This window comes from Triturus cristatus, chromosome 1_1 (genome assembly GCF_964204655.1).
Source record: "Triturus cristatus chromosome 1_1, aTriCri1.1, whole genome shotgun sequence".
In the NCBI taxonomy this organism is placed as follows: Eukaryota; Metazoa; Chordata; class Amphibia; order Caudata; family Salamandridae; genus Triturus; species Triturus cristatus.
In genome coordinates, this window is record NC_140579.1 from 1,192,215,156 (window position 1) to 1,192,358,878 (window position 143,723).

Here is a 143,723-nt window from a genome sequence, read left to right on the forward strand (position 1 = left end):
GAGCTGATTTAGAGGGAGAGAACCAGGTCAGCAGAGCTGCTTTAGAGCCAAGGGACCAGGTCAGCACAGCTGCTCTAGAGCCAGAGAACCAGGTCAACAGAACTGCTTTTGAGCCATAGAACCAGGTCAGCAGAACGGCTCTAGAGGCAGAGAACCAGGTCAGCAGAGCTGATTTAGAGGGAGAGAACCAGGTCAGCAGAGCCGCTTTAGAGCCAAGGAACCAGGTCAGCAGAGCTGCTCTAAAGCCAGAGAACCAGGTCAACAGAACTGCTTTTGAGCCATAGAACTGGGTCAGCAGAGCTGTTGTAGAGACAGAGAACCAGGTCAGCAGAGCTGCTCTAGAGCCTAACAACTGGGTCAGCAGAGCTGCTCTAGAGCCAGAGAACCAGGTCAGCAGAGCTGCTGTAGAGCCAGAGAACCAAGTCAGCAGAGCTGCTTTAGAGCCATAGAACCAGGTCAGCAGAGCTGCTTTAGAGCCAGAGAACCAGGTCAGTAGAGCTGTTCTAGAGCCTAAGAACCAGGTCTGCAGAGCTGCTGCAGATCCAGAGAAACCAGGTCAGTAGAGCTGCTTTAGAGCCAGAGAACCAGGTCAGCAGAGCTGTTCTAGAGCCAGGGAACCAGGTCAGCAGAGCTGCTCTAGAGTCAGAGAAACCAGGTCAGTAGAGCTGCGTTAGAGGGAGAGAACCAGGTCAGCAGAGCTGTTTTAGAGTCAAGGGACCAGGTCGCTCTAGAGCCAGAGAACCAGGTCAGCAGAACTGCTTTTGAGCCAAGGGACCAGGTCAGCACAGCTGCTCTAGAGCCAGAGAACCAGGTCAGCAGAACTGCTTTTGAGCCATAGAACTGGGTCAGCAGAGCTGTTTTAGAGTCAGAGAACCAGGTCAGTAAAGCTGTTGTAGAGCCAGAGAACCAGGCCAGCAGAGCTGCTTTAGAGCCCAAGAACTAGGTCAGCAGAGCTGCTCTAGAGCCAGAGAACCAGGTCAGCAGAGCTGCTGTAGAGCCAGAGAAACCAGGTCAGCAGAGCTGCTTTAGAGGGAGAGAACCAGGTCAGCAGAGCTGCTTTAGAGCCTAAGAACTAGGTCAGCAGAGCTGCTCTAGAGCCAGAGAACCAGGTCAGCAGAGCTGCTGTAGAGCCAGAGAAACCAGGTCAGCAGAGCTGCTTTAGAGGGAGAGAACCAGGTCAGCAGAGCTGCTGTAGAGCCAGAGAAACCAGGACAGCAGAGCTGCTTTAGAGGGAGAGAACCAGGTCAGCAGAGCTGCTGTAGAGCCAGAGAACCAGGTCAGCATAGCTGCTTTAGAGCCATAGAACCAGGTCAGCAGAGCTGCTTTAGAGCCAGAGAACCAGGTCAGTAGAGCTGCTCTAGAGCCTAAGAACCAGTTCAACAGAGCTGCTATAGAGCCAGAGAACCAGGTCTGCAGAGCTGCTGCAGAGCCAGAGAAACCAGGTCAGTAGAGCTACTTTAGAGCCAGAGAACCAGGTCAGCAGAGCTGTTCTAGAGCCAGAGAACCCGGTCAGCAGAGCTGCTCTAGAGGCAGAGAACCAGGTCAGCAGACCTGCTCTAGAGGCAGAGAACCAGGTCAGCAGAGCTGATTTAGAGGGAGAGAACCAGGTCAGCAGAGCTGCTTTAGAGCCAAGGGACCAGGTCAGCAGAGCTGCTCTAGAGCCAGAGAACCAGGTCAGCAGAACTGCTTTTGAGCCATAGAACCAGGTCAGCAGAGCTGCTCTAGAGCCAGAGAACCAAGTCAGCAGACCTGCTCTAGAGGCAGAGAACCAGGTCACAAGAGCTGATTTAGAGGGAGAGAACCAGGTCAGCAGAACTGCTTTTGAGCCATAGAACCAGGTCAGCAGAACTGCTCTAGAGGCAGAGAACCAGGTCAGCAGAGCTGATTTAGAGGGAGAGAACCAGGTCAGCAGAGCCGCTTTAGAGCCAAGGAACCAGGTCAGCAGAGCTGCTCTAGAGCCAGAGAACCAGTTCAACAGAACTGCTTTTGAGCCATAGAACTGGGTCAGCAGAGCTGTTGTAGAGACAGAGAACCAGGTCAGCAGAGCTGCTCTAGAGCCTAACAACTAGGTCAGCAGAGCTGCTCTAGAGCCAGAGAACCAGGTCAGCAGAGCTGCTGTAGAGCCAGAGAACCAAGTCAGCAGAGCTGCTTTAGAGCCATAGAACCAGGTCAGCAGAGCTGCTTTAGAGCCAGAGAACCAGGTCAGCAGAGCTGCTTTAGAGCCATAGAACCAGGTCAGCAGAGCTGCTTTAGAGCCAGAGAACCAGGTCAGTAGAGCTGTTCTAGAGCCTAAGAACCAGGTCTGCAGAGCTGCTGTAGAGCCAGAGAAACCAGGTCAGTAGAGCTGCTTTAGAGCCAGAGAACCAGGTCAGCAGAGCTGTTCTAGAGCCAGGGAACCAGGTCAGCAGAGCTGCTCTAGAGCCAGAGAAACCAGGTCAGTAGAGCTGCGTTAGAGGGAGAGAACCAGGTCAGCAGAGCTATTTTAGAGTCAAGGGACCAGGTCGCTCTAGAGCCAGAGAACCAGGTCAGCAGAGCTGCTCTAGAGCCAGAGAACCAGGTCGGCAGAACTGCTTTTGAGCCATAGAACTGGGTCAGCAGAGCTGTTTTAGAGTCAGAGAACCAGGTCAGTAGAGCTGTTGTAGAGCCAGAGAACCAGGTCAGCAGAGCTGCTTTAGAGCCTAAGAACTAGGTCAGCAGAGCTGCTCTAGAGCCAGAGAACCAGGTCAGCAGAGCTGCTGTAGAGCCAGAGAAACCAGGTCAGCAGAGCTGCTTTAGAGGGAGAGAACCAGGTCAGCAGAGCTGCTTTAGAGCCAGAGAACCAAGTCAGCAGAGCTGCTCTAGAGGCAGAGAACCAAGTCAGCAGACCTGCTCTAGAGGCAGAGAAACAGGTCAGCCGAGCTTATTTAGAGGGAGAGAACCAGGTCAGCGGAGCTGCTTTAGAGCCAAGGGCCCAGGTCAGCAGAGCTGCTCTAGAGCCAGATAACCAGGTCAGCAGAACTGCTTTTGAGCCATAGAACCAGGTCAACAGAGCTGCTCTAGAGCCAGAGAACCAAGTCAGCAGACCTGCTCTAGAGGCAGAGAACCAGGTCAGCAGAGCTGATTTAGAGGGAGAGAACCAGGTCAGCAGAGCTGCTTTAGAGCCAAGGGACCAGGTCAGCAGAGCTGCTCTAGAGCCAGAGAACCAGGTCAGCAGAACTGCTTTTGAGCCATAGAACCAGGTCAGCAGAACTGCTCTAGAGGCAGAGAACCAGGGCAGCAGAGCTGATTTAGAGGGAGAGAACCAGGTCAGCAGAGCTGCTTTAGAGCCAAGGAACCAGGTCAGCAGAGCTGCTCTAGAGCCAGAGAACCAGGTCAACAGAACTGCTTTTGAGCCATAGAACTGTGTCAGCAGAGCTGTTGTTGAGACAGAGAACCAGGTCAGCAGAGCTGCTCTAGAGCCTAACAAACAAGGTCAGCAGAGCTGCTCTAGAGCCAGAGAACCAGGTCAGCAGAGCTGCTGTAGAGCCAGAGAACCAAGTCAGCAGAGCTGCTTTAGAGCCATAGAACCAGGTCAGCAGAGCTGCTTTAGAGCCAGAGAACCAGGTCAGCAGAGCTGTTGTAGAGACAGAGAACCAGGTCAGCAGAGCTGCTCTAGAGCCAAAGAACTAGGTCAGCAGAGCTGCTCTAGAGCCAGAGAACCAGGTCAGCAGAGCTGCTGTAGAGCCAGAGAACCAGGTCAGCAGAGCTGCTTTAGAGCCATAGAACCAGGTCAGCAGAGCTGCTTTAGAGCCAGAGAACCAGGTCAGTAGAGCTGCTCTAGAGCCTAAGAACCAGGTCTGCAGAGCTGCTGCAGAGCCAGAGAAACCAGGTCAGTAGAGCTGCTTTAGAGCCAGAGAACAAGGTCAGCAGAGCTGTTCTAGAGCCAGGGAACCAGGTCAGCAGAGCTGCTCTAGAGCCAGAGAAACCAGGTCACTAGAGCTGCTTTAGAGGGAGAGAACCAGGTCAGCAGAGCTGTTTTAGAGCCAAGGGACCAGGTCAGCAGAGCTGCTCTAGAGCCAGAGAACCAGGTCAGCAGAACTGCTTTTGAGCCATAGAACCAGGTCAGCAGAACTGCTCTAGAGGCAGAGAACCAGGTCAGCAGAGCTGAATTAGAGGGAGAGAACCAGGTCAGTAGAGCTGTTGTAGAGCCAGAGAACCAGGTCAGCAGAGCTGCTTTAGAGCCTAAGAACTAGGTCAGCAGAGCTGCTCTAGAGCCAGAGAACCAGGTCAGCAGAGCTGCTGTAGAGCCAGAGAAACCAGGTCAGCAGAGCTGCTTTAGAGGGAGAGAACCAAGTCAGCAGAGCTGCTTTAAAGCCAGAGAACCAGGTCAGCAGAGCTGCTTTAGAGCCAGAGAACCAGGTCAGCAGAGCTGCTCTAGAGCAAGAGAACCAAGTCAGCAGAGCTGCTTTAGAGCCATAGAACCAGGTCAGCAGAGCTGCTTTAGAGCCAGAGAACCAGGTCAGCAGAGCTGCTCTAGAGGCAGAGAACCAGGTCAGCAGAGCTGATTTAGAGGGAGAGAACCAGGTCAGCAGAGCTGCTTTAGAGCCAAGGGACCAGGTCAGCTGAGCTGCTCTAGAGCCAGAGAACCAGGTCGGCAGAACTGCTTTTGAGCCATAGAACCAGGTCAGCAGAACTGCTTTAGAGCCATAGAACCAGGTCAGCAGAGCTGCTTTAGAGCCAGAGAACCAGGTCAGTAGAGCTGCTCTAGAGCCTAAGAACCAGGTCAACAGAGCTGCTCTAGAGCCAGAGAACCAGGTCTGCAGAGCTGCTGCAGAGCCAGAGAAACCAGGTCAGTAGAGTTGCTTTTGAGCCATAGAACTGGGTCAGCAGAGCTGTTGTAGAGAGAGAGAACCAGGTCAGCAGAGCTGCTCTAGAGCCTAACAACTACGTCAGCAGAGCTGCTCTAGAGCCAGAGAACCAGGTCAGCAGAGCTGCTGTAGAGCCAGAGAACCAAGTCAGCAGAGCTGCTTTAGAGCCATAGAACCAGGTCAGCAGAGCTGCTTTTGAGCCAAAGAACCAGGTCAGCAGAGCTGCTCTAGAGCCAGAGAACCAAGTCAGCAGAGCTGCTCTAGAGACAGAGAACCAGGTCAGCAGAGCTGCTGTAGAGCCAGAGAACCAGGTCAGCAGAGCTGCTTTAGAGCCATAGAAGCAGGTCAGCAGAGCTGCTTTAGAGCCAGAGAACCAGGTCAGTAGAGCTGCTCTAGAGCCTAAGAACCAGGTCAACAGAGCTGCTCTAGAGCCAGAGAACCAGGTCTGCAGAGCTGCTGCAGAGCCAGAGAAACCAGGTCAGTAGAGTTGCTTTAGAGCCAGAGAACCAGGTCAGCAGAGCTGTTCTAGAGCCAGAGAACCAAGTCAGCAGAGCTGCTCTAGAGCCAGGGAACCAGGTCAGCAGAGCTGCTCTAGAGCCAGAGAACCAGGTCAGCAGAACTACTTTTGAGCCATAGAACCGGGTCAGCAGAGATGCTTTAGAGCCAGAGAACCAGGTCAGCAGAGCTGTTGTAGAGCCAGAGAACCAGGTCAGCAGAACTGCTTTTGAGCCATAGAACCGGGTCAGCAGAGATGCTTTAGAGCCAGAGAACCAGGTCAGCAGAGCTGTTGTAGAGCCAGAGAACCAGGTCAGCAGAGCTGCTCTAGAGCCTAAGAACTAGGTCAGCAGAGTTGCTCTAGAGCCAGAGAACCAGGTCAGCAGAGTTGCTGTAGGGCCCGAGAAACCAGGTCAGCAGAGCTGCTGTAGAGCCAGAGAAACCAAGTCAGCAGAGCTGCTTTAGAGGGAGAGACCCAGGGCAGCAGAGATGCTTTAGAGCCAGAGAACCAGGCCAGCAGAGCTGCTTTAGAGCCAGAGAACCAGGTCAGCAGAGCTGCTCTACAGCCAGAGAACCAAGTCAGCAGAGCTGCTTTAGAGCCATAGAACCAGGTCAGCAGAGCTGCTTTAGAGCCAGAGAACAAGGTCAGCAGAGCTGCTGTAGAGCCAGAGAACCAGGTCAGCAGATCTGATTTAGAGGGAGAGAACCAGGTCAGCAGAGCTGCTTTAGAGCCAGAGAACCAGGTCAGCAGAGCTGTTGTAGAGACAGAGAACCAGGTCAGCAGAGCTGCTCTAGAGCCAAAGAACTAGGTCAGCAGGGCTGCTCTAGAGCCAGAGAACCAGGTCAGCAGAGCTGCTGTAGAGCCAGAAAACCAGGTCAGCATAGCTGCTTTAGAGCCATTGAACCAGGTCAGCAGAGCTGCTTTAGAGCTAGAGAACCAGGTCAGTAGAGCTGCTCTAGAGCCTAAGAACAACGTCAACAGAGCTGCTTTAGAGCCAGAGAACCAGGTCAGCAGAGCTGTTGTAGAGCCAGAGAACCAGGTCAGCAGAACTGCTTTTGAGCCATAGAACCGGGTCAGCAGAGATGCTTTAGAGCCATAGAACCAGGTCAGCAGAGCTGTTGTAGAGCCAGAGAACCAGGTCAGCAGAGCTGCTCTAGAGCCTAAGAACTAGGTCAGCAGAGTTGCTCTAGAGCCAGAGAACCAGGTCAGCAGAGTTGCTGTAGAGCCCGAGAAACCAGGTCAGCAGAGCTGCTGTAGAGCCAGAGAAACCAAGTCAGCAGAGCTGCTTTAGAGGGAGAGACCCAGGGCAGCAGAGATGCTTTAGAGCCAGAGAACCAGGCCAGCAGAGCTGCTCTACAGCCAGAGAACCAAGTCAGCAGAGCTGCTTTAGAGCCATAGAACCAGGTCAGCAGAGTTGCTTTAGAGCCAGAGAACAAGGTCAGCAGAGCTGCTGTAGAGCCAGAGAAACCAAGTCAGCAGAGCTGCTTTAGAGGGAGAGACCCAGGGCAGCAGAGATGCTTTAGAGCCAGAGAACCAGGCCAGCAGAGCTGCTCTACAGCCAGAGAACCAAGTCAGCAGAGCTGCTTTAGAGCCATAGAACCAGGTCAGCAGAGCTGCTTTAGAGCCAGAGAACAAGGTCAGCAGAGCTGCTGTAGAGCCAGAGAACCAGGTCAGCAGATCTGATTTAGAGGGAGAGAACCAGGTCAGCAGAGCTGCTTTAGAGCCAAGGAACCAGGTCAGCAGAGCTGCTCTAGAGCCAGAGAACCAGGTCTGCAGAGCTGCTGCAGAGCCAGAGAAACCAGGTCAGTAGAGTTGCTTTAGAGCCAGAGAACCAGGTCAGCAGAGCTGCTTTAGAGCCAGAGAACCAAGTCAGCAGAGCTGCTCTAGAGGCAGAGAACCAAGTCAGCAGACCTGCTCTAGAGGCAGAGAAACAGGTCAGCCGAGCTTATTTAGAGGGAGAGAACCAGGTCAGCGGAGCTGCTTTAGAGCCAAGGGCCCAGGTCAGCAGAGCTGCTCTAGAGCCAGATAACCAGGTCAGCAGAACTGCTTTTGAGCCATAGAACCAGGTCAACAGAGCTGCTCTAGAGCCAGAGAACCAAGTCAGCAGACCTGCTCTAGAGGCAGAGAACCAGGTCAGCAGAGCTGATTTAGAGGGAGAGAACCAGGTCAGCAGAGCTGCTTTAGAGCCAAGGGACCAGGTCAGCAGAGCTGCTCTAGAGCCAGAGAACCAGGTCAGCAGAACTGCTTTTGAGCCATAGAACCAGGTCAGCAGAACTGCTCTAGAGGCAGAGAACCAGGGCAGCAGAGCTGATTTAGAGGGAGAGAACCAGGTCAGCAGAGCTGCTTTAGAGCCAAGGAACCAGGTCAGCAGAGCTGCTCTAGAGCCAGAGAACCAGGTCAACAGAACTGCTTTTGAGCCATAGAACTGTGTCAGCAGAGCTGTTGTTGAGACAGAGAACCAGGTCAGCAGAGCTGCTCTAGAGCCTAACAAACAAGGTCAGCAGAGCTGCTCTAGAGCCAGAGAACCAGGTCAGCAGAGCTGCTGTAGAGCCAGAGAACCAAGTCAGCAGAGCTGCTTTAGAGCCATAGAACCAGGTCAGCAGAGCTGCTTTAGAGCCAGAGAACCAGGTCAGCAGAGCTGTTGTAGAGACAGAGAACCAGGTCAGCAGAGCTGCTCTAGAGCCAAAGAACTAGGTCAGCAGAGCTGCTCTAGAGCCAGAGAACCAGGTCAGCAGAGCTGCTGTAGAGCCAGAGAACCAGGTCAGCAGAGCTGCTTTAGAGCCATAGAACCAGGTCAGCAGAGCTGCTTTAGAGCCAGAGAACCAGGTCAGTAGAGCTGCTCTAGAGCCTAAGAACCAGGTCTGCAGAGCTGCTGCAGAGCCAGAGAAACCAGGTCAGTAGAGCTGCTTTAGAGCCAGAGAACAAGGTCAGCAGAGCTGTTCTAGAGCCAGGGAACCAGGTCAGCAGAGCTGCTCTAGAGCCAGAGAAACCAGGTCACTAGAGCTGCTTTAGAGGGAGAGAACCAGGTCAGCAGAGCTGTTTTAGAGCCAAGGGACCAGGTCAGCAGAGCTGCTCTAGAGCCAGAGAACCAGGTCAGCAGAACTGCTTTTGAGCCATAGAACCAGGTCAGCAGAACTGCTCTAGAGGCAGAGAACCAGGTCAGCAGAGCTGAATTAGAGGGAGAGAACCAGGTCAGTAGAGCTGTTGTAGAGCCAGAGAACCAGGTCAGCAGAGCTGCTTTAGAGCCTAAGAACTAGGTCAGCAGAGCTGCTCTAGAGCCAGAGAACCAGGTCAGCAGAGCTGCTGTAGAGCCAGAGAAACCAGGTCAGCAGAGCTGCTTTAGAGGGAGAGAACCAGGTCAGCAGAGCTGCTTTAAAGCCAGAGAACCAGGTCAGCAGAGCTGCTTTAGAGCCAGAGAACCAGGTCAGCAGAGCTGCTCTAGAGCAAGAGAACCAAGTCAGCAGAGCTGCTTTAGAGCCATAGAACCAGGTCAGCAGAGCTGCTTTAGAGCCAGAGAACCAGGTCAGCAGAGCTGCTCTAGAGGCAGAGAACCAGGTCAGCAGAGCTGATTTAGAGGGAGAGAACCAGGTCAGCAGAGCTGCTTTAGAGCCAAGGGACCAGGTCAGCTGAGCTGCTCTAGAGCCAGAGAACCAGGTCGGCAGAACTGCTTTTGAGCCATAGAACCAGGTCAGCAGAACTGCTTTAGAGCCATAGAACCAGGTCAGCAGAGCTGCTTTAGAGCCAGAGAACCAGGTCAGTAGAGCTGCTCTAGAGCCTAAGAACCAGGTCAACAGAGCTGCTCTAGAGCCAGAGAACCAGGTCTGCAGAGCTGCTGCAGAGCCAGAGAAACCAGGTCAGTAGAGTTGCTTTTGAGCCATAGAACTGGGTCAGCAGAGCTGTTGTAGAGAGAGAGAACCAGGTCAGCAGAGCTGCTCTAGAGCCTAACAACTACGTCAGCAGAGCTGCTCTAGAGCCAGAGAACCAGGTCAGCAGAGCTGCTGTAGAGCCAGAGAACCAAGTCAGCAGAGCTGCTTTAGAGCCATAGAACCAGGTCAGCAGAGCTGCTTTTGAGCCAAAGAACCAGGTCAGCAGAGCTGCTCTAGAGCCAGAGAACCAAGTCAGCAGAGCTGCTCTAGAGACAGAGAACCAGGTCAGCAGAGCTGCTGTAGAGCCAGAGAACCAGGTCAGCAGAGCTGCTTTAGAGCCATAGAAGCAGGTCAGCAGAGCTGCTTTAGAGCCAGAGAACCAGGTCAGTAGAGCTGCTCTAGAGCCTAAGAACCAGGTCAACAGAGCTGCTCTAGAGCCAGAGAACCAGGTCTGCAGAGCTGCTGCAGAGCCAGAGAAACCAGGTCAGTAGAGTTGCTTTAGAGCCAGAGAACCAGGTCAGCAGAGCTGTTCTAGAGCCAGAGAACCAAGTCAGCAGAGCTGCTCTAGAGCCAGGGAACCAGGTCAGCAGAGCTGCTCTAGAGCCAGAGAACCAGGTCAGCAGAACTACTTTTGAGCCATAGAACCGGGTCAGCAGAGATGCTTTAGAGCCAGAGAACCAGGTCAGCAGAGCTGTTGTAGAGCCAGAGAACCAGGTCAGCAGAACTGCTTTTGAGCCATAGAACCGGGTCAGCAGAGATGCTTTAGAGCCAGAGAACCAGGTCAGCAGAGCTGTTGTAGAGCCAGAGAACCAGGTCAGCAGAGCTGCTCTAGAGCCTAAGAACTAGGTCAGCAGAGTTGCTCTAGAGCCAGAGAACCAGGTCAGCAGAGTTGCTGTAGGGCCCGAGAAACCAGGTCAGCAGAGCTGCTGTAGAGCCAGAGAAACCAAGTCAGCAGAGCTGCTTTAGAGGGAGAGACCCAGGGCAGCAGAGATGCTTTAGAGCCAGAGAACCAGGCCAGCAGAGCTGCTTTAGAGCCAGAGAACCAGGTCAGCAGAGCTGCTCTACAGCCAGAGAACCAAGTCAGCAGAGCTGCTTTAGAGCCATAGAACCAGGTCAGCAGAGCTGCTTTAGAGCCAGAGAACAAGGTCAGCAGAGCTGCTGTAGAGCCAGAGAACCAGGTCAGCAGATCTGATTTAGAGGGAGAGAACCAGGTCAGCAGAGCTGCTTTAGAGCCAGAGAACCAGGTCAGCAGAGCTGTTGTAGAGACAGAGAACCAGGTCAGCAGAGCTGCTCTAGAGCCAAAGAACTAGGTCAGCAGGGCTGCTCTAGAGCCAGAGAACCAGGTCAGCAGAGCTGCTGTAGAGCCAGAAAACCAGGTCAGCATAGCTGCTTTAGAGCCATTGAACCAGGTCAGCAGAGCTGCTTTAGAGCTAGAGAACCAGGTCAGTAGAGCTGCTCTAGAGCCTAAGAACAACGTCAACAGAGCTGCTTTAGAGCCAGAGAACCAGGTCAGCAGAGCTGTTGTAGAGCCAGAGAACCAGGTCAGCAGAACTGCTTTTGAGCCATAGAACCGGGTCAGCAGAGATGCTTTAGAGCCATAGAACCAGGTCAGCAGAGCTGTTGTAGAGCCAGAGAACCAGGTCAGCAGAGCTGCTCTAGAGCCTAAGAACTAGGTCAGCAGAGTTGCTCTAGAGCCAGAGAATCAGGTCAGCAGAGTTGCTGTAGAGCCCGAGAAACCAGGTCAGCAGAGCTGCTGTAGAGCCAGAGAAACCAAGTCAGCAGAGCTGCTTTAGAGGGAGAGACCCAGGGCAGCAGAGATGCTTTAGAGCCAGAGAACCAGGCCAGCAGAGCTGCTCTACAGCCAGAGAACCAAGTCAGCAGAGCTGCTTTAGAGCCATAGAACCAGGTCAGCAGAGTTGCTTTAGAGCCAGAGAACAAGGTCAGCAGAGCTGCTGTAGAGCCAGAGAAACCAAGTCAGCAGAGCTGCTTTAGAGGGAGAGACCCAGGGCAGCAGAGATGCTTTAGAGCCAGAGAACCAGGCCAGCAGAGCTGCTCTACAGCCAGAGAACCAAGTCAGCAGAGCTGCTTTAGAGCCATAGAACCAGGTCAGCAGAGCTGCTTTAGAGCCAGAGAACAAGGTCAGCAGAGCTGCTGTAGAGCCAGAGAACCAGGTCAGCAGATCTGATTTAGAGGGAGAGAACCAGGTCAGCAGAGCTGCTTTAGAGCCAAGGAACCAGGTCAGCAGAGCTGCCCTAGAGCCAGAGAACCAGGTCTGCAGAACTGCTTTTGAGCCATAGAACTGGGTCAGCAGAGCTGTTGTAGAGACAGAGAACCAGGTCAGCAGAGCTGCTCTAGAGCCTAACAACTAGGTCAGCAGAGCTGCTCTAGAGCCAGAGAACCAGGTCAGCAGAGCTGCTGTAGAGCCAGAGAACCAACTCAGCAGAGCTGCTTTAGAGCCAGAGAACCAGGTCAGCAGAGCTGCTCTAGAGCCAGAGAACCAGGTCAGCAGAGCTGCTGTAGAGCCAGAGAACCAGGTCAGCATAGCTGCTTTAGAGCCATAGAACCAGGTCAGCAGAGCTGCTTTAGAGCCAGAGAACCAGGTCAGTAGAGCTGCTCCAGAGCCTAAGAACCAGTTCAACAGAGCTGCTATAGAGCCAGAGAACCAGGTCTGCAGAGCTGCTGCAGAGCCAGAGAAACCAGGTCAGTAGAGCTGCTCTAGAGCCAGAGAACCAGGTCAGCAGAGCTGCTGTAGAGCCAGAGAACCAGGTCAGCAGAGCTGCTCTAGAGCCAGAGAACCAAGTCAGCAGACCTGCTCTAGAGGCAGAGAACCAGGTCAGCAGAGCTGATTTAGAGGGAGAGAACCAGGTCAGCAGAGCTGCTTTAGAGCCAAGGGACCAGGTCAGCAGAGCTGCTCTAGAGCCAGAGAACCAGGTCAGCAGAACTGCTTTTGAGCCATAGAACCAGGTCAGCAGAGCTGCTCTAGAGCCAGAGAACCAAGTCAGCAGACCTGCTCTAGAGGCAGAGAACCAGGTCACAAGAGCTGATTTAGAGGGAGAGAACCAGGTCAGCAGAGCTGCTTTAGAGCCAAGGGACCAGTTCAGCACAGCTGCTCTAGAGCCAGAGAACCAGGTCAACAGAACTGCTTTTGAGCCATAGAACCAGGTCAGCAGAACTGCTCTAGAGGCAGAGAACCAGGTCAGCAGAGCTGATTTAGAGGGAGAGAACCAGGTCAGCAGAGCCGCTTTAGAGCCAAGGAACCAGGTCAGCAGAGCTGCTCTAAAGCCAGAGAACCAGGTCAACAGAACTGCTTTTGAGCCATAGAACTGGGTCAGCAGAGCCGCTCTAGAGCCAGAGAACCAGGTCAGCAGAGCTGCTGTAGAGCCAGAGAACCAAGTCAGCAGAGCTGCTTTAGAGCCATAGAACCAGGTCAGCAGAGCTGCTTTAGAGCCAGAGAACCAGGTCAGTAGAGCTGTTCTAGAGCCTAAGAACCAGGTCTGCAGAGCTGCAGCAGATCCAGAGAAACCAGGTCAGTAGAGCTGCTTTAGAGCCAGAGAACCAGGTCAGCAGAGCTGTTCTAGAGCCAGGGAACCAGGTCAGCAGAGCTGCTCTAGAGTCAGAGAAACCAGGTCAGTAGAGCTGCGTTAGAGGGAGAGAACCAGGTCAGCAGAGCTGTTTTAGAGTCAAGGGACCAGGTCGCTCTAGAGCCAGAGAACCAGGTCAGCAGAACTGCTTTTGAGCCAAGGGACCAGGTCAGCACAGCTGCTCTAGAGCCAGAGAACCAGGTCAGCAGAACTGCTTTTGAGCCATAGAACTGGGTCAGCAGAGCTGTTTTAGAGTCAGAGAACCAGGTCAGTAAAGCTGTTGTAGAGCCAGAGAACCAGGCCAGCAGAGCTGCTTTAGAGCCTAAGAACTAGGTCAGCAGAGCTGCTCTAGAGCCAGAGAACCAGGTCAGCAGAGCTGCTGTAGAGCCAGAGAAACCAGGTCAGCAGAGCTGCTTTAGAGGGAGAGAACCAGGTCAGCAGAGCTGCTGTAGAGCCAGAGAAACCAGGACAGCAGAGCTGCTTTAGAGGGAGAGAACCAGGTCAGCAGAGCTGCTGTAGAGCCAGAGAACCAGGTCAGCATAGCTGCTTTAGAGCCATAGAACCAGGTCAGCAGAGCTGCTTTAGAGCCAGAGAACCAGGTCAGTAGAGCTGCTCTAGAGCCTAAGAACCAGTTCAACAGAGCTGCTATAGAGCCAGAGAACCAGGTCTGCAGAGCTGCTGCAGAGCCAGAGAAACCAGGTCAGTAGAGCTACTTTAGAGCCAGAGAACCAGGTCAGCAGAGCTGTTCTAGAGCCAGAGAACCCGGTCAGCAGAGCTGCTCTAGAGCCAGAGAACCACGTCAGCAGACCTGCTCTAGAGGCAGAGAACCAGGTCAGCAGAGCTGATTTAGAGGGAGAGAACCAGGTCAGCAGAGCTGCTTTAGAGCCAAGGGACCAGGTCAGCAGAGCTGCTCTAGAGCCAGAGAACCAGGTCAGCAGAACTGCTTTTGAGCCATAGAACCAGGTCAGCAGAGCTGCTCTAGAGCCAGAGAACCAAGTCAGCAGACCTGCTCTAGAGGCAGAGAACCAGGTCACAAGAGCTGATTTAGAGGGAGAGAACCAGGTCAGCAGAACTGCTTTTGAGCCATAGAACCAGGTCAGCAGAACTGCTCTAGAGGCAGAGAACCAGGTCAGCAGAGCTGATTTAGAGGGAGAGAACCAGGTCAGCAGAGCCGCTTTAGAGCCAAGGAACCAGGTCAGCAGAGCTGCTCTAGAGCCAGAGAACCAGTTCAACAGAACTGCTTTTGAGCCATAGAACTGGGTCAGCAGAGCTGTTGTAGAGACAGAGAACCAGGTCAGCAGAGCTGCTCTAGAGCCTAACAACTAGGTCAGCAGAGCTGCTCTAGAGCCAGAGAACCAGGTCAGCAGAGCTGCTGTAGAGCCAGAGAACCAAGTCAGCAGAGCTGCTTTAGAGCCATAGAACCAGGTCAGCAGAGCTGCTTTAGAGCCAGAGAACCAGGTCAGCAGAGCTGCTTTAGAGCCATAGAACCAGGTCAGCAGAGCTGCTTTAGAGCCAGAGAACCAGGTCAGTAGAGCTGTTCTAGAGCCTAAGAACCAGGTCTGCAGAGCTGCTGCAGAGCCAGAGAAACCAGGTCAGTAGAGCTGCTTTAGAGCCAGAGAACCAGGTCAGCAGAGCTGTTCTAGAGCCAGGGAACCAGGTCAGCAGAGCTGCTCTAGAGCCAGAGAAACCAGGTCAGTAGAGCTGCGTTAGAGGGAGAGAACCAGGTCAGCAGAGCTATTTTAGAGTCAAGGGACCAGGTCGCTCTAGAGCCAGAGAACCAGGTCAGCAGAACTGCTTTTGAGCCAAGGGACCAGTTCAGCAGAGCTGCTCTAGAGCCAGAGAACCAGGTCGGCAGACCTGCTTTTGAGCCATAGAACTGGGTCAGCAGAGCTGTTTTAGAGTCAGAGAACCAGGTCAGTAGAGCTGTTGTAGAGCCAGAGAAACCAGGTCAGCAGAGCTGCTTTAGAGGGAGAGAACCAGGTCAGCAGAGCTGCTTTAGAGCCAGAGAACCAAGTCAGCAGAGCTGCTCTAGAGGCAGAGAACCAAGTCAGCAGACCTGCTCTAGAGGCAGAGAAACAGGTCAGCCGAGCTTATTTAGAGGGAGAGAACCAGGTCAGCGGAGCTGCTTTAGAGCCAAGGGCCCAGGTCAGCAGAGCTGCTCTAGAGCCAGATAACCAGGTCAGCAGAACTGCTTTTGAGCCATAGAACCAGGTCAACAGAGCTGCTCTAGAGCCAGAGAACCAAGTCAGCAGACCTGCTCTAGAGGCAGAGAACCAGGTCAGCAGAGCTGATTTAGAGGGAGAGAACCAGGTCAGCAGAGCTGCTTTAGAGCCAAGGGACCAGGTCAGCAGAGCTGCTCTAGAGCCAGAGAACCAGGTCAGCAGAACTGCTTTTGAGCCATAGAACCAGGTCAGCAGAACTGCTCTAGAGGCAGAGAACCAGGTCAGCAGAGCTGATTTAGAGGGAGAGAACATGGTCAGCAGAGCTGCTTTAGAGCCAAGGGACCAGGTCAGCAGAGCTGCTCTAGAGCCAGAGAACCAGGTCAGCAGAACTACTTTTGATCCATAGAACCAGGTCAGCAGAACTGCTCTAGAGGCAGAGAACCAGGTCAGCAGGGCTGCTTTAGAGCCAAGGAACCAGGTCAGCAGAGCTGCCCTAGAGCCAGAGAACCAACTCAGCAGAGCTGCTTTAGAGCCAGAGAACCAGGTCAGCAGAGCTGCTCTAGAGCCAGAGAACCAGGTCAGCAGAGCTGCTGTAGAGCCAGAGAACCAGGTCAGCATAGCTGCTTTAGAGCCATAGAACCAGGTCAGCAGAGCTGCTTTAGAGCCAGAGAACCAGGTCAGTAGAGCTGCTCCAGAGCCTAAGAACCAGTTCAACAGAGCTGCTATAGAGCCAGAGAACCAGGTCTGCAGAGCTGCTGCAGAGCCAGAGAAACCAGGTCAGTAGAGCTGCTTTAGAGCCAGAGAACCAGGTCAGCAGAGCTGTTCTGGAGCCAGAGAACCAGGTCAGCAGAGCTGCTCTAGAGCCAGAGAACCAAGTCAGCAGACCTGCTCTAGAGGCAGAGAACCAGGTCAGCAGAGCTGATTTAGAGGGAGAGAACCAGGTCAGCAGAGCTGCTTTAGAGCCAAGGGACCAGGTCAGCAGAGCTGCTCTAGAGCCAGAGAACCAGGTCAGCAGAACTGTTTTTGAGCCATTGAACCAGGTCAGCAGAGCTGCTCTAGAGCCAGAGAACCAAGTCAGCAGACCTGCTCTAGAGGCAGAGAACCAGGTCACAAGAGCTGATTTAGAGGGAGAGAACCAGGTCAGCAGAGCTGCTTTAGAGCCAAGGGACCAGGTCAGCACAGCTGCTCTAGAGCCAGAGAACCAGGTCAACAGAACTGCTTTTGAGCCATAGAACCAGGTCAGCAGAACTGCTCTAGAGGCAGAGAACCAGGTCAGCAGAGCTGATTTAGAGGGAGAGAACCAGGTCAGCAGAGCCGCTTTAGAGCCAAGGAACCAGGTCAGCAGAGCTGCTCTAGAGCCAGAGAACCAGGTCAACAGAACTGCTTTTGAGCCATAGAACTGGGTCAGCAGAGCTGTTATAGAGACAGAGAACCAGGTCAGCAGAGCTGCTCTAGAGCCTAACAACTGGGTCAGCAGAGCTGCTCTAGAGCCAGAGAACCAGGTCAGCAGAGCTGCTGTAGAGCCAGAGAACCAAGTCAGCAGAGCTGCTTTAGAGCCATAGAACCAGGTCAGCAGAGCTGCTTTAGAGCCAGAGAACCAGGTCAGTAGAGCTGTTCTAGAGCCTAAGAACCAGGTCGGCAGAGCTGCTGCAGATCCAGAGAAACCAGGTCAGTAGAGCTGCTTTAGAGCCAGAGAACCAGGTCAGCAGAGCTGTTCTAGAGCCAGGGAACCAGGTCAGCAGAGCTGCTCTAGAGTCAGAGAAACCAGGTCAGTAGAGCTGCGTTAGAGGGAGAGAACCAGGTCAGCAGAGCTGTTTTAGAGTCAAGGGACCAGGTCGCTCTAGAGCCAGAGAACCAGGTCAGCAGAACTGCTTTTGAGCCAAGGGACCAGGTCAGCACAGCTGCTCTAGAGCCAGAGAACCAGGTCAGCAGAACTGCTTTTGAGCCATAGAACTGGGTCAGCAGAGCTGTTTTAGAGTCAGAGAACCAGGTCAGTAAAGCTGTTGTAGAGCCAGAGAACCAGGCCAGCAGAGCTGCTTTAGAGCCTAAGAACTAGGTCAGCAGAGCTGCTCTAGAGCCAGAGAACCAGGTCAGCAGAGCTGCTGTAGAGCCAGAGAAACCAGGTCAGCAGAGCTGCTTTAGAGGGAGAGAACCAGGTCAGCAGAGCTGCTTTAGAGCATAAGAACTAGGTCAGCAGAGCTGCTCTAGAGCCAGAGAACCAGGTCAGCAGAGCTGCTGTAGAGCCAGAGAAACCAGGTCAGCAGAGCTGCTTTAGAGGGAGAGAACCAGGTCAGCAGAGCTGCTGTAGAGCCAGAGAAACCAGGACAGCAGAGCTGCTTTAGAGGGAGAGAACCAGGTCAGCAGAGCTGCTGTAGAGCCAGAGAACCAGGTCAGCATAGCTGCTTTAGAGCCATAGAACCAGGTCAGCAGAGCTGCTTTAGAGCCAGAGAACCAGGTCAGTAGAGCTGCTCTAGAGCCTAAGAACCAGTTCAACAGAGCTGCTATAGAGCCAGAGAACCAGGTCTGCAGAGCTGCTGCAGAGCCAGAGAAACCAGGTCAGTAGAGCTACTTTAGAGCCAGAGAACCAGGTCAGCAGAGCTGTTCTAGAGCCAGAGAACCCGGTCAGCAGAGCTGCTCTAGAGCCAGAGAACCACGTCAGCAGACCTGCTCTAGAGGCAGAGAACCAGGTCAGCAGAGCTGATTTAGAGGGAGAGAACCAGGTCAGCAGAGCTGCTTTAGAGCCAAGGGACCAGGTCAGCAGAGCTGCTCTAGAGCCAGAGAACCAGGTCAGCAGAACTGCTTTTGAGCCATAGAACCAGGTCAGCAGAGCTGCTCTAGAGCCAGAGAACCAAGTCAGCAGACCTGCTCTAGAGTCAGAGAACCAGGTCACAAGAGCTGATTTAGAGGGAGAGAACCAGGTCAGCAGAACTGCTTTTGAGCCATAGAACCAGGTCAGCAGAACTGCTCTAGAGGCAGAGAACCAGGTCAGCAGAGCTGATTTAGAGGGAGAGAACCAGGTCAGCAGAGCCGCTTTAGAGCCAAGGAACCAGGTCAGCAGAGCTGCTCTAGAGCCAGAGAACCAGTTCAACAGAGCTGCTTTTGAGCCATAGAACTGGGTCAGCAGAGCTGTTGTAGAGACAGAGAACCAGGTCAGCAGAGCTGCTCTAGAGCCTAACAACTAGGTCAGCAGAGCTGCTCTAGAGCCAGAGAACCAGGTCAGCAGAGCTGCTTTAGAGCCAGAGAACCAGGTCAGCAGAGCTGCTCTAGAGCAAGAGAACCAAGTCAGCAGAGCTGCTTTAGAGCCATAGAACCAGGTCAGCAGAGCTGCTTTACATCCAGAGAACCAGGTCAGCAGAGCTGCTTTAGAGCCATAGAACCAGGTCAGCAGAGCTGCTTTAGAGCCAGAGAACCAGGTCAGTAGAGCTGTTCTAGAGCCTAAGAACCAGGTCTGCAGAGCTGCTGCAGAGCCAGAGAAACCAGGTCAGTAGAGCTGCTTTAGAGCCAGAGAACCAGGTCAGCAGAGCTGTTCTAGAGCCAGGGAACCAGGTCAGCAGAGCTGCTCTAGAGCCAGAGAAACCAGGTCAGTAGAGCTGCGTTAGAGGGAGAGAACCAGGTCAGCAGAGCTATTTTAGAGTCAAGGGACCAGGTCGCTCTAGAGCCAGAGAACCAGGTCAGCAGAACTGCTTTTGAGCCAAGGGACCAGTTCAGCAGAGCTGCTCTAGAGCCAGAGAACCAGGTCGGCAGAACTGCTTTTGAGCCATAGAACTGGGTCAGCAGAGCTGTTTTAGAGTCAGAGAACCAGGTCAGTAGAGCTGTTGTAGAGCCAGAGAACCAGGTCAGCAGAGCTGCTTTAGAGCCTAAGAACTAGGTCAGCAGAGCTGCTCTAGAGCCAGAGAACCAGGTCAGCAGAGCTGCTGTAGAGCCAGAGAAACCAGGTCAGCAGAGCTGCTTTAGAGGGAGAGAACCAGGTCAGCAGAGCTGCTTTAGAGCCAGAGAACCAAGTCAGCAGAGCTGCTCTAGAGGCAGAGAACCAAGTCAGCAGACCTGCTCTAGAGGCAGAGAAACAGGTCAGCCGAGCTTATTTAGAGGGAGAGAACCAGGTCAGCGGAGCTGCTTTAGAGCCAAGGGCCCAGGTCAGCAGAGCTGCTCTAGAGCCAGATAACCAGGTCATCAGAACTGCTTTTGAGCCATAGAACCAGGTCAACAGAGCTGCTCTAGAGCCAGAGAACCAAGTCAGCAGACCTGCTCTAGAGGCAGAGAACCAGGTCAGCAGAGCTGATTTAGAGGGAGAGAACCAGGTCAGCAGAGCTGCTTTAGAGCCAAGGGACCAGGTCAGCAGAGCTGCTCTAGAGCCAGAGAACCAGGTCAGCAGAACTGCTTTTGAGCCATAGAACCAGGTCAGCAGAACTGCTCTAGAGGCAGAGAACCAGGTCAGCAGAGCTGATTTAGAGGGAGAGAACCAGGTCAGCAGAGCTGCTTTAGAGCCAAGGAACCAGGTCAGCAGAGCTGCTCTAGAGCCAGAGAACCAGGTCAACAGAACTGCTTTTGAGCCATAGAACTGTGTCAGCAGAGCTGTTGTTGAGACAGAGAACCAGGTCAGCAGAGCTGCTCTAGAGCCTAACAAACAAGGTCAGCAGAGCTGCTCTAGAGCCAGAGAACCAGGTCAGCAGAGCTGCTGTAGAGCCAGAGAACCAAGTCAGCAGAGCTGCTTTAGAGCCATAGAACCAGGTCAGCAGAGCTGCTTTAGAGCCAGAGAACCAGGTCAGCAGAGCTGTTGTAGAGACAGAGAACCAGGTCAGCAGAGCTGCTCTAGAGCCAAAGAACTAGGTCAGCAGAGCTGCTCTAGAGCCAGAGAACCAGGTCAGCAGAGCTGCTGTAGAGCCAGAGAACCAGGTCAGCAGAGCTGCTTTAGAGCCATAGAACCAGGTCAGCAGAGCTGCTTTAGAGCCAGAGAACCAGGTCAGTAGAGCTGCTCTAGAGCCTAAGAACCAGGTCTGCAGAGCTGCTGCAGAGCCAGAGAAACCAGGTCAGTAGAGCTGCTTTAGAGCCAGAGAACAAGGTCAGCAGAGCTGTTCTAGAGCCAGGGAACCAGGTCAGCAGAGCTGCTCTAGAGCCAGAGAAACCAGGTCACTAGAGCTGCTTTAGAGGGAGAGAACCAGGTCAGCAGAGCTGTTTTAGAGTCAAGGGACCAGGTCGCTCTAGAGCCAGAGAACCAGGTCAGCAGAACTGCTTTTGAGCCAAGGGACCAGGTCAGCAGAGCTGCTCTAGAGCCAGAGAACCAGGTCGGCAGAACTGCTTTTGAGCCATAGAACTGGGTCAGCAGAGCTGTTTTAGAGTCAGAGAACCAGGTCAGTAGAGCTGTTGTAGAGCCAGAGAACCAGGTCAGCAGAGCTGCTTTAGAGCCTAAGAACTAGGTCAGCAGAGCTGCTCTAGAGCCAGAGAACCAGGTCAGCAGAGCTGCTGTAGAGCCAGAGAAACCAGGTCAGCAGAGCTGCTTTAGAGGGAGAGAACCAGGTCAGCAGAGCTGCTTTAAAGCCAGAGAACCAGGTCAGCAGAGCTGCTTTAGAGCCAGAGAACCAGGTCAGCAGAGCTGCTCTAGAGCAAGAGAACCAAGTCAGCAGAGCTGCTTTAGAGCCATAGAACCAGGTCAGCAGAGCTGCTTTAGAGCCAGAGAACCAGGTCAGCAGAGCTGCTCTAGAGGCAGAGAACCAGGTCAGCAGAGCTGATTTAGAGGGAGAGAACCAGGTCAGCAGAGCTGCTTTAGAGCCAAGGGACCAGGTCAGCTGAGCTGCTCTAGAGCCAGAGAACCAGGTCGGCAGAACTGCTTTTGAGCCATAGAACCAGGTCAGCAGAACTGCTTTAGAGCCATAGAACCAGGTCAGCAGAGCTGCTTTAGAGCCAGAGAACCAGGTCAGTAGAGCTGCTCTAGAGCCTAAGAACCAGGTCAACAGAGCTGCTCTAGAGCCAGAGAACCAGGTCTGCAGAGCTGCTGCAGAGCCAGAGAAACCAGGTCAGTAGAGTTGCTTTTGAGCCATAGAACTGGGTCAGCAGAGCTGTTGTAGAGAGAGAGAACCAGGTCAGCAGAGCTGCTCTAGAGCCTAACAACTACGTCAGCAGAGCTGCTCTAGAGCCAGAGAACCAGGTCAGCAGAGCTGCTGTAGAGCCAGAGAACCAAGTCAGCAGAGCTGCTTTAGAGCCATAGAACCAGGTCAGCAGAGCTGCTTTTGAGCCATAGAACCAGGTCAGCAGAGCTGCTCTAGAGCCAGAGAACCAAGTCAGCAGAGCTGCTCTAGAGACAGAGAACCAGGTCAGCAGAGCTGCTGTAGAGCCAGAGAACCAGGTCAGCAGAGCTGCTTTAGAGCCATAGAAGCAGGTCAGCAGAGCTGCTTTAGAGCCAGAGAACCAGGTCAGTAGAACTGCTCTAGAGCCTAAGAACCAGGTCAACAGAGCTGCTCTAGAGCCAGAGAACCAGGTCTGCAGAGCTGCTGCAGAGCCAGAGAAACCAGGTCAGTAGAGTTGCTTTAGAGCCAGAGAACCAGGTCAGCAGAGCTGTTCTAGAGCCAGAGAACCAAGTCAGCAGAGCTGCTCTAGAGCCAGGGAACCAGGTCAGCAGAACTACTTTTGAGCCATAGAACCGGGTCAGCAGAGATGCTTTAGAGCCAGAGAACCAGGTCAGCAGAGCTGTTGTAGAGCCAGAGAACCAGGTCAGCAGAACTGCTTTTGAGCCATAGAACCGGGTCAGCAGAGATGCTTTAGAGCCAGAGAACCAGGTCAGCAGAGCTGTTGTAGAGCCAGAGAACCAGGTCAGCAGAGCTGCTCTAGAGCCTAAGAACTAGGTCAGCAGAGTTGCTCTAGAGCCAGAGAACCAGGTCAGAAGAGTTGCTGTAGGGCCCGAGAAACCAGGTCAGCAGAGCTGCTGTAGAGCCAGAGAAACCAAGTCAGCAGAGCTGCTTTAGAGGGAGAGACCCAGGGCAGCAGAGATGCTTTAGAGCCAGAGAACCAGGCCAGCAGAGCTGCTTTAGAGCCAGAGAACCAGGTCAGCAGAGCTGCTCTACAGCCAGAGAACCAAGTCAGCAGAGCTGCTTTAGAGCCATAGAACCAGGTCAGCAGAGCTGCTTTAGAGCCAGAGAACAAGGTCAGCAGAGCTGCTGTAGAGCCAGAGAACCAGGTCAGCAGATCTGATTTAGAGGGAGAGAACCAGGTCAGCAGAGCTGCTTTAGAGCCAGAGAACCAGGTCAGCAGAGCTGTTGTAGAGACAGAGAACCAGGTCAGCAGAGCTGCTCTAGAGCCAAAGAACTAGGTCAGCAGGGCTGCTCTAGAGCCAGAGAACCAGGTCAGCAGAGCTGCTGTAGAGCCAGAAAACCAGGTCAGCATAGCTGCTTTAGAGCCATTGAACCAGGTCAGCAGAGCTGCTTTAGAGCTAGAGAACCAGGTCAGTAGAGCTGCTCTAGAGCCTAAGAACCACGTCAACAGAGCTGCTTTAGAGCCAGAGAACCAGGTCAGCAGAGCTGTTGTAAAGCCAGAGAACCAGGTCAGCAGAACTGCTTTTGAGCCATAGAACCGGGTCAGCAGAGATGCTTTAGAGCCATAGAACCAGGTCAGCAGAGCTGTTGTAGAGCCAGAGAACCAGGTCAGCAGAGCTGCTCTAGAGCCTAAGAACTAGGTCAGCAGAGTTGCTCTAGAGCCAGAGAACCAGGTCAGCAGAGTTGCTGTAGAGCCCGAGAAACCAGGTCAGCAGAGCAGCTGTAGAGCCAGAGAAACCAAGTCAGCAGAGCTGCTTTAGAGGGAGAGACCCAGGGCAGCAGAGATGCTTTAGAGCCAGAGAACCAGGCCAGCAGAGCTGCTCTACAGCCAGAGAACCAAGTCAGCAGAGCTGCTTTAGAGCCATAGAACCAGGTCAGCAGAGCTGCTTTAGAGCCAGAGAACAAGGTCAGCAGAGCTGCTGTAGAGCCAGAGAAACCAAGTCAGCAGAGCTGCTTTAGAGGGAGAGACCCAGGGCAGCAGAGATGCTTTAGAGCCAGAGAACCAGGCCAGCAGAGCTGCTCTACAGCCAGAGAACCAAGTCAGCAGAGCTGCTTTAGAGCCATAGAACCAGGTCAGCAGAGCTGCTTTAGAGCCAGAGAACAAGGTCAGCAGAGCTGCTATAGAGCCAGAGAACCAGGTCAGCAGATCTGATTTAGAGGGAGAGAACCAGGTCAGCAGAGCTGCTTTAGAGCCAAGGAACCAGGTCAGCAGAGCTGCACTAGAGCCAGAGAACCAGGTCTGCAGAACTGCTTTTGAGCCATAGAACTGGGTCAGCAGAGCTGTTGTAGAGACAGAGAACCAGGTCAGCAGAGCTGCTCTAGAGCCTAACAACTAGGTCAGCAGAGCTGCTCTAGAGCCAGAGAACCAGGTCAGCAGAGCTGCTGTAGAGCCAGAGAACCAACTCAGCAGAGCTGCTTTAGAGCCAGAGAACCAGGTCAGCAGAGCTGCTCTAGAGCCAGAGAACCAGGTCAGCAGAGCTGCTGTAGAGCCAGAGAACCAGGTCAGCATAGCTGCTTTGGAGCCATAGAACCAGGTCAGCAGAGCTGCTTTAGAGCCAGAGAACCAGGTCAGTAGAGCTGCTCCAGAGCCTAAGAACCAGTTCAACAGAGCTGCTATAGAGCCAGAGAACCAGGTCTGCAGAGCTGCTGCAGAGCCAGAGAAACCAGGTCAGTAGAGCTGCTTTAGAGCCAGAGAACCAGGTCAGCAGAGCTGTTCTAGAGCCAGAGAACCAGGTCAGCAGAGCTGCTCTAGAGCCAGAGAACCAAGTCAGCAGACCTGCTCTAGAGGCAGAGAACCAGGTCAGCAGAGCTGATTTAGAGGGAGAGAACCAGGTCAGCAGAGCTGCTTTAGAGCCAAGGGACCAGGTCAGCAGAGCTGCTCTAGAGCCAGAGAACCAGGTCAGCAGAACTGCTTTTGAGCCATAGAACCAGGTCAGCAGAGCTGCTCTAGAGCCAGAGAACCAAGTCAGCAGACCTGCTCTAGAGGCAGAGAACCAGGTCACAAGAGCTGATTTAGAGGGAGAGAACCAGGTCAGCAGAGCTGCTTTAGAGCCAAGGGACCAGGTCAGCACAGCTGCTCTAGAGCCAGAGAACCAGGTCAACAGAACTGCTTTTGAGCCATAGAACCAGGTCAGCAGAACTGCTCTAGAGGCAGAGAACCAGGTCAGCAAAGCTGATTTAGAGGGAGAGAACCAGGTCAGCAGAGCCGCTTTAGAGCCAAGGAACCAGGTCAGCAGAGCTGCTCTAGAGCCAGAGAACCAGGTCAACAGAACTGCTTTTGAGCCATAGAACTGGGTCAGCAGAGCTGTTGTAGAGACAGAGAACCAGGTCAGCAGAGCTGCTCTAGAGCCTAACAACTGGGTCAGCAGAGCTGCTCTAGAGCCAGAGAACCAGGTCAGCAGAGCTGCTGTAGAGCCAGAGAACCAAGTCAGCAGAGCTGCTTTAGAGCCATAGAACCAGGTCAGCAGAGCTGCTTTAGAGCCAGAGAACCAGGTCAGTAGAGCTGTTCTAGAGCCTAAGAACCAGGTCTGCAGAGCTGCTGCAGATCCAGAGAAACCAGGTCAGTAGAGCTGCTTTAGAGCCAGAGAACCAGGTCAGCAGAGCTGTTCTAGAGCCAGGGAACCAGGTCAGCAGAGCTGCTCTAGAGTCAGAGAAACCAGGTCAGTAGAGCTGCGTTAGAGGGAGAGAACCAGGTCAGCAGAGCTGTTTTAGAGTCAAGGGACCAGGTCGCTCTAGAGCCAGAGAACCAGGTCAGCAGAACTGCTTTTGAGCCAAGGGACCAGGTCAGCACAGCTGCTCTAGAGCCAGAGAACCAGGTCAGCAGAACTGCTTTTGAGCCATAGAACTGGGTCAGCAGAGCTGTTTTAGAGTCAGAGAACCAGGTCAGTAAAGCTGTTGTAGAGCCAGAGAACCAGGCCAGCAGAGCTGCTTTAGAGCCTAAGAACTAGGTCAGCAGAGCTGCTCTAGAGCCAGAGAACCAGGTCAGCAGAGCTGCTGTAGAGCCAGAGAAACCAGGTCAGCAGAGCTGCTTTAGAGGGAGAGAACCAGGTCAGCAGAGCTGCTTTAGAGCCTAAGAACTAGGTCAGCAGAGCTGCTCTAGAGCCAGAGAACCAGGTCAGCAGAGCTGCTGTAGAGCCAGAGAAACCAGGTCAGCAGAGCTGCTTTAGAGGGAGAGAACCAGGTCAGCAGAGCTGCTGTAGAGCCAGAGAAACCAGGACAGCAGAGCTGCTTTAGAGGGAGAGAACCAGGTCAGCAGAGCTGCTGTAGAGCCAGAGAACCAGGTCAGCATAGCTGCTTTAGAGCCATAGAACCAGGTCAGCAGAGCTGCTTTAGAGCCAGAGAACCAGGTCAGTAGAGCTGCTCTAGAGCCTAAGAACCAGTTCAACAGAGCTGCTATAGAGCCAGAGAACCAGGTCTGCAGAGCTGCTGCAGAGCCAGAGAAACCAGGTCAGTAGAGCTACTTTAGAGCCAGAGAACCAGGTCAGCAGAGCTGTTCTAGAGCCAGAGAACCCGGTCAGCAGAGCTGCTCTAGAGCCAGAGAACCACGTCAGCAGACCTGCTCTAGAGGCAGAGAACAAGGTCAGCAGAGCTGATTTAGAGGGAGAGAACCAGGTCAGCAGAGCTGCTTTAGAGCCAAGGGACCAGGTCAGCAGAGCTGCTCTAGAGCCAGAGAACCAGGTCAGCAGAACTGCTTTTGAGCCATAGAACCAGGTCAGCAGAGCTGCTCTAGAGCCAGAGAACCAAGTCAGCAGACCTGCTCTAGAGGCAGAGAACCAGGTCACAAGAGCTGATTTAGAGGGAGAGAACCAGGTTAGCAGAACTGCTTTTGAGCCATAGAACCAGGTCAGCAGAACTGCTCTAGAGGCAGAGAACCAGGTCAGCAGAGCTGATTTAGAGGGAGAGAACCAGGTCAGCAGAGCCGCTTTAGAGCCAAGGAACCAGGTCAGCAGAGCTGCTCTAGAGCCAGAGAACCAGTTCAACAGAACTGCTTTTGAGCCATAGAACTGGGTCAGCAGAGCTGTTGTAGAGACAGAGAACCAGGTCAGCAGAGAAGCTCTAGAGCCTAACAACTAGGTCAGCAGAGCTGCTCTAGAGCCAGAGAACCAGGTCACCAGAGCTGCTGTAGAGCCAGAGAACCAAGTCAGCAGAGCTGCTTTAGAGCCATAGAACCAGGTCAGCAGAGCTGCTTTAGAGCCAGAGAACCAGGTCAGCAGAGCTGCTTTAGAGCCATAGAACCAGGTCAGCAGAGCTGCTTTAGAGCCAGAGAACCAGGTCAGTAGAGCTGTTCTAGAGCCTAAGAACCAGGTCTGCAGAGCTGCTGCAGAGCCAGAGAAACCAGGTCAGTAGAGCTGCTTTAGAGCCAGAGAACCAGGTCAGCAGAGCTGTTCTAGAGCCAGGGAACCAGGTCAGCAGAGCTGCTCTAGAGCCAGAGAAACCAGGTCAGTAGAGCTGCGTTAGAGGGAGAGAACCAGGTCAGCAGAGCTATTTTAGAGTCAAGGGACCAGGTCGCTCTAGAGCCAGAGAACCAGGTCAGCAGAACTGCTTTTGAGCCAAGGGACCAGTTCAGCAGAGCTGCTCTAGAGCCAGAGAACCAGGTCGGCAGAACTGCTTTTGAGCCATAGAACTGGGTCAGCAGAGCTGTTTTAGAGTCAGAGAACCAGGTCAGTAGAGCTGTTGTAGAGCCAGAGAAACCAGGTCAGCAGAGCTGCTTTAGAGGGAGAGAACCAGGTCAGCAGAGCTGCTTTAGAGCCAGAGAACCAAGTCAGCAGAGCTGCTCTAGAGGCAGAGAACCAAGTCAGCAGACCTGCTCTAGAGGCAGAGAAACAGGTCAGCCGAGCTTATTTAGAGGGAGAGAACCAGGTCAGCGGAGCTGCTTTAGAGCCAAGGGCCCAGGTCAGCAGAGCTGCTCTAGAGCCAGATAACCAGGTCAGCAGAACTGCTTTTGAGCCATAGAACCATGTCAACAGAGCTGCTCTAGAGCCAGAGAACCAAGTCAGCAGACCTGCTCTAGAGGCAGAGAACCAGGTCAGCAGAGCTGATTTAGAGGGAGAGAACCAGGTCAGCAGAGCTGCTTTAGAGCCAAGGGACCAGGTCAGCAGAGCTGCTCTAGAGCCAGAGAACCAGGTCAGCAGAACTGCTTTTGAGCCATAGAACCAGGTCAGCAGAACTGCTCTAGAGGCAGAGAACCAGGTCAGCAGAGCTGATTTAGAGGGAGAGAACCAGGTCAGCAGAGCTGCTTTAGAGCCAAGGAACCAGGTCAGCAGAGCTGCTCTAGAGCCAGAGAACCAGGTCAACAGAACTGCTTTTGAGCCATAGAACTGTGTCAGCAGAGCTGTTGTTGAGCCATAGAACCAGGTCAGCAGAGCTGCTTTAGAGCCAGAGAACCAGGTCAGTAGAGCTGCTCTAGAGCCTAAGAACCAGGTCAACAGAGCTGCTCTAGAGCCAGAGAACCAGGTCTGCAGAGCTGCTGCAGAGCCAGAGAAACCAGGTCAGTAGAGTTGATTTTGAGCCATAGAACTGGGTCAGCAGAGCTGTTGTAGAGAGAGAGAACCAGGTCAGCAGAGCTGCTCTAGAGCCAGAGAACCCGGTCAGTAGAGCTGCTCTAGAGCCAGAGAACCACGTCAGCAGACCTGCTCTAGAGGCAGAGAACCAGGTCAGCAGAGCTGATTTAGAGGGAGAGAACCAGGTCAGCAGAGCTGCTTTAGAGCCAAGGGACCAGGTCAGCAGAGCTGCTCTAGAGCCAGGGAACCAGGTCAGCAGAACTGCTTTTGAGCCATAGAACCAGGTCAGCAGAGCTGCTCTAGAGCCAGAGAACCAAGTCAGCAGACCTGCTCTAGAGGCAGAGAACCAGGTCACAAGAGCTGATTTAGAGGGAGAGAACCAGGTCAGCAGAACTGCTTTTGAGCCATAGAACCAGGTCAGCAGAACTGCTCTAGAGGCAGAGAACCAGGTCAGCAGAGCTGATTTAGAGGGAGAGAACCAGGTCAGCAGAGCCGCTTTAGAGCCAAGGAACCAGGTCAGCAGAGCTGCTCTAGAGCCAGAGAACCAGTTCAACAGAACTGCTTTTGAGCCATAGAACTGGGTCAGCAGAGCTGTTGTAGAGACAGAGAACCAGGTCAGCAGAGCTGCTCTACAGCCTAACAACTAGGTCAGCAGAGCTGCTCTAGAGCCAGAGAACCAGGTCAGCAGAGCTGCTGTATAGCCAGAGAACCAAGTCAGCAGAGCTGCTTTAGAGCCATAGAACCAGGTCAGCAGAGCTGCTTTAGAGCCAGAGAACCAGGTCAGCAGAGCTGCTTTAGAGCCATAGAACCAGGTCAGCAGAGCTTCTTTAGAGCCAGAGAACCAGGTCAGTAGAGCTGTTCTAGAGCCTAAGAACCAGGTCTGCAGAGCTGCTGCAAAGCCAGAGAAACCAGGTCAGTAGAGCTGCTTTAGAGCCAGAGAACCAGGTCAGCAGAGCTGTTCTAGAGCCAGGGAACCAGGTCAGCAGAGCTGCTCTAGAGCCAGAGAAACCAGGTCAGTAGAGCTGCGTTAGAGGGAGAGAACCAGGTCAGCAGAGCTATTTTAGAGTCAAGGGACCAGGTCGCTCTAGAGCCAGAGAACCAGGTCAGCAGAACTGCTTTTGAGCCAAGGGACCAGTTCAGCAGAGCTGCTCTAGAGCCAGAGAACCAGGTCGGCAGAACTGCTTTTGAGCCATAGAACTGGGTCAGCAGAGCTGTTTTAGAGTCAGAGAACCAGGTCAGTAGAGCTGTTGTAGAGCCAGAGAAACCAGGTCAGCAGAGCTGCTTTAGAGGGAGAGAACCAGGTCAGCAGAGCTGCTTTAGAGCCAGAGAACCAAGTCAGCAGAGCTGCTCTAGAGGCAGAGAACCAAGTCAGCAGACCTGCTCTAGAGGCAGAGAAACAGGTCAGCCGAGCTTATTTAGAGGGAGAGAACCAGGTCAGCGGAGCTGCTTTAGAGCCAAGGGCCCAGGTCAGCAGAGCTGCTCTAGAGCCAGATAACCAGGTCAGCAGAACTGCTTTTGAGTCATAGAACCATGTCAACAGAGCTGCTCTAGAGCCAGAGAACCAAGTCAGCAGACCTGCTCTAGAGGCAGAGAACCAGGTCAGCAGAGCTGATTTAGAGGGAGAGAACCAGGTCAGCAGAGCTGCTTTAGAGCCAAGGAACCAGGTCAGCAGAGCTGCTCTAGAGCCAGAGAACCAGGTCAACAGAACTGCTTTTGAGCCATAGAACTGTGTCAGCAGAGCTGTTGTTGAGACAGAGAACCAGGTCAGCAGAGCTGCTCTAGAGCCTAACAAACAAGGTCAGCAGAGCTGCTCTAGAGCCAGAGAACCAGGTCAGCAGAGCTGCTGTAGAGCCAGAGAACCAAGTCAGCAGAGCTGCTTTAGAGCCATAGAACCAGGTCAGCAGAGCTGCTTTAGAGCCAGAGAACCAGGTCAGCAGAGCTGTTGTAGAGACAGAGAACCAGGTCAGCAGAGCTGCTCTAGAGCCAAAGAACTAGGTCAGCAGAGCTGCTCTAGAGCCAGAGAACCAGGTCAGCAGAGCTGCTGTAGAGCCAGAGAACCAGGTCAGCAGAGCTGCTTTAGAGCCATAGAACCAGGTCAGCAGAGCTGCTTTAGAGCCAGAGAACCAGGTCAGTAGAGCTGCTCTAGAGCCTAAGAACCAGGTCTGCAGAGCTGCTGCAGAGCCAGAGAAACCAGGTCAGTAGAGCTGCTTTAGAGCCAGAGAACAAGGTCAGCAGAGCTGTTCTAGAGCCAGGGAACCAGGTCAGCAGAGCTGCTCTAGAGCCAGAGAAACCAGGTCACTAGAGCTGCTTTAGAGGGAGAGAACCAGGTCAGCAGAGCTGTTTTAGAGTCAAGGGACCAGGTCGCTCTAGAGCCAGAGAACCAGGTCAGCAGAACTGCTTTTGAGCCAAGGGACCAGGTCAGCAGAGCTGCTCTAGAGCCAGAGAACCAGGTCGGCAGAACTGCTTTTGAGCCATAGAACTGGGTCAGCAGAGCTGTTTTAGAGTCAGAGAACCAGGTCAGTAGAGCTGTTGTAGAGCCAGAGAACCAGGTCAGCAGAGCTGCTTTAGAGCCTAAGAACTAGGTCAGCAGAGCTGCTCTAGAGCCAGAGAACCAGGTCAGCAGAGCTGCTGTAGAGCCAGAGAAACCAGGTCAGCAGAGCTGCTTTAGAGGGAGAGAACCAGGTCAGCAGAGCTGCTTTAAAGCCAGAGAACCAGGTCAGCAGAGCTGCTTTAGAGCCAGAGAACCAGGTCAGCAGAGCTGCTCTAGAGCAAGAGAACCAAGTCAGCAGAGCTGCTTTAGAGCCATAGAACCAGGTCAGCAGAGCTGCTTTAGAGCCAGAGAACCAGGTCAGCAGAGCTGCTCTAGAGGCAGAGAACCAGGTCAGCAGAGCTGATTTAGAGGGAAAGAACCAGGTCAGCAGAGCTGCTTTAGAGCCAAGGGACCAGGTCAGCTGAGCTGCTCTAGAGCCAGAGAACCAGGTCGGCAGAACTGCTTTTGAGCCATAGAACCAGGTCAGCAGAACTGCTTTAGAGCCATAGAACCATGTCAGCAGAGCTGCTTTAGAGCCAGAGAACCAGGTCAGTAGAGCTGCTCTAGAGCCTAAGAACCAGGTCAACAGAGCTGCTCTAGAGCCAGAGAACCAGGTCTGCAGAGCTGCTGCAGAGCCAGAGAAACCAGGTCAGTAGAGTTGCTTTTGAGCCATAGAACTGGGTCAGCAGAGCTGTTGTAGAGAGAGAGAACCAGGTCAGCAGAGCTGCTCTAGAGCCTAACAACTACGTCAGCAGAGCTGCTCTAGAGCCAGAGAACCAGGTCAGCAGAGCTGCTGTAGAGCCAGAGAACCAAGTCAGCAGAGCTGCTTTAGAGCCATAGAACCAGGTCAGCAGAGCTGCTTTTGAGCCATAGAACCAGGTCAGCAGAGCTGCTCTAGAGCCAGAGAACCAAGTCAGCAGAGCTGCTCTAGAGACAGAGAACCAGGTCAGCAGAGCTGCTGTAGAGCCAGAGAACCAGGTCAGCAGAGCTGCTTTAGAGCCATAGAAGCAGGTCAGCAGAGCTGCTTTAGAGCCAGAGAACCAGGTCAGTAGAGATGCCCTAGAGCCTAAGAACCAGGTCAACAGAGCTGCTCTAGAGCCAGAGAACCAGGTCTGCAGAGCTGCTGCAGAGCCAGAGAAACCAGGTCAGTAGAGTTGCTTTAGAGCCAGAGAACCAGGTCAGCAGAGCTGTTCTAGAGCCAGAGAACCAAGTCAGCAGAGCTGCTCTAGAGCCAGGGAACCAGGTCAGCAGAGCTGCTCTAGAGCCAGAGAACCAGGTCAGCAGAACTACTTTTGAGCCATAGAACCGGGTCAGCAGAGATGCTTTAGAGCCAGAGAACCAGGTCAGCAGAGCTGTTGTAGAGCCAGAGAACCAGGTCAGCAGAACTGCTTTTGAGCCATAGAACCGGGTCAGCAGAGATGCTTTAGAGCCAGAGAACCAGGTCAGCAGAGCTGTTGTAGAGCCAGAGAACCAGGTCAGCAGAGCTGCTCTAGAGCCTAAGAACTAGGTCAGCAGTTTTGCTCTAGAGCCAGAGAACCAGGTCAGCAGAGTTGCTGTAATGCCCGAGAAACCAGGTCAGCAGAGCTGCTGTAGAGCCAGAGAAACCAAGTCAGCAGAGCTGCTTTAGAGGGAGAGACCCAGGGCAGCAGAGATGCTTTAGAGCCAAAGAACCAGGCCAGCAGAGCTGCTTTAGAGCCAGAGAACCAGGTCAGCAGAGCTGCTCTACAGCCAGAGAACCAAGTCAGCAGAGCTGCTTTAGAGCCATAGAACCAGGTCAGCAGAGCTGCTTTAGAGCCTAACAAACAAGGTCAGCAGAGCTGCTCTAGAGCCAGAGAACCAGGTCAGCAGAGCTGCTGTAGAGCCAGAGAACCAAGTCAGCAGAGCTGCTTTAGAGCCATAGAACCAGGTCAGCAGAGCTGCTTTAGAGCCAGAGAACCAGGTCAGCAGAGCTGTTGTAGAGACAGAGAACCAGGTCAGCAAAGCTGCTCTAGAGCCAAAGAACTAGGTCAGCAGAGCTGCTCTAGAGCCAGAGAACCAGGTCAGCAGAGCTGCTGTAGAGCCAGAGAACCAGGTCAGCAGAGCTGCTTTAGAGCCATAGAACCAGGTCAGCAGAGCTGCTTTAGAGCCAGAGAACCAGGTCAGTAGAGCTGCTCTAGAGCCTAAGAACCAGGTCTGCAGAGCTGCTGCAGAGCCAGAGAAACCAGGTCAGTAGAGCTGCTTTAGAGCCAGAGAACAAGGTCAGCAGAGCTGTTCTAGAGCCAGGGAACCAGGTCAGCAGAGCTGCTCTAGAGCCAGAGAAACCAGGTCACTAGAGCTGCTTTAGAGGGAGAGAACCAGGTCAGCAGAGCTGTTTTAGAGTCAAGGGACCAGGTCGCTCTAGAGCCAGAGAACCAGGTCAGCAGAACTGCTTTTGAGCCAAGGGACCAGGTCAGCAGAGCTGCTCTAGAGCCAGAGAACCAGGTCGGCAGAACTGCTTTTGAGCCATAAAACTGGGTCAGCAGAGCTGTTTTAGAGTCAGAGAACCAGGTCAGTAGAGCTGTTGTAGAGCCAGAGAACCAGGTCAGCAGAGCTGCTTTAGAGCCTAAGAACTAGGTCAGCAGAGCTGCTCTAGAGCCAGAGAACCAGGTCAGCAGAGCTGCTGTAGAGCCAGAGAAACCAGGTCAGCAGAGCTGCTTTAGAGGGAGAGAACCAGGTCAGCAGAGCTGCTTTAAAGCCAGAGAACCAGGTCAGCAGAGCTGCTTTAGAGCCAGAGAACCAGGTCAGCAGAGCTGCTCTAGAGCAAGAGAACCAAGTCAGCAGAGCTGCTTTAGAGCCATAGAACCAGGTCAGCAGAGCTGCTTTAGAGCCAGAGAACCAGGTCAGCAGAGCTGCTCTAGAGGCAGAGAACCAGGTCAGCAGAGCTGATTTAGAGGGAGAGAACCAGGTCAGCAGAGCTGCTTTAGAGCCAAGGGACCAGGTCAGCTGAGCTGCTCTAGAGCCAGTGAACCAGGTCGGCAGAACTGCTTTTGAGCCATAGAACCAGGTCAGCAGAACTGCTTTAGAGCCATAGAACCAGGTCAGCAGAGCTGCTTTAGAGCCAGAGAACCAGGTCAGTAGAGCTGCTCTAGAGCCTAAGAACCAGGTCAACAGAGCTGCTCTAGAGCCAGAGAACCAGGTCTGCAGAGCTGCTGCAGAGCCAGAGAAACCAGGTCAGTAGAGTTGCTTTTGAGCCATAGAACTGGGTCAGCAGAGCTGTTGTAGAGAGAGAGAACCAGGTCAGCAGAGCTGCTCTAGAGCCTAACAACTACGTCAGCAGAGCTGCTCTAGAGCCAGAGAACCAGGTCAGCAGAGCTGCTGTAGAGCCAGAGAACCAAGTCAGCAGAGCTGCTTTAGAGCCATAGAACCAGGTCAGCAGAGCTGCTTTTGAGCCATAGAACCAGGTCAGCAGAGCTGCTCTAGAGCCAGAGAACCAAGTCAGCAGAGCTGCTCTAGAGACAGAGAACCAGGTCAGCAGAGCTGCTGTAGAGCCAGAGAACCAGGTCAGCAGAGCTGCTTTAGAGCCAGAGAACCAGGTCAGTAGAGATGCCCTAGAGCCTAAGAACCAGGTCAACAGAGCTGCTCTAGAGCCAGAGAACCAGGTCTGCAGAGCTGCTGCAGAGCCAGAGAAACCAGGTCAGTAGAGTTGCTTTAGAGCCAGAGAACCAGGTCAGCAGAGCTGTTCTAGAGCCAGAGAACCAAGTCAGCAGAGCTGCTCTAGAGCCAGGGAACCAGGTCAGCAGAGCTGCTCTAGAGCCAGAGAACCAGGTCAGCAGAACTACTTTTGAGCCATAGAACCGGGTCAGCAGAGATGCTTTAGAGCCAGAGAACCAGGTCAGCAGAGCTGTTGTAGAGCCAGAGAACCAGGTCAGCAGAACTGCTTTTGAGCCATAGAACCGGGTCAGCAGAGATGCTTTAGAGCCAGAGAACCAGGTCAGCAGAGCTGTTGTAGAGCCAGAGAACCAGGTCAGCAGAGCTGCTCTAGAGCCTAAGAACTAGGTCAGCAGTTTTGCTCTAGAGCCAGAGAACCAGGTCAGCAGAGTTGCTGTAATGCCCGAGAAACCAGGTCAGCAGAGCTGCTGTAGAGCCAGAGAAACCAAGTCAGCAGAGCTGCTTTAGAGGGAGAGACCCAGGGCAGCAGAGATGCTTTAGAGCCAGAGATCCAGGCCAGCAGAGCTGCTTTAGAGCCAGAGAACCAGGTCAGCAGAGCTGCTCTACAGCCAGAGAACCAAGTCAGCAGAGCTGCTTTAGAGCCATAGAACCAGGTCAGCAGAGCTGCTTTAGAGCCAGAGAACAAGGTCAGCAGAGCTGCTGTAGAGCCAGAGAACCAGGTCAGCAGATCTGATTTAGAGGGAGAGAACCAGGTCAGCAGAGCTGCTTTAGAGCCAGAGAACCAGGTCAGCAGAGCTGTTGTAGAGACAGAGAACCAGGTCAGCAGAGCTGCTCTAGAGCCAAAGAACTAGGTCAGCAGGGCTGCTCTAGAGCCAGAGAACCAGGTCAGCAGAGCTGCTGTAGAGCCAGAAAACCAGGTCAGCATAGCTGCTTTAGAGCCATTGAACCAGGTCAGCTGAGCTGCTTTAGAGCTAGAGAACCAGGTCAGTAGAGCTGCTCTAGAGCCTAAGAACCACGTCAACAGAGCTGCTTTAGAGCCAGAGAACCAGGTCAGCAGAGCTGTTGTAGAGCCAGAGAACCAGGTCAGCAGAACTGCTTTTGAGCCATAGAACCGGATCAGCAGAGATGCTTTAGAGCCATAGAACCAGGTCAGCAGAGCTGTTGTAGAGCCAGAGAACCAGGTCAGCAGAGCTGCTCTAGAGCCTAAGAACTAGGTCAGCAGAGTTGCTCTAGAGCCAGAGAACCAGGTCAGCAGAGTTGCTGTAGAGCCCGAGAAACCAGGTCAGCAGAGCTGCTGTAGAGCCAGAGAAACCAAGTCAGCAGAGCTGCTTTAGAGGGAGAGACCCAGGGCAGCAGAGATGCTTTAGAGCCAGAGAACCAGGCCAGCAGAGTTGCTCTACAGCCAGAGAACCAAGTCAGCAGAGCTGCTTTAGAGCCATAGAACCAGGTCAGCAGAGCTGCTTTAGAGCCAGAGAACAAGGTCAGCAGAGCTGCTGTAGAGCCAGAGAAACCAAGTCAGCAGAGCTGCTTTAGAGGGAGAGACCCAGGGCAGCAGAGATGCTTTAGAGCCAGAGAACCAGGCCAGCAGAGCTGCTCTACAGCCAGAGAACCAAGTCAGCAGAGCTGCTTTAGAGCCATAGAACCAGGTCAGCAGAGCTGCTTTAGAGCCAGAGAACAAGGTCAGCAGAGCTGCTGTAGAGCCAGAGAACCAGGTCAGCAGATCTGATTTAGAGGGAGAGAACCAGGTCAGCAGAGCTGCTTTAGAGCCAGAGAACCAGGTCAGCAGAGCTGTTGTAGAGACAGAGAACCAGGTCAGCAGAGCTGCTCTAGAGCCAAAGAACTAGGTCAGCAGGGCTGCTCTAGAGCCAGAGAACCAGGTCAGCAGAGCTGCTGTAGAGCCAGAAAACCAGGTCAGCATAGCTGCTTTAGAGCCATTGAACCAGGTCAGCAGAGCTGCTTTAGAGCTAGAGAACCAGGTCAGTAGAGCTGCTCTAGAGCCTAAGAACCACGTCAACAGAGCTGCTCTGGAGCCAGAGAACCAGGTCTGCAGAGCTGCTGCAGAGCCAGAGAAAGCAGGTCAGTAGAGCTGCTTTAGAGCCAGAGAACAAGGTCAGCAGAGCTGTTCTAGAGCCAGAGAACCAAGTCAGCAGAGCTGCTCTAGAGCCAGGGAACCAGGTCAGCAGAGCTGCTCTAGAGCCAGAGAAACCAGGTCAGTAGAGCTGCTTTAGAGGGAGAGAACCAGGTCAGCAGAGCTGCTTTAGAGTCAAGGGACCAGGTCAGCAGAGCTGCTCTAGAGCCAGAGAACCAGGTCAGCAGAACTGCTTTTGAGCCATAGAACCGGGTCAGCAGAGATGCTTTAGAGCCAGAGAACCAGGTCAGCAGAGCTGTTGTAGAGCCAGAGAACAAGGTCAGCAGAGCTGCTCTAGAGCCTAAGAACTAGGTCAGCAGAGCTGCTCTAGAGCCAGAGAACCAGGTCAGCAGAGCTGCTGTAGAGCCAGAGAAACCAGGTCAGCAGAGCTGCTGTAGAGCCAGAGAAACCAGGTCAGCAGAGCTGCTTTAGAGGGAGAGAATCAGGTCAGCAGAGCTGCTTTAGAGCCAGAGAACTAGGCCAGCAGAGCTGATTTAGAGCCAGAGAACCAGGTCAGCAGAGCCGCTCTACAGCCAGAGAACCAAGTCAGCAGAGCTGCTTTAGAGCAATAGAACCAGGTCAGCAGAGCTGCTTAAGAGCCAGAGAACAAGGTCAGCAGAGCTGCTCTAGAGCCAGAGAACCAGGTCAGCAGAGCTGCTTTAGAGCCATAGAACAAGGTCTGCAGAGCTGCTCTAGAGGCAGAGAACCAGGTCAGCAGAGCTGATTTAGAGGGAGAGAACCAGGTCAGCAGAGCTGGTTTAGAGCCAGAGAACCAGGTCAGCAGAGCTGCTCTAGAGCCAGAGAACCAGGTCATCAGAGCTGCTTTAGAGCCACAGAACCAGGTCAGCAGAGCTGCTCTAGAGCCAAAGAACCAAGTCAGCAGAGCTGCTTTAGAGCCATAGAACCAGGTCAGCAGAGCTGCTTTAGAGCCAGAGAACCAGGTCAGCAGAGCTGCTCTAGAGCCAGAGAACCAAGTCAGCAGAGCTGCTATAGAGGCAGAGAACCAGGTCAGCAGAGCTGCTCTAGAGCCAGAGAAACCAGGTCGGTAGAGCTGCTTTAGAGGGAGAGAACCAGGTCAGGAGAGCTGTTGTAGAGCCAGAGAACCAGGTCAGCAGAGCTGCTCTAGAGCCTAAGAACTAGGTCAGCAGAGCTGCTCGAGAGCCAGAGAACCAGGTCAGCAGAGCAGCTGTAGAGCCAGAGAAACCAGGTCAGCGGAGCTGCTGTAGAGCCAGAGAAACCAGGTCAGCAGAGCTGCTTTACAGGGAGAGAATCAGGTCAGCAGAGCTGCTTTAGAGCCAGAGAACCAGGCCAGCAGAGCTGCTTTAGAGCCAGAGAAACCAGGTCAGTGGAGCTGCTTTAGAGCCAGAGAACTAGGTCAGCAGAGCTGTTCTAGAGCCAGAGAACCAAGTCAGCAGAGCTGCTCTAGAGCCAGGGAACCAGGTCAGCAGAGCTGCTCTAGAGCCAGAGAAACCAGGTCAGTAGAGCTGCTTTAGAGCCAGAGAACCAGGTCAGCAGAGCTGCTGTAGAGCCAGAGAAACCAAGTCAGCAGAGCTGCTTTAGAGGGAGAGACCCAGGGCAGCAGAGCTGCTTTAGAGCCACAGAACCAGGCCAGCAGAGCTGCTTAAGAGCCAGAGAACCAGGTCAGCAGAGCTGCTCTACAGCCAGAGAACCAAGTCAGCAGAGCTGCTTTAGAGCCATAGAACCAGGTCAGCAGAGCTGCTTTAGAGCCAGAGAACAAGGTCAGCAGAGCTGCTCTAGAGCCAAAGAACCAGGTCAGCAGAGCTGCTTTAGAGACATAGAAGCAGGTCACCAGAGCTGCTGTAGAGCCAGAGAACCAGGTCAGCAGAGCTGATTTAGAGGGAGAGAACCAGGTCAGCAGAGCTGCTTTAGAGCCAGAGAACCAGGTCAGCAGAGCTGTTGTAGAGACAGAGAAACAGGTCAGCAGAGATGCTCTAGAGCCTAAGAACTAGGCCAGCAGGGCTGCTTTAGAGCCAGAGAACCAGGTCAGCAGAGCTGTTGTAGAGACAGAGAACCAGGTCAGCAGAGCTGCTCTAGAGCCTAAGAACTAGGCCAGCAGGGCTGCTGTAGAGCCAGAGAACCAGGTCAGCAGAGCTGCTGTAGAGCCAGAGAACCAGGTCAGCAGAGCTGCTTTAGAGCCTTAGAACCAGGTCAGCAGAGCTGCTTTAGAGCCAGAGAACCAGGTCAGTAGAGCTGCTTTAGAGCCAGAGAACCAGGTCAACAGAGCTGCTCTAGAGCCAGAGAACCAGGTCTGCAGAGCTGCTGCAGAGCCAGAGAAACCAGGCCAGTAGAGCTGCTTTAGAGCCAGAGAACAAGGTCAGCAGAGCTGTTCTAGAGCCAGAGAACCAAGTCAGCAGAGCTGCTCTAGAGCCAGGGAACCAGGTCAGCAGAGCTGCTCTAGAGCCAGAGAAACCAGGTCAGTAGAGCTGCTTCAGAGGGAGAGAACCAGGTCAGCAGACCTGCTTTAGAGTCAAGGGACCAGGTCAGCCGAGCTGCTCTAGAGCCAGAGAACCAGGTCAGCAGAACTGCTTTTGAGCCATAGAACCGGGTCAGCAGAGATGCTTTAGAGCCAGAGAACCAGGTCAGCAGAGCTGTTGTAGAGCCAGAGAACCAGGTCAGCAGAGCTGCCCTAGAGCCTAAGAACTAGGCCAGCAGAGCTGCTCTAGAGCCAGAGAACCAGGTCAGCAGAGCTGCTGTAGAGCCAGAGAAACCAGGTCAGCAGAGCTGCTGTAGAGCCAGAGAAACCAGGTCAGCAGAGCTGCTTTAGAGGGAGAGAATCAGGTCAGCAGAGCTGCTTTAGAGCCAGAGAACCAGGCCAGCAGAGCTGCTTTAGAGCCAGAGAACCAGGTCAGCAGAGCCGCTCTACAGCCAGAGAACCAAGTCAGCAGAGCTGCTTTAGAGCCATAGAACCAGGTCAGCAGAGCAGCTGTAGAGCCAGAGAAACCAGGTCAGCGGAGCTGCTGTAGAGCCAGAGAAACCAGGTCAGCAGAGCTGCTTTACAGGGAGAGAATCAGGTCAGCAGAGCTGCTTTAGAGCCAGAGAACCAGGCCAGCAGAGCTGCTTTAGAGCCAGAGAAACCAGGTCAGTGGAGCTGCTTTAGAGCCAGAGAACTAGGTCAGCAGAGCTGTTCTAGAGCCAGAGAACCAAGTCAGCAGAGCTGCTCTAGAGCCAGGGAACCAGGTCAGCAGAGCTGCTCTAGAGCCAGAGAAACCAGGTCAGTAGAGCTGCTTTAGAGCCAGAGAACCAGGTCAGCAGAGCTGCTGTAGAGCCAGAGAAACCAAGTCAGCAGAGCTGCTTTAGAGGGAGAGACCCAGGGCAGCAGAGCTGCTTTAGAGCCACAGAACCAGGCCAGCAGAGCTGCTTAAGAGCCAGAGAACCAGGTCAGCAGAGCTGCTCTACAGCCAGAGAACCAAGTCAGCAGAGCTGCTTTAGAGCCATAGAACCAGGTCAGCAGAGCTGCTTTAGAGCCAGAGAACAAAGTCAGCAGAGCTGCTCTAGAGCCAAAGAACCAGGTCAGCAGAGCTGCTTTAGAGACATAGAAGCAGGTCACCAGAGCTGCTGTAGAGCCAGAGAACCAGGTCAGCAGAGCTGATTTAGAGGGAGAGAACCAGGTCAGCAGAGCTGCTTTAGAGCCAGAGAACCAGGTCAGCAGAGCTGTTGTAGAGACAGAGAACCAGGTCAGCAGAGCTGCTCTAGAGCCTAAGAACTAGGCCAGCAGGGCTGCTTTAGAGCCAGAGAACCAGGTCAGCAGAGCTGTTGTAGAGACAGAGAACCAGGTCAGCAGAGCTGCTCTAGAGCCTAAGAACTAGGCCAGCAGGGCTGCTGTAGAGCCAGAGAACCAGGTCAGCAGAGCTGCTGTAGAGCCAGAGAACCAGGTCAGCAGAGCTGCTTTAGAGCCATAGAACCAGGTCAGCAGAGCTGCTTTAGAGCCAGAGAACCAGGTCAGTAGAGCTGCTTTAGAGCCAGAGAACCAGGTCAACAGAGCTGCTCTAGAGCCAGAGAACCAGGTCTGCAGAGCTGCTGCAGAGCCAGAGAAACCAGGCCAGTAGAGCTGCTTTAGAGCCAGAGAACAAGGTCAGCAGAGCTGTTCTAGAGCCAGAGAACCAAGTCAGCAGAGCTGCTCTAGAGCCAGGGAACCAGTTCAGCAGAGCTGCTCTAGAGCCAGAGAAACCAGGTCAGTAGAGCTGCTTCAGAGGGAGAGAACCAGGTCAGCAGACCTGCTTTAGAGTCAAGGGACCAGGTCAGCCGAGCTGCTCTAGAGCCAGAGAACCAGGTCAGCAGAACTGCTTTTGAGCCATAGAACCGGGTCAGCAGAGATGCTTTAGAGCCAGAGAACCAGGTCAGCAGAGCTGTTGTAGAGCCAGAGAACCAGGTCAGCAGAGCTGCCCTAGAGCCTAAGAACTAGGCCAGCAGAGCTGCTCTAGAGCCAGAGAACCAGGTCAGCAGAGCTGCTGTAGAGCCAGAGAAACCAGGTCAGCAGAGCTGCTGTAGAGCCAGAGAAACCAGGTCAGCAGAGCTGCTTTAGAGGGAGAGAATCAGGTCAGCAGAGCTGCTTTAGAGCCAGAGAACCAGGCCAGCAGAGCTGCTTTAGAGCCAGAGAACCAGGTCAGCAGAGCCGCTCTACAGCCAGAGAACCAAGTCAGCAGAGCTGCTTTAGAGCCATAGAACCAGGTCAGCAGACCTGCTTTAGAGCCAGAGAACAATGTCAGCAGAGCTGCTCTAGAGCCAGAGAACCAGGCCAGCAGAGCTGCTTTAGAGCCATAGAACCAGGTCAGCAGAGTTGCTCTAGAGGCAGAGAACCAGGTCAGCAGAGCTGATTTAGAGGGAGAGAACCAGGTCAGCAGAGCTACTTTAGAGCCATAGAACCAGGTCAGCAGAGCTGCTTTAGAGCCAGAGAACCAGGTCAGCAGAGCTGCTCTAGAGCCAGAGAAACCAGGTCAGCAGGGCTGCTGTAGAGCCAGAGAAACCAGGTCAGCAGAGCTGCTTTAGAGGGAGAGAATCAGGTCAGCAGAGCTGCTTTAGAGCCAGAGAACTAGGCCAGCAGAGCTGCTTTAGAGCCAGAGAACCAGGTCAGCAGAGCCGCTCTACAGCCAGAGAACCAAGTCAGCAGAGCTGCTCTAGAGCCAGAGAACCAGTTCAGCAGAGCTGCTTTAGAGCCATAGAACCAGGTCAGCAGAGCTGCTCTAGAGGCAGAGAACCAGGTCAGCAGAGCTGATTTAGAGGGAGAGAACCAGGTCAGCAGAGCTGCTTTAGAGCCAGAGAACCAGGTCAGCAGAACTGCTCTAGACCCAGAGAACCAGGTCATCAGAGCTGCTTTAGAGCCACAGAACCAGGTCAGCAGAGCTGCTCTAGAGCCAGAGAACCAAGTCAGCAGAGCTGCATTAGAGCCATAGAACCAGGTCAGCAGAGCTGCTTTAGAGCCAGAGAACCAGGTCAGCAGAGCTGCTCTAGAGCCAGAGAACCACGACAGCAGAGCTGCTCTAGAGGCAGAGAACCAGGTCAGCAGAGCTGCTCTAGAGCCAGAGAAACCAGGTCAGTAGAGCTGCTTTCGAGGGAGAGAACCAGGTCAGGAGAGCTGTTGTAGAGCCAGAGAACCAGGTCAGCAGAGCTGCTCTAGAGCCTAAGAACTAGGTCAGCAGAGCTGCTCTAGAGCCAGAGAACCAGGTCAGCAGAGCAGCTGTAGAGCCAGAGAAACCAGGTCAGCAGAGCTGCTGTAGAGCCAGAGAAACCAGGTCAGCAGAGCTGCTTTAGAGGGAGAGAATCAGGTCAGCATAGCTGCTTTAGAGCCAGAGAACCAGGCCAGCAGAGCTGCTTTAGAGCCAGAGAAACCAGGTCAGTGGAGCTGCTTTAGAGCCAGAGAACTAGGTCAGCAGAGCCGTTCTAGAGCCAGAGAACCAAGTCAGCAGAGCTGCTCTAGAGCCAGGGAACCAGGTCAGCAGAGCTGCTCTAGAGCCAGAGAAACCAGGTCAGTAGAGCTGCTTTAGAGGGAGAGAACCAGGTCAGCAGAGCTGCTTTAGAGTCAAGGGACCAGGTCAGCAGAGGTGCTCTAGAGCCAGAGAACCAGGTCAGCAGAACGGCTTTTGAGCCATAGAACCGGGTCAGCAGAGATGCTTTAGAGCCAGAGAACCAGGTCAGCAGAGCTGTTGTAGAGCCAGAGAACCAAGTCAGCAGAGCTGCTCTAGAGCCAGAGAACCAGGTCAGCAGAGTTGCTGTAGAGCCCGAGAAACCAGGTCAGTAGAGAGCTGCTGTAGAGCCAGAGAAACCAAGTCAGCAGAGCTGCTTTAGAGGGAGAGACCCAGGGCAGCAGAGCTGCTTTAGAGCCAGAGAACCAGGCCAGCAGAGCTGCTTAAGAGCCAGAGAACCAGGTCAGCAGAGCTGCTCTACAGCCAGAGAACCAAGTCAGCAGAGCTGCTTTAGAGCCATAGAACCAGGTCAGCAGAGCTGCTTTAGAGCCAGAGAACCAGGTCAGCAGAGCTGCTTTAGAGCCATAGAAGCAGGTCAGCAGAGCTGCTGTAGAGCCAGAGAACCAGGTCAGCAGAGCTGATTTAGAGGGAGAGAACCAGGTCAGCAGAGCTGCTTTAGAGCCAGAGAACCAGGTCAGCAGAGCTGTTGTAGAGACAGAGAACCAGGTCAGCAGAGCTGCTCTAGAGCCTAAGAACTAGGCCAGCAGGGCTGCTGTAGAGCCAGAGAACCAGGTCAGCAGAGCTGCTGTAGAGCCAGAGAACCAGGTCAGCAGAGCTGCTTTAGAGCCATAGAACCAGGTCAGCAGAGCTGCTTTAGAGCCAGAGAACCAGGTCAGTAGAGCTGCTCTAGAGCCTAGGAACCAGGTCAACAGAGCTGCTCTAGAGACAGAGAACCAGGTCTGCAGAGCTGCTGCAGAGCCAGAGAAACCAGGTCAGTAGAGCTGCTTTAGAGCCAGAGAACCAGGTCAGCAGAGCTGTTGTAGAGACAGAGAACCAGGTCAGCAGAGCTGCTCTAGAGCCTAAGAACTAGGCCAGCAGGGCTGCTGTAGAGCCAGAGAACCAGGTCAGCAGAGCTGATGTAGAGCCAGAGAACCAGGTCAGCAGACCTGCTTTAGAGCCATAGAACCAGGTCAGCAGAGCTGCTTTAGAGCCAGAGAACCAGGTCAGTAGAGCTGCTCTAGAGCCTAAGAACCAGGTCAACAGAGCTGCTATAGAGCCAGGGAACCAGGTCAGCAGAGCTGCTCTAGAGCCAGAGAAACCAGGTCAGTAGAGTTGCTTTAGAGGGAGAGAACCAGGTCAGCAGACCTGCTTTAGAGTCAAGGGACCAGGTCAGCCGAGCTGCTCTAGAGCCAGAGAACCAGGTCAGCAGAACTGCTTTTGAGCCATAGAACCGGGTCAGCAGAGATGCTTTAGAGCCAGAGAACCAGGTCAGCAGAGCCGTTGTAGAGCAAGAGAACCAGGTCAGCAGAGCTGCTCTAGAGCCTAAGCACTAGGCCAGCAGGGCTGCTGTAGAGCCAGAGAACCAGGTCAGCAGAGCTGCTGTAGAGCCAGAGAACCAGGTCAGCAGAGCTGCTTTAGAGCCATAGAACCAGGTCAGCAGAGGTGCTTTAGAGCCAGAGAACCAGGTCACTAGAGCTGCTCTAGAGCCTAAGAACCAGGTCAACAGAGCTGCTCTAGAGCCAGGGAACCAGGTCAGCAGAGCTGCTCTAGAGCCAGAGAAACCAGGTCAGTAGAGTTGCTTTAGAGGGAGAGAACCAGGTCAGCAGACCTGCTTTAGAGTCAAGGGACCAGGTCAGCCGAGCTACTCTAGAGCTAGAGAACCAGGTCAGCAGAACTGCTTTTGAGCCATAGAACCGGGTCAGCAGAGATGCTTTAGAGCCAGAGAACCAGGTCAGCAGAGCTGTTGTAGAGCCAGAGAACCAGGTCAGCAGAGCTGCTCTAGAGCCTAAGAACTAGGCCAGCAGAGCTGCTCTAGAGCCAGAGAACCAGGTCAGCACAGCTGCTGTAGAGCCAGAGAAACCAGGTCAGCAGAGCTGCTGTAGAGCCAGAGAAACCAGGTCAGCAGAGCTGCTTTAGAGGGAGAGAATCAGGTCAGCAGAGCTGCTTTAGAGCCAGAGAACCAGGCCAGCAGATCTGCTTTAGAGCCAGAGAACCAGGTCAGCAGAGCCGCTCTACAGCCAGAGAACCAAGTCAGCAGAGCTGCTTTAGAGCCATAGAACCAGGTCAGCAGAGCTGCTTTAGAGCCAGAGAACAAGGTCAGCAGAGCTGCTCTAGAGCCAGAGAACCAGGTCAGCAGAGCTGCTTTAGAGCCATAGAACCAGGTCAGCAGAGCTGCTCTAGAGGCAGAGAACCAGGTCAGCAGAGCTGATTTAGAGGGAGAGAACCAGGTCAGCAGAGCTGCTTTAGAGCCAGAGAACCAGGTCAGCAGAACTGCTCTAGAGCCAGAGAACCAGGTCATCAGAGCTGCTTTAGAGCCTCAGAACCAGGTCAGTGGAGCTGCTCCAAAGCCAGAGCACCAAGTCAGCAGAGCTGCTTTAGAGCCCTAGAACCAGGTCAGCAGAGCTGCTCTAGAGGCAGAGAACCAGGTCAGCAGAGCTGATTTAGAGGGAGAGAACCAGGTCAGCAGAGCTGCTTTAGAGCCAGAGAAACCAGGTCAGCAGAGCTGCTTTAGAGGGAGAGAATCAGGTCAGCAGAGCTGCTTTAGAGCCAGAGAACCAGGCCAGCAGAGCTGCTTTAGAGCCAGAGAACCAGGTCAGCAGAGCTGCTGTAGAGCCAGAGAAACCAGGTCAGCAGAGCTGCTTTAGAGGGAGAGAATCAGGTCAGCAGAGCTGCTTTAGAGCCAGAGAACCAGGCCAGCAGATCTGCTTTAGAGCCAGAGAACCATGTCAGCAGAGCCGCTCTACAGCCAGAGAACCAAGTCAGCAGAGCTGCTTTAGAGCCATAGAACCAGGTCAGCAGAGCTGCTTTAGAGCCAGAGAACAAGGTCAGCAGAGCTGCTCTAGAGCCAGAGAACCAGGTCAGCAGAGCTGCTTTAGAGCCATAGAACCAGGTCAGCAGAGCTGCTCTAGAGGCAGAGAACCAGGTCAGCAGAGCTGATTTAGAGGGAGAGAACCAGGTCAGCAGAGCTGCTTTAGAGCCAGAGAACCAGGTCAGCAGAACTGCTCTAGAGCCAGAGAACCAGGTCATCAGAGATGCTTTAGAGCCTCAGAACCAGGTCAGTGGAGCTGCTCCAAAGCCAGAGCACCAAGTCAGCAGAGCTGCTTTAGAGCCCTAGAACCAGGTCAGCAGAGCTGCTCTAGAGGCAGAGAACCAGGTCAGCAGAGCTGATTTAGAGGGAGAGAACCAGGTCAGCAGAGCTGCTTTAGAGCCAGAGAAACCAGGTCAGCAGGGCTGCTGTAGAGCCACAGAACCAGGTCAGTAGAGCTGATGTAGAGCCAGAGAACCAGGTCAGCAGACCTGCTTTAGAGCCATAGAACCAGGTCAGCAGAGCTGCTTTAGAGCCAGAGAACCAGGTCAGTAGAGCTGCTCTAGAGCCTAAGAACCAGGTCAACAGAGCTGCTATAGAGCCAGGGAACCAGGTCAGCAGAGCTGCTCTAGAGCCAGAGAAACCAGGTCAGTAGAGCTGCTTTAGAGCCTCAGAACCAGGTCAGTGGAGCTGCTCCCAAGCCAGAGCACCAAGTCAGCAGAGCTGCTTTAGAGCCCTAGAACAAGGTCAGCAGAGCTGCTCTAGAGGCAGAGAACCAGGTCAGCAGAGCTGATTTAGAGGGAGAGAACCAGGTCAGCAGAGCTGCTTTAGAGCCAGAGAAACCAGATCAGCAGAGCTGCTTTAGAGGGAGAGAATCAGGTCAGCAGAGCTGCTTTAGAGCCAGAGAACCAGGCCAGCAGAGCTGCTTTAGAGCCAGAGAACCAGGTCAGCAGAGCTGCTGTAGAGCCAGAGAAACCAGGTCAGCAGAGCTGCTTTAGAGGGAGAGAATCAGGTCAGCAGAGCTGCTTTAGAGCCAGAGAACAAGGTCAGCAGAGCTGCTCTAGAGCCAGAGAACCAGGTCAGCAGAGCTGCTTTAGAGCCATAGAACCAGGTCAGCAGAGCTGCTCTAGAGGCAGAGAACCAGGTCGGCAGAGCTGATTTAGAGGGAGAGAACCAGGTCAGCAGAGCTGCTTTAGAGCCAGAGAACCAGGTCAGCAGAACTGCTCTAGAGCCAGAGAACCAGGTCATCAGAGCTGCTTTAGAGCCTCAGAACCAGGTCAGTGGAGCTGCTCCAAAGCCAGAGCACCAAGTCAGCAGAGCTGCTCTAGAGCCAGAGAACCATGTCAGCAGAACTGCTTTTGAGCCATAGAACCGGGTCAGCAGAGCTGTTGTAGAGCCGAAGAACTAGGTCAGCAGAGCTGCTCTAGAGCCAGAGAACCAGGTCAGCCGAGCTGCTCTAGAGCCAGAGAAACCAGGTCAGCAGAGCTGCTTTAGAGGGAGAGAACCAGGTCAGCAGAGCTGCTTTAGAGCCAGAGAACCAGGTCAGCAGAGCTGCTCTAGCGCCAGAGAACCAAGTCAGCAGAGCTGCTTTAGAGCCATAGAACCAGGTCAGCAGAGCTGCTTTTGAGCCAGAGAACCAGGTCAGCAGAGCTGCTCTAGAGCCTAAGAACCAGGTCATCAGAGCTGCTCTAGAGCCAGAGAACCAGGTCAGCAGAGCTGCTGTAGAGCCAGAGAAACCAGGTCAGTAGAGCTGCTTTAGAGGGAGAGAACAAGGTCAGCAGAGCTGCTCTAGAGGGAGAGAAACAGGTCAGCAGAGCTGCTTTAGAGCCAGAGAAGCATGTCAGCAGAACTGCTTTAGAGCCATAGAACCGGGTGAACAGAGCTGCTTTAGAGCCAGAGAACCAGATCAGCAGAGCTGCTCTGTAGCCTACGAGCTAGATCAGCAGAGCTGCTCTAGAGCCAGAGAACCAGGTCAGCAGATCTGCTGTAGAGCCAGAGAAACCAGGTCAGCAGAGCTGCTTTGGAGGGAGAGAACCAGGTCAGCAGAGCTGCTCTAGCTGACACTGACTGTCTGACACTGATTGACTGACACTGTCTGACACTGACTGACACTGACTATGACTGACACTGATTGACTGACAATGACTGACTGACACTGACTGACACTGACTGACTACTCTCTACTACTCTACTACTCACTTTCTACTACTCTCTGCTACTCTCTTTCTACTACTCACTCTCTACTACTCTCTACTACTCACTTTCTGCTACTCTCTACTACTCAGTTTCTACTGCTCACTCTCTACTACTCACTCTCTACTACTCTCTACTATTCACTCTCGAATACAGTCTACTACTCACTCTACTACTCACCCGCTACTACTCTCTACTACTCACTCTACTACTCTCTACTACTCTCTACTACTCTCTATCACTCACTCTCTACTACTCTACTACTCACTCTCTACTACTCACTCTCTACTATTCACTCTCTACTACTCACTCTCTACTACTCTCTACTACTCACTCTCCACTACTCACTCTCTACTACTTGCTCTCTACTACTCTCTACTACTCACTCTCTACTATTCACTCTCTACTACTCTACTACTCTCTACTACTCTCTCTCACTCACTCTCTACTTTTCTACTACTCACTCTCTACTACTCTCGCTCTACTTCTCACTCTACTACTCTCTACCACTCACTCTCTACTACTCTCTCTACTACTCACTCTCTTCTACTCTCTCTACTACTCACTCTCTACTACTCGCTCTCTACTACTCTCTACTGCTCACTCTCTACTACTCGCTTTCAACTACTCTCTACTACTCACTCTATTGCTCACTCTCTACTACTCTACTACTCTTTCTACTTCTCACTCTCTACTACTTTCTCTACTACTCACTCTCTACTACTCTCTACTACTCACGCTCTACTATACACTCTCTACTACTTGCTCTCTACTACTCACTCTCTACTACTCTCTACTACTTACTCTCTACTATTCACTCTCTACTACCCTACTACTCTCTACTACTCTCTCTCTACTTCCCTACTACTCTCTCTCTACTACACACTCTCTACTACTCACTCTCTACTACTCACTCTCTACTACTCTCTACTACTCACTCTCTACTACTCTCTCTCTACTAGTCGCTCTCTACTTCTCACTCTCTACTACTCTCTGCTACTCACTCTCTACTACTACTCTCTACTACTCTCTACTACTCACTCTACTACTCACTCTCTACTACTCTCTACTACTCACTCTCTACTACTCGCTCTCTACTACTCTCTACTACTAACGCTACTACTCACTCTCTACTACTCTCTACTACTCACTCTCTGCTACTCACTCTCTACTACTGACCCTCTACTACTCACTCTCTACTACTCACTCTCTACTACTCTCTAGTACTCACTCTCTACTACTCTCTACTACTCATTCTCTACTACTCTCTACTACTCACTCTCTTCTACTCTCTACTACTCACTCTCTGCTACTCTCTCTACTACTCTCTACTACTCTCTACTACTCACTCTCTACTCTCTATTACTCATCCTCTACTCTCTACCTCTCTCTACCTCTCTCTCTACTACTCTCTACCTCTCTACCTCTACCTCTCTACCTCTTCACCTCTACCTCTCTCTACACGCACACATATGCACATATATATGCATTTATATATATGTATGTGTATATATACATACATACGTATATAAACATATATATTATCTGCATATCTATATAAATACAAATATAAATGCATGCATACATATACATATATGCATACATATGCATGTTATGTACATGAAAGTTTGAAAAACACTAATAAAAGCAAAGCTAAAAAGCCACCTAATTACAAACAGAATTGCTTTAACTTAAACAAGGGCGAGACCTATTGAATTTTCAATGCTTGTTTACTTTGGTTCCATCAAGAAGGCATTCAGATGTGTCACACATTTGCCATAAACTCTGAATGTTAGCACTCTAGTTGCTCATTAGATCACTGTAGTAAAGCTACTGCTCACCAGGGAAGTCTGCTGCTGGTATTCAAAGTGCATGTTTCAGTCTGCATGTCAGAATTTTTTAATGAAATAGAAGAGGATTTGAGAAGTCAAAATGTGCCCTCTTTATGCTCTGTTACTCATTTTTCTTTCTGCAGCACTAATCATAATTTCTGTGGCAAAATGAACCCTCTCATTTTGATCCTTTGCAAATTAAATGTTTTAAGTGTTAACACTTTATTCCAATCAAGATGGCTTCAGGTGTGCCATACTTTTGTAATAAGTAAGACTGTTAGCGCTCTAGTTGTTATTTAGAACACTCTGGGACATTCTGTCATTGGGCTATACTTGGGCTACATCTGGGTGATATTTGTTTTCCATTTGGGCTCTTTTGTCTCTGGTGGCCATCTTGGGTGACTTATTTGTAATGAAGTTTCCTAATTTCCTCATTTACTACAGTCTCCTCAGTAGGAATACTTTCAGTTTTTTACTTTGATTCCATCAAGAAGGCATTCAGATGTGTCACACATTTGCCATAAATTCAGAATGTTCGCACTCTAGTTGCTCATTAGATCACTGTAGTAAAGCTACTGTTCACCAGGGAAGTCTGCTGCTGGTATTGAAAGTGCATGTTTCAATCTGCATGTCAGAATTTTTTAATGAAATAGAAGAGGATTTGAGAAGTCACTCAAAATGTGCCCTAATTTTTCTTTCTGCAGCACTAATCATACTTTCTATGGCAAAATGAACCCCTCATTTTGTTCCTTTTTAAATTAAATGTTTTAAGAGTTACCACTTTATTCCAATCAAGATGGCTTCAGGTGTGCCATACGCTTGTCATAAGTAGGACTCTTAGCGCTCTAGTTGTTCTTTAGAACACTCTGGGAAGCTGCAGTAGAACACAAAGTAATCAACTGGCAGTCTCTGCCCTTGTTGGATGTACATGTTTTACTGAGAATGTCAGACTTCATTCTCACATAACTGAGAAAGATAATGTGAATTTACAGAAAATATGCTCAGTTTAGCTTATAGATCACCTTCCATACCTCTGTGGGAAAAGCATGAGAAAATAGTTTTCTCTCAAACATGATTCATGATATCCCAGCAGAAGACTTTTTCATATGGTAAAATCACCTTAGAACACACCACAATTCCTAAAATGAGTATGGTACAATCAACAAATGATTTATAATGTAACTAAAGTCTTAAAATCTTTTATTAACTGGAATGCTTTTTTAATGAGGTGCTATCATGTATATTGGTCCCAAGATGGCTGCCAACACTTTTTGGATGAAGTGCTGACAGCCAATCAGATCTCACAATGAGATGTGTGGTTAGGCTCCGCCCAGATATATCTATGATTTTACTTTTGATTTTCTCAGGAACTACTGAACAGATTTACGCCATTTAAGCAAAAGGCACAACTCTAAACCAAGGTCTACCTTTCTGCCAAATTTGGTGTAATTCTGTTCAGCAGTTTGGGCTGTAGCTGCGAATAAATATCCCTATGGAAAATTGCATGGGGAAAACATGTTTTGGGACCCCCCTTTTTTCTCGGCCCCCGCTTGACGAATCATCCCGAGAATTTCAGGATAGGAGCGGACCGGAGCAGGCCACGAGTTTTAAAAATTCCGCGAAGATTCATCAACCGGCAGCAAAGTTATTCCAAATAGAATGTTGCTGATTTCCTATGGATAATAGGTCCTAACTATAACTACCTACTGGCGACCGCCAGTAGGTAATATATATGTACATTTGAATGTTGTTCATTTGACATCTGGGAAAGCCTTTCTGTTAGAGAGCATTGCATAAATAAAATCCCAAGCCTTATTCTGAGAACAGTCTTTGATGTGCTTCATTTTATAAAGTGAAATCCCTTTCCAGGTGGTATTCTCTATTATAGCTGGTTGTATAAGCCACAATACTGGTTAGGTTGGATTACTGTAACAGCCTCTTGCTCGGTGTTATAAATCTGTGACCAATAGGCTCCAATCCACCATGAACGCTGCAGCTCGCACCTTATTTGCACTGCTCGGTTTCAGGTGTGCTGCGTCAACTCCACTGGTTGCCCGTTGAGCAAAGAATCCGGTTCAAAGCACTCTGTGCTACTCATAAAATACTGGCGGGCTCCGGCCCGTTGATTCTCAGTGACCTAGGTCACCACTATATTCCTTCCCGTGCGCTGCGCTCTGCGGATCTACACCTGATGCAGGTGCCACGATTCCGTAGATCCAGAGACAGAGGACGTTCTTTCAAAATCTTAGCATCTATTCTATGGAACTCGATGAATCTTTCTATTAGGATCATCCCCAATCTTTTGGCATTCAGAAAGGCAGTAAAGACATGACTGTTTCAGTAGCAGAATCATTATTTTCACCTTCTTCCCGACTTTTAGCGCTGGGACGTCCCTTTGCTCGGACAGCCATGCGCTCTATAAATCGCCTCACCATAACATAAAATATTATCTGGGAGTGCAAAGCAATACATCATTAGACAGAAACAGATATATACGGTTACTAGTATCAACAGAGTAAAAATATGGCAGAATTCTACCATAATGAATATATGCAGGCATATAGATACATAACAGTAAAAATGTGTACTCCTACGATGCAAGTTCTAACTAGATGTACCTAAGAATGCCTAGCATGTATGTAGGTGTTTAGCAAGGAATCACCTTAGGATAGAGCCAACCCCATTACCTGATGTTGGAGAGCGAAGGTCTCAAGAAGGACACCCACAAGGGATGCCAGCCCACTGGGTGCTGGAGTGTCTGCATGTAGGAACCTCAGCATCTCGCATCAGCGTGTCAGCATTGAAGTCATTTTCTCTCCTGGTCTGCCCAGCGCCGATGTAGTGCTTATCTACCCAAAAAGTACCCTCAGGAATTCTACCTAGAAGTTTAATATGAGCATGTCGTGCAAGGATGGCAATAGAGGTGACCCTTATACGGAGTTCTTATGCAGAAGATGGTAACCCTGCTGTGGTACTGAGAATCCTCATGCATAATACAGAAGGCTAGTTTTGGGAGGAAACCACACAACAGTCACATAGCACCTAACTAGGTAAAAGGTCAGCTTCAGACCCGTTATGTAGAACAATGGTAGGAGAGAAGTAGGTAAAAGGTTGTGTAACTACCTAGTCCTATATTGGAGTACATTAGGGTTCATAACAGTATCTCGTATGAGGGAAGAGCGCAGTAGTGTTAGTCGAGCCTTAAAGTACCCCTAGATAACCCGGGACTCCCTTTGAGAATCTCTGTAATCTAAACGCTGGGTCATCTCAGGCAGCAAACGCCCAATCATTAACCACCATCATTTCTGTGGCCCAATAGTATTTTCTAATATCTGGGAGACCAATCCCTCCATCATACACTCCTCGCATTTATTTAAGGAGGGATATGCGTGGTGTGCCTGTATTCCATTAAAGCAGACAGAGATGAGATTCCGTCTTATGGTAAAACTTCTCGGGTATACAATATGGAGTATTTTGGAGGCGTATAGCATCTTCGGCAATGTCATCATCTTAAACATTGACGCCCCCCCACCCCAATACGGAGATTGGCAATTACCTCCAGTGCTGAATATCTGCTCTAAAGTGTTCTAAGATTAGGACCAGGTTAGAGCAGTAAAAAAGGTGGGGGTCCATCATGACATGAATCCCTAAGTACTTGAAGCACCCAGTAGACATAGGTAGGTGGATACCTCTTGGCAGGATGGACCACAATCAAATGCATTATGGACTTATCCCAATTGATTGTGCACCCAGAATGTCGTCCAAAGATCTGGAGTATTTGGGTCAGCCTGGCGATCATCATGGGTGGATCAGTAACATAAAAAAGCATATCATCGGTGTGTAAAGAGATATGCCAATGTATGGCCCCTATTAATGGATCCTGACGGACCTACCCTGCCAGGGTTTCTAAGGCCAGGGCAATAATTAATGGGAAAAGTGAACATCCCTGCCTTGTTCCCCTACAAAGGATGAAATTGTCCATGCCAGCGTATTAAAAGGCCATGGAGGCATCCATCGTTAACACCATTGTGGGCTCCGTCTTGGCCTTAGACCCCGCCATGACCCCAAAGATTCTTTTAAGATTTAGCCATGTCCCTCTATTCAACATGAAGCTGGACTGGTCTGGCTGAACCAGGGATGTTATCAACTGACGGAGACTGTCAGTTAACAATTTGGCCAGGAGTTTTATCTAGACGTTAAGGAGAGAGACAGGCCAGTAGGAGCTGCATCTATCTGGGGGTTTCCCGGCCTTGTGTATTACCACAATCATTGCCTGTCGTTGGTTCTCCAGAAGGTGCCCCCAGACCACATTTTCAAAATCTGAGGTTCTAGGTTATTGAGCAAGAGTTTGCAGTAAAAATATGGCAGAATTCTACCATAATGAATATATGCAGGCATATAGATACATAACAGTAAAAATGTGTACTCCTACGATGCAAGTTCTAACTAGATGTACCTAAGAATGCCTAGCATGTATGTAGGTGTTTAGCAAGGAATCACCTTAGGATAGAGCCAACCCCATTACCTGATGTTGGAGAGCGAAGGTCTCAAGAAGGACACCCACAAGGGATGCCAGCCCACTGGGTGCTGGAGTGTCTGCATGTAGGAACCTCAGCATCTCGCATCAGCGTGTCAGCATTGAAGTCATTTTCTCTCCTGGTCTGCCCAGCGCCGATGTAGTGCTTATCTACCCAAAAAGTACCCTCAGGAATTCTACCTAGAAGTTTAATATGAGCATGTCGTGCAAGGATGGCAATAGAGGTGACCCTTATACGGAGTTCTTATGCAGAAGATGGTAACCCTGCTGTGGTACTGAGAATCCTCATGCATAATACAGAAGGCTAGTTTTGGGAGGAAACCACACAACAGTCACATAGCACCTAACTAGGTAAAAGGTCAGCTTCAGACCCGTTATGTAGAACAATGGTAGGAGAGAAGTAGGTAAAAGGTTGTGTAACTACCTAGTCCTATATTGGAGTACATTAGGGTTCATAACAGTATCTCGTATGAGGGAAGAGCGCAGTAGTGTTAGTCGAGCCTTAAAGTACCCCTAGATAACCCGGGACTCCCTTTGAGAATCTCTGTAATCTAAACGCTGGGTCATCTCAGGCAGCAAACGCCCAATCATTAACCACCATCATTTGTGTGGCCCAATAGTATTTTCTAATATCTGGGAGACCAATCCCTCCATCATACACTCCTCGCATTTATTTAAGGAGGGATATGCGTGGTGTGCCTGTATTCCATTAAAGCAGACAGAGATGAGATTCCGTCTTATGGTAAAACTTCTCGGGTATACAATATGGAGTATTTTGGAGGCGTATAGCATCTTCGGCAATGTCATCATCTTAAACATTGACGCCCCCCCACCCCAATACGGAGATTGGCAATTACCTCCAGTGCTGAATATCTGCTCTAAAGTGTTCTAAGATTAGGACCAGGTTAGAGCAGTAAAAAAGGTGGGGGTCCATCATGACATGAATCCCTAAGTACTTGAAGCACCCAGTAGACATAGGTAGGTGGATACCTCTTGGCAGGATGGACCACAATCAAATGCATTATGGACTTATCCCAATTGATTGTGCACCCAGAATGTCGTCCAAAGATCTGGAGTATTTGGGTCAGCCTGGCGATCATCATGGGTGGATCAGTAACATAAAAAAGCATATCATCGGTGTGTAAAGAGATATGCCAATGTATGGCCCCTATTAATGGATCCTGACGGACCTACCCTGCCAGGGTTTCTAAGGCCAGGGCAATAATTAATGGGAAAAGTGAACATCCCTGCCTTGTTCCCCTACAAAGGATGAAATTGTCCATGCCAGCGTATTAAAAGGCCATGGAGGCATCCATCGTTAACACCATTGTGGGCTCCGTCTTGGCCTTAGACCCCGCCATGACCCCAAAGATTCTTTTAAGATTTAGCCATGTCCCTCTATTCAACATGAAGCTGGACTGGTCTGGCTGAACCAGGGATGTTATCAACTGACGGAGACTGTCAGTTAACAATTTGGCCAGGAGTTTTATCTAGACGTTAAGGAGAGAGACAGGCCAGTAGGAGCTGCATCTATCTGGGGGTTTCCCGGCCTTGTGTATTACCACAATCATTGCCTGTCGTTGGTTCTCCAGAAGGTGCCCCCAGACCACATTTTCAAAATCTGAGGTTCTAGGTTATTGAGCAAGAGTTTGCAGAGTTCTATGAGTAAGCCATTAGGGCCCATTGCTTTACCAGAGTTGAGGGAGCGTAGTGCCTGGCCTATTTCATGTGGGTGTATGTCTGCTTCTAGAAATTGCTTGTGCCCTTCTGTAAGTTGGGGGAGTTTTATATTGACCAGAAAATCCCTAATGCTGGAGGAAGTGCAGTGTGTTTAAGAGAAGTAGAGGTGTTCATAGTACTCAGCAAATGTGTCGGCTATTCCCTCTGGATCCGAATGAATGTCCCAATTTTCATTGGTAATCTGCAGGACCCATCTCTTTGTCTGGTTACTCTTTTCTAACCACACCAGCATCTTTCCCACTTTGTTGTCTACTTCATATAGGCTATATTATAATCAGATTGAGGGAAAAAGAAGCTGAGGTCCATCCGGCTTCCAAACGTTAGATTATGAATCAAAATAGAATGGACCACTTGTCCTGTGTTACCCAGGTCTTGTCGGTTGTTTCCGTCATAAAAAGACCCTCATACATCTACACAGGTCGAGGGCGGTATATTTTCATTTTCCGCCATTAGTGTACTGTTTCAGCATCATCATAGGGTCATTTTCTTGTAAAATGCTGACCTCCACCTGGAGGAAGACCTTTTTGGTACTAACAGTAGTGGTCAGAGATAAGAGTGAATATGTGCTCGTGGTGAAGTGAAAGAAATGATAAAATCCCTAAGTCACTTTCAACCTCAATAATTTATTCGGAGGCAGTGATTGGGAAGTTAAAAAGTGAGGTTGTGCGTTTAGAATGAGTAACTTATCGTACGCACTTCTGATTGGTCATTGGTCAACATGTTTCAGCCCTCTGTACAGTCTTGGGGCTTTCGTCAGGACCGGATTGTGTGTGTAGAAACTATTTGGTTCTGCACAGAATGGTGAACTCACCACTCTCAATTATGAGAGGTCAGATCATTAGTATCTGTACCTAGGAGGAAAAGAAAGTAATTACTATATAAAATGGGATGTTTTCCCATGTAATTTTTAGTTAAAGAATAGCTGAAACAGCGTTTTTTAAACTTCCGAATTGGGATAGTATGGCGCGTTATTGTGCGCGTGATTAATAGTGAGAAAAGAAGAAAGCTAACATGGTAGTGCGGTTTAAAATTGCAGAATTACAAGTTTAATTATCTCAGATTCATTATATCGATGTGCACATGCTCTTCAATCATACACATTCCTCTTGGTGTCAAGTGACTTGTCGATATCAATGTTAGACTGAAAACTCAAGTTTCCTGTCTCATTTATCCGAAGATAGGGGCATTTCTATCTTGTACATCCAAATTGTCGAGTGGTTCATGTTTAGGTTGTGCATCACTAGTATGTCATGGATATCGTTAGTAACTGCCGAACATGTAAATGAGATGAGTTTAATAAGAAGGGCTTTGTCGATAAGACCCTCGTGACGGTAAGTCAATGATAGGACGCTTTCAATGCAATGTTACTCATGGAGTGGGTCAATTATCTCTCAAAACAGGTTAATATCAGGAAGTGCAAGGACAGCTTGTTCTGTACTTTTCACGCGCTCTTTTTTGCAATTACGGAAATGGGACAGTGGATGTTTTTTCGACTGAGAAAAGAGGGAAAAATTGTTATCTGTTTAGATAGTGGTTATTCTCTAATTGCGTGAAGGAATATTGTCAAAAGTGCAACAAGATAGTATTAGCATACACAGTGACAAAACGAAAACAAACCACAAAACAAACTATTGTGAGGCATGGGAGACATGTAGCGATCTCATTTAGTCATGCGGTTTGGTGATGTTCATTACCTTAAGCGCTTGGTCAATACGCCTCATGGAGTCACCGGCAGGCTCTAGAATGTTAAGTTCATTCTAGGGGAGAGAATAAAGATTAACACGTCTTACTTGGAACTCTGTGGAGTCTTCCGAAAGGTCCGCTTGTTCGCGGTTCTCACCCGTTACTTCTTTGTAATCTGCTTGTGCTGCCTCTAGCTACGGTGCTCCGTATGACGCGGGTGCCGGTCTCGGCTCGTTTATCATCCCGGTCATAATGAAAAGTAACAAGGGACTGTTGTATAAATGGTTGGCATCAATGGTTGGCGTGGTGTTAATGGTTCTTAAATCTCGCTCATTATTATAGTCTTGCCAGTAGGGTTAATAAAATCGTTTATTCGATGTTGTCCTGTATTCTATTATCAGGCTGAGACTATACTTAATGTTAATTAGATGTGTGTAATCTGCATAATATTTGCAAAGTCCACAGTAGGTCTTGTAAGAGTTGTCGATGATATTCTCTCCAAATGTCTGTTTTTTGATTCAATTATGTTTTTGTTAAGGGTGGTTAGCATTAATATTTGTTCGAAGGAAGGGCTGTTAGGTCAGGTAAGAGCCCAGTTTTCGCTCATTTTGAATTGACTGGCTCAGAGATACAAATGAATTCCTTTTGATACCCATGGAAGACAGACTACAGTTGTCGTGGAGATAGATTTCCAAAGGGGCTGTTATGCTTAGGAATTCTGACTTTTTTCAAGACTTTTTTCAAGAGAGAGTATGCCATGGGACATTATCGTTCATCCCTTCTGTGTCTGTGTGGAGACGATAAATCCAACGTTGTTCTTTTTCATAAAGAATCTTCTCTGCGTTGTAGGGTTTGGTTTTCAAAGTCTCCAGGACTACCCATTTTAGGTCATCAGGGTCATGATTTTGTTCGATATAATGATTGCTCATTTTCGTGGTGATGCGTTTACAAGTTATATTACTCCTGTGCTCGCAGATGCGGACTTTTACTTTTCGACAGGTCATCCCTATGTATTTAAGACCACAGGGACATACGATCATGTAAATTACATGTGTGGTGTTGCAGTTCGTATGGTGACGTAATGTCCAAGTGAGATTGGGTAGTAGTTGGAGTGTCTTCGTTGTTTTCGTGAGTTTACAGACTGAACATGATCCGCATGGATAGTGTCCTACTACTGGTTTGCAATTCCAGAGAGTAGTTACAGTTACTTCCTGTTTGGTGGTTATAGGTCTTGTATGTACAAGAATGTCTTTGATATTCTGCGTTCGTCTGTTGGCAAAACGTGGTTTGGGCCAGTCTAGGTTATTAGATGTTAAAATTCTCCAATTCTTGTTGATTATTTTCTTCACAGTATTTGTGAGTGTGCAATAAGTGGTTACACATGTCAGTAAATCAACTGGGTCTTCTCGTTGAACTGATTCGAGTAGGCTCTCTCTAGGCTGATTCCTTGCCCTCTTTTGGCATTTTTTGATGATCTTCAAGGGGTAGTCTCTGAGTTCCAATTTGTGTTCCAGAGTTGCTGCTTGGGATTTATAATCTGTTAGTTTGCTACAGTTTCGTTTCAATCGTAAAAATTGACTGTAGGGTAAGTTTTCCCTCAGCGGTCTAGGATGATAACTGTTATATGACAGAATGCTGTTTTTAGCTGTTGGTTTGTAAAAAGTTTTTGTTTGTAGAGTGTTGTTCTCAGAGAAAATAGTGACATCCAGTGTTAGAGTCGGGGATCTCTGGTTGGCGCAAGGTTGCCCTTGAGTCAAGCAGGACCCCTCTCCTCCACGTCAGGGCGCAGGATAACCCCTCGCGAATGACCCTTGCTCACCCTCTAGGTGGGTGGCGTGAGCAGCCAAGGCGATTCCTCAGGCGTTGTTGGTTAAGCACTTACAATCATACACACAGTAAATACATCAATCCCCCCAGAAACGGACACCAGACTTGGATATATATAAAAATACGTTTCTTTATGTAAAAATAAGGTATATATCTCTCAGCAGACTTATCACAAGACCAATAACGTTTTCGCTAGGCCACCAGGTTATACAGCAGGTAAATGTTCTTGGTTCGTAGTTTCAAATGGATAGTTTGTAGTCTCTTTACTTGTAGTTCCAGTACTCACAGAGATCGGTTCCTGCGAACGGGGAAATAAGGCGTTGCGGGCCCCGAGCCCGATACTGGAACTTCTTTCGTGATGTGGAGAGTCGGCACAGGTCGGGGCGACTCTCAGCTTGGGAAGTGTTCTTGGGTCCTCAATCAGCAGGTGTGGGCACGTAGGCAGGCGCGGCCAGCGACCCTTTAGCACGGCGGTGCAGGAGGGTCTCCACAGCGGGGGCGGCGCGGCCTGAGATGTCCGGGGATAGCGAAGCGGGGTCGCAGGGCACGGTCAGTGCAGCTGGATGACCCGGCGTAGATCACAGTCGTCGGACGGCTTCCGGCGGGAGGGGTGATAGCGCGGTCAGCGCGCTCCAGTAGCAGGCGGTGACAGGGATGCAGGCGGCCTGGCCCGGGGACAGAGAGCGGCTCCGGACGGAGCGGGGCTCTCACGGGATTGCGGCAGGCGAGCTCCTGAGTGTCACGGCCCTAGGAGGGGCGATGAGGGGCGCAGTCTCTTTTCCAGCGGGATGCCCACACGGCTCGAATTGGAGGATGAGCAAGAAGCACAGAGAACCCACTGTTCCTGGGGTTCAGTTCAGGGGGCAAGCTCAGATCAAGCCCTTGGAGAATGTTCAAGCACAAAGTAGCAAAGTCTTTTCAGTAAGTCTCTTCCTCTCCTTTCTCAGCAAGGCAGGCAGCAGGCCAGCTCCTCCAGCGTCTCCTTCTCCTTCTAGTCGGGCAGAGGTTCTTTGTGGTAAACAGGATTCTGATTTCTTAGGAGCCAGGCTCCTACTTTTATACCATGATTCTTTTGTTCTTTAGCGCCAGGGGGCCTAGGCCTGGCTCAGTCCAGTTCTGGAGCACTTTGTTATGGTGACTCTGCTCTTTCCTTTCAGCAGCAGGGCAGAGACATCAGCCGCCCCACAGGGGGTGGCGCCGGCTTTGTGGTGGCAGAGCACAGGTCTATTCAAGAGTCAAGGTGTACTCCTCCCACCCATCCAGGTGTCACCTCTCTACCCACCACCTGGCAGCCAACCTGTCTCTGGGGATTCCCCAACCCTGCTCCTTACTGTTGCCAGGCAGAACACATACACACAGCAGAGGCGGACTGAGATGGTCAGGTCAGTAAATACTAACTTTCTAAAAGTAGTATTTACAAACCCAGGATATCAAAATAAACTTGACTACAAGAAGTATTTTATTATTCTGAGTTCAGGCATACTAAACTTGACACTTCTACCATGCTCTCTGAGTCCACTGAGGTCACAGCGTTGGCGTGATCCCGGCAGCCCATTCTGGCCTATGGAGAGCAGGTAGCCTTCAATAGTGAAAAACGACAAGGGCTGTAATTCACTACTAAGACATGCCACACACACAGGGCATGTCCTACCTTATGCCTACAATGCACCCTGCCCTTGGGCCTACCAGAGGGGTGGCTAATATGTAGGTAAGGGAAGGTTTAGGGACTGGCAAGTGGGGGCACTTGCGCAGTCAGCGCGACGGTCCCGGACCGCGCACAGGGTCTGCGGTGGCAGGCCCTAGACACACTTTACAAGGCCGCTTCCGTGGGTGGCGCAACCAGCGCTGCAAGCCCACCAGCAGCATTGGCATTCACAAGCCCTGGCACCCCTGGTGCACTTTACTGGGGACTGACAGTGAATCCAATAAACCAATCATGAACATCAATTTAATGTATACATTTTACTATAGGGAGAGCATATGCACCTTAGCACTGGTCAGCAGTGGTAAGGTGCCCAGAGTCATAAAACAGCCAACAACAGGTCAGAAAAAATACAGGAGGAAGGCAAAAAGTTTAGGGATGACCCTGCAAAAAGGGCCAAGTCCAACACAACCCCCTTCCAGCCAAAACGCAGGGTAGACCAATCACCACCGTGATGGTCTTCCCTGCTTGGGGCGATAGAACAAGGACCTGGCCCGCAACTGCAGGGGCAGACTCCATTTCTACGCCAATCTGAACCTATCGGACTCCCTCTGTCCATACTCTCAGGGCCCACCAAGCCACTCCATGGGGAACCCTTCTCCTCACCTGTGGACACCACCTGTGCAGCACCTAACCTTAACTGGCCCACAGGTGTGTCCCAACAGACAGACAGCAAAATGCTACAGTGGCCACTGACAGTAGTCAGGGATGAGACCCAGGCCGTATGCCTCTCAGGGCTTTCAATCCTCTGTGGCGCCAGGGAGCGGGGGGCAGTAGCCCCAGGTGCTTGGCACCCTTTGTCCATTCTCCCCCTTGTCAGGTCAGGTATGACATCCTGGCACTGACCCACCAGCCCCAGGGCTGTACCCGGCGGCTGGACCCAAGACTGGGGTGGCCTCTCCCACACCCGGTCCTTCTCCTTGGGGCTCTGTACCCTCCCACCTGGAGTGGTACCCCCTTCCAGAATTGCCAGGGCACCTGGGGCAGGTGTCCTGCGCAATTCGCCCACCAGTTCAGGTGTTCTATCCTGCAACTGGGCGTCCAGGTCCGGGGGGACACCCTGAACCTGGCCCTCCAACCTAGGGTCTAAACCCTTCAGTTGAGCCGGGGTCAGAGGCGAGGACTCCCTCCCTCTGCACCCCCTTCCAGAGTACTGCCCACTCCCAACTGGCGTGGTACCCCCAGAAGCAACATGGGTCAGGACACTGATTACAGTAGTCTCACCCGCCAGGTGAGACAACACCTGAACCTGCCTTCCCAACCCCGGGACCAACCCATGCGGTTGAACGCTCGCCTGGCGCACCAGGACTTCCCGGGGAGCATGCATGCCCCCCCTGAGGGTGACACATAACTCATGTGTCGTGTGACAGTCTGCCTGGCGCTGATCTCCCGACCCCTGTCCATCTGACAGTGCCTGAAGATCCCCCAGGACAGAAGTGGTGTCACCATGGTCACTCACGGGGGACGCAGCCCTTCTGGCTGGCCCCTGACCCACTGGTTCTTCCACTGGGGACTCTTTCCCCCTCTCACCCCTCAATCTGGACCTCTGCACCCTCCCAACTGGAGCGGTACTGCCAGACACCAGAACTGATGGAGGCCTGCTTACAGACACTCCCAGCTCACCAGACACTAGGGGATCCCCCTCAACGGGTGGCCCATCAGGACAGCCTAGGCTCCCCGCCTGGTGTTCCCTTAAAGAACCATCCAGGCTCTGAGACTGGGTTTTGGGCACCTGGGGGCACGCAGCCCCACACTCACTCCTTCTCCACTGAGACAGGACGTGAGCCCCTACACCCCTCCCACTACCATGGGACCTAGCTGGGCTATTCTGCACCACTTCCACCACTCTGGGTTGGAAGATACCTGAGCCACTCCCCACAGGGTCACTCCCCAATGCCTCTCCAGACCCTCTGGAATCCACCAAAAGGTCTGCTTCCAATGTGAGTTCTCTGCGGTCAGAGAACTCACCCTCACACAGGTGTTGGCATAGCTCTGGAAAACAGGGACTTAAAATATGCTCTCCCACAATTGGATCACACAGCCCCCTAGCAGGGTTAACCAAACTATCCTTCACCTTACCATCCAGTGCCTCACACACGTACTCCACATCACTCTCCTGAGACTGGCAAGACAGTATCTGACTGTCTCTGTCCCACAACCTACACTCTTCTGGGCGGTCCCCACACTCACCCACCAGGACTTCAATTTTGGGGGAACCCCTCTCCCTGTACCTCTCAGCTAGAGTCAGTAGAGTGTCCCTCCCTCCACTAGGACTATGAACCCCTGCGCCAGTTACCCTATTCCCTTCAGGGATACTGCGCACTACTGGAGCTACCTCATGCCCTTGAACCTCCTGGTGTATGTTAACCCCCTCCTTCAAGTCAGGCGCCACATCTCTGGGTGTGCGTACTACTCTCTCAGCACTGTAAAACTTGATATTGCTGCCACCAGAGGGAGAGCGGTCTAAACTCTTGATCTTGAGATTCAACTCCCTCATTTTTAGATCATGATCCATTTGGCGTTGTTGTGCCTCCAAGGCCAACTTCTGCTTTTCCATTTCTATTTGTCCTGCCAACTTTGCCATCTCCATTGCATGCGCCCTGTCTGCTGCCCTGTCTGCCAGCTCCTCTGGCGACCGGACTCTGCTGGGTTCCTCAAGGTTGTCGGGTGGAACGATGTCCCCCGCATTCCGTAGGTCTCGTGACTCCTTCCAGGCTCTCAACGCCTTGGTGTACTGGGGCTTCCTCTTGCATCCAGCATGGGGGACTCTGAATTGTACACTGTAGCCTTTCAATTGCTCCATCGTGTAGCCTTCCAGTCTCTCCCAATCCACCTCATCTATTCCAGAAATCACAGAGAGTGCTCTTCCAGCGGAGTGCGAGCCAGGCATGGTTGCAGTAATGGCAGATGTCTCAACAAAGTTCAACAATTACAAACCTGTGGCTGCGTTATTTGGTCTGCTCTCACTATCTGGCGATTAATAATTCACTGTATGCAAATTACAAGTGCAAATCCGAAATCCCACCGCTGCCACCAATGTTAGAGTCGGGGATCTCTGGTTGGCGCAAGGTTGCCCTTGAGTCAAGCAGGAACCCTCTCCTCCACGTCAGGGCGCAGGATAACCCCTCGCGAATGACCCTTGCTCACCCTCTAGGTGCGTGGCGTGAGCAGCCAAGGCGATTCCTCAGGCGTTGTTGGTTAAGCACTTACAATCATACACACAGTAAATACATCAATCCCCCCAGAAACGGACACCAGACTTGGATATATATAAAAATACGTTTCTTTATGTAAAAATAAGGTATATATCTCTCAGCAGACTTATCACAAGACCAATAACGTTTTCGCTAGGCCACCAGGTTATACAGCAGGTAAATGTTCTTGGTTCGTAGTTTCAAATGGATAGTTCGTAGTCTCTTTACTTGTAGTTCCAGTACTCACAGAGATCGGTTCCTGCGAACGGGGAAATAAGGCGTTGCGGGCCCCGAGCCCGATACTGGAACTTCTTTCGTGATGTGGAGAGTCGGCACAGGTCGGGGCGACTCTCAGCTTGGGAAGTGTTCTTGGGTCCTCAATCAGCAGGTGTGGGCACGTAGGCAGGCGCGGCCAGCGACCCTTTAGCACGGCGGTGCAGGAGGGTCTCCACAGCGGGGGCGGCGCGGCCTGAGATGTCCGGGGATAGCGAAGCGGGGTCGCAGGGCACGGTCAGTGCAGCTGGATGACCCGGCGTAGATCACAGTCGTCGGACGGCTTCCGGCGGGAGGGGTGATAGCGCGGTCAGCGCGCTCCAGTAGCAGGCGGTGACAGGGATGCAGGCGGCCTGGCCCGGGGACAGAGAGCGGCTCCGGACGGAGCGGGGCTCTCACGGGATTGCGGCAGGCGAGCTCCTGAGTGTCACGGCCCTAGGAGGGGCGATGAGGGGCGCAGTCTCTTTTCCAGCGGGATGCCCACACGGCTCGAATTGGAGGATGAGCAAGAAGCACAGAGAACCCACTGTTCCTGGGGTTCAGTTCAGGGGGCAAGCTCAGATCAAGCCCTTGGAGAATGTTCAAGCACAAAGTAGCAAAGTCTTTTCAGTAAGTCTCTTCCTCTCCTTTCTCAGCAAGGCAGGCAGCAGGCCAGCTCCTCCAGCGTCTCCTTCTCCTTCTAGTCGGGCAGAGGTTCTTTGTGGTAAACAGGATTCTGATTTCTTAGGAGCCAGGCTCCTACTTTTATACCATGATTCTTTTGTTCTTTAGCGCCAGGGGGCCTAGGCCTGGCTCAGTCCAGTTCTGGAGCACTTTGTTATGGTGACTCTGCTCTTTCCTTTCAGCAGCAGGGCAGAGACATCAGCCGCCCCACAGGGGGTGGCGCCGGCTTTGTGGTGGCAGAGCACAGGTCTATTCAAGAGTCAAGGTGTACTCCTCCCACCCATCCAGGTGTCACCTCTCTACCCACCACCTGGCAGCCAACCTGTCTCTGGGGATTCCCCAACCCTGCTCCTTACTGTTGCCAGGCAGAACACATACACACAGCAGAGGCGGACTGAGATGGTCAGGTCAGTAAATACTAACTTTCTAAAAGTAGTATTTACAAACCCAGGATATCAAAATAAACTTGACTACAAGAAGTATTTTATTATTCTGAGTTCAGGCATACTAAACTTGACACTTCTACCATGCTCTCTGAGTCCACTGAGGTCACAGCGTTGGCGTGATCCCGGCAGCCCATTCTGGCCTATGGAGAGCAGGTAGCCTTCAATAGTGAAAAACGACAAGGGCTGTAATTCACTACTAAGACATGCCACACACACAGGGCATGTCCTACCTTATGCCTACAATGCACCCTGCCCTTGGGCCTACCAGAGGGGTGGCTAATATGTAGGTAAGGGAAGGTTTAGGGACTGGCAAGTGGGGGCACTTGCGCAGTCAGCGCGACGGTCCCGGACCGCGCACAGGGTCTGCGGTGGCAGGCCCTAGACACACTTTACAAGGCCGCTTCCGTGGGTGGCGCAACCAGCGCTGCAAGCCCACCAGCAGCATTGGCATTCACAAGCCCTGGCACCCCTGGTGCACTTTACTGGGGACTGACAGTGAATCCAATAAACCAATCATGAACATCAATTTAATGTATACATTTTACTATAGGGAGAGCATATGCACCTTAGCACTGGTCAGCAGTGGTAAGGTGCCCAGAGTCATAAAACAGCCAACAACAGGTCAGAAAAAATACAGGAGGAAGGCAAAAAGTTTAGGGATGACCCTGCAAAAAGGGCCAAGTCCAACATCCAGGAAGTCTATTTTCTTGTTGTTTGAAGAATAAGTGAACTTAAGGCACTCATCTCTTGTATTGATCCAGGTCATGAAGTCCTCTAGTGTTTCTCGTGTGTCTTCCCAGATTAGTAGGATGTCGTCAATATACCTTCGCCAGAACTTCATCTGGTCTAGGAAGGGATTGGCTGGGTTTTGTACCCATTGTTGTTCGAAAGTACTGACGTACAGCCCTGCTACACTAGGAGCAAATGTGCTTCCCATGGAAGTACCGTGTCGTTGGGCATAGAGGGTCCCTTCATATTCAAAAAAATTCTCAGTCAGGGCCATCTTACAACACTCTAAGACAAAATGTCTCGGTGTTCGATATTGCCAGTCTTGGGTGAAGAGAATGTCCTCTAGGGTTTCTAGGGTTTTCTGTGGTGGTAGGCTTGTATAAAGGGTCTCCACGTCAAGACCCACTAAGAGCATTGTTTCCTCATTATATGTTAAATTTAATAACATGTTGAGGAGATCTCTAGTATCTTTTAAATAGGTGGGCGTTTTCTGTACTATTGGTCTCAGGAATTGATCTGCAAATTGTGATAGTGGTTCAAGAACCGATCCAATCCCTGAGACTATAGGGCGTCCTGGTGGTGGTGATTTGTTTTTATGGATTTTTGGCAGTGAATAAAAGTATGGTGTTCTGGGTGATTTAGTTCTGAGGTATTCGGCCTCATGCTTAGAAATCCATTGATTGGTCTCAGCCTCTATCACCATGAGTTCAATAGTCTTCTGTAATCTTTTGGTTGGATCTTCAGTGAGTTGTTGGTAAAATTTGGTATCTGCAAGTAGTGTCAAGCATTGGTCGTTGTATCCTTGTTTGTTTAGGAGGACAATGGCACCCCCTTTGTCAGCTGGTTTTATAACTAAGTTGGTGTTCTGACTCAGTTCTTTGTTTGCTTTCTTTTCTTGCCGTGTGATGTTCACGAAAGGTTGCCTGGTTGGTTTTATGTCATCTATTTCTTTCATGATAGCCTGTTCGAACGTTAGGATTTCTACAGGGACCATTTGAGAAGGTGGACAGAAAGTCGACTTTGGTCTGAGATTGGTATCGCTTTCTTGTCTGTGATTATCTTTTCCTTGAAAGAACGCCTTTAATTTTATCTTCCTGCAAAATTCAGATAGTTCACATTTCAATTTGAAAATATCTGTTGTCGGTGTTGGGACAAAACCGAGTCCTTTGTTGAGGACTTTTTCTTGATCCGTTGTTAAGGTAGTGTCCGTGAGGTTAATTACCAATGATTCATTGAGCTGGTTCCTGGCTGTTCTTTTGTCATGCTCCGGGTGTGCACTTGTCTCTCTTGGTCGTTCCAGGTTATACCTTTTCTTCTGCCTCTCCGGGTGTTTTGGCCTCTCCCTAAAAAAGGGGGCTGTTGTAAATTCATTGGGGGTCCCATGGTATTTGGGCCTTGGAAGTAGGGATTCATCCACCCTTGGAAATTTGGAACGTAAGGTTGAAAAGGGAGTTGTGGTTGGTCATAGTATCTTGGCATTTGCCAATTGTTGGTTCTTCTTCTTTGGTTATGTCTAAATTGTCCTCTCCCTCTTCTTGGGTTAGTTGCGTCATCGCTGCTCCAGTCTGAGTTGTTCCCCGAGCTTTCTCCTGTTGTATCTTCATCTTCTTGTTGATCTGGTATAATATAATCAGTTCTTCCGTAGGGGTGCATTTTCTCCATAGAAAATTTCTTCAGATCTTTACTCAATTTTTGGATTTTATTTTGGGTGATGTACTCCTTCGTCTCGTTCATCTCTTTATTGATTTCTTCCAAGCGTTTTTTATACACGGAGATCTGAACTGTCGTTTTCAGGTTAGCTTCACTGACTTGAATCTTGATTGTGAGGGCTTCTACCAATCTTGTTGCTGTTTTAATTATTAAAACTAGGTAGTCTCGAGTGCACTTCCAAGATATTGACGACCAGTCTTTCCGGAAGGCGAGATCTTTAAGGAAAATACGTGGAGTGTTCTGTACCCATAGGCCTTTTGGAGCCGAATTGGCTCGTAGATATTCTTTCATGATGATCCCATGTATAGCTGTTCTTACTTGATCTTTCTTCATTTCTGTTAAGTCATCCCACTCGTTATTGTGTGTCAGAGTTTGTGATAAGTCTTTATCTTGCAATAGTGAGGCTCCTGATAGGATAGCGTTGACTTCTTCTTCTGTATAGCTTAAACCTTGATTGTCCGCCATGTTAGCTTGATTTCTTTTTGGTTTAGTATGTCAGACTTCTTGCTGGCATTTTAGTGGAAACAAAGGTTTCCCACAGCTGCTCGCTGCTTCAATATATTATAATCAGATTGAGGGAAAAAGAAGCTGAGGTCCATCTGGCTTCCAAACGTTAGATTATGAATCAAAATAGAATGGACCACTTGTCCTGTGTTACCCAGGTCTTGTCGGATGTTTCCGTCATAAAAAGACCCTCATACATCTACACAGGTCGAGGGCGGTATATTTTCATTTTCCGCCATTAGTGTACTGTTTCAGCATCATCATAGGGTCATTTTCTTGTAAAATGCTGACCTCCACCTGGAGGAAGACCTTTTTGGTACTAACAGTAGTGGTCAGAGATAAGAGTGAATATGTGCTCGTGGTGAAGTGAAAGAAATGATAAAATCCCTAAGTCACTTTCAACCTCAATAATTTATTCGGAGGCAGTGATTGGGAAGTTAAAAAGTGAGGTCGTGCGTTTAGAATGAGTAACTTATCGTACGCACTTCTGATTGGTCATTGGTCAACATGTTTCAGCCCTCTGTACAGTCTTGGGGCTTTCGTCAGGACCGGATTGTGTGTGTAGAAACTATTTGGTTCTGCACAGAATGGTGAACTCACCACTCTCAATTATGAGAGGTCAGATCATTAGTATCTGTACCTAGGAGGAAAAGAAAGTAATTACTATATAAAATGGGATGTTTTCCCATGTAATTTTTAGTTAAAGAATAGCTGAAACAGCGTTTTTTAAACTTCCGAATTGGGATAGTATGGCGCGTTATTGTGCGCGTGATTAATAGTGAGAAAAGAAGAAAGCTAACATGGTAGTGTCCCATTTCCGTAATTGCAAAAAAGAGCGCGTGAAAAGTACAGAACAAGCTGTCCTTGCACTTCCTGATATTAACCTGTTTTGAGAGATGACCAATCAGAAGTGCGTACGATAAGTTACTCATTCTAAACGCACGACCTCACTTTTTAACTTCCCAATCACTGCCTCCGAATAAATTATTGAGGTTGAAAGTGACTTAGGGATTTTATCATTTCTTTCACTTCACCACGAGCACATATTCACTCTTATCTCTGACCACTACTGTTAGTACCAAAAAGGTCTTCCTCCAGGTGGAGGTCAGCATTTTACAAGAAAATGACCCTATGATGATGCTGAAACAGTACACTAATGGCGGAAAATGAAAATATACCGCCCTCGACCTGTGTAGATGTATGAGGGTCTTTTTATGACGGAAACAACCGACAAGACCTGGGTAACACAGGACAAGTGGTCCATTCTATTTTGATTCATAATACTTCATATAGGCGACATTGGGTCAGTATGTGGGATATCTCAGCCCTTTCCTCAGCTAAATCCCTGTATTGCTTTTGTTAAAGTCTGAGGGAGTGTATTCTCTCTATTCTAGCGCCAGTAGTTGTTCCTACTACTCTCTGCTACTCTCTCTATACTACTCACTCTCTACTACAGTCTACTACTCACTCTACTACTCACCCGCTACTACTCTCCACTACTCACTCTACTACTCTCTACTACTCTCTACTACTCTCTATCACTCACTCTCTACTACTCTACTACTCACTCTCTACTACTCACTCTCTACTATTCACTCTCTACTACTCACTCTCTACTACTCTCTACTACTCACTCTCCACTACTCTCTACTCTACTACTCACGCTACTACTCTCTACTAATCACTCTCTACTATTCACTCTCTACTACTCACTCTCTTCTACTCTCTCTACTACTCACTCTCTACTACTCGCTCTCTACTACTCTCTACTGCTCACTCTCTACTACTCGCTTTCAACTACTCTCTATCAATCACTCTCTACTACTCTACTACTCACTCTCTACTACTCACTCTCTAATATTCACTCTCTACTACTCACTCTCTACTACTCTCTACTACTCACTCTCCACTACTCACTCTCTACTACTTGCTCTCTACTCACTCTCTACTATTCACTCTCTACTACTCTACTACTCTCTACTACTCTCTCTCACTCACTCTCTACTACTCTACTACTCACTCTCTACTACTCTCGCTCTACTACTCACTCTACTACTCTCTACCACTCACTCTCTACTACTCTCTCTACTACTCACTCTCTTCTACTCTCTCTACTACTCACTCTCTACTACTCGCTCTCTACTACTCTCTACTGATCACTCTCTACTACTCGCTTTTAACTACTCTCTACTACTCACTCTATTGCTCACTCTCTACTACTCTACTACTCTCTCTACTTCTCACTCTCTACTACTTTCTCTACTACTCACTCTCTACTACTCTCTACTACTCACGCTCTACTATACACTCTCTACTACTTGCTCTCTACTACTCACTCTCTACTACTCTCTACTACTTACTCTCTACTATTCACTCTCTACTACCCTACTACTCTCTACTACTCTCTCTCTACTTCCCTACTACTCTCTACTACTCACTCTCTACTACTCTCTACTACTCACTCTCTACTACTCTCTCTCTACTAGTCGCTCTCTACTTCTCACTCTCTACTACTCTCTACTACTCACTCTCTACTACTACTCTCTACTACTCTCTACTACTCACTCTACTACTCACTCTCTACTACTCTCTACTACTCACTCTCTACTACTCGCTCTCTACTACTCTCTACTACTCACGCTACTACTCACTCTCTACTACTCTCTACTACTCACTCTCTGCTACTCACTCTCTACTACTGACTCTCTACTACTTACTCTCTACTACTCACTCTCTACTACTCTCTAGTACTCACTCTCTACTACTCTCTACTACTCATTCTCTACTACTCTCTACTACTCACTCTCTTCTACTCTCTACTACTCACTCTCTGCTACTCTCTCTACTACTCTCTACTACTCTCTACTACTCACTCTCTACTCTCTATTACTCATCCTCTACTCTCTACCTCTCTCTACCTCTCTCTCTACTACTCTCTACCTCTCTACCTCTACCTCTCTACCTCTACACCTCTACCTCTCTCTACACGCACGCATATGCACATTTATATGCATTTATATATATGTATGTGTATATATACATACATACGTATATAAACATATATATAATCTGCATATCTATATAAATACAAATATAAATGCATGCATACATATACATATATGCATACATATGCATGTTATGTACATAAAAGTTTGAAAAACACTAATAAAAGCAAAGCTAAAAAGCCACCTAATTACAAACAGAATTGCTTTAACTTAAACAAGGGCGAGACCTATTGAATTTTCAATGCTTGTTTACTTTGGTTCCATCAAGAAGGCATTCAGATGTGTCACACATTCGCCATAAACTCTGAATGTTAGCACTCTAGTTGCTCATTAGATCACTGTAGTAAAGCTACTGCTCACCAGGGAAGTCTGCTGCTGGTATTCAAAGTGCATGTTTCAGTCTGCATGTCAGAATTTTTTAATGAAATAGAAGAGGATTTGAGAAGTCAAAATGTGCCCTCTTTATGCTCTGTTACTCATTTTTCTTTCTGCAGCACTAATCATAATTTCTATGGCAAAATGAACCCTCTCATTTTGATCCTTTGCAAATTAAATGTTTTAAGTGTTACCACTTTATTCCAATCAAGGTGGCTTCAGGTGTGCCATACTTTTGTAATAAGTAAGACTGTTAGCGCTCTAGTTGTTATTTAGAACACTCTGGGACATTCTGTCATTGGGCTATACTTGGGCTACATCTGGGTGATATTTGTGTTACATTTGGGCTCTTTTGTCTCTGGTGGCCATCTTGGGTGACTTATTTGTTATGAAGTTTCCTAATTTCCTCATTTACTACAGTCTCCTCAGTAGGAATACTTTCAGTTTTTTACTTTGATTCCATCAAGAATGCATTCAGATGTGTCACACATGTGCCATAAATTCAGAATGTTAGCACTCTAGTTGCTCATTAGATCACAGTAGTAAAGCTGCTGTTCACCAGGGAAGTCTGCCGCTGGTATTGAAAGTGCATGTTTCAATCTGCATGTCAGAATTATTTAATGAAATAGAAGAGGATTTGAGAAGTCACTCAAAATGTCCCCTAATTTTTCTTTCTGCAGCACTAATCATACTTTCTATGGCAAAATTAACCCCCTCATTTTGTTCCTTTTTAACCTCTTCAGTGCCCATGACGAGCTGGACTCGTCATGGGCCGCGGTTGCGCTGTGCCCATGACGAGTCCAGCTCGTCATAAACCCCGCCCGCTAATGTAACGGCCGGCACAGGGCGGGGAAAGGGCGTGGCACTGAAGGGGTTAAATTAAATGTTTTAAGAGTTACCACTTTATTCCAATCAAGATGGCTTCAGGTGTGCCATACGCTTGTCATAAGTAGGACTCTTAGCGCTCTAGTTGTTCTTTAGAACACTCTGGGAACCTGCAGTAGAACACAAAGTAATCAACTGGCAGTCTCTGCCCTTGTTGGATGTACATGTTTTACTGAGAATGTCAGACTTCATTCTCACATGACTGAGAAAGATAATGTGAATTTACAGAAAATATGCTCAGTTTAGCTTATAGATCACCTTCCATACCTCTGTGGGAAAAGCATGAGAAAATAGTTTTCTCTCAAACATGATTCATGATATCCCAGCAGAAGACTTTTTCTTATGGTAAAATCACCTTAGAACACACCACAATTCCTAAAATGAGTATGGTACAATCAACAAATGATTTATAATGTAACTAAAGTCTTAAAATCTTTTATTAACTGGAATGCTTTTTTAATGAGGTGCTATCATGTATATTGGTCCCAAGATGGCTGCCAACACTTTTTGGATGAAGTGCTGACAGCCAATCAGATCTCACAATGAGATGTGTGGTTAGGCTCCGCCCAGATATATCTATGATTTTACTTTTGATTTTCTCAGGAACTACTGAACAGATTTACGCCATTTAAGCAAAAGGCACAACTCTGAACCAAGGTCTACCTTTCTGCCAAATTTGGTGTAATTCTGTTCAGCAGTTCGGGCTGTAGCTGCGAATAAAGGTCCCTATGGAAAATTGCATGGGGAAAACATGTTTTGGGACCCCCCTTTTTTCTCGGCCCCCGCTTGACGAATCATCCCGAGAATTTCAGGATAGGAGCGGACCGGAGCAGGCCACGAGTTTTAAAAATTCCGCAAAGATTCATCAACCGGCAGCAAAGTTATTCCAAATAGAATGTTGCTGATTTCCTATGGATAATAGGTCCTAACTATAACTACCTACTGGCGACCGCCAGTAGGTAATATATATGTACATTTGAATGTTGTTCATTTGACATCTGGGAAAGCCTTTCTGTTAGAGAGCATTGCATAAATAAAATCCCAAGCCTTATTCTGAGAACAGTCTTTGATGTGCTTCATTTTATAAAGTGAAATCCCTTTCCAGGTGGTAATCTCTATTATAGCTGGTTGTATAAGCCACAATACTGGTTAGGTTGGATTACTGTAACAGCCTCTTGCTCGGTGTTATAAATCTGTGACCAATAGGCTCCAATCCACCATGAACGCTGCAGCTCGCACCTTATTTGCACTGCTCGGTTTCAGGTGTGCTGCGTCAACTCCACTGGTTGCCCGTTGAGCAAAGAATCCGGTTCAAAGCACTCTGTGCTACTCATAAAATACTGGCGGGCTCCGGCCCGTTGATTCTCAGTGACCTAGGTCACCACTATATTCCTTCCCATGCGCTGCGCTCTGCGGATCTACACCTGATGCAGGTGCCACGATTCCGTAGATCCAGAGTCAGAGGACGTTCTTTCAAAATCTTAGCATCTATTCTATGGAACTCGATGAATCTTTCTATTAGGATCATCCCCAATCTTTTGGCATTCAGAAAGGCAGTAAAGACATGACTGTTTCAGTAGCAGAATCATTATTTTCACCTTCTTCCCGACTTTTAGCGCCGGGACGTCCCTTTGCTCGGACAGCCATGCGCTCTATAAATCGCCTCACCATAACATAAAATATTATCTGGGAGTGCAAAGCAATACATCATTAGACAGAAACAGATATATACGGTTACTAGTATCAACAGAGTAAAGCAATGGCAGAATTCTACTATAATGAATATATGCAGGCATATAGATACATAACAGTAAAAATGTGTACTCCTACGATGCAAGTTCTAACTAGATGTACCTAAGAGTGCCTAGCATGTATGTAGGTGTTTAGCAAGGAATCACCTTAGGATAGAGCCAACCCCATTACCTGATGTTGGAGAGCGAAGGTCTCAAGAAGGACACCCACAAGGGATGCCAGCCCACTGGGTGCTGGAGTGTCTGCATGTAGGAACCTCAGCATCTCGCATCAGCGTGTCAGCATGGAAGTCATTTTCTCCCCTGGTCTGCCCAGCGACGATGTAGAGCTTATCTACCCAAAAAGTACCCTCAGGAATTCTACCTAGAAGTTTAATATGAGCATGTCACGCAAGGATGAAATAGAGGTGACCCTTATACGGAGTTCTTATGCAGAAGATGGTAACCCTGCTGTGGTACTGAGAATCCTCATGCATAATAAAGAAGGCTAGTTTTGGGAGGAAACCACACAACAGTCACATAGCACCTAACTAGGTAAAAGGTCAGCTTCAGACCCGTTATGTAGAACAATGGTAGGAGAGAAGTAGGTAAAAGGTTGTGTAACTACCTAGTCCTATATTGGAGTACATTAGGGTTCATAACAGTATCTCGTATGAGGGAAGAGCGCAGTAGTGTTAGTCGAGCCTTAAAGTACCCCTAGATAACCCGGGACTCCCTTTGAGAATCTCTGTAATCTAAACGCTGGGTCATCTCAGGCAGCAAACGCCCAATCATTAACCACCATCATTTGTGTGGCCCAATAGTATTTTCTAATATCTGGGAGACCAATCCCTCCATCATACACTCCTCGCATTTATTTAAGGAGGGATATGCGTGGTGTGCCTGTATTCCATTAAAGCAGACAGAGATGAGATTCCGTCTTATGGTAAAACTTCTCGGGTATACAATATGGAGTATTTTGGAGGCGTATAGCATCTTCGGCAATGTCATCATCTTAAACATTGACGCCCCCCCACCCCAATACGGAGATTGGCAATTACCTCCAGTGCTGAATATCTGCTCTAAAGTGTTCTAAGATTAGGACCAGTTAGAGCAGTAAAAAAGGTGGGGGTCCATCATGACATGAATCCCTAAGTACTTGAAGCACCCAGTAGACATAGGTAGGTGGATACCTCTTGGCAGGATGGACCACAATCAAATGCATTATGGACTTATCCCAATTGATTGTGCACCCAGAATGTCGTCCAAAGATCTGGAGTATTTGGGTCAGCCTGGCGATCATCATGGGTGGATCAGTAACATAAAAAAGCATATCATCGGTGTGTAAAGAGATATGCCAATGTATGGCCCCTATTAATGGATCCTGACGGACCTACCCTGCCAGGGGTTCTAAGGCCAGGGCAATAATTAATGGGAAAAGTGAACATCCCTGCCTTGTTCCCCTACAAAGGATGAAATTGTCCATGCCAGCGTATCAAAGGCCATGGAGGCATCCATTGTTAACACCATTGTGGGCTCCGTCTTGGCCTTAGACCCCACCCATTACCCCAAAGATTCTTTTAAGATTTAGCCATGTCCCTCTATTCAACATGAAGCTGGACTGGTCTGGCTGAACCAGGGATGTTATCAACTGACGGAGACTGTCAGTTAACAATTTGGCCAGGAGTTTTATCTAGACGTTAAGGAGAGAGACAGGCCAGTAGGAGCTGCATCTATCTGGGGGTTTCCCGGCCTTGTGTATTACCACAATCATTGCCTGTCGTTGGTTCTCCAGAAGGTGCCCCCAGACCACATTTTCAAAATCTGAGGTTCTAGGTTATTGAGCAAGAGTTTGCAGAGTTCTATGAGTAAGCCATTAGGGCCCATTGCTTTACCAGAGTTGAGGGAGCGTAGTGCCTGGCCTATTTCATGTGGGTGTATGTCTGCTTCTAGAAATTGCTTGTGCCCTTCTGTAAGTTGGGGGAGTTTTATATTGACCAGAAAATCCCTAATGCTGGAGGAAGTGCAGTGTGTTTAAGAGAAGTAGAGGTGTTCATAGTTCTCAGCAAATGTGTCGGCTATTCCCTCTGGATCCAAATGAATGTCCCAATTTTCATTGGTAATCTGCAGGACCCATCTCTTTGTCTGGTTACTCTTTTCTAACCACACCAGCATCTTTCCCACTTTGTTGTCTACTTCATATAGGCGACATTGGGTCAGTATGTGGGATATCTCAGCCCTTTCCTCAGCTAAATCCCTGTATTGCTTTTGTTAAAGTCTGAGGGAGTGTATTCTCTCTATTCTAGCGCCAGTAGTTGTTCCCACCTCTTTTCCTGCCACCCCCACAGTTATTGAGTCGGCTTGACCCCAGATCAAAGTCTTGTATGCTTCCCAGAGTGTCAATTGTGAATTGACAGAACCCTCATTGACTTCGAAGTAGGAGACTGTGGCTTGTTCTAGGTTATTCATTAACTTTTTATCCATAAGCAGTCAGGCGTTAATGGCCCGGGGTCCTGAAGTTTAGTTGATTGCCCCCATATCTCCAACCACACTGAGAAGTGGTCTGATATCCTCCTAGCCAAGTGACGTATATCAGCCACCTGAGTCAAATTGATGGATTGGGTGAAGATATAATCCAATCTTGAGAGACTATGGTGCGCTCAAGAAAGAAAGGTATACTGGTGCTCCTTTGGGTGGTGAAGACGCCAAATGTCTGCCAGTCGCATCGCTCAGATAAAGTTGGCCAGTCCCAGTAGATGGTCCAGGCCTGAGAATGTCTGTCCATATCTTCAGAAAAAGTAGCATTAAAGTGCCCCCCCATGGACAAAACCCCATCAGACATCTGAAGCAGGCGCTCTCCAAGTCCCAGTAGTGTAAGGCATTGGTGACAGGGTGGAACATATATCGAACACAGGTTAATGGGTATTCCCCCCCCCCCCCCATGTGCCCAACTCGACTACAAGCTTCTAGCTTCTCCTCGGGATCGGTTCAGGTCTTGTGTGGGATAAACAGGACCATGTTCTTAATTAGAATTCCCACCCATTTTGAATGAGTTATGTAGTCTGCAGGTGTGGTCATATTGTAGCCCCCTCTGTATATAGCTCTGCCAGTTACCCAGAAGGTGATTATCTTGTAATAAAACTATGTCTGGGCTGTGCTTTTTAATATATTGAAGGACCATTTCCCTTTTTATCCTGTTGCCCAACCCATTCACATTCCATTAAAGTATTTTAGTCAGGCATGGGGGTCATGGGTCATAGCTGTACTGAACACTGTGGCTCATAGTACGTATGCCCAGAATGTCGATGGGTCCCCAGGTGATGCCACTGATCACTTGATTCTTGCTGCAGTGTGACTTAGAATCTAACCTCCCTTTGTCAACAATAACTTCCCTCCCCTGCCAGCCTGCATGGTGGATTGCAAACTACCCACCCATCCCCAACTAGCAAGGAGCCTGTCGCCCCTGAAAACATTGTAGTTAACTTGTACATTGTAGTTAACTTGTAACTGGAGGTGAAACCCTGCCATTGCAGCCCCTGCGTCTACCTCCCCCAACAGAGGTCAAAATTGTGTTGTCCCCTCTCCCATCCCCTAACATGTCTCAGATTGTGTTTGCTCACACTTCCAGTTCATAGGGCTTAGTCAATGTCTAGGCCAAGCCTGGTATGTTTCAGGAGCCAGATGTTTGCATGGTTTGATATGTCTGTATGTTTTCCCTGCATGGGCCATCTCTATTGCTCCTCGTTGACTGGTCGCTGGTCATCCCCTTCTCCTTATCCCATCACTGCGGTCACAGAGTGCCTCTTCTTTGGCCACATGCGGCCGGACGCTAGCCCTGCAGCCATTCTCAGGCCACCTCCAGGGACTCAAAGAACCACGCTTTTCCCTCAACAATCAATCAGAGTTTGGCCAGGAAGAGCCTCTTATATGTAATGTCTCGGTTTCTGAGCTTCATCTTGACCTCCAAGAAGTCCCAACGTAGCTGCTGAACCCTGAGAGTAAAGTCTGGATACAAGCTGACCATCGCGCCCTCAAATCTTAATTCCAGTGTGCGGCTCGCCCCCTGGAGTATGGCTTCCCTGTCCCTGTGATTAAATATCCTTGCAATGATTGTACGAGGAGGCGTGCCCAGTCTGGGAGCAGTCATGGGTACCCTATGGGCCCGTTCAACTGAGTAAAATTTAGAGAGGCCTTTGGTTTGCAAAACGTTCATAAGAAAGTTTTCCATGAAGAGGTCTGTGCATGGTTCTTCTTCTCGCTCAGGAGCCCTCACAAAACATATGTTGTTACGTCTAGATCTACCCTCCATATCTTCCAGCCGTGCCTGCATGGTTGTGTTATCTTTCTGCAGGGAGGGGACCTGCTTCTGGAGCCTAGTTGTGACATCAGAGATGCCCACTACAGTCTTTACTAATTTTCTTTATTGATCTCTGCCCTCATCAGTGACATCTCCACCACAAGTGAGTCCAGTTTGGGTTTGAGAGCGCCCTTTATGGTCTGTATGGTGGCCATCATTTATCGTAGAGACAGTTCTGGTTGATCGTCACCCTTGCTTGGTTGTGTCTCGCCAGCGAGGGCACCGCTCTCCTTCTGCACATTTTTGGGGACTGCTTATCAATCCATTTTATTCTGTTGCATTTTCTTTGTGTCTTTGCCTCCAGCTATGGCCGATGGGCACTCTTAAATCGCCGCTCTGCGTCCCACAGAATCACTCTTACACTCGACAGTACCACTCGCCGCAGCTTGCCTGGATGAGGAGCGAGATGGAGGGCACCGTAGCGTGCCACCACAGGGAGAGCTTCCAGCCTGTGGCCTGTCGGGGCTCACAGGCTACTCAAGGAGAGAGTCTGTAGGTATCCAGCTAATAATGGAGGGCTTTCCAGCCGGAGTGTCGGCGCTTTTTCCACGCTCTTCTGGCCCAAAGCCACAGGTGTCTCCTCTCAGCAGGTTTGTCCCTTTACGCCCTGTCTCTCACCAATGCTCTTGCCATGATTACCGCTGCAACCCCTTGGATATGGGCAATGGCATAAACTCCTCTATCAAAGTATGTATGGTGAGTACCTTGTCTATGACATAAAGTTCAGAAAAAATCTACCTGGCTTGAACATATGCTTATATCTTCAAGGTGAGTACATGTCGAGTTATGAATAGGAAAATCTATACTTCCCTATATGAAATTATCTTGAAGATATAATGGTAGCCGATACTTTGCAGCTGTTATGTTTTACCTTGATATTCTGACATATCTCCTAACATGACAACACTAGGAACACAGAAGAGTGAGATTTAGAAATGAAAGCGAGGGAAAATATTTTCCCCAGTGCATTGAAAGAAGAGCTTTCTTATCGTGGACTTCACGTCTAGATCTGGAGTGTTGATATGTATGAGGTTATATATTTTTTAAATAATTACTGTTACTGCTTGAAACAAAGAAAACACGCACACAAAAAAATGTTGTATACCAGAAGATGTGGCAGGGAGATGTTCATGAAAATATTGCCTGCTTCATTATTGGAGATGTTTATTAGGCCTACTCTTCAGATAAAGGACCTTTTTATTAGGAGATGTCTGTTACCCTTGCCCTGGAGCAATTAGATTAAGGCCTGTTACACACGCAATCAGGCATGAGGAGTGAGATAGGTTGCCTCAAGAGAAAACCCCTCAAATTTGCGTGGATGGAAGTGAGCTCCCAATAGGGAGTACTCAATAAGAAAGGACCACCTTACTAGCTTAAGGAAGATTTCTAGAGCCATGGCCAAGCTTGTCACAGGAGACCTAAGCCCCAGGGCACATCAGTGACACAGGCACATATAATGAGGGCTCCACAGACCAGGACTTGAATACCAAGACCCAGTTGTGATGGGATTTCTCAACTAGGCCCAATAGGGCATAAGCTCCAACACAGATCATTGACCCTGAAGGGACATGGATCCTTAATCTGCGTTCCTTTTCATTAGGTGGGGTGATAGTTGTAAAATAAATTATGCAAACCTCTGGAGAGGAATGCTGATATTTAGGGCAGAGTGTCTCTTTTGCTATATGTTGATCACAAACTACTGACCTTTATGTTAAGGTATATCAAAGACCCAAGCAGGGAATTAATAGAGCATGATCTGTCAGGACCACTCTCAAAGATACTGGATGATGGATATGGCTGATATGCTAACAGATCGAGGCAGTGGTGGAACCTGAGATTCTGGCAGCCTAGGTGGAAAGGGCGGCTAACTCTTTAGGTGATGTGAATTGCATCCCTAGAGCAAATCTCCTCAAGATGTTCCTTCTAACTGATTGAAATGTGGGGTAGCTGGCTAAAGACTAATTGAAAACTGGGGGAGTTGGCCTCCATGGAGAAGAAACATTGGGTAAAGTGTCTATTATTTAGTCATTTTGTTAATAGGACATTATTTTATATAGGAAACAAACATGTTTATGAAGATATACGTGGGCTACAGAAATCTTAGTCTTAAGCGAAGAAAGTGTTTTGTCCCTAAGCATTTCTCCAAGGTCAGTTGAGGCCAGGAGGGCTGTAGATTTACACATTTTATCATTGGTAAGATAGAAGAATGCACAGCCTGTTCTTTTCCTCAAGAGATTGTGCAGTGTGTGGAAGGCCCCAGTGAGGATCACAGACACAGTCCAAGATGCATTTGCAGGTGAGGACAATGTGCAGATGATCCCAGTGGTTGGGGGCTGGTTAGCATCTTAATAAAGAAATAATTTGCAAGATGCCTTGGTGCTTCATTCACTCATGTTCAAGAAGATTACATCAAATTCTACACTACCCTCAATTGAATGGTTACTCCTCCTCCCATCAGGTCTTCTAAATTTGTGATGGACAGTGAAATGGAAATGCTTGAGAAAAAAAGAATCATGTGTAAGATTTATCTCCACCTCAGGGGTGGAGAGAGGAACTCTTGAGGTATGGTTTTGTGTGCTGAAATGGGTTCATAAGAAATAAGACCAGCTATACATTTGGAGAACAAGTGCATTCCCTACTAGGATCAAGCTGGAGCGCATCCATCTGCTCAGGGATTGATCCAGAAGAAGCAATTACCTGCCACATCTGTAAAAGAACTTCTACCTGTTGGTTACAGTAAGGAAAGTAGACCACAAATACCTCATGCTTGTGTAGAAAAATCTGACATGGTGATTGTCCAGCCCACCTTTGATACTGAAGCTTGTCAGATATGAAAAACTTTTTCGAGTCCCAGATATGTGCAAGTGATAATATATCCAGACATCATGATTTTTATGGCACAAGATTGGACATTGATTTTGCTGCACGTTTCAATGGCAGTGGATCCTGTATAAATGGATGTACTTCAGAAAATGTACTATAATTGTAAGATTATGAAAAGGGAGCAGTTTAAGAATTTTTCTTAGCAATCTCAAAAAGGCAAAACAGGGGTTAGTAATAGCTTGTATCTGAGGTTTTTTATTTAATCCCCACATTCCTCAACTTAGAGGCTGATGATGTAGTTTCTTCCTGTTATTTTAGCCACCAGCTGTGTAACTCGTTGATGACTTTTTTCTGAAGAAAAGTATTTTGCATTTATCCAAGTTTAGTTGTAAACAACCATGATGCATCTTCTCTGCCACCGCTTTGAGACAGCCCTGACATTTTCCCTGAATGTTATTGTCCACCTGATGAAATGAGAGCATAAGTTGAGTATTATCTGCAAACAACACAATTTTGAGTCCCAATGGTTCCACCACTAGAGGGGCCATATATATCTTGAAGAAGGTGTAACTCCGAGCCAACCCCTCTGGGGCCCATGTCTCAGATACCTGGAGGCAGAAGATGTACTGCCTGTGACCTGTCAGACAAAAAGGGATTGCAACCATTGTCTAGTCAAACCACAAATACCAGCCTCTTCCAAGTGCTTCAAGAGTACTGTGTGAAACACATTGTCAAACACTGAGGATAAGCCCAAAAGGATCTCAACCACCTGTACAAGGTTTAGGGTTAGTATTCAATAGGGAGAAGTCATAGGTAACCTGGGACAGACCCTGTGTAGGTTTTTTTGATGGATCCCGTTTTGATCCTAGCGGACTCCGTAGAGCTGTGACGTAGACATCAGAGTGCAATGCCATAAAAGGTTGGTTTGAATGCTGGGTACTCTGTGTGTGGTGTAGTCATAGGCAGGTACCCAGGCTGGGGAAGACGCTACAAATGGGGATGAGCTAAGGGATAAGTAACCCAAAGAATGACTGTGCTCTCCCAAAGAGTTGCTGTGGCCCAAGCAAGCTGTTCATGAGTGCCACGTGTGTCACTGTCGAAGTACGGAATGAGCGCTTCATGCATGGGAAGTCAAAGCGCAACTCCAGCTCTTGTAAAGCAAGTGAAGGAAAACTGAAGTGTTGCAAATAATTTTCACCTTGATGGTTGATCAGGCCAGACATAAAGGTACCGCGCTGCCATGCAAGATAAAGTTCTACATTATATGGAGTTTTAGCCTGAAAGCAGATTTAACCTGGTTTACGAAGCGCAGCCGTTGATAATCATAACTTGCAAAATAATGCTGCAAATAGAAGCGCTGCAAGGTGGAGATCAACCAGTAGTTAGAAAATTCAAATTGACATTTAGAAGAAAAGAAATAAATGACTTGCTGAATACACTAAAGAGAGTCCATCATAATACTTTATTCGGTGTGAAAAAATACCATAAAAGTACAGATAAAATACATCATGATATAAAAACAAGACTGCTCGACAACTTAAAATAGTACATATTTAGTTCATCCGCGATTAAGAACCCCTCCCCTCATCAAATTAATTCTTAGGGCCATTAAAGGACTAACATCACGGGCCACATATGTTCACCTAATGCCACTTGTTGTTCTAAGCCTGACAGTTGCCCTTAAAAAATTTACAGTGCAGAACAGGGTTAATGCGTCTGTGGACAATTTAAAAAATAACAGGGACACCCTTGCATGTTTAAATCTAGCATTCTTTAAAATACTTTTTAAAAAGAAACTCCCAGGTTATGAATCAAAAACAGAGTGAAGTGTGTCCTGTGGAGACTGATGGTCGCAGCCACACAGACCCTTCAACTCTATAGACGAGGTAAATCCTGCCGGGTCAGCTAATATATGGTGTAAAAGATTAAGCCTAAACCGTGTCATTAAAAATCTGTTGTGGGCATTATGAAAATAGGATAAGTAAGGCTCAATACCCACGCATGTTTTGGTCAGAAGATATTCTCTCACTGTCGGCTTAATCAGCTCCCTATCTTCCCTGAGTGTTATGACATGCTTGAGGAACCGGTCCTTAACCAGGGCCATATCCTGCATAGATATTTTTGTAGGATTGTTAAAAAGATCTGCTCATCCTATACCTTCTAGAGTCTCATTCACATACTTGAGTCATGGTATGTTCAACCCCCGGTAGTGGGCGAGGCAGTCTACTATGATCTGTCTGCTAAATGCGGCCTCCATATTTGCCCAGATTTTGGCCCAGCAGACTAGGGGTTTGACTTCCAGCCTATCCCTGATGTAACTGACGCCAAGTTCTTCATGGATAATGTGGGAAGGTGTGCTCTGAGGCACTTTAAGTAAGCGCCGAAGATAATTATTTTCCTCTATTTGTAAATGCTGCGCATCAATAAATCCCTATACCTCGCTTCCATAAAGAACTTTGGCACAACACATAGAGCTGTATAATCTCAGAATTTGCTCCGGTGACCAATGGCCTAGCCTTCGTGCAAAATTCATGATCGACCCAGAGCAACTAGCTAACGTACGGCATTTCTCCTCTAAAAGATCTTTAAAATTTAGACGTCCATCAAATAAAATCCCCAGGTACGTGATAGAGTGCACCTTTCCCAAGCGGTGAGAACCAACCATGTAATCATACTTTTTGCTTCGTTTTGTGCCCACTTCCATAATGTACAACTTGGATAGATTAGGGGACAGATCTAAGTTCTCCATAAAGGAAACAAAGCCGTCCATCAGACCCTGAAGCCCTTTGGGTGTACGGGCAAGGAGAACCGCATCATCCTCATAGAGCAGAACAGGGATCCCTCTTGAACCAATCCTCGGTGTGTCAACCTTTAAAGTGCTAAGTGCCTGATCCAAACTATTTATGTACAAAGTAAACAAAAAAAGGCCAGGATACAACCCTGTCTGACCCCGCTTAAGCATGAGAAAGGGTCAGTGGTACTTCCCCCCTTGTTGTATCTACCTGTGGCGGTGATGTCCGAAAGCAAAGCTTGTAAAATGCTAATGAGTCCGGGGTCCACGCCAAGGCCATCCATGATTGCCAATAATTTCCTGCGGTTAACTCGGTCAAAAGCCGCTGTCAAGTCCATGAATGCCAGGTACACGGTTTCTTGGCTAGCAATAGTGTACTGGCTACCAATAAATATAAGTTAAGACATGACATTGATCGGTGGTTGACTTTCCTTGCCTAAAGCCATATTGGGTGTCAGTTATGATGTGCTGATCCTCAGCCCAGTCCATTAACCCGCTGAGGATAACCCATCCTAAAACTTTTGCTGACACGTCAATTAAGGAAATGGGACAGTAACAAAGTGGGCTATCTGTACTGCTCGATTTTCCCGGCCTTCTTGTGTTGTAGAGCGATTAATATGACTTCAGTCTCTTTCCATCCAAGTCTAAGGATTAGAGTAGTGAATAGAGCCTATTTATTAGACACTTTGACACGATCCTGTGCTCCTCCCCATAGATCAGGGCTTACATACATAGCCTAGGAGATAGATTCGTTAGTATTAAGGATAACCTGCCCTATAGTGAGGGTATTTCATGGAGTCGTGCTGAATTCAGGCCTGGTAGGCCTCAGACAGGAGAGACTCCATCTTTCTTTCTGCCCCGGCAGCTTGGGACATTTCTAGGTGAAGGGTGATATTTTAGTTATGAGGTGTTATTCGCTCGGAGAGAACCGGTTCAGGCCGGCCCTTATCGAAGGAGTGTATTCTTCCCCTGCCGAAGACACTACATCAGGCCGGCCGGCTGGGAACGTGTCCTTGGCACGGGGAGGTACAGGAATTTGGTGGGCGGCAGGTTTCGAGCTGGAATTTTCCATGAGAGAATGCACCTCTATATTAGTGAAAGTCTGAGTTAGATATTGGCACTTGCTTCTAGTCCATAGGCGGCACCTGGCCGTTAGCAGAAAAGCTACTACTTATTTCAGGGAAGACAGATGATGAACTTGAATCTAAAGAGGAGAGAGTAGCCGATGAGGAAGAGGTTCCAGTGACTCGGAGAGGGAGAAGGGAGTAGATCCGCGACTGCGGAGGTGTGACTTCCAGGCGAAGCCGAGGCACAGACGAGAAGGGAACCTAGATGACCATTGAGCACAGGCTACATACGACTAAGGTGATGTCGACCCCTTTTTATTGAAGTGTATAACTTAACCTTTTACTTTCCTTGCAGGTTGTATATATGATGTATTCTGTGAGTGTGCATGTAGCAATTAAATAAAGTATTTAGCTTGTTGTGAGTCAGCATGTGTTGTGTATCCTTGTATAGGAGGATAGCCTATTCTTCTAGTCAGATTCAACTTGACATGAACAGATGTTAATCCTGATCAGGTAAGTGGTAACTGAATGAGGGAGAAAAGAGCCCCTCGAACTAAAGAACAGGTTGTGCTCAACTAATAGTCTTTGTGTGATCTGATACATAGTAACCCCGATTCCCCTATCGTGTACTACGGTGATAATAGGATGAGCTCGTGCTAAGGCTGCCGTCTGGGTAGGAAGTACTGGGTCCGTTCGAGACCGCGAGGCTAAGGCTGCCGTCTGGGTAGGAAGTTCTGGGTCTGTCTGAGACCGCGAGACTGTGGCTGCCGTCTGGGTAGGAAGTTCTGGGTCTGTCTGAGACCGCGAGACTGTGGCTGCCGTCTGGGTAGGAAGTTCTGGGTCTGTCTGAGACCGCGAGGCTGTGAGGTCTGAGACTGCGAGACTGTGGCTGCCGTTTGGGTAGGAAGTTCTGGGTCTGTCTGAGACCGCGAGACTGTGGCTGCCGTCTGGGTAGGAAGTTCTGGGTCTGTCTGAGACCGCGAGACTGTGGCTGCCGTCTGGGTAGGAAGTTCTGGGTCTGTCTGAGACCGCGAGACTGTGGCTGCCGTCTGGGTAGGAAGTTCTGGGTCTGTCTGAGACCGCGAGACTGTGGCTGCCGTCTGGGTAGGAAGTTCTGGGTCTGTCTGAGACCGCGAGACTGTGGCTGCCGTCTGGGTAGGAGGTTCTGGGTCTGTCTGAGACCGCGAGACTGTGGCTGCCGTCTGGGTAGGAAGTTCTGGGTCTGTCTGAGATCGCGAGGCTGTGAGGTCTTGATATATATATATATATATAATAGGAATTCCCTGTCCCTAGGTGGTACATATATATGTGGTTATTTAGGTGTAAAAAGGCCCTAGGGAGGGGGTAACGTTCTGGTTTGGGTTAGAAAGGCTCTGTTGAGCGGGTTCCACCTGATCCGAAAACCCAAGCAGAACATTTGGCGTCACGAACTGTTTACGAAACCTGTGTGCGTTTTGTTTGTCTTATGTTTGCTTTCGGTGTGTGCGTGGTTTTCTTTGCATTCTTTTTTATATATTTGCGTGTATAGTTTTTTTTTTTCCTCTCTCTCTTTCTCTCTTCCTTTCTTTTCTCTGCGTTTCTTTTTCTTTCTTTTTTCGCGATGTTTTCTAAGAAATCTAAATCTACTCTTAAATTGTCCGTTGATATTCCCGGATGGGATTCAACGCCTTATGGAGCCTTAGCCCGTGAGTGGGCTGACTCTACTGGTCTGAGTGAAAATTGGAACTCTTCTTTGGAGTCGGCGGAACCGGCTGACGTGATTACTTGTTTGCAGACGGCACCTGTATTGAAGGGTGAGGAGGTTCCCGCTTTGGGGCGCAGAGGTTGGGTTATTCTGTCTGCGTATCGGATTCTGCATGAGAGATTGTTGAAATTACAGATCTCTCTTAAGGATGTGGAGGCACACTTTGTTGAGATTCAGAATTCTAATACTCTACTGCGATGTCAAAATAAGTTGCTTTCTGACAAACTTGACACTTACCAAACGGTTGCCGAAAGGGCGGCTGTGCGGATTGCTCGTTATAAGTACAAGAACAGGCGTGGTCGAGTTTCGACGCGTAAGGTGCGTCTGGTCGTGGCGAAAGCTGGACTAGATTGGAATCCTGATGAATGGGATGGTAATATCTGGTACTCGAGTACCTCTTGTTCCTCGGGTGAGGAGTCTGTTACGCACGAGTTTTCTCGTTCCCGTCATGAATGTAAGTCTGCTTCTCGCACCTCTGATGGTGCACCCCGTGATTATGCTCGTTCTTCGGGCGGGATCGATGCTTCTTACACCGATTGTCCCTCTACTAGTACTGCTCGGGCTCCTTGTGATGCTCGTCCCGTGGTCTCTGCGCATCCGGTTTTTCGTCGGAAGTTGCAGCAATCTCCTAATGCTCCGCAGGGTGTTTCTTTGGACTGTTTAGAAGATTTTACTCAACAAGAAATTAGTGATATTTTGCAGCGCTTTCGGCAGCGGACTGGTGAGGCCTTGCTCACATGGATGGTGCGCCTTTATGAACTGGGCGCTGCCGGTATTATGCTGGATACTGGCGACTGTTTGAAATTTTGTTCTTTGAGTTTGGATTCTACTGTGCAAGATCATTTTCGTAACTATAATGGTGGTGGTCAAATTTCTTTGCTCCAATTGGCGACTGAGGGTTGTAATTTGAAGTATCCTACTGAATCTGACTGGCCTGTCAATGACAAGCCGTGGTATACCTTGCGTGATGCTGCGCAACGTCTTAAGGAGGAAGTGATGAAAACGGCTATTTTTCTGGGCACTGCTGACAGGTTGCTTGATGGGATGTTGACTTCTTCTGTGCGGAATCGTATCATTCGCTCTTCTCCTGTCGCCTACAAGCAGGTCATGATGACTTTGTTGATTAACCAGACTGGTAATGTGCTATCTACGGTGTTGGAATCGGTGCGCCAACTCGGTGAGTTGGGTGAGTGGTTTAAACCTGAACGTCAGCCCCGGTCTGACACTCGTACTCCTGGTGAATATAAATTTACTAGACGTGATATCTTTACTGGTCTTTTGGCTGATGGTGTACGTCGGGAGGACATTGATGGTGAGACTACTGCTCATTTGTGGGAGTTGTTTCGCAAACGGGGCTTGGATCGGAAGGAGGGTGCCCGGCGTGTTCGAACGACTGAGTGTGATCGTGGTTGTTCTGATGGTAGCGGTGATGACGATCGCCGTGGGCGCTCTGATCGTCGTGATGATCGGTGTCCTGTACGTGATCTGTCCCCCCGTCGAGAGCGGGACAGGGAGAGAGAGGGGGAAAAGGAAAGGGGGAGAAATGATCATGCTTACAGCAGGCGTAGAGATGATAGGGATCAATCTTCTGAGTTGAGGAGGAGAGAGAATCGTCACAGCTTGGTTGATCGTAACCCACGGTATAATACTGAAGACTTGAATCCGTTCCGTACGGGGAATGGATATGAACAGGAGGTACCGATACCTAAGAAACGTGAGAGTCTTTATCCTGATTTGTCCTGGTACACAGAATGCAGTAAGAATGACTAGGAAATAGGTCAAGCTCCGGTACACAGATGGGCTCATAGAGATAATAGACCCTATGTAGATATTGATATTTATTGGAGACATCGTAATATCCAAAGGGCCCGAGCATTAGTTGATACAGGAGCGGAGGCCACTCTTATTCATGGAAAATCAAAGAAGTTTACAGGGCAGCCTTTTACTATTACCGGATTAGGAGGAAAAGAAACCCCTGCAGTTCAAACTTTGCTTGAAATGAGAATAGGTAGAATCCCTAGAAAGGAATATTCTGTATTAGTGGTGCCACTCTTAGAATTCATAATTGGAATTGATATTTTGAAGGGAATGACGTTGCATCTTGATGATGGGTGTTACCAATTTGGAACGACGCATTATATCTCGTCCAGACCTATACGGGTTGGTCGTTTAAGGATGCCCCCCATACAAGTTCCCCAGGCGACCAAAGTGGTTTGTCAGAAGCAGTATCGTATTCCGGGTGGTCATGAAGAGATTAGTACCACCATTCAGGAGTTGGTTGATGCAGGTGTTATAACTCCAGTTACTTCTGCTTGGAATAATCCTGTTTGGCCGGTGCGTAAGAGTGATAATTCTTGGCGCATAACTGTTGATTATCGAGAATTGAACAAACACACGCCCTCTTTGACTGTTGCAGTACCGGATGTTATTACCCTGATTGAAAGAATCCAAACACATCCAGGTACATGGTATGCGTCCATCGATATTGCTAATGCTTTCTTTTCTATTCCAATTGCCCCTGAGTGTCAGGAACAGTTCAGTTTTACGTGGAACGGGCGTCAGATGACGTTTAGAAGTCTTCCTCAGGGCTATGTGCATAGTCCTACGATTTGTCACCGGCTGGTGGCAGAACATTTGGCTGAGGTACCAGTTCATCCCAAAATTCAGATATGTCATTATATTGATGATGTTTTGATCCAAGGCGAAACACAAGAGGATGTTCAGACACAATTAGATAGAGTCATTGAGTGTCTGCGTGAGAAAGGTTGGGAGATCAATCCGGATAAATTACAAGGTCCGTCCCAAGCTGTAAAATTTTTAGGTATTAATTGGCATGAGGGACTCCGCGAGGTGATCCCTCAAGTTAAACAGAAGATTCTTGATTTTTCGGTTCCGAGGAATAGGAAGGAAGCCCAGAGCTTCATTGGCTTATTTGGTTTTTGGCGCCAGCATATTCCTCATTTGAGTCAAATATTGGCCCCTTTGTACCGAATTACACGTAAAAAGAATGCATTTGAATGGGATAAGCAACAGCAAGATGCATTTAGTCTGGCGAAAGAGGCAATTCAACATGCTATGGATCTATGGCCTGTACGTGATGGTGATGTGGATTTGAATGTGTCTGTGCAAGGCCCTTATGCAAATTGGAGTTTGTGGCAGAAACAAGGCAGGAGTAAGGTACCGTTAGGTTTTTGGACCAAAAAGCTACCTGATGCTGGTGAGCGTTATACACCCTTTGAGAAACAGCTACTTGCTTGTTATTGGGCTTTGGTGGATACCGAGCAATTGACTTTGGGACATGATATATTCTTGCGTCCTGAAATTCCTATTATGCAGTGGGTTCTGAGTTCACCGAAAACTCATCGAATTGGGCATGCTCAAGAGGCGAGCGTGATTAAATGGAAATGGTACATACAAGACAGGGCACGTGTGGGCCCGAAAGGAGTTGCGTCTTTACATGAGCAAGTGGCGCAAGCACCGTCGACTGAGACTGAGAGTGAGTGTTCCGTACCTTTAGAACAGGAGTCTCCTGTTAAGTGGGGTAGACCTTTTGATGATTTGTCCGCTGAGGACAGAAACCATGTTTGGTTCACAGATGGGTCGGCGAAGTTTATTGGGACGACACGGCACTGGAAGGCGGTGTCTTATAATCCGGTCACACAGAAACTGTTGAGCACAACTGGTGAAGGGAAGAGTAGCCAATTTGCCGAGCTTTATGCTGTTTACCAAGTTTTGAAACAAGAATTACCTGGTACATGTCATATTTTTACCGATTCTTGGTCAACTGCCAATGGACTGGCTGTTTGGTTGCCAACTTGGCATTCCCATAATTGGAAGTTATATTCCAAAGAATTGTGGGGAAAAGAGTTATGGCAAGAGATTTGGGAGATGCTCCCACAGAGTACTGTTACAATCTTCCATGTGGATGCTCACACTCCAATAGACTCCCTTGACAAATTTTTTCATAACATTGCAGATGAAAAATCTAAAATTGCTGAGGCAGTGGTGGACAGACAAGATCCTGATATTGCGGGATTGGCGAAATGGGCACACCAGAAGGCAGGACACTTTGGAGAGAAGGCCACTAGCAGGTGGGCTGCTGATAGAGGAATTTATATTCCCCTGGATCTAATCAAAAATGTTATTTTACATTGTCCCGTCTGTCAACATATCAGACAGCGTAAGGTACCCAAATTGTTAGAGGCCATTTACATCGCGGGAAATTGCCCGCTCAAATTTGGCAGATTGATTACATCGGACCCCTTCCCATGAGTAGGAATTGTCAATATGTTTGCACAATTGTCGATACATATAGTGGCTTGCTGGTAGCTCTTCCATGTAAGCAAGCTACCCAATTGAATACCATAAAAACATTAGAATTAATTATGATGTATTATGGTGTGCCATTCCAAATTCAATCTGATAATGCATCCCATTTTCGTGGAAGATTGGTACAAGAATTCTGTGTGGAAAATAATATTGAATGGATATTTCATATACCCTACTACCCGCAGGCCTCGGGCCTGGTGGAGAGATTGAATGGCCTGTTAAAGGACCAATTACGAAAGTTAACAGATGACAAGTATAAAAACTGGCGAGACTTTTTACCACAAGCACTATTGATTCTGAATAATCGTCCTTTTTTAAATGCTGAATCTCCACTTATGCGTTTGTTTCCCCCAAATGTTGAGACTATGCCTAATGTAATCAGTGAAACTGTGATGTATTGGGAAATTACTCCCGGAGCTCTGACTCCATGCAGAGCTACCCCAGGGTCGGCAGGTTTAGACTTGCACGCCATGGATGACACCGTTCTGGAGAGTAAGAATCGGGTCATCATTGCTACTGGTGTTGGTATTCATATACCACCTGGGAATTTTGGATTGATAGCCCCTAGATCGGGGCTGGCTGTAAAAGGCATCCAGGTACTTGGAGGTGTCATCGACAGTGACTATCAGGGAGAGATTAAGGTACTTCTGCTAAATAGCAGTGAGATTGACTTACTGATACACCGCACTGACCGAGTGGCTCAATTACTCATTATGCCTGTTTTCAGTGGCGAGATATTGAAAGGCACTGCCCCAACTTTGCTAACTGTACGTGGCCAGAAAGGCTTTGGCTCTACGGATAACCCTGGGGCCAGGGTTTGGGTGCAATCGCCTAAGAATCCCCGTGAACAAGCAGAGGTTATTGCCACCGGTCAGGACAATACCATTTTGGTTATGAGGCCAGGGAAAGATAGCTGGGAAGCTATCCCAGCTGATAAATGTTATTTACGAGAATGATTAATGCCTGTATTTGGTTCTTTTTCAGATCATTCTTTGGATTGTTGCTGCAGGATGTGTCGGAACTGGACTCCTTTTGGATTGGTTCGGCGAGAGAGAAGGGATCCCGTCAACCCGGGATGAACTGAGAACCCGAGTGTTGCGTTCCTTCAATGCGTGGGATTCGTCATCGAACTTTTGGACATTACTGGCCAAGAGAGTGACTGATGCCCCTCACTTCTGCTTGACACCGATGAGATCTGTGCATGACATTCTAGCGACTTGTCTAGTTGCTGTCCCCGCCTCACTGGAGACTTTAATTAGTATCTTTAACGTTTCGAAGGCTCGTCCGAATATTATCCTGGGTGATTTTGCTACCCATGTATATTGTCCTTTGTGCACTGAACTGCCGAATGAGCAACTCCCCATCCAGTCCCAAATAATTACGTATAATATCACACGAGGTGACCTATGCTTCTTTCTTACATGTAATCCTAATGCAATTTCTGAATGCCTACGCCTCAAGTTAAGAGGCGCCACTTCATTCACAACTCACGAACGGACTTTGTGTTTTCAGAGGACACCGACCACATGTGTCTCAGTCCAGAACAATATGACTTGCAATAGTTTGGTAGTTACTCCCAGTCACTATCGTGCGATGTTGCTACCTGCCGGATGGCTTTTCTCATGTGGTAACACTTCCTGGCCATATGTCCCTGCAAACATTTCCGGAGGCCCGTGTGCCATTACCAGACTGAGTTTGCTGATGTTCTCATCACATCCAAATGCCAACTCTCGTGTGCTTCGAGATACTATGATGTTACAGGAGGATTGTGACTCATCTTTGCATTTATATTCCAAGTCTGAATATCTTAGCCTAGCTGTTTCAATTATTGGTGTTCCTGCTTTGGCGGTTTATAATGCCAAATCTATTGGGAAAATGGCTTGCTGGATGGTGAAATCTATTAATCATACTTCTACAGTCTTGTCTGACTTGCTATTGGACGCCCAGGGTGAACGTAGGGCCATTTTGCAAAATAGAAGTTAGAAAACACATTGATCAGGGCTGGTTTGACTGGCTCTTTAATTGGTTATGTTACGCCACACATTAGGTGGCATTTTGATTGCTATCGCTGTTTTGATTTCTATCTGTTGCTTTATTCAGTGTATCCCTTCACTGCTTCACTTCTGTACACTCGGTACTAGACATAGATCAGTTAGTTTTGTTTCATATTATTCTTCCACCGATGTTAGTTCTGTTTAATGGATGTATAATAGACTGAAGTCAAGGGTGAAATGTACTGCTCGATTTTCCCGGCCTTCTTGTGTTGTAGAGCGATTAATATGACTTCAGTCTCTTTCCATCCAAGTCTAAGGATTAGAGTAGTGAATAGAGCCTATTTATTAGACACTTGACACGATCCTGTGCTCCTCCCCATAGATCAGGGCTTACATACATAGCCTAGGGGATAGATTCGTTAGTATTAAGGATAACCTGCCCTATAGTGAGGGTATTTCATGGAGTCGTGCTGAATTCAGGCCTGGTAGGCCTCAGACAGGAGAGACTCCATCTTTCTTTCTGCCCCGGCAGCTTGGGACATTTCTAGGTGAAGGGTGATATTTTAGTTATGAGGTGTTATTCGCTCGGAGAGAACCGGTTCAGGCCGGCCCTTATCGAAGGAGTGTATTCTTCCCCTGCCGAAGACACTACATCAGGCCGGCCGGCTGGGAACGTGTCCTTGGCACGGGGAGGTACAGGAATTTGGTGGGCGGCAGGTTTCGAGCTGGAATTTTCCATGAGAGAATGCACCTCTATATTAGTGAAAGTCTGAGTTAGATATTGGCACTTGCTTCTAGTCCATAGGCGGCACCTGGCCGTTAGCAGAAAAGCTACTACTTATTTCAGGGAAGACAGATGATGAACTTGAATCTAAAGAGGAGAGAGTAGCCGATGAGGAAGAGGTTCCAGTGACTCGGAGAGGGAGAAGGGAGTAGATCCGCGACTGCGGAGGTGTGACTTCCAGGCGAAGCCGAGGCACAGACGAGAAGGGAACCTAGATGACCATTGAGCACAGGCTACATACGACTAAGGTGATGTCGACCCCTTTTTATTGAAGTGTATAACTTAACCTTTTACTTTCCTTGCAGGTTGTATATATGATGTATTCTGTGAGTGTGCATGTAGCAATTAAATAAAGTATTTAGCTTGTTGTGAGTCAGCATGTGTTGTGTATCCTTGTATAGGAGGATAGCCTATTCTTCTAGTCAGATTCAACTTGACATGAACAGATGTTAATCCTGATCAGGTAAGTGGTAACTGAATGAGGGAGAAAAGAGCCCCTCGAACTAAAGAACAGGTTGTGCTCAACTAATAGTCTTTGTGTGATCTGATACATAGTAACCCCGATTCCCCTATCGTGTACTACGGTGATAATAGGATGAGCTCGTGCTAAGGCTGCCGTCTGGGTAGGAAGTACTGGGTCCGTTCGAGACCGCGAGGCTAAGGCTGCCGTCTGGGTAGGAAGTTCTGGGTCTGTCTGAGACCGCGAGACTGTGGCTGCCGTCTGGGTAGGAAGTTCTGGGTCTGTCTGAGACCGCGAGACTGTGGCTGCCGTCTGGGTAGGAAGTTCTGGGTCTGTCTGAGACCGCGAGGCTGTGAGGTCTGAGACTGCGAGACTGTGGCTGCCGTTTGGGTAGGAAGTTCTGGGTCTGTCTGAGACCGCGAGACTGTGGCTGCCGTCTGGGTAGGAAGTTCTGGGTCTGTCTGAGACCGCGAGACTGTGGCTGCCGTCTGGGTAGGAAGTTCTGGGTCTGTCTGAGACCGCGAGACTGTGGCTGCCGTCTGGGTAGGAAGTTCTGGGTCTGTCTGAGACCGCGAGACTGTGGCTGCCGTCTGGGTAGGAAGTTCTGGGTCTGTCTGAGACCGCGAGACTGTGGCTGCCGTCTGGGTAGGAGGTTCTGGGTCTGTCTGAGACCGCGAGACTGTGGCTGCCGTCTGGGTAGGAAGTTCTGGGTCTGTCTGAGATCGCGAGGCTGTGAGGTCTTGATATATATATATATATATAATAGGAATTCCCTGTCCCTAGGTGGTACATATATATGTGGTTATTTAGGTGTAAAAAGGCCCTAGGGAGGGGGTAACGTTCTGGTTTGGGTTAGAAAGGCTCTGTTGAGCGGGTTCCACCTGATCCGAAAACCCAAGCAGAACACTATCCTTGTTGCCTTTTTTAAAAATTGGAACAATCGTGGCTGTGGACCAGGATGGGGGCATACCTATGTCTACTGCTACGTTAATGACTCTGGTCAGGATTGGTGCCCAAAGATCTACTTCACTTACAAGAAGCTGTCTAAACAGAACTTGAATCGGTACTTAAGCATGATAATATTGAGTGTTCAACTGGTCCAACTAAATTCTCCCGTAGTGGTAGTGCCTAAAAAGGACAGTGAAGGAGGTGTACATGTACGCATTGATATGCATCAAGCAAACAATGCAATTGAGCGAGAACGACATCCAGGTTCATACATTGCTGACTTGATAATGCAATTACATGGTGCAAACTTCTTCTTTTGCCTTGAATTAATTAACAATTATCATCAGTTGGAACTGAAAGAAGACTGCAGGGATATTACAACCTTTACTACACATATTAGTCTGTTTCTATATAAGATACTCTGTTTTGGTGTGAACTTTTCAAAGACATCATTAGACGTGTCTTACAGCCTTTTGTGAATGCATTCAATTACAGCAATGACATATTGATTTTTGGAGCTACCTAGATGGAGCACGATAAAGCTCTCACTCAGGTATGTTGTTTACTTACTGATGTAGGCTTGACTTTGAATGCAGACAAGTGTGAGTTCAATAAGACAAAGCCAAATTTCTTTGGCCATATCTTTTCAGATGGGGGTATGACACCTGAACCTGCCAAAGTACAAGCCCTGTCAAATGCTGATCCTTCACAAGATGTTTCTATGATACTTTCATTTATTGGCATGGCAAGTTACTGTTCAATATACATACAATACTTTGCTGCTATAAGCTCTGCCTTACAAGAGTTAATGAAGAAAAATGTTTCATTCGAGTGGTCACAAGAATGTGAGCGAATTTTCAAGAAAATCAAACACCCCATTGAAACTGCTGCTGAAATGGCCTACTTCAATCCAAAGCTTTGCAGAGGTTTTTGTTGACGCTAACCCAGTTGGGTTGGGCGCTATCCTTGCACAGCACAGCGGACACCCACATGTTCAAAGGCAAATTGTGGCATATGCCAGTCAAAATTTGTTTCAAACAGAACTTACTTACTACCTGAGAAAGAAAGTTAGCCATAGTTTGGGCTTGTGAACATTTCCATGTATTCCTGTATGGATAGCCTTTTACGCTGGTGACTGATCATCAAACTTTGCTATTTTTGGCAATCCAAAAGCCAAGATGCCGCCTCACATTGAATGGCAGGGATTACAAATATAAATTATACCCTTGTGCATCATCCAGGGAAGGATCAAAACCCTGCTGACTACTTTTCAAGAGTTCCTATGCAAGGTCTGGGTACTCCAGCCAAGACGGCTGAAGCCTATGTTAAGTTAATTGTAAAATCAAATACCCTAGCTGCCATATCATTAGCCCAGATCATCACTGCCACGAGCCATGATAGTGAGATGCTGAAGATGAAAGATATAATCACACATCAGTCATGGAACTGACACATTCGACCTCTCACCAGTGATGGCAATACCAGAAATACAAAAATGTTAAAGATAAGCTGTTTATAACTCAGGTAGGAGTTACACTGCAAGGGTCAAGAATCCTAATTATGGTGAGTTTGAGACAGATAATAATTGAAATGGCTCACGAAGGACATAGTGGTATTGTTGCCACCAAAAGAGCTCTCCAAGACCAAGTTTGGTTTCCAGATTTGGATGAGAGGGTTGAAAAGGAGCTTAAGGCCTGTCATCTACGTAATTGCCTTTCTACAAACATACTCTTACCATGTCAGAACTCCCTAAGCATGCTTTGTAGAGAATAGTCATCGATTTCTTAGGTCCACTCAATAATGGACAGCACTCATGTTTTCCATTAGTAGAGGCTCTCTCATGCACAACTCACGAGCGAGTCATTGAGGGACTTGATGGGATTTTTGCAACAAGGGGCAGTCCAGCCATTTTGAAGTCTGATACTGGTCTGCCGTTTAACAGTCGAGAATACAAGGATTTATTGGAGCATCTGAACATAAAGCATCAGAAGAGTATAACTTTGTGGCTGCAGGTCAACGAACTCATCAAGCGTTTTATGAGTACTCTAAATAAAGCAGTACAGCATGCAACTCTTGAGAGGCTCGTATTAAAAACTATAGTGAATTCCAACCTATGAGCCTATCATTTAACACCTCACTTGATAACAGGATAAAGTTCTGCCACTTTTATATTTGGGTGAGCAATGACAACCAAGTTACCTCAATGGGCCAACAAAAGAGAAGGAAATGAGAATACAACTCATACGAAGGACTTACTTAACAAGGAAAGAACTAAAGCCGATGCAGAGAAGAGGTGACATGCAAAGAACATTGAGTTTAAGACAGGAGACCTAGTGATTGCCTGACAAATGCTAAGGAAGAAATCTGTTGCTGAAACTTTCCATGCAGTATCCACCAAAGGACATATGGTGACTGCCCAGCGTCCTGGAAAGTCTGTTACCAGGGACTTTTCCCACTTTCGGCATTTGATTCATCGGTCTTCTGAACAAGATGGTGAAGGAAAGACTGAACCTGTAAACTCAGCTACTTCTTCACTGTCTTGGAAATCTCTGACATTGAAGATGACAGCTTCCATTTCAATGGACGGACCTCTGAGTATCGATGATAGCACAGCATTTGCATGATCTGAATCGCCTGGAGCTACTGAAGTGTTCCGCATAGTGCTCCCGCAGCCGCGCTGAGCTCCCGCTCTGACCGCCGCAAGCGCAGCTCAACCCACCAGTCCCATTGCTGCTGGCCGTGGTCCGCGTTGGGCTCCGGCCCTAGCTCCGGTCCAGTTTGCTTGGCCCTCTGCCTTGGACCTACGGCTGTCGCCGTGCCAGCCTGGAGAGGTCCTGGTGGAGTTTGTTCCGGCGGAGGAGCCAGGTGGTGGGTCTCAAGAGTGGAGGACGACCAAGGCTCCACAAGGCTTCACCATCCACCACCATTCAACCACCGCCTGACACCGACAGCAGGATAGCAGGCAGCCAAGGCCCTCGCTCGTCGACCGCGCCCCGAGGCGAGGACAGTGTTTGGACCCAGGCGGGTATCTACTTGATCCGAAGCGGTAGGCTGCGGAGAGGGAGGGAGGGGTGAGTCCGGAGTGCAGTGAGGCAGTGAGGCAGAGCAATAGGTGGGCTTCCAGCTGCTGTTGTGGACAGCTTTTTGTATTCAGCGATTAGGGGCTGCTTGGTGTGCTGGAGGGTTAGGTAGCACACCAGTGGTATCCCCAGAATAAGACTCACCCTGTAGGCGTGACATTCAATTTTTAACTGCGGATTAAGTATAATTTGGCCCCTGGGGGTGGCAGGGGGGTACCCACTGAGGCTAACACAGCAGATAAGGGCCGCGTATATACAAACCAAAAACAACACCAGTACCAAAGTACAAGAGCACGAAGAAGTAAGGACTTACCTAGTATTCAGAAAAGGAAAAGGAGCAAAGGGAAAAGGAGCTGTAAAGGCTCCAAAATGCGCTCAGGAAAAAACAGAGCTGATCAGGGACATGGCCAGAACCATGGCCAAAATCAGGGGAAACAGTGGCAACCAAAGAGATTAAGGAAAAACTCCCACACCCGTGAGTCTTTACAGGACTCAGTTATACTCCTGGATGACACAAATGAGAAGAAATCTCCCAGCCAAGTTGCTGTCGTAAAAAAAGCAAGGATCATCGACAGTAAAAGGAAAGAGGGGTATAAGATAACAGACTTCCTAATAGCTAAAGTACCTACAAAAAAGGGAAGCACAATCAGTTCTACACCCCAGACGAAAAACGTAACCTAAGGTGTCCTTGCACTAATACGGCAACCTGACCAGGAAATTGCAACAGACTTTCAATCCGAAAGTGACAGAGACGACCAAAACAAGGGCAAAACCAAGAAGGTGTCGTGGACGTTTCAATCCAGAAAAGTTCAGACAACATACATATATCAATAAATTCAGCAAGGAAAATAACAATTGAAGCAGTAGTTCATAATCAAACTTTTAGTGAAACTCTTTTCTCCTTAAACCTCAGTAGTTGGGAAGAGCACGGGCAGAGAGTTGATCAATCCCAGCAACAGGAGCCATTAAATTCATTTGCCCCGGGAGAAGCACCAGAACATCCACTAATAGAACTATCGGAAACAACCTCTCCCTTACATAACAGGAGGATACAAAAGTGTAAAAACCCACGGACCTCGTCAGTTAAAGGAGAGGTCGTGTCAACTCCGATATCACAAACAATATGGATCGAAGACAGCAAGGCAGGAGGCACTTCTTCATCAGACAAGAGGTCATCAACCTGTCAGATCACAACCACAACAAAAAAGTCAAGGGAAACTGACATTTCCCACCTGCCAGAGGGCCAACATCCAGTACTAAGTAATCATCTCTCTCCCATTACAAACATCAACCCCAAAGCTGTGAAGGACCGAGTCCCTCCCAGTACCTGGGGTGTCTTACTATCAACATTGGAGACAATCTCAACTGCAATTTCTCACCAAGCGGAAAAACACGACCTCCAAGCGGACCTATTAAACATAATGGCAACCTATATAGTAGGAATCGACAAGAAGCTACAGACTCACAATTATCTGATCACGAGAGCCCAAAAGCATAATTATATCCAGCAAGTCAACTGCCAATGTACAATGACAAGTGGCAATCTGCAAATTTTAACAACAATCCTGACGGACATACTGACGGAAGTGAGAGCTCAAGCTGCTACGCCATTTACATAAGAAAAAGTCTGCAAATTGGAAGGAATGCCCACAAACATTATCAAAATAGAATTGTTTCAAGAAGACTCAAACAGTGCTCAAATAAACCAAACACTCCCTTCGGAAATATTCGATTTGACAGGAACAAGTGAAAGTATTTCTGTGAGAAGTTGGCCTGGTATATGATGTTCACTAGTTAGAGTGACCACCTTGTACCATGCCAAGCAACCCTTATGGTGTGGTTGTAAGTCAACCTTTTCGGACTAGCTGCTCTAGTGGTAGCGTAGGCTAAGCAGTCTTTGAGGCTAAACTCGTTAAAGCGTGTTAAGCAGGCTGTTTTACCAATTGCAACCCCCCTTTATACCAATGAAAGGACACCACACAGATATATATTCAATATATATATGTATTTATTTCTCAAAGTATCCCCTAGACTCTTTATGAGCACAGGAGCACAAATCGTTAAACAAGACAACGTTATAATATACAGAAGTTGCACTTTATATGGATGGGCCCTGGTGGCCACTCAAACCATAAACTAAAATAGTGGTATAAGTACCACGAACAGGAAAGGGGAAAGGCCTAGGGCCTCTAGAATCGCTGGGCCTACAAGGAGCTAACTTCAGTTAGTGACCAGGAGGTCCACGGGTCGCGTGTGCAGTGAGGAAAGTTACACGCGGGCTCCCATAGGTTTTCAATGGGTGCGTAAAAGTTTAAAAGTTACTGCAGAAAGGGTCTTCTGGATGGACTACGATCTTAAGATTCAAAACACAGACACTAGAGATGTTTCTCTACACTTGGGCACCAGAGTGCCAGCTTTACCTCACCCACAGGAAGCGGGTGCATAGGTCTCGAAGTGCGTCGGGTTTCTTCTATCGATTCAATGGAGCCTGATGACAAAGATGCTGCAGGCGGTCGGTCCAGAAGAGATGCGGTGGATCCAAGAGTGGATCGGAGTTGTAGAAGACCTGAAAGCAGAGGGGACAGTGTTCACAGTCACTAGCCAGTGACCGGCGTGGCACCAGGTAGGTACCAGGCGATGTCGGGTGCAAACAGGTGATGAGGTGTAGCTTGTCTCCGCAGCCACGTGGTCCCTGAAGGTTGACGACGTCCAGGAGTCGGTTCACGAGCTGTCCCACGCAGGCTCTCACTGTCGGCGGTGTCGGCGACTTGAAAGAAGCAAACAAGCCTTGGCAAAGGCAGGAGTCATGGAAAAAGAGGAAAGCTGATTGTTCTGACCAACAAGATCAGAGGGGCTGCTCTTTTGGAGAGCAGCTAGGGCCAGTCTGGAGCAACCAGACCAGCATTGTTGATTTCAAAATAGGTCGCCAAAATGGCCACTAGCCAACGGGCCAGGGACCGGGCAGGCGCGTCGAGATGCAAAGTGGAGAGGGGCCCCACGCAGATCGTGGAGATGCTGGAGGGCTCACCTTTGGTGCAGATGCTGCTCGGTGGTTGGGCTTCTCAGGACCCAAAGCACAACTTGGAGGGAGCCTCTGTCGTTGCGCTTGCAGCTTGTCATCGGTCTTCCAAGATGGCTGGCTCCACGTGTCTCGTGCCTCCACGGGTTCCTTCTTTGCAGGGACTGTGGATCGGCCGGTGAGAGGTCTGGAGGTCCAGGTCTTGTCGGGCTCTGGGCTCGGGCTCCGGCAGGAGGCGGCGGCAAAGCAGACGTTGAATAGCTGGTTGGTGCTTGCGTTAGCAAGATGGTCACTCCCTGACCATAGGGAAGATTTCCTTCAGTCCTCTGTGCAGCAGAGCGTCGAAGTTCCCGTCTTCTTCTTTGTAGTAAGTTGATTCCAGGATGTCTGAAGTCTTAGGACACAGCTCCTACCTTTAAGCGGATTCTAGGGGCCGGACTACCTGCTAGGTCCCTCCCTAAGGGTGGGACCAGGAAGAGGGGTGGTTACACCCCGAATCCTTTGTCCAGCTCGCCCCAGGTCCGGGGCTGGTGTGCCCCAGGACCGGATTGAACTGGCATATGCACCGAGGCTCCTTGTGAGCCTCAGGCATGTCTGGTTTCTTTCAAGCCCTACCTGACCAATACACAAAATCCTGTCTGGGGTGGTGCTCGCACCTCCCCTGGCAGGAAACCCTTTGTCCACGTCTCCCAAGCTGGAAGGACTCCCAGCAGCAGGAGGGCAGACTTGTGTCTGTGGTGGCAGCATCCATTTTGTGGAGCTGAGGCTATGTCTGATTTTACCCGGGTTTCAGGTACTGTACATGTCGTGTCCCTCTAGAAGGGTGGAATGCTAACCCCGTCGCCAGAATTGGCGAGGGGTTAGTATTCCAATTCGTATGACACCTTACTCGACATGTTTTGATAAAGCCAAACCAAAGATAGCATTTAACCGCGAGGTTCAAAATGCACTTAAGAGTATATGGTATGACGATATCTGGAAACGGTAGAAGGAAGTTGTTCCGACCACTGCAGACAGGCTCAGCTCATACCAGAGCACCATCTCACATGGAACCAAGCACTCTGCCTTCAGGATTGTTAAGGCCTGCCATAGGAGTGACTTATAGGTTAACATGTGTCCCATTTAAGGTTAGGTATAGGTATACTACACCTAAGTAAGAGGTGGTTACACCAACTTACCCCAGATGAGTGATCAGCCAGTTGTGTCAAATTTGTTAGGCCAGGCCAGGGGTGGCACAATACATGCTTTAGCCCCTGGTAGGCCTTAGATACACCAATGCCCTGGGTACCTAGTGTACACTGGTACAGGGGCTCACAGGGTGATCTGGTCCCAATGGGTTATGCACCTAGGGTACATGGAGTCCATTTTAAAGAGAGAGCAGATAGTCTGAGATCCTGAATGGCAGGATCTCAGGCCAACTAAGTCGAAAAACCAGCTAGACACTAGGCAAAAAATTGGGGGTAACCATAGTCAGCTATCCACCTTCCTACAATTTCCAAGAGAATAGATATAAAATCCACTAAGGACAGAACAAAGGACAACAAAAAAAACAGAAACAGCGGAGGTAAAGCTAGCCTTCTCAAAAAAAGAAAAAAAAAGGCTGAGAAAAGCACAGAATAAAGGGAAAGCTGTTCAGAAAACACAAACTATGGCAGCTATTCTCGCAACATAAGAACGAAACGCCTCGTATGCTGGAAAACGTAAATAAAACAGAACTCAAACCCGTATCCATGCAAGGCGGAAGCCCTGGAACTGATCTTATCGGAAATATGCGACCAATTAGCCCACCATCTACATCTAACATTAAAAATCGATTGATTTTGTCAACAATACATCAAGAGTTAGTCTCCGACAGGCAAATTCTCAGGGCACATATGCATTCGGAACCCTCCAACCATAGTCAGGTTGGCAAAGTTACATCAGAAGGACATGTCCGAAGGAAATCAGTGAAAAGGGCAACAACCCACGAGGAAATGAGGCAGAGAAATCTCCCCTGGCAGGGAGGCGAGGGCATACTTCCACTGCTGGAGAAATGCACAAATAGCCAAGTGGAAGACTCAAGACCACAAAAAGTTTTCCTTCCAACTCAAAAGATGGACAATGACCCCCAGTTCGCAATAACTGAAAATCAGTCAAATAAATTAGTGTTACTCCCAAATTACATCTCAAGAGGAAACTTTGACACCTTGAACAGAGGGATGATCTTAAAACTGATAAAGGAAGTACGGGACATAGCCTATATAAACTCTACCAACTTGCTATCAATCAAATTTAAACCACATCCGTTTATGAAAAAGAGAGAGGTAACAGTAACGAACTGATCTTTACCTGAAATTGTAGACCATATAATGTCTCATCAACAACAGTTTAAGGCCTGGGGAATCAAACTGCAAAGGATGGAGGCCCCTTGTTACCCAGGTCCACTTCTCCCCACAAAAGAAAGAAAGGGATCCTTACTGAGGGGTGCCATTGGTGCAGAAATAAATCAGAAAGTTTTCAAAAATCTAATAATCATTAGGCCCCTAACCATGGTTCCACCTGGAGGAAGCACTGAGGAATACCACATGATTAAACGGGTGATTAAAGAAAAAAGGATGGGGTCATTGCAACACCATGACAACGCGCAGTCCTGACAAGAACAAAAGTATACAAGAAAATCAAAAATTCCTTAACATCTGCTCTTGGAATACCCTTGGCCTAGAAAATCTCTTAGAAAACCCAGACGTTTTGGAATTCATCCAAGATCCCGACATTATCTTGGCTCAGGAAACTTGGAGCACAGCACCCCATCACATTATAGGCTATATTGATTATTACAGACCAGCAACAAAATCATCAAAATTTGGCCACCCTACGGGGGGTTTGTCGACGTATCTCTCAACGAAACTAGATTGGCCATCAGAAAAACTACTCATAGGGACAAATTGGGTTCTTATAACGAAGTTGGAATACCACAATTCAGATGTGGCATCGACAACATTCATCCTCTTTAACGTCTACATCCACCCAAGAAGGGAGACGAAAGACGATCACTTGAACTTCTTGTTTAAAATGCTAAACTCATTGCAGAGGCAATACTGTCAAGCACAGTTCATCATCACAGGTGATTTCAATACTAATCTATGTAACACCCCCGGGAATCGGCATAAAAAGGGTAACAAATTCAGACGTCGGTTCGAAACCCTAGGCTTAAAACACCTAAATGGAAATACAAAAGAGGACTCACCGGCAGCAATCACCTTTCTAAGTGGGACTAAAAGCTCAACTATTGACCATACCCTAGTGAGTGAAAACGTAGCCCGCCAGATGCTTAAATTCCAAATTACGCCACGCACGGAGAGTGATCATTTTCCACAAACAATGCAATTGGAGCAAACAACAGCTCGGTTGACAGCAACCAAAGAACTAATCTCCTTGCCTCGTGCATGCAATTTAAAAAGATTGAAAGGGAGAGGAACAGGGGTCGAGAAGGTGATGGCAAACTACTCCCTGACATTTGGGAAAAATAGGCAACAAAATGCAGGGATTAAGGAGGACATATGGGTAGCCCGCATAACGACAATGTACAAAGAACCAGAGCTGAAAACAGTCCCAGTTAGTCAAATTGCAAGAATCGACAGTAGGTGGAGCGGAGTACAAGAAAGGCAGACTCCCCTTGGGGTCACTGACGTGAATAATAAGTACATCGCTCCACAGAGTGAAAACATCGACAAGTTAATGGAAGTTGAGCAACTGACGACAATCGTAAAGAAACTAAAAACAGAGGGTGCAGCAGGCCCCAACGGAATCCCAAATGCACTCTTCAAGGGAGAAGTATCATATTGGGCTCACTATTTTACTCCATTTTCAATGAGCTGTTTTTGAGAAATAGAATTTCAGAATCATGGAGGGGTAGCATCTACCATCCAATCTTCAAAGGTGGAAATCCAACAAAGCCGACAAGTTACAGACTAATCGCTCTAATAGACGTTGAAGTCAAGTTATATGCGAGCTGCTTGCTGACTCATTTGAAAAAATGGTCAGATGACAACAATTGTATCCCAAGGTCACAAACAGGTTTCAGGGCCGGCACAGGCACCTTAACAAATCTAACGGCATTAACGCTATTAGCCGAAAAAGCCAAACATAAGAATAACCGCCTGCTCAACTGTTTTGGGGACCTTACGTCTGCTTTTGTCAGTGTACCCCAAAAACGACTAAGGGAAAAACTGGACAGTTGGGGTATCCCAACAAAATTATTAAACGCCATCAGAGAATTATACACAGGCACCTGGACATGGGTAAAAATAGGGGATGGCATGAGGATAACAAAGAAAATAGACACCCATAACGGATTGAAACAGGGGTGCGTGCTAGCCCCCACCCTCTTCAATCTGTACTTATCTAATCTCGAAGTTGCCCTCCAGGATACTAACTGACATGCACCATCGTTAATCTATGAGGAAATCAGGTGCCTTCAGTACGCAACATAGTTTTATTAAGCCAAACTCCAATCGGTTTACAACGTGGAATGAGCGAATTAGCCAAGTACAAGGAAGTACAAGGGCTAGAATTAAATCTATCAAAAACAAAGGTGGTATGACTAGTGGACGCTAAATATAAGAAATACATATGGCACCGGAGTTGCCTCATACAAATATCTTGGATTTAAGGTGAAACAAAAATTGAGTTATAAATCACAGCTCACAGCAATGAGGCCCAAAACCTTATATATGGCTTTAATCTACGAAAAAAGAAACTAAGTTGTCCATCCCACGGCAACCTACTATCTGTCATGCATGCTCAGCTAATGCCAATAATAACCTACGGCACAGAAATAATGACGGGTTGTGAAATCCCAGCCCTGAATAAGATACAAACAAAAGTTTATAAAAATGTTTTCTACATCCAGCAAAGTGCATCACCAGCCCAAGTGCATCTTGAGTTCGGACTGCCAAACGAAATATTCGGGAGTAAAGGTGCATTTATCAAATTATGTTGCAGGCTGGGCACATCAGAAAACGGTTCCATTGACCAACTGTGCTGGAAAGAAATAGATAGTCAAAAAGCACACAAAATTCAAGGATCCTGGGGTTGCTATCTAAACCAGGTGATAGAGGACCTGTGTGCTCAAGACTTTTGGAATGCCAGCATTGAGAAAAAGACCTTCAACAAACTCATCAATTCGACAATAAAACTTCTGTCAAATTCAACAGATGAGAACACTTTATTACAAAGACGCCACGCCTGGACGGTGATCAGCTCATATGGCACAAGGAAGCCTTAGAAATATTTATCAGCTCATTTTTCTTTGATTTTAAAACATCAATTCATGAGACTGCATTTCGGCATGTGGGAAACAAAGGATCTCATCCCTTCATGGAAAGAACAAAGGCAAAACCGAGACTGCAGACTAGGCGGCTATAAATATGAATCACTTTAACATATTTTCTGTGCATGCCCAAAGCTACTAAAAGAAAGGAAGATTTTATTAAAAGTAATATTTAACAACATGAATATTTGAACGAGTAGAGAAGCAGTAATCACCTGGCTTGGTGGGTCCTCAATACCCCTAGTCTAAAGGGATTGAGGGGGGTAAAACTTTTAAATCTGTATTTAAAGGAAATTGGTCAAAATCCTGTGGAGTCCCAAACAGATTCTTAGAATTACTGGAATACTAAAAATAACTTGTAAAGAAAATAAGCTGTTTTACATACGGTTTTTTACGGCACTGTGCTTTAAAAATAATTTTTATAATTGTATTTTACATGTCGAACAAAGACTAATTGTTTTAAATTTCTATTAATGACCCCCTGTAAAACCCTGCACTGTGTGGCCGGCACAATGGGGTGCCTGCAACTGGGTGCAGGGTTTTCCGCACACACCCCATTTCCCCAAAGGAGCCTGTGTTGTCGGGCAGAACACAGGCTCCTATAGAAGTCAATGCGACTCCGACTGAACAGTGTTCGGTCGCATCGTAATCGGTCGGGCAGAACCGCCAATCGCAAGTCGGTTGGTTCTGATTCCGAGATGGAGTCGGGCAGAAAGTTTCCACCCAACATCGTAATAAGGCCCTAAGTGTTTGTATCAACTACGTTTGCATCTGTATACCAATCTGGGTTTCACTGGACTCTGCACAGTGTACTTAATTTCTGTGCACTATATAGAGAGCCACCTTCCTGCACGGCATTAGACAGTTGACTGTTGTGGCGGTGGTCTTCACTGCTAGCTAACTGTACTCCATCACCATCAGGGTGGTGGGGTTACGCTCAGCATATTTAGATCTTCCGATTGTGCTGGCTGTGTCCTGGCAGCGGAGTCCTGATGGAGTGAGGCCATGGTGGTGTGGAGATAGGTAAGTACTACAAAAAATGCATGTAAGTGCAATTTAAAAATACACAAGGTGAAAGCTAATGTTAACACATGATTCATAGTGAGACAAGTGACACAGAAGCCTACCTTAGATTCCGGCAACAACGGGGTTTCTGAGCATTGAGGTCAAGTAGCAGCAGCAGCAGCACAGGAAGAACCTGAACAATGGGGTTCAAGAAGGAAACGGAAGTGGAAACCTGAAAAAAGGTGAGTTTTCACCTCTTTTTCTTAGTTTTTGCCCCACACCACAGTTTCCTCAATGGAAAGACACATCATAATCGGCTCTGCCGTATTCTTGGGGGAACTCCCTCTGGCAGCTGCTTCTGGCTATGAGGCCATCGATGCGGCAGGAAGATTCTGGTGGAGACAGCAGGACTCCGACAGTCTTTCTTCCACAGAGGCGCCAACATGTAAATACAGCGTGTGGACCGCTAAGCCGGCGGGAGGGAATACCATCGGAAAAGAGACGGCTGGACCAGATACGCTAAATTCTAAATCAGGCCCTTAGTGTCCATGGGGTTCAGACTGTTTAGTCGATATGCAGTATAAAGCTTGTTGCCCTTCCCTCCCATCTGACCCGTTCATCCTCTACATTTTTAGGTGGGTACACCACATTGCTTGTTGGGAATTCTCAGACACCCCCCTAATATTATTGTCCAAACTACGCCCCTAATTTCAGGAGGAAGGAAATTGAAGGTAATTTGAATGCTGGTGATTGGATCAAGGTGAAATCTGGCTGTGTAGTGAAAGATTTGTGGACTGTTCAAAGTCAACGAGGTGCATGATTTGTTTGTCGTTCTTGAAAATGGTGAAAGGTGGGATTGGATAGGAGGCGCCTTGTATGGGACAGCAGGCCCAGGGAGTGAGCGTGAAGAAGGAGGGTGTAGTAGTTTATATGATGGCGGATGACTGCTGTCCTAGACATGTCAAATGAGACAGAGGGTATTTCCAACACAGGACACCATATTAGGAGTGTGGCTGTAGGAGATCTGGAGGAGATGGAATTTTGAGCAGGATAGTAGGCCGTGAGCCTGTATGAGAGGGAAGTGGGTGGGTAAGATAACCGAAATGATGCAGAATTCCAGAGTATTAATGAGATTTTTGTAATATAAACCTTCTTGGAAGCCTAAGCATGTACGTTGAATGTTCACTTATGTTACAATTGCATTTATGTTTTTTTGTATCTTTTATTATTAGTTTGTAATTTTGCCAAGTAAAGGGGATGTGATATACTTTTAAGGTTGGCTAGGTTTGCCAATCCTAAGAATGTGATTGGATCAATGTTCTTTATACTAGATTTGCCTGGCGTGTGGATATTATTGGCTGGTCAGTTGTCCACTGGCTTGTCTAGGGGCACCACTCTCGGGTCAACTTTTACAAAAGAGCCGCTCATTGCAGAAGAGCGTGGAGGTCTCTTGCTGTGAGCTGGTGGCCCCAGGAGTTGTATGATGGGTGTCCCTCACTGACAGGCTTCAGAGTCTCTTACTGTAACCCAGTGCTTTAAATGGAGAAAAAAAAGTGCAGGTACTTATCAGATCGAGCTGGGGGGCGTGGCAAGGAGGCGGGGCTAGAAGCAGGACTAAGGGTGGTCTAATGAAAAACATTTGAAGGGCTCAAGAATTTTTTTCGGTTGTGAATGATGACAAATTCCTTCCCTCTGCAATTTATTGTTGATGTCCTTGCATGTATTAAGTTGTACCACTTGACAGATTATTGAAAGGTAACTATCAGGTTTCCCTTTTTGTCAGAGTCACCTGTATATTAAAAAAAATATTAAAAGGTGCAGAGACTTGTTTTACTGAAAATTAATTAAAGGAAAAAAGACTACATCCTAAAATGCAACTCTGACCTGCATCGGGTGGAAGGAAGCCATCAGTTGTCATGCTAGTGATCCTGGGAGAAGAAAGTTATCTGGGGTCTCACAACAGAGCAATACTATTTCACCCTTTCATTCACTTTCAGATACTATGCCACCCAGCAAAACCTAGTCCAAAATTCTGAGGGGCTAGTAAAGGGATGGAGGCACATATAAACATGTACATATGAGCACAGTATAACTGATGATGGTGGTCAGCAGGCCTGCTGTAGACACTGTTTCTGATATGGGAGGCACCCTGTACCCACATGTGCTCAAAGCTTCCCTTAGGCCTGCTCCTTCTCCTCAAGTCCAAGGCTTGGCTTCCTCCCTTGGGTCCTTTGGGTGCCCTGGTGCTCCCACTCCTACTGTGTGGCTCACTTGTTTCATGAATACCAGATACTGTTGTGTCAACTGGTGATGACCAGTCTGGTGCACCTTATAGTGCAGGGGAACCCTACAGATTTCTATGCTGCTGTAGTGGAAATTGGGAGGGGCAGACATTTGGCACTTCTCGTTCATAGCTCTGTACTGCTCACAGCCGCACACTTATGGATGCCTCCACAGCATTTTCCTGGAAAGACATACCTGCGATTCCCTGGCTAAACATGATCCTTCCTTCTTTTGACTTCTCTGCCTGCTCCCTCCTTCCAGTGCGGGGATATATGTCCTGGCCTGTAGTGATGTTGGTGGTTCTTAAGCTCCGTGCCTGTCCTGAGGGGTCTAGCCCTCTGGCCACATCTGAAATGACAACTACATTCTTGGGACAATATTTACAGTAGTCTGTGTACCCCTTTGCCAATTCACTCATTTTATACTTTTATCACAACACAGTAGTGGCATTCTGTGGGTGCAGAACTCCCAAGCTGGAGTGTTGGGTGTGCATCCAGAAGAAGGCAGCAAATGAAAGATAAACCACACCTAAAATAGATTGTTCTACTTTATTTAGCTGAAAACTGCAGTTATGTCCCCCAGAAAGTTATGTGAATTTGCATCAATTAGCTATAAACGGAGGTGAAGGTGATGGCCATACTGCCGGTGGAGGCAGTGGACGGATTAGAAGGACTCCGAGACCCGGGTGAGTACACAAACAACTCACCTCACATGGGGGGAACGTCATCCACAACCAAACTCACAAACAGGCACGCAACCACCCCAAGCTATCGCATGACTCAACCACACTCCATGAACACGCACATGCCACTGGCGCCACCATGCCCCATGCACCCAGCTGGACAATGTCAAGTCATAGGCCACAGAAGACACCAACACATGACACGGTAAGCCGGATGGCGGGAGGGTGGGCCCCAAAAATCACATAGTGCAACTCAGAAGCAGACAACAATGCCCCCTGCCCATATGGCCTAGGTCACAGCCAGACAAACAGTGTGTCCCAACACAGGAATGACTTGCCAGCAAATGGCGGACGCCTTGCATCAACACATGGGGGTGACGGAACGTTCTTGCACATGACAGCAGCTAATGAACAGCCAACACTGTGAAAGAGTGGCAGCACACACCACCACAGCAGCAGTGCAGACACAGACACTACACCCAATGGGTGCCTGGAGATCAGAAACAAACTCACATCAACAATCCAAGGGCCATTGAAAGATCTGCTAACAGTCTGTGCACAGTAAGCTGGGCTGAGGTGACAGAGGGTGACACACAGAGGGAGGGAGAGGGGGACAGAGAGGTAGGGAGACACAGGGAGACGGACAGAGGGAGGAGGCTGACACACAGAGGGAGGTAGAGGGGGACAGAGAGGGAGGGAGACACAGGAAGACGGACAGAGGGAGGAGGCCGACACACAGAGGGAGGGAGAGGGGGACAGAGAGGGAGGGAGACACAGGGAGACGGACAGAGGGAGGAGGCCGACACACAGAGGGAGGGAGAGGGGGACAGAGAGGGAGGGAGACACAGGGAGAGCAAATCACCAATGCACGGCTCGCCACACCTGCCCACTCCACTGCTGACTGCAGTCACACTTGACGCAGCAAGTAAGACTGTGCCACACATAGGTAAAGTCGCCAAAGCTGTGCCCAAGGGACATACCCATGCACAAGTGCACTGTGATTGGAATGCAAGACATATCCAAATTCCCAGAGGAAATGTTCCAACTTTGAAACTAATGAAACATGGATGTTGCATGGAACAAAATTAACATTGTCTCTCTCACACACAGGTCAACGTCGTGGATCACCCCCCAACACTGGGGGGGAAGACTCACAGGACCCGGCTCGGCGGGATGAAGGAGCCACCGGCAGCGACGACTCTCACCACTCTGTGGACCAACCCGACCCCGACCAACCTGGCCCCTCTGGTGTCCAACGACCTGCAGCACCTGCGTCAGGTACAACGGGGCCAACCACCACCCCCACTCCTGCCACATCCCAGGAGACACCCAGGATCCCTGCCCCACCACCACAAAGCAGCCAGGCTGGCCAGGAGGGACACGGTGTCCAGGGCACCCAGGAGGAGGCAGGCGACAACGCCAATGCCACCCCTCAGGGGTCCCGGAGACCCGATGTGCCCGCAAGGGCAGGCCAGGTGCAAGTGGGCAGGGGTGGTGGGAGTGGAGGACGGCGGAGGCGCCAGCCTGACCAGTTGGCTGGGGAACCGGTATATTCCCATGTCCGAAACATCCTGGACACATACCGGCAGGACACCACGGGCATGGCCCAGGTTGTGTCCATCCTCGAGGGGATCAAGACCCAGCAGGCCCAGCAACATGCGGAGCAACATGCCTGTCTACTGCAACACCAACGGAGGATGGAGGACAGACAGGCTGAGCTCATGACGGTGTTCACGGGAATTCACACTACACTCCGTCGGATGGCCGACAACATGGGCAACCCTCCCTGTGCCAGAAGGCGTAGAACATCACCACCCACAGGGAGGGATCAGGAGGAGGAGGAGGAAACATCCGATGGAGCATCCCAAACATCGTCACGGCCTGCTTCTGAGGGTCCCCGCAGGAGGGCGTACTCGTAGTGATAGTGAGCGTACAGGCGTGTGTACAGGCCGTACCACTACGAGTACGGATACGCGAGGACACCCATAGTGATAGTGAACGTACAGGCATGTGTACGGGCCGTACCACTACGAGTACGCATACGCGAGGACACCCATAGTGATAGTGAACGTACGCACGCGTGTACGGTCCGTACCACTGTGGGTGTTCTTGCGTATGCGTACTCATAGTGGTACGGCCCGTACACACGCCTGTACGGGCCGTTGCTATGCATTTGGGATGCCCTAGGGCCCCGGAACGCACCGTACCTGTGTGTGAAGCTCAAAATTACATAGGGGACACATGAGGGACAAGTATTAAGGCCTACATGCATGCTGGTTGTCATGGAGACCAAGTTTAAAGTTTGAATTTGTTCTGGAAGGTGCACAGCAGAAGTCAGTTGGAATGAATCTACTTTGTTGCAATGTGTTTGTGGGGTTGACATCATGCTGAAGAAAAAAACACAATAAGAACCCACTGACTGTGCTAGGTTTGAAGGGATTGGAGGAAACATAGGATGCAAATGTGAGTGACCAATCACTCTGTACTCCTGTGCATGAAACAGGCCAGCAAGGCAGATATAAGGCAGCCAGGACCCATGAGGGAGCACTTGCCTGCACATCTCTGGATTCCACGACCCAGCTGCTGCTACTGATTCCCTGGAACCATGTCAAGGTCTGTGGAGAGGTCACAGCCCTTCACCCTGGAGGAGAACATGGCTTTGCTGGATGTGATCCTCCCACAGTACCCCATGCTGTATGGGCGATCAGGGTATCAGGTGAGTGCAGAGTCCACTAGCACAGACTGTGTCCCTTTTTTGTGACTGTGACTTCTGGCATTGTGTCCAGGTGTCTCACACATGCTATGTACTGTAGGGGGGGTCCCAGGGGGGGGGAATGCCTGATGTCTCCCAGCCAGAGCATGCAGTGGTGCATGTCTGCCGTCCTCACGTGCATCGTGTTTACTGGGACAATCACTGCATGGTGCATGCCACATTCTGCCTGTCTTATCCTCCTGGGAATGTTGCCTCTACAGTCCTCATGTGATTATGTGGTCAGCCCAGTGTGACAGGTGACTGTACCCACAGATGTGTGTTAGTTCTGTGTACCTGTGCTGAGAGTGTCCACATGATGTGTTCGTACCCTGGACATGGGTGTGTGTGTAAGTCCCCTGTCATGTGGGTGGGTGCATATGTGGAGTGTAGCACCCCAGCTGCATGAGGGATGGATATACCCTGGCCATGTGATGTGAGCAGGGAGCAGTGCTGTGTGTCTGACGTGCAGAGCCAGCCCCACACCTGTGAGCCCCCCCCAGTCTAGTGGCACATGTGCAGAGTGAGGTTTGTCGCTGCATTTGGCAATGGCAGGTGAATGTCCTGTGCCTGTGTGTGTCTGTGTACTCTGCTGCGGTAGCGTCAGTGGCCTGTGGCATGTGACTGCTTAGAGGTGCTGCACATTATCCTGGTGTAGCTTGTGATGCACAGTGTGAGCCTGGATCATTGATTGTGTAGTTGCCCTCATTCCACCTGTGTCCTTTCAATGGCACGTACTGCTTTTGCCCTTCCCCAGAGGATCATGTCCCTATGACAAAGGTGCAATGCGTTGGATGCATACTATGCCTTGTTGTAAACAGCAAATGTGTTCTAATATGTGTCTCTGTGACATGTGCCAGGTGTATTGATGTAGTGTCACTTGTTCAACCTCACAGGTAGGCGCCTCTGCCAAGGAGCAGATATGGCTGACCGCCGTCAGCGCCGTGAGGAGTGCGGATGGTCAGAAGCGGCGCCTGTCCCAGGTGAGGAAACGCTGGCAGGATATCCGGTGCTGGACGCGGAGGATCGCACGGGTCCTGCTGGGGGACTCACCTGAGAGCCATAAGAACCGCGGGCGCCGCCGACTGAGCCACATCCACAAGCGTGTGCTGCCGGTGGTCTTTCCAGACTTGGAGAGGCGCTTACAGGAGATGCAGCAGCAGGAAGGGGGTAGGTACATGTGTGCTTGTTGTGTTTCACCAGCATTTGTAAGTGCACAGTTGCATGGATACACTGCCAGGGTTTAAAGGTGCTGTGCAGATCCAGTTACCCACTGTATAGCTGTGCTCTCCTGCCTCCCTTCCCCTCCTTGCAATGTGTTCCCTGGTCTGTGTGTAGTCACTCCTTCACAAGGTTATCTAGGCTGGCACTTTCTCCACGTGAACTATGCCTGTAGCATCATGTGTGGGGGTGGTGTGTAACAGGTTTTGGGACCTTGCCTGTGCCCTGTCCAGTTCAGTACATGTGGGTTCCATGTCAGTTGGCACTGATGCAGAGTCCAGACATGGGAGTTAGTCTCACAAGTGTCATGCCTTACAGTGCGCATGTCCTATGTTGTGGCCTGTGACATGATGTGCATGAGTGTGCGATACGCATAGTGCAGGGATGGTGGCGTGTGTTGCAGTCATTCCCATTCAGGACCATGGAGCTGTGTTGCCACTACTGTCCCCTGGGTCATATTTTCCTAGGTGTCATGTGTGTCATCACAAAACGTGGACACTCTCAGTGTCTACAGCATAGGTTGTGCTCTGTGCCATTGTCCCCTGGCACCATGTATATTGACGTGAAATGTAGTACAAGTGTCCACTGTACAGCCTGACCTGATTTTCCTTGTTCATAGTCACAGTGGCCAGTGCCTGTGTGTCTTGTTACAATCATATGATGCTGGCCATTTGTATATGATTATTTGGACAGGCGCACCTCGGGTATTTGGCGTCCAATCTTGTATGTATGCATCCCCTGTGTATTTCACCCAGACTAAGAGGTGTACGTGCCACCTGTGTCTCAACAAATTGTCTCATGTAGGGGGTGGTTGGTGCGGGGCAAGCCTACATGTCAAAACCTGAAATCTCCTTGCTAGTTCTGGCCAGTGTGTGATGTTTGGCTGGACATACACTCAAGGTGCAGTGAGCCAGTCATGTTGGGCAGGTTTTCAGTATTACCTATGCAGCATGTGCCTCAAGCTCATGAATTTTGTCCCTCCTCATCCCTATTGTCGGCAACGCTGTGTGGTGCAGATGCAGTGCTGGATTGTCCCCAGGGCCTGGCTCCTATGTCAAACTCCATTTCATGTCATTTGCTATTGTGTCATGCTCTCCATGGATTTTCATTGGCATGGTGGGTCAACCAACTGTGTGTTGCATGCCCTACATCCGTACCTTGTTTTGTAGATGTTACTGATCTTTCTTTTCAGGCTATGCACTGTAACCTACGTAGATTGGACTCATGTGACATATGTATACAGGTGTGTGATTAATTGCTGTCTCTTCACCTTGCCCACAGCATCGTCGGGGGACACGGAGGGAGACATGAGCACAGACGGAGCGGAGGGACCGAGCACCAGTGCCAGCGTTGACATCGTGGCTGGCACATTGAGTGGTACAGAGGCGGAGGAGAGTGAGGCCGAGGATCTGTCCACTGGCACCACCGAATATGAAGCCGACGGGTCCGAGGATGATCTCTCCGAGTGGGCGGAGGCTGCACCAGCAGCTGACAGCGGCACAACATCGCACCCCGCCCCCTCCATTGCCATCAGCCGCCTCCCACTTGCTCGTGTCCCTTCCCAACGTGCCCGGTCACCACATGTCTCCTTCCTGCCAGGCACCGCACCCCCTGCCCCTGTCTCTACTGCTGCCGCCAATGCAGAGTCTGTGGACATCCAGCGGCAGTTGCAGATTGGTCAGGCTGCGATCCTTAATGTCCTCCATGGCCACAGCCAGGTCCTCAACAACATGGAGGCATACTTGGAGGGCATTCACTCATCGCAGGCTGACCAACGCAGCTTGCTGAGGTCGATAGGCTCGACACTGACTGCAGCAGTGGGTCTCCTGCAGCGCTACGTCCAACCCCCTACCCCTGCCCCATCCACACCTCCCGCTCCCATGCCTGTCCCACGTACACCCAGACGTCAGCATGCACCCACCACGACGGACACAGGCACCACACCAGCAGGGAAGGTCACCCGCACACCTCCTGGCACGCACACACAGGGTGAAGTAGGCACACCCACTGGGTCGGGGGGCAAACGTAAGACAAGCAGCCAGAGTGGGAGTCCGCATTCCACCAAATCCACTCCCTCCAAATCCCCTCCCCTCAGCTCTCCTGGCCACATATCACACAAAGACTCCTTCATGGCCGCTCTGTCCCTGAGCCCCACAGTAACACCACCCCGCAAGCGGTCAAGGGAGTCCCCGGTCAGGGTGGTTGATCCCCCCCCCCCTGTCTACATCCTCCCCCAGTGGCGCTGCGACCCATCCCTCTGACCCCCCCCCCTCCTTGGGGCCTGTGGTTCCTTCGGGTGCAGGGGATTCCCTGGAGGACCTTGCTAAGGTGTGCAGCGAGATCCTGGCCTCCGCCTTTGGCCCTGCCCCACCCCCTGTGGTGGAGTCCTCCATCCCTGCACCCACGACGCCTACCCTTCGCCCTCCTGTCCCTGCGGTGCCTGGTTCTTCCCCCCCACATGATGCCCTCACCCCTGTGGAAGACGACGGAATGTAACTGTGCAGGCAAGCTAGGGGACACGCATCCCACTGTGTCCCCCATCCAGCTGTGACTTCTGGACTGCCCTATGGGCTTTGTAAATATTGAACTTCCTACAAACAAGACTTTTTTGGTTCATGCTGAATAAAGCAATTTATTTTTTTCCCCTTGGAACACTACTGCTTTGCTGGTATTGCTGTTGGTGGGGCTGCTACATGGGTTTGGGTGGTGTTCATGTGTTGGGTGTGTGGGAAATGTAGAAGTGTGCTGGTCATAGGGGGGACCCTGGGATCTGTGTGCCATCACACGGTGTTAGCTAGGTTTCTCTGTTCATGTAAGCAGTTGCTGCATGGTGAAATTGTCCAAAGGTGTATTCCTTGCTCTGTGTACCCTGACATCTTCCCTGCAGGGTGTTCCCAATATTTAGCGCTGAGCTGTGTGTACATTAGCTGGGTGTGTGACGGACTCCTTCAACTTTGCACATGCATGCTGAGCAATGTCTCCACCTGCATCATTCGTGGCATCCTTGTTAGTCATTGTACTTGTGTATGTGGACTATTGACATGACTTCATGTGGACATGTTTTCTTTTCTGCGCTATGCATGCGTATACTCCCAGCCTCGCACACATGTGGTACATGTACTGCAGGGTCTTTGTGCACCTGACTGAAATTTGTGGGCATGGTATCTGTGGCTACTCCACCCTTTGCGTTCCATGGGCACTGCTGTGAGTGTTAGGCACACACCCCTCTTGTGCCTGGGCACTGCTGGGAGTGATAGGCACACACCCCTCCTGTGTCTGGGCACTGCTGGGAGGACTCTGCACCCACCCCTCCTGTCTCTGGGCACTGCCGGGAGGACTCTGCACCCACCCCTCCTGTCTCTGGGCACTGCTGGGAGGACTCTGCACCCACCCCTCCTCTGTCTGGGCACTGCTGGGAGTGATAGGCACACACCCCTCCTGTGTCTGGGCACTGCTGGGAGGACTCTGCACACACCCCTCCTGTCTCTGGGCACTGCTGGGAGGACTCTGCACCCACCCCTCCTGTCTCTGGGCACTGCTGGGAGGACTCTGCACCCACCCCTCCTCTGTCTGGGCACTGCTGGGAGTGATAGGCACACACCCCTCCTGTGTCTGGGCACTGCTGGGAGGACTCTGCACACACCCCTCCTCTGTCTGGGCACTGCTGGGAGGACTCTGCACACACCCCTCCTCTGTCTGGGCACTGCTGGGAGTGATAGGCACACACCCCTCCTGTGTCTGGGCACTGCTGGGAGGACTCTGCACACACCCCTCCTGTCTCTGGGCACTGCTGGGAGTGATAGGCACACACCCCTCCTGCGTCTGGGCACTGCTGGGAGGACTCTGCACCCACCCCTCCTGTGTCTGGGCACTGCTGGGAGGACTCTGCACCCACCCCTCCTCTGTTTGGGCACTGCTGGGAGGACTCTGCACACACCCCTCCTCTGTCTGGGCACTGCTGGGAGTGATAGGCACACACCCCTCCTGTGTCTGGGCACTGCTGGGAGGACTCTGCACACACCCCTCCTGTCTCTTGGCACTGCTGGGAGTGTTAGGCACACACCCCTTCTGTGTCTGGGCACTGCTGGGAGGACTCTGCACCCACCCCTCCTGTCTCTGGGCACTACTGGGAGGACTCTGCACCCACCCCTCCTCTGTCTGGGCACTGCTGGGAGTGATAGGCACACACCCCTCCTGTGTCTGGGCACTGCTGGGAGGACTCTGCACACACCCCTCCTCTGTCTGGGCACTGCTGGGAGGACTCTGCACACACCCCTCCTCTGTCTGGGCACTGCTGGGAGTGATAGGCACACACCCCTCCTGTGTCTGGGCACTGCTGGGAGGACTCTGCACACACCCCTCCTGTCTCTGGGCACTGCTGGGAGTGATAGGCACACACCCCTCCTGTGTCTGGGCACTGCTGGGAGGACTCTGCACACACCCCTCCTGTCTCTGGGCACTGCTGGGAGGACTCTGCACCCACCCCTCCTCTGTCTGGGCACTGCTGGGAGGACTCTGCACCCACCCCTCCTCTATCTGGGCACTGCTGGCAGGACTCTGCACACACCCCTCCTCTTTCTGGGCACTGCTGGGAGTGATAGGCACACACCCCTCCTGTGTCTGGGCACTGCTGGGAGGACTCTGCACACACCCCTCCTGTCTCTGGGCACTGCTGGGAGTGTTAGGCACACACCCCTCCTGCGTCTGGGCACTGCTGGGAGGACTCTGCACCCACCCCTCCTGTCTCTGGGCACTGCTGGGAGGACTCTGCACACACCCCTCCTATTTAACAATATGTACGCTTAGAACATACACGTGTGTGGGTTCGCTCCATGGGGGTACGGGTCGTACTTACACTGTTGGGGTAGGAGTACGCTCCATACGTACGCCGGTGGGGTACGGGTCGTACTTACACTGTTGGGGTGGGAGTACACTCCATACGTACGCGGGTGGGGTACGGGTCGTACTTACACTGTTGGGGTTGGGGTACGCTCCATGCATACGAGGTGGGGGTACGTGTCGTACATACACAGTTGGGGTGGGGGTACGCTCCATGCATACGCGGGTGGGGGTACGGGTCGTACTTACACTGTTGGGGTGGGGGGTACGCTCCATACGTCCGCGGGTGAGGGTACGGGTCGTACTTACACTGTTGGAGTGGGGGTACGCTCCCTACATACGCGGGTGAGGGTACGGGTCATACATACACTGTTGGGGTGGGGGTACGCTCCATGCATACGCGGGTGAGGGTACGGGTTGTACATACACTGTTGGGGTGGGGGGTACGCTCCATGCATACGCGGGTGGGGGTATGGGTCGTACTTACACTGTTGGGGTGGGAGTACGCTCCATACGTACGTGGGTGGGGTACGGGTCGTGCTTACACTGTTGGGGTTGGGGTACGCTCCATGCATACGAGGTGGGGCTACGGGTCGTACTTACACTGTTGGGGTTGGGGTACGCTCCATGCATACGAGGTGGGGGTACGTGTCGTACATACACGGTTGGGGTGGGGGTACGCTCCATGCATACGCGGGTGGAGGTACGGGTCGTATTTACACTGTTGGGGTGGGGGGGTACGCTCCATACGTCCGCGGGTGAGGGTACGGGTCGTACTTACACTGTTGGGGTGGGGGTACGCTCCATACGTACGCGGGTGAGGGTACGGGTCGTACATACACTGTTGGGGTGGGGGTATGCTCCATTCATACGCGGGTGAGGGTACGGGTCGTACATACACTGTTGGGGTGGGGGGTATGCTCCATGCATACGCGGGTGGGGGTACGGGTCGTACTTACACTGTTGGGGTGGGAGTACGCTCCATACGTACGCGGGTGGGGTACGGGTCGTACTTACACTGTTGGGGTGGGGGTACGGTACGTACATACACGGTTGGGGTGGGGGTACGCTCCATGCATACGGGGGTGGGGGTACGGGTCGTACATACACGGTTGGGGTGGGGGGTACGCTCCATGCATACGTGGGTGGGGATACGGGTCGTACTTACACTGTTTGGGTGGGGGGTACGCTCCATGCATACGCGGGTGGGGGTACGGTCCGTACATATCCGTACCCACGCTGTGGAATGCTTGTGCGGGCCGTACCCAGGCCTTTGCCACGTGGGTACAGCCGTCCCGCCATTGTTGGGGTGACATAGGTGTGGGCGTGGTACGACTCGTACCCACGCTCTTAAGGCGTGGGTACGGGACGTACCTGTATTGTTGTGTTGCCGGTTCGCGTTGTCAGGCACTTCCGTTGTGGCGGACGCTGGCTGTGCTGGACACGCCCCCACCCCCTCGTAGTGACCAGGGCCTGGGGGTCAGGTATGTCCAGGGCATGTGTGCTGTGTGACTTTGGTGGGGGGTTTGTGGCCTGCCCCTGGTCCTGCCCCCCCCTTTCCCCCCTCCCTTAGTTGTTCTGACCTTCTGCGGCGTCTGCGTCCGAACCTGTAGAGGAGGTCGACTGCTATGAGGGCCGGGATGACACGTAGGTTCGGGTCCATGTCTGTCCGTCGCGTACAGGTACTCCTTGTTCGCGTCGTCCTGATTTCCCGGCAGTTTTTGGCAGCCGGAAAATATTGTCCGTGCGGGATGACGTTGGTGCGAATCGTAATTCCTGGTTCGTGAATGGCAGGCTGCGTGCGTCTCGACGTCAGGTCGGTGCTTTCCCGGATCGCATTTGTATGTTTATTTTCGTCGGTCGGGGTTTTGTACGATTCGTACGGAAATGGTGTTTCCGTGCGAATCGTAATTCCATGTTTGTATATTGTTACGACCGGGTACGCGTCGGACGGAGAATATGCTCCGTCCGACGGTTCGTACCCGGTTTTTACAGGATCGTAATCGGCACCTAAGTATAATGAAACTTCCTGGAGTAGATATCGTACCTGTAAAACCGTGGGCCTGTCCCGTCGTCAGAACACCGAAAGGTAGAAGGTCTCGTAACACAGCCTGACGATAGTCTATTCCTTGTCGACATATTTTTGTTGGCCACTTTTCAAAGAAGAAAAGCGAGAGAATCTCCCACAGAGGATTATTCTGGTCTGGGTTTTTATGCTACTCATTGCCTTTAAACAACTTCCAGAAAAAACCGACGCAAGCCCACCAACTTGCCTGTATCTAAAATGACCTGCATAAATGGCCAAAATGGCCGCTGCGAAGTGAACGTCACGCAAATCCGAATTACATTACCTGATGAAATATACACAAATTAGGAAAATCAGCCCTCACGGAGATAACACGATGTGTACATACCAACAAACGCGATATTCCGACGCCGAAAAAATATTGTGTTTGCGTGGAAGGACCCAGGGTTGTTAAATGAACACCGACAGTGTGTCCGAAAAATGTAGATCATAACAAAAAGCAATGTTTTAAAAATATATACCACGTGGGGAAACTGAATGTACAGCCCTGACATGTTTCGAACCCTGACCCTGTGCCACCAAAAGGCGCCAGACTAACCTTTGAGCTAGTTCCTTGGTATATCATAAAGGACCACTGCCCCAATTCACCATGCGCGCCTTTGCATGAAATGGAATGTTGTAAAGGGTCACGGAGAACTCTGAGTCGGACGCCGCCGACTCAAGGAGTACTGGAAAAACCAAAATGGAGACTTCCCTACAAGAGTTGTAAAGATCGCTTCCGCTAAGCAATGCAATTTTGCGTCACCTTCCCCGAAATGTGGATGGAATGGAGGAAAAACATAGTTCAGTCCCACCGACAGATGTGAGACAAGGCATACATCCTTAACCCCCTGGATTTTATCTCCAGCTGAACGTCTGTGATGAAACAGTCCTGCCACTAAAAGGTCTGCGGAGCAAGAACCCAAAAAGGCTTACAACCACTGAATATCCTTCGGGTGAAGCTGCCACCTACTGCCATCTGGAAATACCAGAATTACCAGTCCGCCACTGCGCCCTGTTGCTATGGATTCTATTCCGTAATGACTTAAATCTGATACTTCCGGCAGAATGCCAAAAGTCCGTGACCAAATCCCCTAGGAACATGACCTCGTACCCTTTGGCTTGCCGATAGCTCTCACAACCGAGATATTACATGAGGTGAGAAGTACGTGTCAAGAGACCTATGTGGAAAAAGACTCGAAATGACTGGAGAGCAGGAAAAAACAGTTTGACAGACTGCTAAGTGCCTCACTACTTCGGCAACTGCCCGAAATGGAACCCTCTGCATGGGTAACGTCAGAATGGGCTCCATTGAAGCTCCCACTTAGGAGCTTGTAAGACATAGCTGATCTGTGAGTAAGGAGATAATCTCTGGAAAAAATCTAAGCCAAGCGCCACAAGTGTATCGAAGTGAATAGCCGAAAAGGCCATTACAAATTGTAACCCTGGAATCCGAAGAGGAAAACTGACGTCGGGAAAGATGAGAGGCTAAAGTCTATGTCTGTGTTAAGATAAACACACATACATATATATATATATACATACATATATACACCTATACACATATATATATATATATTATCTACTGGCGGTCGCCAGTAGATAGTTATAGTTAGGACCGTGTTTCCATAGGAAATCCGCAACATTCTATTTGGAATAACTTTGGCGCCGGTTGACGAATCCTCGCGAAATTTTCAAAATAGGTGGGGCGCTCCGCTCCGCTCCTACCCTGAAAGTCTCAGGGGTATTCGTCAAGCGGGGGCTGAGAAAAAAGGGGGGTCCCAAAACGCGTTTTCCCCATGCAATTTTCCATAGGGACCTTTAGTCCAAGGTACAGCCCGAACGGCTGAACAGAATTACTTGAAATTTGGCAGAGAGGTAGTCCTCAGCTCAGGGAAGTGCCTTTTGCAGGTCTGGTGTCAATCTGTTCAGTAGTTCCTGAGAAAATCAAAAGTAAAATCATATATATATGTGGGCGGAGCCTAACCACACATCTCAACCTGAGATCTGATTGGCTGTCAGCACTTCATCCAAGAAGTGTTGGCAGCCATCTTGGGACCAATATACATGATAGCACCTCATTAAAAAGCATTGCAGTTAATAGAAGGTTTTAAGACTTTAGTTACATTATAAATCATTTGTTGATGGTACCATACTCATTTTAGGAATTGTGGTATGTTCTAAGGTGATTTCACCATGTGAAAAAGCCTTCTGCTGGGATATCATGATTGAGAGAAAAAAATGTTCTCATGCTTTTCCCACAGAGGTTTGGAAGGTGATCTATAAGCTAAACTGAGAGCTTATTTTCTGTAAATTCACATTATCTTCCTCAGTCATGTGAGAATGAAGTCTGACATTCTCAGTAAAACATGTACATCCAACAAGGGCAGAGACTGTCAGTTGATTCCTTTGTGTTCTACTGCAGCTTCCCAGAGTGTTCCAAAGAACAACTAGAGCGCTAACAGTCCTACTTATGATAAACGTATGGCACACCTGAAGCCATCTTGCTTGGATTAAAGTGGTAACTCTTAAAACATTTAATTTAAAAAGGAACAAAATGAGGGGGTTCATTTTTCCATAACAAGTATGATTAGTGCTGCAGAAAGAAAAACTAGGGCACATTTTGACTTCTGAAATCCTCTTTGATTTCATTAAAAAATTCTGACATGCAGACTGAAACATGCACTTTCAATACCAGCAGCAGCTTTCCCTGGTGAGCAGTAGCTTTACTACAGTGATCTAATGAACAAAAAGAGTGCTAACATTGTGAATTTATGGCAAATGTGTGACACATCTGAATGCCTTCTTGATGGAATCAAAGTAAAAAACTGAAAGTATTTCCTACTGAGGAGACTGCAGTAAATGAGGAAATTAGGAAACTTCATAACAAATAAGTCTCCCAAGATGGCCACCAGAGACAAAAGAGCCCAAATGTAGCCCATATCACCCAGATGTAGCCCTAGTATAGCCCAATGACAGAATGTCCCAGAGTGTTCTTAAAAACAACTAGAGGGCTTACTGTCTTCATTATGACAAAAGTATGGCACACCTGAAGCCATCTTGATTGGAATAAACTGGTAACACTTAAAACATTTAATTTAAAAAGGAACACAGTGAGGGGGTTCATTTTGCCATAGAAATTATGATTAGTGCTGAAGAAAGAAAATGAGGGCACATTTTGAGTGACTTCTCAAATCCTCTTCTATTTCATTAAAAAATTCTGACATGCAGACTGAAACATGCACTTTTAATACCAGGAGCAGACTTCCATGGTGAACAGTAGTTTTACTACAGTGATCTAATGAGCAACTAGAGTGCTAACTTTCAGAATTTATGGCAAATGTGTGACATATCTGAATACCTTCATGATGGAATCAAAGTAAAAAACTGAAAGCATTTCCTACTGAGGAGACTGCAGTACATGAAGAAATTAGGAAACTTCATAACAAATAAATCTCCCAAGATGGCCACCGGAGACAAAAGAGCCCAAATGTAGCCCAAAATCACCCAGATGTAGCCCAAATATAGCCCAATGACAAAAGTGTGCAAAACACTTATTATTTTGTGTTTTTGCAGTGTTATATAGTGCAGACTTGTCAGGTATTGGAGTGCTTTACATGAGCATTGGTTACATCACACAAGAACAAATTCATTTTGGTTGTAGACATGGGGAGACTAAGTGATTTGCCCAAAATCACAGAATGTCGAGCTGAAGCAGAAACTCCAACCTGGTTCCCCAGTTGCAAAGTCTGCAGTTCTGGAAGTAACACCACATCCTCTCCCCTAAGTGCAACATTTAATCAAGTGGTCAACTGGATAAAAAAACATAAAGATAACAAATAATTTAAAAGTGCTTTGTCGCTATTTGAAAACTCAGAAAATATGTCCTTATTTTAGTCTTTTAGAGCACTAACCATAATTTTGATGCCAATAAGACCCTCTCATATATGTAATTTCTAAAGGAAATGCTCTAGGTATTACAGTTTTGATTACATCAAGATGACGTCGGGCGTTCCACACTTTTGTAATAAATATAGAATGTTAGCAATCCAGTTGTTCATTAGGATACTGTTGAGAGGCAGAGGCCAGGGGCACGGACTCTGAAAATTGAAGGCAGGTAGGAGGGTGCAAAGGCAACAATTTAACCACACTGAGCAGGCAGGAAGGGCCGTGGCAGCACAACAGACTATGGAGGGCAGTGGTAAGGGGGGCAGGGGCAACAAACCAACAATACAGGACTTGCAAGAGAGGCTGTGGCAGTGTAATAGACCATTGTGGGCAGAAGGAAGAGGCAATGGTAGTACAACCATACATGCCAACAGACCCGATTCAGCCAGGAAACGTCCAATGTTTTTAAGCTCAAATGGGCTTTATTTGATCTGTCTCCTGTCTACAATCTCCTCTTTTTCAATGTAACTCAAAGGGGAAAATCAATACCACAGTTTTTTTTCAAAATCTCCCTCTTACCAAGTTCAAAATGTTCGCAAGTATGGTACATTGGATCATGGAAGGAAATGGGGTCGGGACATGGACTTGGATAACAGAGGACAGGAGGGACATGGAGAGGTGCACCAAACTGACCCTGCAGGGCAGGCATCAGGGTTTGCAGCAGCACAATACACCACACAGGGCATGCGGGACGGGAGTGCAGCACAACAATCCATAGAAAGCAAGAGGGAGGGGACAGGACCATGCACATGGACAACAGAGAACAGAGGGGCAAGAGGCAATGGTAGCTAGCTGACCATAATGGACAGACAGGAGAGAAAGCTGCAGCATAACAGACCATAAAGGGCAGGAGGGACGGATCAGGGGCATTACAATGGAACAGACAAGCCAGGAGGGAGGGAGTAGGGGTCTGCACATGTAAACAGAGGGCTGGGGGCAAGGGGGCAGGGCAGGAGCAGCAAGATAGCCATGGAGGCCAGGCAGGATGGGCACTAGAAGCAAGACACACCATGAAGAGCAACAATGAGACTGTGATGGCATACACACAGACCATGGAGGGAAGGTGGGAGGGGGTCAGGGGCAGCTAACTGACCACACAGGGAAGGTGGGAGGGGCCATGGCAGCACAGAAGACCATGCATGGCAAGTGGGAGGGTTAGTGGCAGCACAATGGCTATGATGGGCAAGAAGGAGGGTGCAGGGGCATGCACAAAGGACGATGGAGGATAGAAGGGAGGGTCAGGACCTGTGCACAGACAAGAAAGTTCAGGGGAAGGGGCCTCACAACAGACCGCACGGGGCAGGCAGGAGGAGCAGTTGCAGCACAACAGACCAGGGAGGGCAGAAGGGTGTGGCAGTACAATGGACCATGTAGGACAGGAGGAAGAGGATAGGGGCATGGCATGTGGACAGGCAGGGTGGAGGTGGCAGGGACAGGTTACAGTCATCTGACAATGCTAGGCAGGTGGGAGGGGAGTGGCAGCTCAACAGAACACTCAGAGTAGATAGGAGTGGCAGGTCCATGGAACATGGTGGGCAAAAAGGATGGAGCAGGGGCATGCACAAAGACATCGGAGGGCAGGGGGAAGGAGAATAGGGGCAGCAAGCTAAGCACAGAGTTTAAGCAGGAGGTCAATGATGGGGCATAGAATTGGGCAATGGAGGGCAGGAGGAGGGGACTGGTACATCATACTAAATTGAGGGCAGTGGCAGCACATCAGACCATGCATGGCAGGAGGGAGGAGGCTAGTCCATGGATTCACACAACAGAGGATAGGGAGGAGGGGGATGGGGCAGCAAGCCACGCCCCCTCCTTGCAGCACTCTGCAAACGCGCCCCCTGGCGAGTTGTAAGTTGGGGAATTAATTCCTCTTCAATACTGAGGGTCCCTGAGGGCCAACTAGCCCAACAGGCATCTCCAGTATGCGCCAGGGAGCTGCGCTGCAGACAGGTGTTCTGAGGCCAAGCCCCTTTTTACACCTCTCTGCAACGCAGCTCTGTGGCGCTTACTGGAGGTACCTAGTGGTCTAGTTTGACCCTAGGGACCCTTAGGATTCAAGGGGACTTAATCTCTCAACTTAGAACAGCCACAGGGCGTGTTTACACAGTGGTGAAGGGAGGGGACGGGGCCTGAGGTGACGTGTGCAAACACGCACTATGGCACGTTTTAAATTGGGGATATAATTTCCCTTCAATACTGAGGGCCCCTGGGGGCTAACTAGCCCACCAAGTGCTTCCAGTAAGCGCCACTGAGCTGCATTGCAGAGAGGTGGTCCAGGCTGTGCCACTTTTTACACCTCTCTGCAACGCAGCTCTGTGGCACTTACTGGAGGTACCTAGTGGGCTAGTTGGACCCTAGGGACCCTCAGGATTCAAATGAACTTAATCTCCCAACTAAAAACGGACACAGGGCGTGTTTACACAGTGGTGAAGGGAGGGGACGGGGCCTGAGTTAACGTGTGCAAAAACGCCCTGTAGCCTGTTTTAAGAGGTAGTTTTAATCCCCCTGCCCTATTATATACTAGGGGCTTACAGAGGAGGTCATGCTAATCACAGGGGGACCCCAACGCATAATGTTCCCTAGTGTATGTAGGTGTTTTTGATGTATTCTAAGTGTCTTTTAACTTAGCACTGGCTCTAGGACTGGTTAGTCAGACTCAGTTACCACCAGTATCCGTCTGAAAAAGTTGAGGGTACAGGATGATTTTGCAACAAGGATTCTTTCTGCTCTTCTTTTTGTTCTTTCTGCACGTTATCCTTCTTCCTGCTCTTTTCTTCATCTTTGAGGACTTCTGTTGCTTCTTTCTGCACTTCTTTTTTTTCTTTCTGTGCATTTTTTCTTCTTTCTTCACATGTCCTATCTCTGTAGGCATAGTTAGAAATTAGCATTTAAAAAACCTTTGAAATTCACAGAAAAAAACATAGGTTTCAGGCACGTTATAGTTAGGAATTAGCATTTAAAAAACCTCAGAAATTCACTGAAAAAACCATAGGTTTCAGGGGTGTTATAGTTAGCTGGACTTTTCACTTGTACAAAACCATTGAAATTCCCCCGTTATAGTTAGTTCAGCTAACTATAACTCGCGCGCCCGCAATGCACTGCTGATGACGTCACATATTACATCACTCATGACATGGTCAGTGACATCACTCATGACATCACTGATGACATCTCAAATGACATCACCGATGACATCATCCTTGTGATAGAGTGGCAGACCTCCTCTCACCCTAATATAACCTTTGATACACACATTCAAAAATAGAGACTAAAATTTTCAAAACAATGGACATACCAATACCAGTTACAACAACCTCTTCAGTAATTCTAAGATCCACATACACATCCACTCATTCACCAACAGTCCTATACAGTCACTCATACATGTACTCGCTCATCATATGTACTCATACACCTATACATCCTGTTACACAATGCCACTCATCCATAGAGTTACTCACACACATAGTCACTCATGCTAATAAAGAATCAAACATACATTTACTTGCATATACAGTTATACACACACCACCACACTTACTTCTACAGAAACTTACACATACTTAGTCTTTTAAACAATCACTTATAGAAACACATACTTATTCATACAGGAACTCTTTCAATCTCTCACTCTCACATATACTCACTTATATACACCAATAGTCACATATACTAGTTTAAAACATATGTAGTTACTCATAAAGACACTATTGAGACAGTCATTCACTCACTAACACACCCATACACACACTCATCCACCCATACAGTCCTGCACACATGCTGTCTTCAACACATACAAACAGTGAGTCACTCATTCATGCACCTATGCACTACGTAATACCCCCCACCGAACCATGCAGACACTCAGACTGATACTCAAAAAACCAACTAATAACCTATATAGACACCCATGTAGCTACTCACCAACCCATGCAGCCACTTATACTCAAAGTGAGAGACTGATACAGATATTTACATATTTAAACATTACTCACTAAGCCATGTATTCTCTATGATACACTTAATCAGTCAGTTACACAATCAATTTTTCAAAAACAAATCATCCATTTAGACACTTATATACCCATTTATTCTTCCATCGACCTTGAGATATACATATATAAAACATATTTAATTTTCAGAAAAACAGACATTCACTGGATGATGTCATCAGTGATGTCATCAGTGATGTTATTTGAGATGTCATCAGTGATGTCATGAGTGATGTCACTGACCATGTCATGAGTGATGTAATATGTGATGTCATCAGCAGTGCATTGCGGGCGCGCGAGTTATAGTTAGCTGAACTAACTATAACGGGGGAATTTCAATGGTTTTGTACAAGTGAAAATTCCAGCTAACTATAACACCCCTGAAACCTATGGTTTTTTCAGTGAATATATATATACATACATACACACCTACATATACATCCCGTTAAACCCGAATGGGAGGACGCTCTGTTCCCTTGAGGAAGCAATCACCTAATTAGAAAGTTGGAGAAGAGTATATAATTAACCCTCTAGTTCGTCATTGGAGCAGCCGCCAATGACGGGAAGGAAAAACTGGTGACCACGAGGTGCTCTCCCGAAAGCCATATAGTAAAAAATTTGTGGAACATGGTGGGAAAGCAATTGCTAAAACAAACCAAATCCCTAAACGGTCCACAAAGGACCAGCCTCCTGAAAGACCCTCCGAAGTCCAGAGGGTGTGACCAAAGGTTAACTATGTCTACATATCATAGATGCGACCCGTAACGAAGCTGTCCCAGATGGGGTCCGTCGCCAAGGGTCAGCGCAGTCAGGACATCAAAGGTGTCCATCGCTGCTTGTGTCCGGCCCTGACCAGGAGGTTGTCTTGGCAACCTGCCAGCTCCGGGAAACCCTTTCTGAGATTTCTTGTACAACTAGCAAGTAAAGAAGGAGACCGGCGTTGACGCCGGAGGACTCTTCCACCGTAACCAGTATATCCGGCCGCAGTACCCGAACTATAACTATTGTGCCCTTATCTAAGTCCCGTCGAGCGCGCGCGGATGCCCTAATATTTGTCATGTTGAATGATATAGAGAAAAAACATGCCCAAGGAAAAGTGACTCGAATGATGGGCGTCAGTCAAGCCTTGCGTCCCCGAGCTAGGGGCTGGTACATCTGGGACCCGGTTGACCTACTCAAGGGCGTGTAGCACCTGAGCGTCAACATAATTATTTCAGGAGCCTTGTGCGCTCCGTTCGAATAGATCACATCCTCCTTATATATTTCACCCATGCGTTGTCATGGGGTGTCCGTATTCAATATAGTAGTGCCAAGCACAGCGTAACTGAGGAGTAGAGGGGGAGCCAACCCTGTGCACACGAGAATTCAAAAATAATAATGTATCGGCTCCTCAGCAAAGTTGTAGTCAAATTATTTCAGTCCCATGGGCGTCCGAGTCATAGTGAAATATCAGGAGCGTGTGCACACTCCAAGGGCCAGCCGATTGTTACAGCCTGGAAGGCGTACAAAGAAATCTGCCCATGTAAGGCACGAGGCACTGTGAACCTATGAAGCAAAACAGGGACGCGTGCGACGTGCGTAAACCAAAATCGCCCAAATGTAGCCCAATTGGGTTACGCACACCGGAGCGTTATGACTCCATAACCGCACTCGGCTACTAGGGAAAACCTTTGGCGGAGAAAGTGCGAAATCGCGCAATGATCAGAGCAACCCTATGGAAGTGACAGGAGTAATGTTAATTCAGAAAACCATAATCATTGAAACACCTAACCTTTGAGTAATAATCTAGACCTAATCACTGTCAGCTCTTGAGGGAGCGTTCTAATTCTGTGTTCGGCCGTACCAAGTCCTTCCCATGAGGATCAACAGAGGCCCATTCAGTTAAGTCGCAGGCATCATCAGTGCACCATCTCCACTCCAGCGGGAGCGACCTTAATCTGAACCCCGGCGGGCAGTGCAGTATTAAGACTGAGCATTCATCAGAGAAAAAATCACGCCTAAATTGTAATAAGAGTTGAAATTTTAATATAAAATAAATCTAAATAATCTTGTCCTGCAAAAAAAAGACAACCTAGAAAACCTGGGCGTGAACCCCGAACCTCTGGGGTTGGAGGCAAAAGCCTTGCCCCTAGGCCACATAGACTTGCTGCAAACCTTAAGCGCGTAAACCTGAGGGGAACCTGTGGCGTATAACCGTCACTGGAAGCTGCCAAGGGCAGCGCGCCTCTTTTAGGTCAGCGGGAGTACCATTAAGCCTGAACAGGCTGCCCGCATTAAAGATTTCCCGCTCCTGACGGGGAACACGCAACACTCCCCTTTAAATAGTAAATGGCGGCGCGCGCCATGCGCGTGAAAACAGCGCGGTACTCAGCGGCCAGCAGGGAGTGAATCGAAGGCCGAACAGGCCGTAAGTGCAAATATCCAAGCTCTGCTCCAAGCGGGAGCGCATCACCAATCGGGAACCTCTAAAGGGGGCCTGCAGGCCATCGGGGGCCCAGATGATTATGCACAACGCTTCAGCGGGAGTGCCCTACAGATCACACTGCTCCCAGCGGGAACCTCTTTAGACGCCGGTAAGCTGATAAAAATAGCGCCCGCGAGCGCTAAATCGAGAAATATACGGCAACTTGAAACAGAAGACAAATTGCCCCCAGCACAAAAACACAGATGTTTAAACACAATTATTCCACCTAGCGCGATATAAGCGCAAACATAACTGCAACATCGTCAAAGATAATTCAACAGTCAAATAAGACATAATTCACAACATAACGTTCTGAGCACTTAACTGTGCGTGAGCAGCAAAGAAAGAGGAGGAGAAACAGGATACTGTGGCTCTTATGGGGCTATACAGGATGTGATGTATGGACAAGCATCATGGGAAATGTAGTTTTATTTGCATACAAAACGTTGTTCATTGGCTGCTGTGAGTAGCAAATATAAGAAAGAGAAGCATAATCCAAAGCCTCCGGTCCTGTAATAGAATCTAGAACTCTCAAGAGAACCTGAGGATTCCTATTACATCAGCATACTAAGAAAGAGAACTTTATTCCACATTGTTATTGTACAGAGTAATGTTTAACAAGACTTACCACAGGCATGTATGTGGGGTGAGATTCGGAGACGGTATCGGCCCAGCAAGCGGGAGAACCGTATCCGGCAGCACAGCACCTGAGAGGGAGGAAGAGGTGGCGAGGGGGTTGGTGGCGGCGGGGGGTAACCTTGTTGCCGAAGCGTGGCTGCCTTGGGGCCTCATTCCCTATTTACATACTGGTAATGTATGATACTTTACTCGTCCCGGTCATTCTCTTGTATCCGCCTTCCCAGACAGGCACCCGCTGCTCGTTTAGACATTTTCACATTCATCCCGCGCCTCCTTGAACAAGCATTTACAATGCAATGGTCTCGGCATTGTTAAAGTTAGAGCTATTGGCATTGCTCATGACATTATTTTTGTTTTTAAAACATTTAAAGAAACGGCATTGTTATTTACAACGTCAATAGCTTAATCACTCTCAAATGCGAGACCTATTGCATTTGCACCCACACACAGAGCCACACACACAAAGCCACCCACACACACAGAGCCACTCACATAGAGCAACCCACACACAAATAGAGCCACCCACACACACAGAGTTACCCACACAGAGACAGAGCCACCACGCATAGAGCCACCTACAAAAAAGCCACCCACACACACAGTGCCACCCACGCACACACAGAGCCACCCACAGAGCCACACAGTAACCTCAAAATTTGATACATATTTACTTTTTGCTGGATCAACTGACAAACCCCTCAACGGGCTCTATCAAGATTATGAGAAACCTTCCACCATCAAGGAGCCATGTTTCCAGTGAGCAGCAGTCAGGTTACATTCGTGACAAGGCTTGTACTTCAGGTGGCATTTGTACAATGCCTGTAATTTGAGAGGTGAAAGAAGAAGAGCGTTTTACACCCCTAGAAAATTATGAATTATCAACACCTTCTCCGTTAATAAAAAAAAGTAACGTGCTCAAGATCACACATGGTGCCAGCGGCAAATAAGTTCATGACTCATAGGTGAGAAACCCCCCTACGTGTGTGTCAGACACGGTACACGTCAAATAAAGCTATATGCCCGAAGTTCACTGATTGTGGTGTTGCGCAGATAGCTTGGGAAAATAAAATGAAAGTGACTGAGCTGCTCCCAAGCGGCTGACACCTTCTGCGATTGTGCAAGTCTAGGTGTGAGGGGGGGGGGGGAGGGTTGAGCGGGGGGTCACCTTCCAGGTGACAGCTGTGCAAGGGGGCCACTGTGGAAGGAGCTGGGGGCTTCAAACTCATCTGAAAGAGTTTTCGCAGAGCACGAATCAAGGCAGCGTCTGTTGGTCACACAAGGGGCAAGAGCCAGCGCGCAGCCAAACTGAAGCGCCAAGAAGGCAGGTGCTGCGAAGCGGGCTTCTCCGAATAATCACTTCTGCGCCGAGGCTGACCCGGATAGAAGACGCTGATATCAGGAGTAGATAAAAAATAAAAAAAAGCCAGTCCTGTTATTTATAAAGGGCGTCATACTGACGGCATTCAGTTTACGCCCAAACGCTCCTCAGTAGGGAAAGAGATGGCCCATGAACTTTAGAACGCTCGACGCTATCTGCAGGTCACGAGTTTGAATGCTGGAAAAGTCAGCATGGCCGTCTATCCTCCCAGGGTCACTAAACAGAGGAACATCACATTGCATGAGAATAACACTTTACATTTCTAGTGCTTAGAAAAAGATTTTTCAACTATGAGCTAAACCACACAGGGCTGTATCCCATCTCGAAGAGTGGGGGCTCAAGTACTGGATACCAACAATCACTTCGAGGGCCAAATGTTGCTGTCAGAAGCAAACGAAAGTGTTGCAAAACCTTTAAAACATATGCCAACATAAGCAAAGCCTGTTAAATATATCCAAGGACCGATTACATGCCTTTCTTTGCTGGGCAGAGGACATGGGGCAGACTGCGACACTTGGACCGCTGGGAGTCTGTAGTTAGTCATGCATGGAGAAGCGTGACGTCAGCTAGTAAAAATTGAAAGGCCAGAGATAAAAGGTTGGGTGGTGGATAGTGATCATGGAGTATACGAGATAGAGACCCAGGGGAAGGGGAGAAAGGGATTCCCGAGGGGAGTCAAACAAATCGGAACACTGTAACGTGTTCTCGTCGAAATTAGAAACCAGTGATCTTTGCAGCGGAAGTAACCGTAATTACACTGATTCATACGAGGGGGCTGACTGTGTTCCCTGGAGGTCAATGATTCCTAAACAGGGAAAGAGGGCAGACTGATTCATGTGAGATAAGGGTACTCATTCAAACTGAGACATTAGTGCGTGCAACGGTGGCAAACGACTGACGACAGCAGGATTCCTAAAACGCTCCGCTGCCCTGAATCCACTCTCACCTTCTGAATCCTCTTCAGGGCCATAGCCGCCCAAACACACCGGCCGCAGCGGCTCTCTAAGGTTCCGCGGGGAGCGATGTAAGGAGGTGCGAGGAATGATACTCTGGAAGAGGCTGAACAGAACACGGGACGGCGGGCGAGATCTACTTCCGGCGAAACAGCAAGACCGGAGACACCACGCAGGAGCCAGCGTGGGAGTGCGAAGGAGATCAGGTGAGGGAGCAACGCCGGGACACCACCGCCTTTCTCCGAGGCACAGCAGAAAATGCCTCGGAGAAACGCCACGTCCTTTTCGGATTTGGGGGCGTGTTTTGCTGTTGTCTCCTCCCTGAGACTTCTCGCAAAAAACACGCCCCCCGATCCGAAAAGGACGGGGCTTCAACGGAGTGACTGGACCTCTTCTCCAGTGGCTGGCCAGCATTTAAGAGGCCAGCCAATGGAGAACAGGAGAGAAGAGGGGCGGGTGCAGGCCCCTCTTCTCAAAGTCACTCAAACTCATTAAATCTCGGAGCGAGACTGCGCAAGCGCAGCCTTTCGCAGCCGAGACCTAAAAACCCCCTTCCATCCGAGGGACCATTTAGGTTACACCACACGTAAGCCCCCTCCTGTCTGTCTACCTTAGGTAGCCTGTTCCGCTGCCCACTCTGCCCGTGTTATGGCCGGCTCTGTGCTTGTTGTTCAGTGAACTCAGCACTGCGGGCACACAGGGGGGGGGGCGAGAGGTCTAACTCCGCAGGCAGGCTGTCACCTGAAGACAACCCCTCACTTGAGCGACCGAGGCAGCCTCACCCCACACTGTGAGGTGACTGGCTTGATTGATGTACACTCCGCCCGTCCCTAGCAGGGCCGGCTCTAGGGCGGTGTGATCAGTGCCACCGCACCTCGCGCTGACTTGGGGTGGGGGCATCATTTTTGCAAGCATATTAGCCTTTACAAAGCACCTGCTGCCGCGTTACTGGCCTCCAGCAATTTTCAGGCATCGATTACAATGCCAAGATAACTGTGGTGATTAATCGTCTTCCTGGAAAGAGATGGAGGTTTGTCTAGTGGAAGTTTTGACTCCTCCAAAGGTACCGCAGAGGGTTAAAATGCCTGCTGCTAAGAACGTGTGCCATGCAGATCACAGAGTGCATATAATGTGAATAGGTCAGTGAGTTACTGCTTCTGTAAGAGAACTCATTTTGTCACTTGTAAGTTACAATCCTAATATAGAACATTGAGCTATTAATTCTATTACAGGACCGGAGGCTTCAGATTATGCTTCTCTTTCATTTACTGCAAACAAACAGCAGCCAATGAGAATCATGATAACATATAACACAACATTCCCAGAATGCTTAGCGTAGAAAAAACAATAACCATAGAGACTAGCTCTATATAACAGTCCTCAAACCTGAACACCTCCTCTTTCTTTGCTGCTCTTTGCTGATATAAGTGCTCGATTTGCATCTTGCTTTTTATCTTACTTCGTTGTCTGTATGATTTATGTATATTTGCAGCCTGTATTATTTGACCCTTGATTATTGCCGCTGGCTTGCCTCTGCGCGCTGGGGTTGAGTGCTCGCTTCGCGCTGTGCTCGCACGCCTATGTGGCCGTTCGGAAGGTGGCGGTTCCGATTCTAAACACGCGCCTCACCTTCCGATCGCCGCTCCCCAAAGTCCCTTTGTTTTTTTGCCGCGCTAACGCCGCCGGGCAGTGCTTTCGCTAATTTAAGCCCGCGCACTTAGACCCTCGCGCGCCGGAGCTGCAGGTTGTTGCCTCCATTGTACCCTGGAATCACGCCTTATTAAGTCTATAAAACTTTTCTGGCCCCAGCTGGGTGCAGGCTGATAGAACTTTTGAGGCTCTGACTGCCCTTTGGGTTGACGATTACAGCTTTGCTGAGGAGCATAGTTATTCTACATTTGAAAGTGACTTTTGCACCAGGGTTGCTCCCCCTTGACTAATCCCCCTGGGATTCATATTTATAGTGGTCTTAACTTGTCACCTTCCCCTTGGTGAACATGGAAGACTGGGCCTACTTTGAGGAGGACGAGTATGGGTACTATGAGGAGGAGCATGGCCCTCTCCTTGAGGACAACCTTGTGCAGGCTTTAGACGCCTCTGTCCAGGACTCCGTCACTAAGGCGGTGGATGTGGCGGTCCCTAAGACCGTAAATAAGGCATTGGCTGCGGCATTAAAGCCGCAGCCAATGCCAAACGTCATGGCTTGTTGCAACAAGATACCCCATAGGCGTCTACCTCTTCAGGGGGTAAATCTAAAGCTAAGTCTTCCAAAGATTCCAATTGGCCGCATGCCCAAACGATCACCACTCTTCCCCCCCCCCCTTCCCCCTTCGGCCAGGGATCACCCATATTCAGGGGCTCCTAATCCCTTGTCTGCGGTGCCCAAGGTGGTCATGGATACAGACACGGACTCCACCAGTCACACTATGTCTCCCAAAAAGAAAAAATCCAAGAAGTCGGTGGTGCGCTCTCAATCGCCCCCAGTCTATCAGCCTTCTACACCCTTTGACTTCAATCCACAAGATATAGTGCATCCTAGGTCTTCGGATTGGGCTCCTTCGCTGGAGGTGGCGGACTACATCCATCAGAACTTGCGTCGTAGCTTTGGCAGGGATGTCAGGAACCTCCTAAGGTCGGAATGCCCCCGTCCTGATGTTCCGGACAAGGTTGCAGAGACCCCGGATATAGACCCTAACATGCTAGCTTTCTTGAAAAAGTTCCAGAAGGATCCTAAGAAGGGCATCGATCGCGCTTGGCACGGATGCCAAGATAAGTTATTAGACACTATTGGCCCTTTGTCTAAGATCTTGGAGATGGCTCTTAAAGCCAAAGAGTCTGGAGCATGGTTTGATTCTGACATACTTGCGGGTTGGACCCAACGCGCTATCTGCTTTTTAGGCAATGCGAATTGCGCCATTTCAGCTGAGCGCAGGAAGTCCCTCCTTAGGCGCATGGATACTAACCTGACTGAATTGGCTGGGGCTGAACCGGGTCCCCTGGCAGACGGCTTGCTCTTCGGGGACCGTTTTGTGAAGGACGTCTCCAAATATGTATGGACTTTCACTAGTTCAGACAAGGCCCAATCCAACATCAAAAGGGTATTCACAACTGGCCTTTTTGGAAGGGCCGGGCGAGGCAGGGGCCGCTCGCCAATACCATCAGGGTCCTGCAAGAGGCGGATATGGCCGAGGCCGCAGAGATTTTCAGGACTCAACCAGAGGTGGAACCTACTACCCCACGAGACGATCCAATCGTCGTGGTTTCCACCGCGGTGGCAACAGAGGAAACTCCCATCCTCAAATTACAGCAGGTAAGCCCAGTGGCTTTGTCTGTTTATCCTCTGGGGGGTCGGATTCGCCATTTTCTTCACAATTGGCAGGCCCTTACTCAGGACGCTTGGGTTCTTCAAACAGTGCAAGACTTTTGCATAGACTTTTATCAAACTCCTTTTCAAGAGTCGGTTCCCAACCCCCTATTTTTTTCCCAACAAGACGTGCATTTTATAGATCAAGAATTAGACGTGCTGCTGCAGAAGTGTGCGGTGACCTATTGCGAGGACGACGGTCCCGTAGGCACCGTTTTCCTCGTACAAAAGAGGGGTGGGGGGTTCCGGCTGGTTCTCAACCTGAAGGGGTTCAATTTCTTTGTCCTTTACCGGCACTTCAAGATGGAGGGTATCCATCTTCTGGCGGATCTCTTGAGGCGGGCGGACTGGCTAGTCCGCCTCGATCTCAAAGACGCATACCTTACGGTGCCCATTTTTCCTCCCCATCGCAGATTTCTACAATTTCAGTGGCGCGGCAGGCACCTGGAATATTTGGTCCTACCTTTTGGTCTTTCCTCTGCTCCGTGGTGTTTCACCAAACTCCTGAAGACGGTGGTAGTGCATCTCAGGGAGCAGGGTATACGTCTTATAATCTATCTCGACGATTTTCTGATTATGGCTTCCTCAGCGCACATAGCATCACTTCACCTGCAGCTAGCGATGTCACTATTAGAAAGTCTGGGCTTTGTAATGAACAGGGAGAAGTCGGTTCTCACTCCGACGCAATCCCTGGAATTCCTGGGGTTTGTGGTCAATACGCAGTCGGCACAATTACTTCTGCCCAAACAGAAAATCAGGGACCTGAAGAAGGAATTGAGAAAGACTCTGGACAGACAGGTAATGTCTCTGAGGGAGATCGCTCGTCTGGTGGGCCTATTAGCATCCTCCATACAAGCGATTTACCCGGGCCTTTTACACTATCGCGCCTTACAGCGCCTAAAGATCACACATCTCCAGAACGGCCTCTCTTATTCCGACCTTGTCCCACTCACGGAGGAAGCCCGAGTGGAAATCCAATGGTGGTTGACCGATGTGAAGGCATGGAACAGTTGTACGATCTTCGGATCTCACCCCGAGGTGATCATAGAATCGGATGCCAGCAGGTCAGGCTGGGGAGCCCACTACGGGGATGTCACTACGGGGGGGGCAGGTGGTCTCGCCAGGAGTTTGAACTTCACATCAATTATGTCGAGCTCCTGGCGGGCTCATTTGCGATTCGCACCGACCCCCCAGGAAGGTTTCATGCTGTATTCTGTTGAGAATGGACAACATTTCAGCTGTACGCTACATCAACAAGCTGGGGGGTACCAGATCCCCGATGTTGGCGGAGATAGCCAAAGACTTTTGGCATTATTGCCTAGCGCATCAGATATCGGTGATTGCGGAATACCTTCTGGGGCGAGACAATGCGGTGGCGGATTAGCAATCACGCCACTTGAAGGATTACAGCGATTGGAAACTTCATCCATCTCTGTTCCATCAGATCCAATCGCTGTGGGGCCTCTTCCACACAGATCTTTTTGCCTCCAGACTGAATTGTTAGTTGGAAGCGTTCTTCGGCTGGAGGCCGGATCCCTTGGCGAGAGCAATGGATGCATTCACTCAGGATTGGTCCCTGAATCTTCAGTACGCATTTCCCCCCTTTGTTCTGATACCCAGGGTGGCGAATCAAGTTTCTTGGCTGGAAGCGGAGATTGTGCTGATTGCTCCGATTCCCTTGCTTCCCTCAGATACTCCAGGACCCTCAGGGAGAGCTCCACCCGCTAGTTCTAGCGGGAAAGCTGTCCCTGATGGCCTGGAGGCTTTCTGGCAACAGTGGTCTTTGCCAGGAATTTCGGAGCAAGCTTCCAGCTTTATTCAACAAGCTTGGGCCCCTTCTACCAGAAAGAGATACGGATCTGCCTGGAAGGCCTGGTTGGGTTGGTGCTTAGAGAAACACCTGGATCCCGTGGAAGCAGATATCTCTCACATATTGAATTTTCTATCTCAAAAGGCCGTCGAAGGTTTATCTTATAGATCAGTGAATAATTTTCGTTCCGCCATTTCAGCAGGGCATTCGCAACTGGATGGCAGGATGGTAGGCATGCATCCCATAGTGTGTAAGCTTCTGAAAGGAATTCGCGTCTCCAATCCACCTAAGACTAAGTATACTTCTTTGTGGGATATTTCAAAGGTTTTGACTCTGTTTGATGCATGGCCTAGTAATGAATTATTATCTCGTAAACAGTTGTCAGCTAAGCTTGCCATGCTGTTATGTTTATCCTCCTGTCTCAGGGTGTCCGATGTTAAAGTGCTTGATTTGGAGGGTAGGATTTTTTTCTCCTGAAGGAGTGTCCTTTGTTATCACTGCTCGTACTAAAACTTTTTCCAGGTCTATAGATTACAATGCGTTTCCTTTGAATGAAAAACTTTGTGTGGTCAAATGTCTTAAGGTATATGAGGATTGTACACGATCACTTCGCCCTTCTGGTTGTTCCAGGTTACTTATTGCCTTACAGAAACAGTTTAAACCTGTGACTTCCGCTACTATTGCCAGATGGCTGAGATTTGTTATGTCAGATGCAGGCATTGATGTTAATCTGTTTGGTGCACATTCAGTGAGAGGTGCTATGGCCTCCCAAGTCATTCATGCTGGGTACCAGTATACAGGATATCATGAAAGCGGCCGACTGGTCTTCCAGCTCTACTTTCAAGCAGTTTTATTATAAACCTGTAGGCGATGTAGCCTCTGTGGTGTTACATAAGCGTTAAACTAGCATAATCTGAAGCCTCCGATCCTGTAATAGAATAAAAAAATTAGCTAGCATTTGCGCCAAGAATTTTCAATTCTATTAAGGACACGGAGGCGAGGATTATCCCGCCCAGGGACAACTGAATATTTGTGATGATTCAAAATGTTATGTTACCCACCCTGATTTATCAGTCAATGACAATTATTACGAGTATGATATTTCTGTTTCAGGTGCTGATCAGAAAGGAGATTAGACCAGAGTGTGGTCCTCAGAGGAGTTGGTTCCATGATCTTCACTTTCCAGTTCTACGTTTCCTGTGGTTCCAGCCTCCCGGAGTGGTTTGGATCTTTCGCCGTTGTTTTTCGGACTTATGGTAATAGACTTGGACTCTGCTCGTTGGGCAAAGAAAGAGGAGGTGTTCCGGTTTGAGGACTGTTATATAGAGCTAGTCTCTATGGTTATTGTTTTTCCTACACTAAGCATTCTGGGAATGTTGTGTTATATGTTATCATGAGTCATTTACTGCAAACAAACAGCAGCCAATGAGAAAGAGAACCATAATCCTCGCCTCCGTGTCCTTAATAGAATTGAAAATTCTTGGCGTGAATGCTAGCTAATTTTTTACTGTCATCAAAGAGCTGTGTGTAAACTGAAGGGTATATATTAGAGCTATATGTTTTTTCCCCAGTCTTTAATTATACTAATCTTGCCAAAAGGGTTCATTTGGGTAGAAAACAATTCTTGTTATTAAAGAGAACCCCTAACAATGGTGTTACATTTTAAATTCATAATTTGTGCTTTTCCAGAATAAGGACACCTAAACTATATTGCCTACCAGTATCGATGACATGTTACTCTTACACTACATCTTGTAGCCCTTGCTGATGTAACATTTCCTATACTCTGATGTACACACCTATGATTGTCTCTGTGCAATGTGTGTATGATGTAAAGTGCTCTGACACCTTACACTGGTATGAGTGGTGCTATAAAACTAAATGAATCCGCGAGACAGTGGTTCTGGAGACTTGAGGGGCACTGTTAAAGGGCGGTGGTGAGGGAATCCATGGCAGAGGTGGTCATTAGGGGGGCGCCAACAAACATTGACACAGTGTTAAAGTCGGCCCTTGTCCCTAGGCAGGCCGGCTCCGGGGCTTCACCTTTAGGCTGTGCCACATCAGGTTCACTCTGTGCTGGTGACCTCTTGGGTACCGCTGCCCACTGACCTACATGATACCATTGACACTGTGATCTGGCTCTGTATGGACCTGAATTATTCATACACAGCCTTGATGCAATCTATTGGCGATGATCAGGTTGGTTTTTAGTACAAGTCCTTCAACATGGCCTCTGAGCTACATCCCTGTTTTGAGATTAACTAGGAGGCTCCTGTTCCGAGAAAAGATGTAATCTCGTTGTTGAGTGAAATCTAGCACATGGAAGGCTTGGATCCCTTCTAATATTTGACGATATTTGGTGCCTTTTGAATTTGTGATAGCCCTGATACCAGCCCTTTTTCGCCCAAATCTTTGACACGCTCATTGGCTTTGACCTACACGTTTTTGAAATGCTTATAAATCAGATGAACATCAGGTCATCATTCTCACTTTAATAAATACAACATTAGATAAAATATTGTATTGTGTTGTACTAAAATTTACTATTCCCACTACAACTAATACAACACTAGAATTAGTTTTTTGATTACAGGGAGAACATTTACTATTCCCACTCCAATAAGTGCAACAGTAGGGAAAGTGTTGGATTGCGAAGGAGTAAAATGTACTATTCCCACTCCGGTAGGTTCGACAGTATGGAAAGTGGGTGATTTGAATGGGGTAGACTTGACTATTCCCACTCCACTGAGTGTAACAGTAGGGAAAGTATTGGATTGCTGAGGGATAAAATTGACTATTCCCACTAAGAGTGCAAAAGTAGTGGAAGTGTTCGATTACGGAGGGGTAACATTTCATATTCCAACTCCAGTCAGTGCAACAGTAGGGAAAGTGTTAGATTGAGGAGAGGTTACAATAACTATTCCCACTCCACTGAGTTTAACAGTAGGGGAAGTGTTGGATTGCAGAGGGTTAAAATATAATATTCCCACTCCACTCCCACTTCCCACCCTTTAGCTCATAAACCCCACAACACACACCTAAAATAAAAAATATATTTTCACAATTAACATAATTAATTACAATTAATATTAATTAACAATTAATTATTAATGAATTACAATTAAATTACTTCCCACCCTATTCCCCTAAAACCCCCAGAACCCACACATAACATTTATATTTAAAATAATATTTAACACTATTGATTAATTAAAATTGAAAAACTTAACATCAATTAACAATTAATGATAAAATAATTAAACATTAATTACAGTATTAACATATTAAATAATAATAATAAAACATTATTCATGAATTTATTATAATTAAATTACTTCCCACCCTGTGCCCCTAAACACCCACAACCTGCTACGGTACTAAAAATAACAAAAATTACTTACGTTTAATTTAATAACTAAACATTATACAAATACATTAAAAAAAACAATTATACACAAAAATGACATCATATACATTTAAAATATATACCAAAATACATAAAAATAATTAAAAAACAATATTATGAACAACTATATTTTTGTAATCGATATTAATGACTTCCACATTTTTTAAATCGATATTACTAACCATGAAATTGATATTCTTTGACAACGATATTCTTGTTGATATCTCCATGTCATAATATTTTTGATTAGTTATTTTTATTAACCAGTAGAGGGCTCCCATGTTTCAACACTGGTTACCGCAGTCCATTTCAAGTGGAGTTCCAGAAAATAGGCATTAACCTCAAATAGAATAGTTGTAAATAATTCACCGTCATGCATGACGCTTTAAGCCAATCCTAGCTTTTTTTTAGCTGACAGTACTATAGATGTTGAAAAATTTGAGTCCATAGGAAACGGAAAATTGTTAAAATTAAACTTATCAGAGATAACTTTTGTGGCGGTAAA